This window comes from Erithacus rubecula (genome assembly GCF_903797595.1).
Source record: "Erithacus rubecula genome assembly, chromosome: 1".
NCBI classification, from domain to species: domain Eukaryota; kingdom Metazoa; phylum Chordata; class Aves; order Passeriformes; family Muscicapidae; genus Erithacus; species Erithacus rubecula.
In genome coordinates, this window is record NC_136658.1 from 62,978,172 (window position 1) to 63,122,350 (window position 144,179).

At 37.9% G+C, this 144,179-nt stretch overlaps 1 protein-coding gene across 3 annotated transcripts; it reads right to left on the minus strand.

Annotated features, from left to right (window-relative positions):
- Nucleotides 1-4,762: 4,762 nt before the first annotated feature.
- TDRD3 (tudor domain containing 3) lies at nucleotides 4,763-93,675 on the minus strand. Of its 3 annotated transcripts, none has more exons than XM_079315048.1 (13): nucleotides 93,482-93,675; nucleotides 52,109-52,193; nucleotides 48,341-48,406; nucleotides 44,974-45,134; nucleotides 42,799-42,940; nucleotides 37,595-37,666; nucleotides 36,951-37,100; nucleotides 36,111-36,251; nucleotides 35,018-35,174; nucleotides 34,283-34,408; nucleotides 25,695-26,530; nucleotides 23,719-23,844; nucleotides 4,763-5,048 (listed from the first exon to the last, which is right to left on the minus strand). In XM_079315048.1, exons 1-13 carry the CDS (start codon nucleotides 93,520-93,522, stop codon nucleotides 4,929-4,931), a joined length of 2,223 nt encoding a protein of 740 aa, XP_079171174.1. In that variant the 5' UTR covers nucleotides 93,523-93,675; the 3' UTR covers nucleotides 4,763-4,928. The 3 variants fall into 3 exon arrangements, with proteins under 3 accessions (XP_079171174.1, XP_079171176.1, XP_079171175.1); XM_079315050.1 differs by having other exon boundaries at nucleotides 4,765-5,048; nucleotides 48,341-48,402; nucleotides 93,482-93,497; XM_079315049.1 differs by lacking the exon at nucleotides 93,482-93,675 and adding an exon at nucleotides 92,977-93,395 and having other exon boundaries at nucleotides 4,765-5,048.
- Between the last annotated feature and the right edge of the window lie 50,504 nt (nucleotides 93,676-144,179).

Sequence of the window (144,179 nt, forward strand, 5' to 3'; positions counted from 1 at the left end):
ATTTAGCAGAACTGACCAGGATGTTTCATACTATTTGGAAAGTGGTTTCTAATGTAAATCTAACAAACTTCATGAAATTGGTTGTGTATTAGTCGATAGTGAAGAACTTCAACATTGTACAGCTTGTGTTTAAAACTTCCAAAATTCTTTAGAATTGTTAGTAAGGTTCATTGTAATTATGAAGAAGCTGCTTAGGATCCATTTGGTTCTTACTATTCTGCAAAAATGTATATGATTGGTAAGATCTGACTGCATTCAGACAATAATCCACATTCTGTACTGTAGATACATTCAACTGCATCTTCAATATAAAACTTCTTATCATCCAAATAAACAAGGTTCTATTCAAACAGTTTTATATGAGCACTCAGAGAGAAATTCAGCAGAATTAGCTGTACAATTTATACCATCAATACATCTCTCAGGTATAATTCTATCTTTACAAAACTACCTCAAAACACATGTGCTATTTCAAACTTAAATGATCAGCATAAAGCTTAGAAGGGATTTGCATGTTACCTAGATTTTGAGTGCTTTTCAGCTAAAGAAATAGTGAAATTTCAACTATTTGTCATAATCACATAAGATTCAAAGATAGAGCTTAGAATAAAAAGTAGTTTGACATAAGATTCTTTCAAACACCAATGACAATTGAAAATTCTAGTAAGATGAAGCAATAAAAGCATAGTTTAAAACTACAAGAAAGCACATACTATCCAACAGCTCGCACATGTTCATGTATACACATATTTATGCTTAAAATACCAATGTGCATATTTCAGTATTTTTTCTTTAAACGACTTTTATGTACCGTTTATAAATGTTGCTATTTCTGTAATATAAATATTCCTAAAAAGAAGTATTTACCTCATATTATTTAGAAAATGTCTATTGAAATTTGATTATTTTTTTTCTCCCCTCTGACCCTCTGGTCACAGATCATGAAAAACATAATAAGCAAATTGTAATTTGTCTTTCAGCAACTCTGGAGAATAAACACAGAAAACACAGCCAAAAACCTATTTAGAATTTTTCTGTACAATTTGCTGAAATTTTTTTAACATGTTTTGCTAATGTTAAAAAAATTGAAATTAAATGCCCAACCCTGTCAGCTTTTGAGAAAATATGCTTCAATTTTACTTCACTAGAAGCAATATTAGAAGTAAAATCAGTTCAAAATTAAGAAAATATCATGATACATTATTATGTTAACTAACAATGGAGGCTCAGTAAAAAGAATACAAGGCAAAGAATAGAATAGTGCACTGTGGTTTTATTGATGGCAGCAATGACAATTTGCCTCTTTCATATGTAAAAAGTATTCAGCTTCATTTAACTAAGAACTTTAAAAAAGTCTTTTCTGGTGTCAGGTCCAAATTCCTTCTGCTCACATGAGCTTTCTTTGTTCCATCCTGCTTCTTGGAAAACCCCAAAATTTCTTCTAGAAGAAGTGTTCAGCAAGTTGGGAGCTGCCAGTGAATTCTCCCCGACTCCAAGAAGGTTTCTAAATGAAAAACTAAAATACAACAGGTTAAGGACAAAAAATATTGGCACTCAATAAACCATAAGTACCCTGCATCCCTGGGTTCTTTGTGCAACTATAGGCTTCACTGTCACTTCATTTTCTTCCTCCAAAAGAGTGGATATCTGCTTTTCAGCACTCACAGAGACACAATTCTTTAAAAGAAGAATAAATCAGGAGGCTGCACTTCAATGCAATAAATATGATTGGTCATGTGACAAAGAGCACTTTCTGGTAAAGACTTCTCTCTCCAAAACCACAATTTCTCCATTGTTAAAGACTTCAATATAGATTTTATAGCAAATGTGACAAGGTGCAGATTAGTTCTGTCATGAAGTAAAGGAAGACCCAAAAAGCATATAAGGACCAAGCACTTATAGGTTCACACTCATAGGTTCTTTCAATCTCTTCCAAAAGTTCTGACCCTTCAAAACACTCATTTCTGATTACTTGCTCCTCTTCGATTTCAGACTATTAAGACATTCTATACAGAAAATGTGATCTCAGGATGTATTTTATTATTGTTAGATTCTAATTCTTGTATCTCAACTCTCTAGGAGGAGTATCTTATTTTACAGACCTGTTAAACCTAGTAGTTGACTCATACCCACATAAAATTCCCCCTGATAAAATGCTGACTTAGTGTCTTCCACCTCACACTGCCGGATATTAATAAATGATAATTTCTAGGTCAACTGCAACCACGGTGAGGTACTATCCCATACTTCTACTTTACCTCTCTTGCCTTCATAAAAATCATCAGGTAAAGACTTCCTTTAAGTCCACAGTGTTTGTCCCTCTCCATCTTTTTTAGAAGTTCCCTTTTCAAATAGTGAAATACTGCAATAATATCCCTTTAGAGACATCTTCTCTTCCCCAGACTGAACAGATCCATTGATCCAAATTCCACTTTTAAAAAACAACTCAGAATTTTAAGATCTTGAACCTCCTCCACTTAAGACCCTTTGCAGTACAGAGAAAGAGTTTGAACAGATTATTTGGTAATACTAATTCCAGATGTGCATGACCAAATTCAACACCTGCATGCATGTGCTGAACACTAATTCAGGAAGCAGTACAGCCTCATTTCCACATTGCTGCACCACTGCATTACTAAGTTCTCCTTGTCAAGTGATATAAGATTATACAGGTAGATCTAAAAGGTTTTGGGTATGAGTTGATGCTTTGATCTCATGCTTCATCTTGGATACATCCCTATCATACCCAATAAAAATATGGCCAGTAAACTCCCGTTTTAGTAACGTTCAAGTTGCATTTGGGAACAAGATATCCTGGATTTTAAACATTACAAACTACAACATTAAAATTCTATGAAATCTACCAATTTATAGCATAAAATAATCATTATCAATGCTTTTACATATCTTCAGGAAAAAGACATTCAGTTACTTAACATAAGAGTGATACTCCCTCTTTCAGTAAGTAAAGATGTCACTAATAAATGATCTGTTGAAGAGGTAAAGCATCCTGCAGTGGAAAGCAATAAAATTATGTCTCACTGGATCCCTTAAAACTTCCCTGATAAATCTTGTTTTCATTTAGCAGGTTATTAAAAACTTGAAATAAGAGGAGTATGCCATGCTCTCAAAATATCTAAGAAAAGTAAATTAAAAGGAAGCAGAATCCATACAGAAATCCAGTTCTAGGAACTGACATTTAATATTCCTGAACTTATTTACATGTCAAGACATTAAAGCTATGTTGTTATCTGAACAAGTCCAGGTAAGCTAAAAACAATTTAGGAAAGGATTCTGTTTGATTTTGTGCCTCCATTTAAAATCTGTGAAGAATTGATTACACCAATCCTTATTTATGGGAAAGACTAATAGAAAGGAAAAGCTTTGAAGGCTTATTTTCTGTCCCAGATAAGTTTTGATACCAGATCTGCTGTCCATTTAAATCAGGATCCCATTATAATTTTAAAACAAAGTATAGGAGCACCTTCAAGGAAAAATCACCTGTGCCTTAGAAAGGTTGTTCCTTATTTGCCAAAAAGTAACTCTTGAGATACAGGAGTTACTACCACTCTAGCTGATGCCTCATAGCTGACCAAAGCTAAGTCGAGTTTGTCAGATTTATACTGCAAAATTAGAGAAATACCAAAAATATTGCCTAAGATAACAATAAAATTCCCTGGCTTTAACTGCTATGTACACACTTCACATCTCTCATTCAACTGATCACCCTGACACAGCTCAGGACCAACCGTGCTGGTTAAAACTCTGCTCAGTGCATATTCCAAAATAATTTCTGCAAGAACTGTCTCAGGATGTGCTTACTAATAGTGACTGATACATGTACTTATAATAGAAATTCAAATTATATTGACAAAAATAGAACAACTATCACTTCTCTTACATTTCCAGTACTGCCATAAATGAAAAGTACTTTTTAACATATACTTTAAAAAGTAGAATCATATGTTATTGCATGTCAGAAATATTAAAAGGCACAGCGATCACCAGCATGTGTTAAGCCAACAAAACACTGGAGGACTGGAGTAATGAAAAGAACAAAAAGAGATTGGCAAAAAACAACAGGCTAGTAAAAAAAATACAAACTGATTCAAGATAAAGACACACTGTGGGTGTACATAAAATATTATGTGACTTACCAAAGATTTCTTTAGTCAGGATAGACTTTCGACCGTCTTTTGTAAATTAAGAAGATTAACCAGTGAAATGAAAGCAGCACAGCTTATGAGATTTGTTCAGTGAAATTACTGCAACTGTTTTATCTGGCTGACCTTTTAAAATTTATGAATGTATGTAGCTGGTGTCTTTTCTAAGGGTGATCTATAATTCCTTAATTTCTGGTAATTAATATAGTATAGGTGAAAGTATACCCTCGAGATTCTGAGTATCATAAATATTCTTTATATTTGTATCTCCCTATTTAATGGTAAACTCACAGATTTTATATTTCTTCTTTTCATGCAAGCAAAACAACAAAGTATATTTATTCACATAAAGGGCTTACAGAAAGTAGAATAGGGGACTGTCTAGACAGAGCTAGACAGCCCTGAGTTCAGCAGGGACTGCAGCCACTTGTTTCAAATAAGCTGGTCTAAAGTATGTGAATCAGAGAATCTTGCTGCTGCTCTCAGGTGAAAAAGCATCAGAAAAAAGCTTGCTGAGATGGCATGAGTCTTGACAAAAAGCAAAAGTCAAAAGCTCTATTTGTTGAAATGTTTTTATTGCTTTCCTACAGATATACTAAGTCCTCCTAAGCAACAAAATTCAGAGAAACAGAGATACACAACTTCTATAATAAACATACCAATATCCCTAAGAAGAGTACAGAACAATCCAGATTTGTTTATCATGAAATCTAAACCAATACATAAAGCACTCGTGCCTTATATTTACCTTTTTGTCCTTATTAATCAGTTTCTAGCTCGAGGGGGTTGATAAAATTGTTGAGTGGGTCGTGTGGACCGCCGTGGCTGACCATCACCTCCTCTGCGGAACTCCAGAGTTTGCTCATACGTTTCTTCTTCCTCCTCCTGCGGATAAACAGCATTGTTTGAAATGAGAGAGGTGGAAAATGCATTACACATGAGTTGGTATAAGCACACACACATACACACATCACATACAGTTAGACAAACATGGAAGGGCGAATCCATGCACACATCATAGCAACTGCTGCTTCTGTGCTGATGACCACTTATTTTATTAAGTGAGGTATGAGAGTGGGCTTTTCAAACTTAGGAAAGCTAACAACATCAAGCTGGCAAATCTCAAAACTCAAACCCTGGGGCAACAGAAGTTATTAAATATCTGCAGGGAAGAAAAAAATCGTAAGTATTAAATAAGAATTATTTTCCAAGAGTCATACAGGCAACAAACTCAAGAAGCAAGGTAACCTCAATAACCTGCCAAAGCAAGTGAAATATCAGCTTTCAGGAGTTCACAAATGTGTGTGGAATGAAATAAAAGAATTAGGACACAGAACTACAAGGAACAGCATTTGGAAATACGCATGCTAAATACACACATCTGAGACACTAAGAAAAAACCTGTGATGCAATAATAATAAAAAAAGCCCACAAGTAGAGTGAACAATTTAGAGATGTATTTTCTATGTGCAGCAATAATAAATAAACATTCCGAACAAGGAGAGGGGAGGTAAATGTATTTGCAATATTCAGCCACTCTTCTGCATCTTCATACCAGAAAGATATTCACAAAGTATATAGAATTCAGAGGTGAAACAAGAAAAAAAAATGAAAATTATCAAGATACTGGAGAATTCTGTACAAAGATTAAAATAACTATGTATTTATTTTGCTCAAGAAATATTGCATGGAAAGACATTAATCTAGTGGAATATTTGAAGGTGGTACACACTGAAGAGAGAAAAAAAATTTAAGACTGTAAGAGTTTATGTCAAAGAAAAAATTATAGGCTGAAAAATGAAAAAAAAAGCTCTTGAGAATACGTATAACTGTCAAATGCTGTCTCAGAAAAACAAGTTTGATTTAATTTCTTTAATATCTTTATACTGCAGCAGACGCTGGGTCTAGTGGGAACTTGCTGGAAGAAAGCAGCTTTTGGGAAAAAGTACTGGATATGTAACTCTCAATTTCCTTTTATTCACAACATAGGAACATAAAGCAACACAAAGCAAGAGCATTGAATGATTCATTAGAAGTTCATCAACAATTCCAGTACCCAGGAACTGTCAGAGTGCAGCATGCACATAACAGATTAAGCAAGTCAAAGCAGTAAAATATTTCACTTTAAGCAACAGAAATAAAAAACCCACAGCTTAAGTTTCTTTCTGTTGTGAAAAGTGAGATCTTACTCAAGAAAACTCTTTCTGAATTAGCATGAATATCAATAAACATGCATTTTTAAAGTAACAATTACAAAAACCGCACTCCTCATGGTAAGGTCTCCTATTTACAGGGCACATCTGTGGTCACAGCTATATTTCCAGATTAAGCATTACAGAGAGCCTGAAAACAACTGTGGAAGAAAACAGATTTTTCAGCACTGAATAGAACAAAACTGATTTACATCACTTAGTTTCACTGTAGCTGAAGGCTGAGAAACAGAGCAATGTACTTACTTTACCACCTCAAGTACAATAAGTTCCCTCATATAAAGAGGGTCAGAGACACCAATTACCCAAAAACAATCAAGAGCATTAGGTGTCTAACACACAGTCCACACAGTTTGCAATATTGCTAGCCCTAGTACAAACACAGCTTTATATGAGATCATCTCCCATCACCGACAATGCAAGCTGCACCAGCAGCAAATGTTAAAAAGTAATCCAAATGCCCAAAGTGGTCTAAATACTTTTAGCTCTTTCAGTATACTCTGAGAAACATGAATAGCTGAATACAGCACAGAAATTAAATAGTTCAATATATAGCAACTCAACTGTAATAGCCAAATTTTATGAGGAGAAGCACATCAATTTCTACAGCAGCAAATCTTCATCAAATCTCAAATTTAATGCTGTTGATCCTTTAAACTCAGTAAAGCCAAATTAAAACCAGTATTTGTCTTACACACTTCTATTTTGGTGTAGTTGTCTTTACACAGTCAATGAAAAGCTTCATACGCACGCATCCCAAATTAAGAAATTTTACTGCAATAGGCTAGAACGAAATGTAAAATCACAATTACTTTCTTGAGGCTCTGAATAATGTGAATGTGAGAATGATGAAAATGGTAATAACAAATGAGTAACAGAACATCTTTCAAGTGTTCCCTCCTCATTCCTTTCTATGCACAGTGGCTCCACAGACAGTTACTGACTGTCCTGTTGAACTCTGCCATCTCCTCATCAGATGATACATTGTCATTTCTTGGCTCTTACCTATTCACATTTGATCAGAAACAGATCTAATGTTATCCAAAATAATAATTTTCCAAATCATATCTTTATTTTAAAAAATCTTACTTTACAAGTAATTTAATTTCTTTTCTGTCATCATTTCTTAGTCATTGATCCTCAATTCACTACTGCTAATCTTTCACCATTTATTTCCATTTTATTTCCACAGAATCATAAAACAGATAAAGGTTGGAAGGGACCACAGGGGGTCATCTGGTCCAGCTTCCTGCTCAGGCAGTGCCATCCCAGAGCACACAGCACAGGATTGTGTCCAGACAGTTCTTGAATATCACCAGTGAGGGAGAGACCACAACTTCTCCTGACAATATCTCCCAGTGTGTGCCCACCTGCACAATAAAGAAGTTCTTCCTCATATTTAAGTGGAAATTCCTGTACATCAGTTTCTGTCCATGGCCTCTTGTTCTACTGGCTGGACCACCAAGAAGAGCCTGGCTCTATCCTCTGGACACTCTCCCTACATTGTTCAGATTTCACTCTCAGTCTTGTTTCAACAAAACACGCACAGCCTATTTATCCTTATTTCTATTTTAAAGAAATTTCTTACTACCTTAAAGAAACAATTCAATTTTATGGACTTTAGTCTCACTTTATTTTAAAATTTCTCCACCTTACACTAAGAACTGCTGTTTTCTGGATCAATATGCACTCTTCATAGGCAGAACTATGTGTATCTTATGTTCACTTCCTTGTTTTTTCTGTTCTTCAATCAAAAAACTGTTATCTGTCTATATCTCTTCCATTATAACTGCAATCAGTTAAGTCACATACCTTGCCATCAACTGTACTTTTCAAATCTTTCTCACTGCTTGCTTTCAGTTTATCAGTCGCTTGTGACTTGTTCTAAGTTATTCTTATCCATATAAGAGCTAGATTACATTTTATAAAGCAAAGGTGACCACAAATCTCCCTTAGAGCATCTTCATTCTCCTTCTATCACCAGTAGAAGCTTTATATTAGTACACTGCTCTGAAAACTTATGCATTTTATTATCTCCATATTTCAGCTTAGTTTTCATTATTTATCTAAAATTCCAGGATCCAGGACTCCATTAGTACTTACACAATGCCCACCTTGGACTATGAACACCAAGATTAAATGATAGCATTGAATACAATTGCAAAAGACCAGAAAAACTGGTCTTTTTCCATAGGAAAAAGCAAAGAAAGGTCTGCAATGCAAACAATGAAATGCACAAAGAAATTCTGCACTAACAGATTAAAATGCAGAGAGAGAAGGTAGAACATGCCAGCATTCTTTAGCTATTTATAAAAAGGACAAACATAAGTAATTTGAAAATTCATCTTCCATTTAATGTTTTGCTTTACATATCTGCTCTTATTTTTGATGTTTTTTCCCACCTCATAAGAAAAGCAAGAACTAAACGAAGGTAAAATGGGAACCCAGTGCTTATATTTTGAACCCATACACCCCATATACTCTGAAAAGCCTGTATCACCACCATATTTAACCAGCTGAGCTTAGTGAATCAGCAAGTAACTTCAGCCCAGACAAGTGACTACCAGCCTGCTTTTACATAAAAAATTCAATGGATTTCATGCAGAATACAGCATTTTAAATACTTCACCAACCAATTTATTGTTCAAATGAACACTATTAGAGCAGAGTAAATTTAGTCTTCATTAAAAGCTTTCTCTCTGAATTTCCACAGCAAGACTTCTTCCATTGCATCCAAAAGAACTGTTTAGAGACTTTTCTTTTAAACAGTCATTTGAAGTGAATACTTACTGCCTAACTTGTGAGAATAAATATGTGGATTACAGTAAAGAACCAGACAGAATTTAATGTTGACACAAAAGCTTTGCTGAATGCTGTGCTCACGTATATTTAGGAAGCAGTTGCAAGTCACAGCTGATCAGCTCCTGCACTTTTGCCACTTACAAAGCAGTTAACTCTGTCTATTACTGCTTATGGACAGAAAACTCTGCTCCATTCACTGCTGAAGCTTTTCAATTATAGCTCTCTGTGGGCTCTTAAGGGAGGAACACCCAAGCCTGTGCAGGGAGGCATGAAGAAGCAGCATGTAGAAGCAGTGCAGGGCCAGGAATCACGGGACAAAGAGGAGACAGAAGGCAAAGACAGCAGAAGATATTTTCTATTTAGGTAGTGTCAAACCTTTGTTTCAGTTAAGATGTACTTTTAACTTCTCCCACACTGAATGCATGGGGAACTTGCTGGTTCAGTACAAAGAGTGCTGGCTTCCTTTCAAAATGACTTTTCTTTATGTGCATTTCAAATTCCATTTCCTGATCCAGATTTAATGCCTTTTTGCACTGCCCATTCTGCAGGCAACAGCTGTTTCTTGCTGTTAAAACACCAAGTGACTACTTTTTTCCTGGTTAAATTCCTTTCTCAGATTTTGCTTCTTTTGCCTACTCATGCAGTTTTGAGCTCCTTGAGTACCTGTTTTTGCATTTTCTACTTATCAATACTTGGATCAATCAAAAACAGACTGCAGAAGCAGAGAAAACTCATACTGTGATCACATTGAGAAATTCACAAGTATTCTAGAAATATCTAAATGTAATTATTTTAAAATTATTTTATATGCATTATATTATATATATCCTATATTTGGAAGAAAAAAAATAATTTGCTCAAGTGTCTACAGTATTCTCTGGAACTTCTACTTTATCTAAATACTTAAATGGATTCTTTGAACTCCATAATAATAAAGAATGAAGCAGGATTTTGGGGGAGGAAGGGGGTGGAAATAGGTTTGTTATACAACTTTAGAGTGACTTTAGGGCCTATTTTTTACTATCAAATGAGGTGTAAAAATTTTAAATAAAAGAAGAAGTATGACTAATGTAGATTTTCCAAGGGTATTAAGCAAGTACGGATTTTTCTGAAGTGTCTATTACAAAATAATTCAACATATTTGCTATTCATCAATTTTCTTTGCAAGATAGGCTCCTTACCTAAAGCATCAGTTCCTCTCACAGAGTAATCTTCTCCCAGAGTAATCTTTGTAAGCCTGCACATGCTCACATTTTTTTCCCAGAGTGCACAACACATCTGTATTGGACTGGGCCTATGGGCATTCAAATTCCTGCATTAAATTATGATGAAAGGAGCAAGTGGGGTTTGAGGTTATACTGCTAGATCTGCATATTGCTGACCCCTCACTGACATCAGATCATTAATATAAACTCCTAGCCCTATTAATGCCTTATCTTCTACCTGTAAAGAACATGCAGGACAAGCAATTGTAAAGGATCTATAGGGTATACAAGTTCTTCTTGAACCTCATGACCCAATAAGCACCTCGCTGCATATAGGACTTTGCAAGAATTAGGTAATTTGTACAGATACATGAGTATAAACCCATATATACTGCATGTATAGTCCTCCATAGGTAACTCTAGTTTGACTCTTATGTCTAAACCATCATTAGCTTTGCTGAAGTATTTAGCCCTGGTCACTCCAGTGAAATAGTATATTAGGGAAAACAGTGGTGACAGAAATGGGAATGTCAAATGTATTATGGCAACTGTTAGGAAATTTAATTGTCCTCAAAGGGATAAAATTTACTTGCTGAATGGTACTGTGTGATTTACTGTGATTTTGAACTGCAACTACCCAATTACTGTCTGCTGCCATTCTATATGCAGCCAAAATAATCCCTACCTATTTACTAAATATTTTAACCTACTATACTAGTGATATCTTTCTTCTTCACTGTGAGATTTTGAGGTACTATACAAATAAAACTCTACATTGTACTCTCAAGCTCTGTACAAATCCTTTTTTCTGAGAGAGAAAAGCAGTTAATATTTCCCTAATGTAGAAGTAGCCAATTTCAACAGCTGCTGAATACACATTATAACCAACTTGCTGTAACAGAATTAAAAAAAAAAAAAAAAAAAAAAAACCCCAAGAAAAACAATAAAACATATACCCATTGTTTCCCTTATTTACACTTAGGAAATGATCCTTAGGAGGATGTCTTTTTCTCCACTGAACACAGATGGGCCACAAGCAAATATGTAACGGTGTGTAGAAATAAGTGGCAAAGAACTAGCCCATAGTAACTGTTGCTTTCCCATGTTCCAAATAATAACTGCAAGATGACCCTTTCCTGAGTAGTCTTCTCCCTAGCATCTGAAATAAATTAATGATAATATGCATTTGCTGTTGACTTTCATTAACCAAACTTCATAAAATTTTATATTTTCTTGGCCAGTTTTTGCAAAATTCTATAAAGTACTCTCAGGACCAGCAATTTTTCAACTAATGCCTTATTACATATAAATTAAAGATACTAGATTTATAATAAAATGATTTGATAATCCTGAAAAATTTAATATATACTATTAATTTTAATTAGAATTATCTCATTTTTCCTCTGCTGAAAATATGAAGAACCTGAGGTTCAAAACCAGCTGATTTTTAAATGATTCTGCTAAAAACATACACATCCTGAGTTTCAAGTGAAGCAATAAACATCAGAAAGAAAGCAGCAGACAATTAATGGATTTTTCAGGAAAAGCGAAATCAAGAAATGGAAAATAAATGGATGGGCAAGGAAAAGCATTACACACTTAATCTGAAACAACTAAAAGCAGCACAAGTTAATTTGGAATCAGACATTTCTTTGCACTTCATTGTTTCAACTGTGGAAACAAAGCACTCATTTATTTTCTAAATAGACAAATTTTCAATTACATTTCCATTAAACCAGGATAATGTAAGCCTGGGTATGATTATCCCACAGACATATTGCTGGCTTACTGAAAACCCTTAAGGGTATTGCACAGTTCATTCATACTTGCAGTCATTGCCTCTGGCACACATGGAAATAACTCTTACTGTGCAGTTTGTGTTGAAATAGATGCACTTTCCTGCAAATTTGTCACTGTGTTCTCAATACAGGAAAAAGTACTGGATTTAAAAGTTTCTTACAAGTACATATTTAAGCCATCCAGATCATGTCCCTTTCACAGTGAAAAGCTTCTTCACTGAGCAGTATCAATACCAAACTATAAATATTTAAAGGTTTATTTTCAATTTCTAAAAGATAAGTTGATATACTAAAGAGAGATATTCTATATAAATTAACACAGAACTAATGGATACATCAGGTTTTCTTAATTCACCCAGAAAAAAGCCACAAAATGGTAGTGGTTTTGCCAGGCTGATAATACAGGCAGTCCTAAACTATAGCAAAAAAGAATACTGCATAAACTGGGGGAAAAAAAATCTAAAAATCACTACTCAGTTTCTCTGCACAAAGTGCACTTGTGAGAAAAATCATACAAGTACATAGAGGGTAGGGGGGAGGGGGAAGTATTTGCTATATTGCTGAACCTGTTTTAGCAGTAAACAGAAAATCCTGCCAACATAAATTTCAGAAAGAAAACACTCAGTGATGCCATGAGAAATTATGTTAGGACACAAAATCACTATCAAAATCTTAACAGGGAATAAGAGAGTTTTGGTCCTGTGAAAAAGAAGGCTGTGTGCACAACCTCACTGATGACAGAATTTGACATATGAATCCCCCCAAGTCCCACACAGAGGTGTATATTTAGTAAATAAATACCTATGTGAATTTATTTGCAAATGACTGACCACACGCAAAAAAATTAGAAAGTAAAACATGGCAAAATTTATTTCCATAAATATACAGGATAATAAAGAAATATATATAAACAAACACCTAGATAAAAATCAAAACAAAACTGCATACAGGTAAGTGCAATTTTAAAGTCTTGAAACAGAATCTGCCCATGAGACAACACAGAACAGCCCCATAAAGAAAGAGCACCTTAACTTTAAAGTCAGGACCTCTACATTACTTACACCTTATATGCTTTATATTTTAAAATAAAATTTGCTGAATTGCACCTATATTTTAGCTAATAACTTTAAAAAAGACCATGTCATCCTGCAAGTTCTAGAACAGGTTCAAAAGATGATGGGCAAAATATGATTAAAAACATTAGGAACTTTTTATACTGCTACAGGATAGGACAGTTTGTGGCTTGTCACAAATGGTGTGCCCCAGGGCTCAGTACTGGGAGCAGTTCTGCTTTATATATTGACCAATGATCTGGATGAAGGGATCAAGTGCACCCTCAGTCAGTCTGCATATGACACAGAGCTGGGTGGGAGCATTGATCTGCTGGAGGACAGGAGGACTTTACAAAGGATCTGGACAGGCTGGATCAATGGGCTGAGGCCAATTGTACGGGGTTCAACAAGGCCAAGTGCCCGGTTCTGCACAACAGCCCCAGAGTGGCTGGAAAGCTGGCCAGTGGAAAAGGCCATGGGGGTGCTGGCCAACAGCAAGTGAATATGATCCAGCTGTGCCCAGGTGGATAAGAGGGCCAATGGAAGGCCAGAAGGACCAGGGCAGTGACTGCTGCCCTGTAATCAGCACTGCTAAGGCACACCTTGAGTGCCTTGTACAGTTCTGGGGCCGGCATTCCAAGAAAGATATTGAGGTGCTGGAGAGTGGAAGGGCAACAGTGTTGGTGAAAGGTCTGGAGCACAAGTCCTATGAGGAGCAGCTGAGGAAGCTGGGGGTTTGCTTAGCCTGGAAAAAACAAGGCTGAGGAGAGATCTTATCACTCTCCACAGTTACTCTGAAGGAGGCTGCAGCAAGGTGAGGGTCAGGGTCCTCTCCCAAGTAACGAGTAACAAGACAAGAGGAAATCACCTCAAGTTGTGCCAAGGGAGGTTTAGATTGGATAAAAGGAAAAATGTCTTCACAGAAATCTTGGTCAGGCCTTGGAGCAGGTTGTCCAGGGAAGTGGTTGAGCCACCATCTCTACAAGTATTTAAAAGACCTGTTGATTTGGAATTTAGGGATATGGTTTAGTGGTGGATTGGCAGTGCTAGACTAATTATTTCACTCGATAATCTTATAGGCCTTTTCCAACCTAAGCAACTCTATTACCCTAAAACTGTAATATCCAATCTTCAATAATTTTTACATCTACACAATAGGTTAGAAACAAAGTAAAAAAACAAAAACAAAAACAAACCAAACAAACAAACAAACAAAAAACCCTAAAAAATTTTCCATATGTAAAAGTAAAATCACTGCAGAGTAACCCCACAGCACCAATTTACTCACATTCACAGGTATTTCCCTTCCCACTTCTTTACAGGTTGAGTGATGAACTTTTGTTGAGTTACTCCCTCCTTTAACTGACCTGAACTTGTGGAAGATTAAGCTCTCTCAGTGGGGACTCAGCTTCACTCCTTTCCCCAGACACTGATGAAACTCTGTGACTTATGATGTGATTTCTATCATCTGGGTCTCAAAATGCCCAGCTGTGAGGATTGCTGATGTAACCTAATGTCTAACATCATAAAAAAGAGACTGATTACCCATACAAGGAAATGAAGTGAGACAGGAAGGAATGAAAGCAAGAAGAGAAACGCCACAAGTCTGCATCCAATATCTTGTAAAATTTCATAGTCAGTTGTAGAACATTCAAGAACATTCATCCACAGTATCCTACATTAAAAAAGGACACTGGGGGAGCTCTGTCAAGAAAGCAGCAAAGATTATGGAAATAACATCACTGTTTTCATTCGCTCCTATAGCCCTTGTGACTCACAGTGGATGTCCTATATGAGAACATATAGCCTAGAGGAAGAACAAAAATGACCACATTAGAAAAGAGATGAAGAGAAGGAATAAATTCAAATAGGAAACTACTACATAACCATGCAAACCTTTTCTGCAAAAGATTTTATCAACTTGAGCCTGCATGAAATAAGCTCTCAAGATTTTCACTAAGAAGTCAGAAGCAACACTTCCAATTAGGTACAAAAGGAAAGAGAACCAAAACAAAACTCCAAAAACAAAACAACTTCACAAAAAGACTGGACTTTTCTTCTTATTGACTTCATAAGAATAGGAGAATCTGAACTGAGCAATGAGATAGTCCCTGATATCCATTTGCATAACGAAATATTACAGGTTGGAAAGTTAGAAGATTATATAATATTTGATGTTCAATATGTGACATACATATTAAATACACAAAACATGGATAAAAAGTCCCTCTGTATAGCCATCATATATTTGTTGCTTTCTTATTAACCAACTCTCACTAGAGAAACATGTGCTCCCCTTCGGCAAAGATCTCAACACTAAAAAATAGAACCCAGATAAAAAAAAAATAGCAACCCAACTCCCCCAGCCTTCCTCCTTATCCCTCTAAAAACAGCCCAAGAGAGTAACTTCTTATGTTCTAATATTTATGAAGAAAAATAAGTCACCTTACTGAAAAAACTGTCTTCACAGTAAACTTTTTTTAGTTATTTTATTAGAAAATACTTTTTTTTAAAGATATTATTACTGATAACACCTGCAGGTCATCAAACAAGGAAGAAAAATGCTCAAGCATTCCAGATACTAAGCATCCCTGTATAAGGAAACTTCAGTACATTAAGCAGCATATCTATTCAACATGTCCTGTATACATAAGACTGAGTAAGACCTGGAATCACATCTTTCTGCAATACCAAACCACTAGTATCATGTCTCCCTTCCTGAGAAAGCAACCAGTCAGGAACACTACACCAATTCCTCTCCTTTCCTCTCTAATTAAAATCCTTTAATTAATCCATGAAATGTGGATAAACTCAGAACACAGGAAAGTGAAGAAGACAGGGAAATCAGGAGAGAAACAGTGATGGCAAGAACAGATACTTTCACAATTCTCAAAATGCAATTCTGAAGAACTTTGATCACACTAGAGCAGTATAAAAAACAATACTTTAACCAGGTACAGCTACGCTATCGCAAAACAAAACTGTGATTCAGTTTAAAGGAAGATATTTAGTGAGGAACAGTGTAAAAACAAACAATCCAAGGAAGGAGGCCATATGCAAATAATGAATTGTCACTATATGCAATTACAATGAATAAAAAGGGGAGAAGAACAGTGTAATGTTCCAAGAGTGCTACTTTAACTGTCATGACTATTTTCAATAATTGTAAAAGCCAAGAAGAATATGTCCTTAATCTGATTTGTACAGCTGGTAATAATTTGCAACAATATTTCATAGTCTGATGAATATTAAACACTCAAGGTGAAGACTCAAATATGTTTTACAATGCCTAATGATACAAGCAGGAAATTGAAAGTCCCTGGTTTATGCCCATTTGGTAGAAATTACCTCCTCAATTGAAATTTGGCTCCTTTTAGTTTATCAAAAAGTACAATGCAGTTCTTTAACCACCTTTCAATGCCAGTTACCATGTTTCAGCTTAGGTCTAGTAACTTTCAGAGAAATAGCTAAATTGTGAGGTCCGTCTATATTCCAACATGGATACAAGTTAAAGTTTGAAAACTATGTAGCTTCAAGTTTGTCTCTGAAAAAAGAAGGCTGAGGAAATGAAGGTTAACTGTGTGTAGGGCATGTATGATGGCATACTGTAAAAGATGCAACGGAATTTAAGGCAATACTTCCAGTGAGTACAAAAAGTATCAGGTAAGAAAAAAAAAGTTTAAGATAGACTATGAAAAACAATTTTTCAGCCTAGGAGGACAGAGGTAACTGAAATCACCACATCTTGACAAGATAGAAATTAAGTCACATCCCAATAAAATTACTACCTACATCTCAAGTGCTTTCATAAAGCCAAAAGATAGCCTTTCGTGGAAACTAAATTCACACTAGTAATGTTTTAGATTCATGTCAACAAATCTCCACCGCCACTCAGGAAGATGAGTAGTCCAAAACACTCAGCCTTCATTTAACAGAGATGCTGAATTATTTTGAACTGTAAAAATATTCTAGTGTTTTTCCTAACAGTACAGAAGCCAAAGAATGAAATACATCCAAGTATTTTCTGATGCAGTACTCAGGAACATTTTTTCTAGAGGAATCTTAGAACTGATTAAGTAGGCCGGACCCTTCTCTTTTACTGGCTTTGGTTTCTTGTGTAGACAATGAGGACAGAAGCTAGATAAGAGATCCAACCAGGATACATTTATCTACTGCACCTACTTAATTATTCAGTGGGAAAGATTTCTGGTTTGACCCACAACACAAAAGACCACAGCGTGATGCCAAGGACATCCAGACCTGAGAGCCTTAAAGAAACCGCACCCAATCCTTCAAGTAGTTATCAGCCTATCATAAAGAAATTTAAATGGGTTTCACACCTCCATAAAACAGGTAGGCAAAAGTCTTCTCCAGCTTAAAGAAGCCCTTTACCATTTAGTAGTTTTCAGCACTTCTCTTTACACTGCTGGGGAGAGGTTCAAACACCTTCAGAAAGCTAACAGGAGTTTACCTCTTCACATAGTGAAATGGGACAGGTATGATCAAGTCCTGAATTGCAGTTTAAGGTAATTCAACACATAGAGAAGCTCTTAAAGCTCTGTGACAAGACATAATGAAACTTGAACCCTGAACTGTCTGCCAGCAAGAATTAACTGCAATCCAAAATTCTGTTATTTTCCTTCCTCAGTTCATTCCGTACTGGAGGAATGAGTTGAGAAAACCTGTAAAGTGGATTTTCAGTCTCCACAGAACAAAACAAACTATAGAAAAACCAGGATTATGTATCATACATATGCCTTAATAATAATTTTTGTCTTCTTATATCTTTATGCAGAAATACAGTGCAAGATACTGCAGGAAGAGGAAACTAAGCTAAACTATAGGCTTCACTTCATAATTAGAATTTCTAAGGAATTAGAATAATTGTAAATAAAGAATCTGTAAGAATTCCAGCTTGTTAAGAGAACAATCAGTCAATGTCATCACATGTAAAAGTGAAACTACATACATACATAAGGAACACTAAGATCTTTAATTCCTTCATACAGACATAGGGGGAAAAAAAACGTAATTGTGGTGCAAATAGGGTGGAAAAGGCCTATATGAGATTACTAAGAAAATAGAGAATGAAAAACAAAGCAGAGACTTACTTGGATTTGGGGAAAAAATATCACAAGATAAACACTTAGACTAGACATTTTCATAATTTATTAAGGGAAAAATATCCTACAAATTAGAGAATAAAAGTAAGACTTAAGAGTTTAAAGTATTATCTTGACTTTATTTTTTTTCCACAGAACAAATTATTAAGTGATTCAGGAAGATCATTTCAACACTTTTCAGTTTTTAGTATAATTTTACATAGTTTACAAGAAAAAAACAAGCAGTTCTTACTTCTACAATGACACTTCAGTGACTTTTTTTTTATTTGAATTAAAATACTTTGATTAAGTGACCCCTGCTACATTGAGGGAACTAGTGGAATACAGTATTGTAGTGTTACATACAGGACACTTATAAAAACTCTAGAATAGTGGAATCCAAATGCAGTTTTATTATTAAAAATATTTATTAATTTCATACCTAGGACATATTTTTCAGGCACTAAGAAAAACAATAAACAGTTCTAGTGTTCTTCAATGTAATTATATTATATTGTATGTGGTTATTGAAAAAAATTTCCCACTATCTTTTTGGTTTACGTAACGTAAAACTCAGCTTTATCTTCTACTTCTAGCCAGCAGAAAGACAAACAGCTGACTGAAAACTTAAAAGAACTCTGGGCAAACTGGGTAATGGACAGTACACAATCAATTACTATACTTGTTTCATTAAGGTGGTAAGCAGAATGTATTTTGAGAATATGAGCAGAGTTGATGTACAGTTAAGACAAAAGAAAACAAAACAAAGAAAAAAAAAAACCACCAAAAAACCAAACAAACCAAAAATCACTTACAAAGGTTTCCAAAAGCAGACCAGAAGCTGAAAGTGCTTAAATAATATGCAATGTCATCAAAATAAGGTCACTGTGGTACTTTGGCTGTTCTTTCAAGTGACTAACCAAGCAATGTTTTGCTTTGCATTTTTGTCTTCCTCCCAGTGGTATACTTTCATCCATTTACATTTGTTGGACAAATAACTAAATTCAACATGGGTACTAAACAAACAGTACTGAAATAAACAATAAAGAATAATCAATTCTAAGACATAGGCTAAATTTACGCCTTAATAAGGATCACTAAACCTTCTCTCAGTAACAGCAACTCTTTCAAAAAGGAGCCTGAATTAGGACTTCACAACTCATATACAGCATATTTCTACAAGTTTTCAGTACAGACAGCTAAGAAAGAATAAGGATCATATAATCACAGAATATGCTGAATGGAAGGGACCGACAACGATCATCTAGTCCAACTCCTGGCCCTGCACAGGACATCCCAAGAATCACACGTGTGCATGAGAGCATGTGCAAATGCTTTTGAACTTTTCTGAACTCTTGGTGCTGTCACCACTTCCCTGGGGAGCCAGTTCTAGTGTTCAACTACTCTCTGCGTATAAAATCTTTTCCTGGTATCCTCCCCTGACTCTTGCCATTTAATGCCACTTCCTTGAGTCCGGTCTCTGGTCACAAGAGTGACAAAATAGGTACCTGCCCCTCCCCTTCCCCTCGTGAAGACGTTGAAGACCCCAACAAGGCTTGCCCTTAGTCTCCACCATGCTGAACAAACCAAATTACCTCAGCCATTCTCCCACAAGGCTTCCCCTCAAGGCCCTTCATTATGCTTGTTGCCCTCCTCTGAATGTCCTTTAATACCTTAATGTTTTTCCTGTATGGTGATGTCCTAAACAGCACACAGGACTCGAGATGAGCCTACCCCAGTGCAGAGCAGAGTGGGACCTCCTTTGAGTGGTTGATGATGCTGTACCTGATGCTCCCCCAGGACATGATTGGCCCTCCTGGCTGTCAGGGCACAGTGACTCAACTTGCCATTGGCCAGGACCCCCATGTCCCTTTCTGCATCACTGCCTTCCAGCCTCTAATTATCTAGTGTATACACAAAATCAGGGTTGCCCCAACCCAACTGGAAAATCCAGCACTTGCCCTTGTTAAACCTCATATTTGGTGAGTGCCCAGCCCTCTCATTTGCCTAGGTCCCTCTGAAGAGTGTCTCTACCCTCAAGGGAGTCAACAGCTTCTCCCAATTTGGTGTCATTGGCAAACTTATTCCTTTGAGACCTATTGCTAAGTTGTTAATGAAGACATTGAAGAGCACAGAGCTCAGTATGAAGCCTGCAGAGCCCCACTCTGTGACCAGTCACCAAAACTGTGATGTCACCCTATTCACTACAACCCTTTGCACCTGATCTGAGAGCCAGCTGCTCACCCACTGCATGATATGTTTATCCAGCTGTGGGCTGGGCATTTTGTCCAGGATGATATTATGAGAGCATCAAAAGCTTTACTGAAATCCAAAAAAATTACATCAACTGGCTTTCCTAGGTCAGCTAGGTGAGTTCCCCTGTAAAAGAAGGAAATCAGGTTTGACAAGCTAGACTTTCCCCACACAAAGCTGTGCTGGCTGTGACTGATGAGTGCATTGTCCTCCAGGGGTTTTTCAATACCTCCTAGAATAATTTTTCCATTATTTTACCAGTCACTGAAGTGAGGCTGAATGGTCTGAAGTTTCCAGGATCTTCCTTGCCCTTCTTGAAAATTGGGACAGCGTTGGCCAGCTTCCAGTCAGCTGAGACCTCTCCGGATTGCCAAGACCACTCAATAATCATTGAGAGAGGTTTTGCAATTACATCGGCCAGTTCTTAGAGGATTCTTGTATGAATCTTATCGGGCTCCATAGATTTGTAGGGATCCAGCTGGAACAACAGATCCCACACAATTCCAGGGTGAACTGGGAGTTGACAATTCTCGCAGTCATGGTTCTCTAGCTCAGGGCACAGAGACTCCCTTGGTCCATCACCCATGTTGAAGATGGAGGCAAAGAACGTGCTAAACCCCTGTGCCTTGTCCCTGACCCTGTTTGTGAGGTGACCACCCTCATCCTGTAATGGGCTGTTATTTTTACAGTGTCTGTCACCAATAATGTATTTTAAAAAACACTCTTTCTTACTGCTCCCCTAATTTCTGGCAGCTTCAACTCCAACTGAGTTTCAGCTGCACAAATTTTCTTGGCAAGCAGCATCTCTGTATTCCTCCCATGTCACCTGACCCTGCTTCCACTGGGCATACACATTCAGTTTTTGCTATATTTTCAAGAGAAGACTGCTGTTCAGCCAAGCCAGCCTTCTGCCTCACCTGCTTGACTTCTGACTTTTGGGAATTGCTTGCCCCTCTGCCTTTAGAAGGTGACATTTAAAAAGTGACCAGTACTGATGGACCCAAGCACCTGCAAAAGGGACTTCACTTAGCTATCTGGAAATTATCTGGAACAACTGAAATAAAAATCAGCATACTTCCAGTAATACGTGCTCCTTGGGGCTAATAGTACTGATCAGTGAAAAAAGTAATTATTGAAGTCAGTTTAAAATCTATTTTGTTCTTTTGTAAAGAGGAAATACAACCAAGTAACTTGAATCTTAAGTCAAAGAGCTAAGCAGCATGATAACTTCATTTTGCATTCATGCATGGTCTCTAGATTAATATATTAATAGGAACACTGAGACAAAGAAAAATGATCAACAGTGTTAAGCTTAAAAGACAAACCTGAGTATCAATGGGTGATTAAGAACTGAAAGTGCTTAATGAGGATTATGCTTAACACCCAAACACAAAGAAGTGAAGAGGTAGGTCCTAACCAACTTTCTCCTGCAAAAATCCTATAGCTGCAAGGACCTTCTAGCAACAAAAGAATAATTTGTCATAAAACAACCCATTCAAATGATGTTTACTATGAAGACGTTGATTGGCATTTATCTTGTGTAACTTTAATGATCTGAAAACTCGTTTGAATTCATGTAATTCAACTAGGCTACCTTGAGAGAAAAAAGAACCTTCAGGAAGGTATTTTTCACTTCTGAATGGACTAAAAGTCCTTGGAAATACTCTTTGTCTCAGAGCCTCAATGACTCAATCAGGATGCAGGATGATGCCAGGACTATGGTACTTACTGTCAGAATCACCTCTCCATACACTGTCCCACCCTTGTGTCAGCTTTAACTAACTCTGAAATAAAATGAGACAACCTGGGGGAACAAAAATGTCGTCCATTTCATTCAGCTCATCCCGTGGCTACATGCCTGACAATCCAATCTGGGAGGAGAGCGATGGGGAAGAACACATGGTCACACGTATGCAGAGGAGCAGGGAAAATGACTGCCTCACTGCTAAGAGCAAGTAGGAAACAGCACCTCACTACCAGGATTAACTCAGTCTTAATACTAGGGTTGTGAGAGTTCTCTAAGAACTCTTAGACTGTGAGAGCTAATATTCAGTGGCTTAAAGTAAAATAAAAGCCACTCCTAAAAACTGTAATCACATGAAGAAAAATCTGATTATTAACTCAGAAAAAAGGTTAAAATAATAGTCATACAATAAGTAACTAGCACCTTACAGGTCAGCTAGTAGGACAAAAAGAAGGGGGGGGAAAGGGTAAATTTTCATACAAAGAGCAATGCATCAGCTGGCAAGAGTTTTAGGTATCTTTAGGTACAAAAAGGCCATCTCAGAGACATTTGAGAGCTACAGGCAACAATACGTGTTAAAAGTCCACTGGGAAGAAACAGGAGTTGATTGTTCAGCTTCTGCAGCAGTAGCAATATGATTCTATGACCCAAAATAGGAACTTAAAATAAGCACAGTCAATTCATCATTAAGGAATCAATATGCAGATGTATATTTTTTGTGCAGTCTTTTATAGTAAGAGTAAACAGCAAAGAATTGTGCATTCCTGATTTTTTTTTAACCAAAATGTATCTCTCTGCTTCTATGATATTCACTAGTAAAGCCTTTTGAAATTTCCAACTTCCATAAGGCTAATACATTCTAAACTTTATAAAACAGATTTTGATGCATACATGACCACTACAATATTTGGCAAAGAAGAAATCATTGAAACAAGAATGAAATCATGATACAAAATAAAGGGATACAAATGTCTATTTTTAGTCATACATACACATGTAGTGAAAAGCTTCAGAACATATGCTTTAAATGACTGTTTCCTAGCCCTTACAGAACAACATACAATGTACATGAAAAAGAACAAAAAATTGGGTTGAATAGAGTAAGTAACAGCTTTTAAGAGAGAAAACATGCATGAAACTGTTTGGCAGACAGATCAATTATTCATTTCCAAACAATACAATTGAAATTTATCATACAGGAAGAATACCACATTGTAATACATGTCTATCAGGTTTCAAATAGACAACTAAAATCTGAGATTTGTGCAATTATTTTTCTACATATGTAGGCAGCATTCTTTGCATGAGTATGCATTAATTGCCTAAGAGTTATATATCTTTAATACGTACAGATTACATATTTTTTAATACAATTTGTTATCACATACCCATGTGTCTGCATGAACAGGCCTGATGTTGCTGAGAAGGACCTCTTCATAATTTCCATAATCACTGAACTTAACAACTGCAGTTGTCCCAGAAGAATGAAGAGCTTCAATTTCTGCCCGGTAGAACTTAAAAGAGAAATTTTCAAAAGTCACAAAATACAACCAGAAATACCACAAATATTTAACAATTTCCTTTTCAATTATGTGTCTGTGTGTGTGTGTGTATATATATACTTACTCTTAGTCAGTATTATATTTTGTTTTAAATTTGATATGAATTTCAGATACAAAACTAAGTATCTTAAAATTCCACACAGCAGACTCCAAGGACATGGCAAAATGTAATTAGAGTATTTAGAAAATACACAGCTTATTTAAGTAGACTGAGCATTTAAAAGACCTGTTTTCATCTCTCTCAAAGCAAAACAAATTCATCACTAATACAAATGCTGCTGTATACAGAGCATTTTTACTTAAAATATACATCTGTATGTATGCTTATCAGCTATATACTGATATAGCTTGTATGTATGTATTTGTATACCTATCTTATCACATAATAAAACATGATGAAGTTATTATTAAAATATTATAAAACTGACACTTCATAAAGTCCTTTTTCAAAACACAAATTTGGTTTTTTTACATTTATGCAAATATAGCTTTCTTGAGGGCAGTCAATCACTTTTGTCTGAGTGAAGACATATAAATCACTGCCTTATAACATGGTTAAGATCAGTACTGTATTTTATTATCACATTTCAAAATTGTCCTAGAAGTGAGTAGCACCATTTATTTTAACTACCAAGAAACAAATTACTGCTCAAAACACATATTTTTATCTGCTGAATACGTAACAGTCTGGGAAAACTCTCATATGCATTTATCTTGCAAGGTGTGTACTTTCCAAATGATCAAGATCTCATTTCACATTATACTTCATATTAATCCATCCACTCAAGCTACATATTCCTATTTAAGAGAGTGTTGCCACTATAAAAAATCCTGTATAGTTTATAATTGGTTTTAGTTATACCAGCAAAAAAAAAGAAAAATAAAGTTATGCTGCTGAGCTAATGCAGACCAAAAACAAATAAATGTTTATAAGAAATAACATAAAGTAAACATAAAAAAATTCTTTTAAAGCAGAAAAAGGTGTGAATAAAACATGCTTAAAGAACAATATTTAGGTAGTTCTCAGATTATCAAAAAGGATCAAAACCCAAAGAAACTACCCATGAAGAGTGGCAGAGAACTTTTGAGCAGATGATGACAAATCAAAGAAAACATTCTAAAACCTTCTTAGCAAAGGAGAAGAAAGTAAAATGTCCTGCTGCAGGAGAAATCTTATTAATGGGAATAAGAGCTGAAAATAAAGTACTTAAACTTTTAAAAAATCAGTAATACAAAACTATCATGCAGCATAATTAATTTGTCCACAAGTTCTTTAGCTAATAGCATTACAAGTGCTAATCAAAATTAAGCCTTTTACTGTTTCTGTTCTGTAATGATTGAAAGAAAACTGGCAGGTTTTTTATAGCCCCATTCCCGCAGACTTTATTCTTCCTTTGTGCTGCTCAAACTTGCGTGCTGACTTTTCCAGAAAAAGGTATTACACATCTACCATTATAGATGTCTTAGATAACACAGCATCCTGGTTTTGTTCCACAGCAAAGAATATGGGCACCTACATCCTATATTCAACCCTTGAAATTTTCATCACTTAAGTCAAATGCTTTAGTGAGGAGCTTAAGTCATCCTAAACTCCACCTACATGAAAGAAACAAGGCCTTGTTTTGAGCACTAAAGAAATTTCATGCAATGATTATAAGTGACATACGTCATAAATATAAAAAATAAGTAGGCAAGAAGCCTATGAACAAAGGCCATGTATCTGTAGTAGCGTGTTAAATGTCTCCCACATGTGCATAAGAGAACATTAGAGGCATATTTTGAGATACTACTCAAAGGCATACCTTGTTGTCTTCCCAATAAAGAGCAAAACATTCATCCCCTGGTCTCCAGCTTTTTCCATACTCCATGTGACTCGATGGTTCCAGTATTTTCTCTGGTTTGATGGGCCCAGTTCTCCTTTTGGGACCGGTGTTGTAATACAACATTTTATCATCAAAAGATGGGATGGCAGTGGGTCCTGATGATTTGATAGGTCCTACTCGCCTTCCTTTCTGATGATGCTCAGTGTCTCCATTTGGTACAGCACTAAAATCAGTCCTACTGGGATTTTGGTAATCATTATTAACACCAAAATGTTGCTCACTTTTTACCATAAAAGCTTCACTACTTATTGTTCGTGCCTTCCTATCACAAAAATTATCAGAATTGTGTGTTTGGTTTTCCCTTTTCCCACGTTTCTGGTTACTGTTGTCTGTCATGTCTTGAGCAGCAGAATTTTCCTTGAATTCTGTGAAAGACACTCCTTTTCCTACTCTGTTCTGCATGTTGTTATCCCTTTTTTTGAAAGTAATATCACTCTGGTGAGCAGTTATGGGATAACCCAAATCCTTTGACCTATCATTTCTAGGATAATGTCTGTCACTTTTATTTTTTTCATCTGTCCAGTGTTCTAAAGAGCTGTGCCTTTCAGGACCTCTGTTTCTTGGTAACCCACCACTTTCCAAAGCCTGCCTTGAATTCTGAAAATCCTTTTGAAAACGAGGGGGTTTCTCATTCCTTGGTTGTCTCATGTCATTGCGAGAAATGTGTCTTGAATGATTCTCTTTGATGCCATTCTGTTCTGTATTCATAATTTTGTGCTGTACTGGATGTGTTGGCTGAAATTGTAGTTTTGGTTCTACAAAGAAAAAAAATATTTCAATTAACATATTTCACATAAAATACATTTCAGAGTCTAATCAAGCTACAGCATTCTTTAGAAATGTATGCACCTTTGTGACATGGAAATGGATTGGTACACACAGAGAATTTAGCAGATACATTCGAACTGAAATTCCTAGTTACTGGAAAACATACACTACTTTGGGCTGTTCTTAGAACCAAACCACCTATGAGCAAGAGAAAAGCCAGGCATAAACTGAGGATTACTCATTTCTCCCTATGGACATCAACAACCTACTAGAGTAAGAGCCATTTAAGACAGAAAAATAGAATTCCAAGATGGAGAAAGGAAGAAGGAGGAAAATGAGGAGGAAAAGGGAATATTTCTAATCTGAATTGTAACTTTCTGTAAAAATACCTTGTTAAGAGCTATTCAGGATAAAAGAGAAAAGGCAAGAAACAGAAGTGATAAAATGAACACAGCTGGCAAAATATAGATAACAAGAATACTAGCAAAGCACAGGACTCTGATCAGTGAGCCATAATAGGACCTGCTCAAGCATCACCTTTAAGAGCTTCAACCAGAACTCTTAACTGTTGAAAATAAAGACAAGATTATCATGAATATCACTAAAAAGAGGAAACATGCTATGGCCTGCTGGAGAGGAAGGGAGCTGTGGGTATCTGTGAACTTTTTATGGAATTATGAGCTTTTTAGGCAAACATGGAATTTTTAATGGGTTATTTAGGTGAAGAGCAACAGGAGGATAGAATTGAAGATGAACCCAAAGGAAAATAAAGGAGAAATGAGATTAAACAGTAGAGCTGCAAGTAAGTAGGTTCCTGGTCAATACAGTCCTGCACGTGATCACTAATCTGTTGCATCTCCTCATTAAATTCTCTTTCTAAATTCTCTGTTGTGTATGTGAGGAGACATGTTTTTAAATCTACTGGCAAATTTGAGGTAGGATAAGCTGGTAACTGGGACAAGGAAGACCTGGCAGCTGAATACTGGAGAGACCATGGGTCTTGAAGGCCATCTGCCAGGGAGACCCCAGCTCTGGGCTAACATTCAAAGTACATTCATGTAACTCTCCTACCAGCTCCAGGCTGTACCAGCCAACAAGGTGGTGTCTGAAGTTGGTTACCAGTGCTCAGGAGAGGCTCACATGGGTGTGTGCATGTTGGTGTCTGGGTATGAGATCTGCTAGCAGACTTTAAACTGCTGGAAAAGGAAAACAAACCCAATAAAGGGATTCATGCTTGCATGAGCAATTTTGTGCCATGTGGGCAGCTGCAAAGGTGTCATTCTCTTGCTTGTGTCCATGAGCCTGGTGTGGGCATAGGCCTGGTGGGACTGTCCACTCAGGCTCTCATACACTCCCATGGAAAGGAATGTTACTACTAGAAATAATGAATGATGATACTTCAGAGCAAATGTATCAACTTTTACAACTACATGATAGATGGCAAGTTAAAATTAAAATGCAAATTCTACCTGGTTAATTTTTTTTTAGAAAAACACTTTCAAGTATCACATTATTAGTAGTAGCTTACAGAATTTTTATCAATTTAACTTACTAAATTGCCCGATAAGAATCTAGGCTCAATTTTTACATACATTAGATGTAGCATAACTTTCAGAAGTTGCATGTGTTCTATTAAAATGACCTAGTGTTTTTGTTTTTTAACATGACATAAGCATACATAAGGCTTAGCTTGAACATCATCTTGGTAAAGATACATCTTACTCTATAATTTATTAGTTTGAAACACATTTTTAATGCATTAATATGTAAATATATACTACTCAGAAAGATATGAGAGTTTCATAAATATGCATTTTCTTTTTAAAAATGCAAAGATTACTTTAAATCTTGTATAATTAGGGTTTGTTGGAGTAAAACCTTTAGAGTTAGAAGTATCTCTACTTCTTCTTTACAAATGAGACATGAAAATGCTGTTTTTCTTTACTTTGTATCTGTAACTTTTCACTAAATATTTCATAACACTTTTCCACTTCTGTATAATACCAGACTTCATATCATCCAGAAAGATTTAACTTTCTAATTAATTAATTAACAGCCTCTGTTCACAACATTTTTAATTTATACCTCTTCTCTTCTGGTAGCAAAATGCTCCAGCTTCCACTCTTCCTATACCCAACCCAGGCTCTTAGGTCAATTCCTAATGTTAATTATACACAAAATGACTGAACTGTTTGATGACCCTTGAATGTTTACTCCCTTGTACACATCACTACAGAAAAATGTGTATAAAACTCTAACCTAATTCACCATAAATCATCTTATTTAATATTCTGTAACATTAAGTTCATAAAATTAAAGTCATTGTTCCAACAGAAAGAAAATAGGAACAGGTTCATTGCTATATTGGGCATGGTAACACTTTCCCAGGATTTTAGATTTGACTTAGATTCAAAAAGTTTCCTCTTTAGGGCTGTCCTTTGCCCTCTTTCTAAATGAATAAACATTTCCTGAGCCGAGATGGGTAGTGACAGTACTTAGTACATACAAGGTACAAGGACTCTCTACAACACAAATGCATGCAAAGGAGTTACAGTTATAGTTCAGTTAAAACCTCAAGGAAAAAGCAAAACATAATTCAAAACATAATTAAAAAAATTCTATAATTCAAAAAAGTTTACTGAAATTTCTATTCAATTTCATCGTATGTAATGACCAATTTTAACTACTGTCTACACAATACAATGTGATTATAACATAAAAGCAACAAGCTGATTTGAAAGTGTGTTGCATCCTTTGATTACAGATTTTTTTTTTAAACAGTAGTAGAAAGTAAAAATGATAGGTAAAGTGACTAGAGAATTTTGAAACAGTGAACATGGGGTTTTTTTCCTAGGTCTCTTTACTGTGACATACAAAGGCTGTCACAAAACACCTGACTTTTTTTAGTCTAACCTTAAGGTATGCAAAACCTGATAAACTTAGTTTTCCTACAGACGTGCAGTTCTTGTGCTAAAAGCTTCCCTGTGACCGCATCATAGAGGGCAGCTTTGAATGAGCAGATCACATTAACTGACTGATTGACATTCCAGCATAAATCACTCACAAATGGAAAATTCCAAGTAACAGTAAATGTTACTTTGTCAACAGTAGTCAATAAAAAAAAGCCAGGAGATGAGAATAGTTCTTCATGTTTTTGTACTGTCTGGCCTGATCACCAAAAAACTGAATGAATTCTAAAGTTTCTTTATGAGAAAATACATTTAAAAATTAATAACAAGGTTCTTATCATCTGCTTGGAAGTTCTGACATGACAAGTAGCATTTGTCAGCCTGGAAACCTCACAGTTTTGGCTTTTGTATGTGATGACAGAAGAGGACCATACAGGACCAATCACATTCCCCTGATTATAAGAAACCAGCAGGACCTGCAGCACTTGGAAATCCCAGCCAACACAATTTATAAAGCACTGCTCAATGCACAATGGAATTTAAAGAGTGCGGTTTCCCAGGGTCTTCTCCTGTGGATTTAATCATGTTTAATAATGTTGCTAAATTCAATGACCATGGCCCTTCCCACACTTGTGGCAATGTTTTGGGTTTATCCTCTCTAATTGAATAATACTTTTATGTAACTGTATGGAAGTATATTTTTGAGACAGCTACCTCCAGGGTATGTTCTATCTTGTACTGGCCAAAAGATTAAAAAATTAGAAGAGAATTAGGGATACATTTGTATACACTTCATGCCATGATGTAAAATTCCCATTACTCAATAACTATGTCAAGTTAAATAAATATCAAAATAATTATTTCTAAAATGTAGTAACACTGAGGGAAGGGGACCTGAGTGAATGTTTCTGTTGAAACAAAAGAAAAACAAGCTGAGAAGAGTGATAATAAAGACATGGACAAAAAAATCCAAAACATTCTGCGTTGTATTCACTACAAACTTTAACTAACTGGATTAAAGGACTCAAACAAAACTTCTAAATTATATTTTAATAAATTTTAATTTATCTATTTTATTTAAAATTTTTATTTTTACATATTTTAATTATAATTTTTAAATTATTCTTTAAAGTGCATTAAATTTACTATATTTTGTCTCTGTATTTAGAGACAAAATAAAAGTACTAGCCCTTGTAACATGTATTGTCAATGTTAACATACCAATACAACAAATACAAGTGATTTTCTTGATAGTCACAATTAGCTCTGACTGGATTTCAATTTTTAGAAGGCTGAATAATAAATATGGTATTATTCAATTTGGATCTCTTGTCAATAGCATTCTGTACTTGTTGAAAACATGGCTACTGCACAGCAGATTTCAAGTGTTACAAATTTAACTCCAAGAAGTCAGACTTTTTTTCCCCCTCCAAACCCCCTCCCTCCCAGATATCCAAATAAATTGTGTGACCACAAAATGAAACAAATATTTGTTCATTACATTGTATTGCATTACCAATTTATTTCAAACCTTTAATTTATTTGGAACTAGATAAAGAATTATGTTCATTATTCCTTAATACTTATAGCCAGAGCTCTTGGTACCATCTTATTCTCTCTGATAATCCTTGTGTTTACTTATTTAAGCTGGCAAAGATAGATGAGTTGCTCCTCATAACAAAAGAAAACAATAAGGAGATTAATTGAAAAAGTATTTTGTGTTCAGTAGCAGAAATTAATCAAGTGCAAGCATAGGCAGCTAATTTAAAGCAATTTTGTCTACTATTTGTGTTATCTCTTGCTGTCAGGAGGTTTCTCTTGCCAAAATTCAAACTACTTAATTTTAACATAGAAATACTTTTGTAGGTGCCACCAACCATTCACAGTAACAAATAAATAAATAAATAAATAAACAAACATGCTGCTTAAAGCTAAGGATATGTTTGCTTTAATTCCCTGTATTTTATTTAAATAAACTATGTTTAAAGTATGCTGTTTTTTACAGTTAAAGAGTTAGTAGATCATGGAGTCAGGCATTTAATATTTTTGATAGCTGCAATTACTGAAAACCATATTTCCTTAGCTGGAAAAAGGAGATAAAACATAAAAAACCCATCACAAGATATCATTTATGTGGCAAAACACTAACATGCTTTTGTATAACTAATATGTACTTCTTTAAAAAAAAAATCAGCAAACAACAAGAAACTTTAAGTGCTGTCTCAACTTTTAAAAGGAATATCAGTACCTCCTAAAAAATACAAAGGTATTTCAATACATGAATGTTTTTCTACTTGTTTAATACAAGTATGAAAAGGTATCAAATCAAACAAAAACAATTCAACAACAGTTCTGCAATTTTTGTTCAGCAATAGAACCGCCCAGCCAGAAGTGAATTCAGAAATTCTCCACACCACAAAGGTTTCAGGTGCAATTAGAAACAATAGATTAGAAAAAAAAGAAGGATGCACAAAGCAAATCAATCCTCTGCATTGATGAAAAGAGAAGCAATTCCTTTCTTCAGACCCTTTCTCTCCCCAGATCACATATGATTTTGAAGAAAATTTGGTGTAGTACAGGCTTAAAAAAATACTTAGTTCAGCAAAACCACCTTTTGTTTTTAGGGTTTTACATTGAATCTCAGTCATTTAGAAGGAATTACACACTGTCTAAAGTGTATAGGACTTTAATTCTTGCAATAATGATAAATATGGCCATTCCAGGTAATTATCTGCTCCTGGTCATATACAAACATGCAACAGTAAGGGCGTGCTCATTTATTCAAAATCACTGTCCCTATACAAACCCCTTTCTTTCTGAATACCTACAAAACAAGACGAGATTTTAGAGACCATACAGGACAGCAAGATGCCAGAAATACTGCAAAACAATCTACCTTCTTTTATATGTAGTAGAGCACTGTGTTTGGTGAATATAAATGGAGAGAAACCTGCCAGCCTGGGTGCTCCTTAGTGTATTACTGTGCAGGAAAATCAATGAAGAGACATTCTTGGCTTTGTAACATTACATATTTGAGTTGTTTTGATCAGTTTCTCCAATGTGCCTTTAATTTCTGACCAATACTTTTGTAATTCTGAGTGAAATTATGTGTCTCTACTGTTCGCAGATGACAGAATCAAATTAAATTTAAGAGGTACTAGTAATATATCTACATATCCTGTTTTCTGCAGACATTTGGATGCAGACTCCATGACTGAAGAGTTCACAGTGCTAAGTATGATCACTGCAGATAGATCACTCAGCAAATACTTTTAAAGCTCCTGTCATCTCAGCTTGAATGGAACTTAAGACAAGTAATAATTAAGAATTTAACTGAAATTATTTTCAAAGGCAGAGGTAATAAAATGGCAGAAAATTCAATATAGGATTTTAAGGATGTGTTTGAATTAATCAGACTGCAGAGTTTTCCTCAAATTTGACAAGGAAAAAATCACCTATGAAAGTAAAAAAAAAATATGCCCACATATTTCTTGAAATATCCATTTAAAAGACTGCAAGCAAAAGTAAAACCTGGCATAGAAATAGAGATGCAATCCTATGGGCTATATACACTCAGTAAGGAAAATAAAAGCTAAGAACATGAAACTAAGCAACCACTTCAAAGCCTTACAAAGTACATAATCTACTTTTTTTCAGTAAAAAAGGCAGAAAGATTGAAAAAATTTCACAAAATAATCAGAAAACTTTCTGAGCTCTTAATATATGCTAACAAGTTGGGTTTGGGTTTTTTTCAGGAAAGCATGGTTCAGGAATAGTACAGTGGATTACATATTGATTACTCAGATAAAGCAAGAAAAAACAACATAGTGACAAAAAACATTAAAGTAAAAATCTCGTGAGTCATGCTAGGAAATATGTCAGAACCTTTGGTAACTGAAGGAGCATAAAACCTTCAGAAAATTTTAACAGAATTATGTTTTTGTTCTTATGACATTTATGGAATCTTTTTATTTCTATTTAAGAGGAAAGAAATCTTTAAAACACAATAATAAGGGCTATAAACTGAATATAATAAATATATCTACTTTTTTACTCACATAACACTATGCTTTACTGTCCACATACATGTACTAAATCCCAAGGGACCCTATAAGTCTCCCTAAGCAATCAGTAGTATCATTTTAAAAAAGCAATTCACTCATTTCAAGGGTCTTGACGAACTACAAGTACTTACTTACTGCAAAATCACTGACAATAAGAAATGTATATGAGCCACAGGGATTATTTCTTTTAAATTCTTTTTTTTCAGTCAAACATAAAAGCCTTCTGTAATATCTCAATATAAGCACAAAATGTATCCAAAGAAAAATCAATGTTTGCACTGTAAGCCAAAAACATTACCACTATTTTAATTTATGCTCATTGTAAAAAATTTAATGCATCTTTGATAAGCAAAATGAGTTGCCAGGAAATATCTCAAACATTACTCCCTGTATCTGCAGTTTACAAAACTGTATCAGCTAATGCAGAATGCCGAGCAGTTATTTTCTTTGAATATTTAGATTTTTGATAAATACAGTGAAGACTTGTGATATCATAAATGAAGACTCATGATCCAGGAAGAACACAATTAAATTAACAAATTGTGATTTATCTCATCTTATTTCAAATTGCTGAGTTTTAGACACCATGGAACAAATTATTTGACCTTTCTTGAGAAAAATAATTCTCCAAGCACTCCTGTTTTTTTATAATGATCGAATGAAGCAGAAGTTCTAGGAATCAACTTTTAGATGACAGAGTTAGGAAAAATAATTCTACCTATACTGTCCAGCATTTGTTCCAGATACATATATTTAAGTAACTCACCCTCTACTGTTAGAGTACCCATTTTGGATTCCAAGAAATCAAACAGTGTGCTTGGTGCAGATGGTCTGGCATTTCCTAGTTCTTCTTCATCTTCAGGTCTTATTCGGCCTCGGCCCTTCCCCTTACCTGTAAGCATTAAAGGCTTTTTGTGAATAGATAATAAAAAATAAAGTCCACACATGCTTTCATTTAATTTACAAAATGTTTGTCTTTTCTGTCTTTAAAAAATTCTGTCACAGAAAGGCACTGATAGGACAAAAGAGTACAATTTTAAACTAAAAACTGGAGAGATTTAGATCAGATGTGAGGAAGAAATTCTTTACTATGAGGGTGATGAGGCACCAGAACAGGTTGTCCATAGAAGCTGTGGATGCTTCATCCTGGGAAGTGTTAAAGGCCAGGTTGGATGGGGCCCTGAGCAACCGGGTCTGGTGGGTGGCCCCTCTGTCTGGGAGGTAGAAGATGATCTTTATGGTCTCTTCCAGCCCATATTCTTCTGTGATTCTAGGATACACATCTCCCATTTAAGGCTGATTAAATATCTGACTTCCAATTCAAAAATTTTGACAAGAATATAATACACAGAAGCCTTTCTTAGGGATTTGCTTTCAGGTTTGCAATTCTAGCTTGAAGGAAAAAAACATGCAAATACGCTCTTCTGTAACTACATTAATAATCCACCATACACAAGTTCTTTGGCTTGAAAACAGTTTTTAAGCATCTCGCAAGCTTTACCTCTAGGTGGTGGTCCCTGAATGGGTTTCTGTTTATTGTTGTTCAGAAGAAAATTTAATGCTGCCTCTAGGCTGTTACTGTTATCCATAAGTGCCTGTCTTGCTGCTTCTTTGCTAAAACCCATCTCTGTTATGTGTTTTAGAGCCTTTTCATCAACCTGAAATAAAAGGTACACACAAAAGTAATAAATACAACACTCTATAAACCCACCAGATTTTACATTAATTTTTCTTTAATTTTTAATTGAAACAATATTGTTTAATTGATTATAAATATTTCAGTTTTATATAAAATCTTTGCATACAATCTCAAAAGAACCAGCTAATCAAGAGATTTTTTTATAGGTTGTATGGTTTGTAATTAATTAATTTTCAGTTCTACTATAATAGGCTTTCAAGCACAAATTCTCCTAGTCTATATGAAAACTAAAAGAAATATCTCAAAATAATATGGGTATCAAAACTAGCCATTTGTTCCTGTTTGAACCCTTTCAGAACTTTTGTAGACAATGCAACACTCAGTTACTTCTTAAAATATGGAGAAAATATAATTGGCTAGAGGTTTTACAGAAGAAAGCAAAGAAATGCAAACAATTTACTTCTGTAGAAATGCAGGCTCGGTTATTCCAAATTTTATAGAGCATGATGACAAATAGTCAAAACAGGAATTAAAAAGCATTAAGTACAAAAAATAACATTGCACCTGCACCAAAATCATACTAGTCACCCATCCAATTTAACAGCTGCAATCAAAAACACTTTTAACTGGAACCCCATGAATATAATATTCTTTCCACAGGTTCAAAAATAGCTATATGAAGACCCTAAAAAAACCCCACAAAACCCCAAGCCCAATGGAATCTAATCTATGAGATACATATTTAAATTTTACTGTATAAATGCTTAGCCCAGAATCACAGTAATACTTGTAACTATCTCAGGTACAAAAGCACCATAAGTATTCTAAGCAGACCTCAAAATTAATTGAAAGGAACGTCATTGCTCCTCAAAGTATTCTGATTTTATTCTTTTTATATTTGAGTTTTGTTTTTAATATTACACATTTAAGACTCCACCACAGTCTTCCATCTTACCAGTTCTCTGTAGACACCTTCATTCTTCCCCTCTGGTTTTGCTATCTTCTCTTTCTGGAAGAGTTCCCTGTTTCGATTCCCTCCAGCACTCACACTGAGATTGCTTCTGTTACTACCACCACCTCCTCCAAATGTCTTGGTCTTTAGATAAGCACAAAATAACATTTCAGCAAACAGAAATAATGAAAACAAGCCTCAATATTTAGCTAGTAGAAAAGTGCAGCACCTTTGTTGCAGTGTTTTTTTGGGTGTATTTCGATTATGCTCTGGGTCAACAAATAAAGCACTAATTTACACACACACAGAAAAAGACTAATTTATTAGTTAGGAATTTTTTTTCCCCTATGCTCAAATGAAGCTGTAAAAAGGGTATATAATTCTAGCTGTTACAACTTACTAAGTAATTTGAGAAATAAACTAAAAAGAAGACCAAAGGAGAACATAAAAACCTGACACACTACAACTAAATTTCCTAGCTATTTTTTCAGACTGCATTCAGGGAATCATGGGGGCTTTGAGCATTAAAAAGAGCAGATGAAAATTGATAACCTGCATTTATTACTTAAATCTTATTAGCAAAATTGTAAACCCCTCATTTTTTAGTAGTGGTAGCAAAATCATATCTACAATAGAACATTATGATACATTTATTAGAATGTATTAAAATAAGAACACAGCCAACAATTCAAAAGGACTCTAAGCCTAATTCATCCTTTTAAAGATACAGTAGTCACATTATAAGCAAGCAAGTATCAGAAAGCATTTGTCATTTAAGAGAGAAATACTTAACAAGACAAGATCAATCACAGTAAATAAAATGCTGCAAAACATGCATCTAACCTCTTTGCTCTTTGCTACTTCTGCAATAGCAGCTGTTCTCTGCTTTTCAAATTCATCATTGTCTGCAACAGTTTTCACAGTATTTGTCATCTGCAGAGTCTTTCTGCGATCAAGGTCTCTGCTATCCACTTGCACATAAGATGCGCATTTCTGAAAACGCAAAAGAAATCTTAAATGAATTCTTAATTAGCTTTTAATTCTTCTGCCTGCTCTCATTTGAAAAAAAGACCCACCCAAGTTTTATTCCATTAGAGTAGCAGACCCTCAGGTAAAGGATATGATCATGTAGATAAGACTTTGTGATGTAATCATGATGATTCTTGGAAATCCACTGATCCTTGCCAAATTCTTTGGCAATTAAGAAGGAATTGCATTAGTGCCTACATGATCTTACCAGCAAAATCAAAGGCTCTACACACTAAATAAAGTTAAGTTTGAAACTGGGAGGAAAAATGCTACTAGAAACTGGAAAAAAAAAGGAGACTGCATTAACACAGTTTGGGGTTTTTTTTAAAAGACACAATTTTTCTATCTAAGTTATCAAGATCTAAGGTGTTTTGATAGCCTTTACCTAACTGAAACAAAGTACCTAGATATCATAATACAGGTACTTTTATGAAGTGACAAAAAGAAGTACACTATACCTGCCCAAAAGGTACAAATGGAGGAGGGCCACCTTCTGTTCCAATGTTACTCCTATTGTGTTTTGCCAAACTCTGTAAAAGAAAATTGATAATTAATAAATTGCAAACAGAAACCAGATTGTATGATAAACGTTTCTAATTCAGAAAGTATATGAAACTTGCAAGATGGATATTTTGAGCAGAAAAGAAACTCATATTTTTAAATCTAGGGTCACCTAAATTAAGAAGAGGGTTAGAGATGAGGCAGAGAAGCAAAGAAAACTATGGAATTTTGCATAAAGACTAAGGCAATACATAGAGCAAATGTAGAAAATTCAGTTATATAACAAATCCTACACTAATAGAACAAAGCAGCACACAAAGAGGCAGCAGATGTTTCTTCATACAATGTCCAATGAACTTGCTGCCAGTAGAGATTTGCAAAGGCACCGGTACCTTTAAAAAGGGATTGGACCAATTCAGCCTAGACAAGAGTAGGTTCAGGGGGACCTTATCAATCCTTCTGCACAATGGACACAGGCTCTTTTCAGTGGTGCCCAGTAAGATGGGCAGAACTGAAACATAGGAGATTCCCTCCATCACAAAACACTTTTTTGACTCTGAGGGTGACTGAGAAAGGGAGGCTAAGGAGTCCCCATCCTTAGAGATACTCAAAAGCTGCCAGGACACTGTCCTGGACAATTGGCTGTCTTGGACAAGGTGGCCTTGACTGAGTCAGATGATCTCCATCCTCAACCATTCTGTGAAATTCATTATCCCATGCATAAGCAAACACAGAGAGGATTAATCAGAATTGTATCCCCTGATATAATATAGCAATACTGTATGCCAAGGCTGTATAAGCACTCAGACTGTGATCTCTCCCTAAAAACAATCTCATTTTTGCCACTGCTGGAAACAAAATGCTGTGCTATTAGGAAAAAAAAAAAGAACAGTTCCTTAATGCTGTTAAAATGCACCAAAATTGCATTTCCTATAATGTATCTCTTTTCTTATCTTCATTTTTCACTGCCCTCTTTGCTCTATGGACATTCAGGCAAACAAACACTCTGTTGAGAGAGACAGCCTTAATTACTTAAGGCTATATATGACATTTACCTATATATTTATTACCCTGACGTAGAACTGATTTAAATACATCATGTGAGAAACAGGGTATAAACACAAATAAGCTTTAAACCACAATCATGGAATTTCTTAAACTAAGTAATAGATTAATTTAGCTTATACATACCCAAATTAAAACTTTTGGTCCACTCCTTTCAAGTTAACTGCTTTCATTCAGGAGCCAAAGACTGTTTTCTAAATCATTTATAGTTATTAATTCCTTTTAAATTTGGAAAAAAAAAATCCTTTTTGCCTTGGAGCAAAAAACACTGATAAAATATTCAATAAATTATTTTTAAAAAGCACTTAGAAGTGCACTAATCATAAAATTTTTCTGCTTTAGTTTCAATCAGTTCACTTAAAATGTTGCCTTAGAAATATAAGCTAACCAAGGACTGATCACTGCAGCATGCTCACACCTCCCTGTACCTATTAACTGAAGCAGCAGAGTACAACAGTGATTTCATGGTCAAGCCACTTCACTTCCCAAGAGCAGGCACTCCAGGTGCAATAAACCCTTATTCTGGCACTGGTATTTGCTTGCTTGTTTGTACATAGAGAAATGCAGGCAATTTTGGAATGAACTCCCACACTGAATCAGATTATAATTTAAAGAAATTATTATATGCTAGACAAGAACCCAGGCATCAGAATAATTCCTCATGTCCTATAATCAGGAAGACCATGCTGAATTTACATTTTCTTCTTTCTTTCCCAAATCAGAATCAAGAAATCACATAGAAGAAAAAGATTGTTCAATCTACTGCTAAAATGTGCAATTGGGCAAATGGCAAAAAAGCCCTTAAAAACTGAGAGCCTGTTGACCTACACGAATTTTGAATCACAACAACTTATTGCATAAAACTGTGATCCATAATGAAAGAATTCTAATGATCTAATAGTAAAAAGCCCTGATAGCTTCTTCTCAAGGAGCATTCTCTGCTGAGAAGTGAGAGCAGCTGCTTTAGAAACCAAGCTTCACCAAATAAAAAAGCAAACTGGTAACACACACACAATCTTTTTTAACTTAAAATTAAATTTCCTCATAACTCAGCAGTAAGCATCACTTACAATAAACTTTGTTATATATGCATTTTGTGATCCTCTTTTACTTATTTTGCTCTATTTGCATCATGACACTAAATCATATTTCCTAGAGAATCTCTTAAGAAACTAAGGTTTACAATATGAGATCACTAGATATTATGTACTATTGTACCCTCACCTTTCTTTACACATGTATTTTGAAGTATACATTTTCCCATTAGGTAATCTCAATATTTAGCTTCACCGTCACCAAAACAGAAAAATCTTTAAGTATACCAGAAAGCTTTACTTTTAGATGATCTGTAATTCCAAGTGTTAAAAATTTAAGTCCCTGCCAAACAGTCTCACCAATCACCTTAGGAGATTTGCTTCAGACTTCACTTACATATTGTCTGGTGTTTTGTTTGATAGCAATACAAAATACTGTTCCCTCATAAGAAGGGTATCAGCAGTACCTTACAGATACTGCTCCTTCATGTTTGGAACATCAGTCACCATCAGATCATGAGGAACACCACAAAGCAATAATTATTTGGAACTGTATTTTTTCCTAAAATGTCCACAACACTTCACCTTATATTTTCAAATAGTTTAGACAAAAAATAAAAAAATCCCTCAGTAACAGTCTCATTTACTCCTTCCTTATTTATTTACTGTCATTTAAATAGGGATACTTAAAAAGACCTGAATTTTCAAAGCAAGAATTTACTTGATAATAAAATTAAATGCTACAAGGAAGAGCACATTTATTCCTCATGCAGTGTGATAATACTGCATTCATTCCACATATGCTGCATTGTAGTATGAGTCTTTTATTACTAAAACTTGATTCCTCCTGAATGCAATTTCAAACACTGTTCTGAATGGAGCAAAACAGTAATACAACTGAACAAGCAGAAGCTGACAAGTAGGTGCAAGGGCAATACCTTAAGACAGGATAAACAACGTTCATTCTGAAGTTTCATAATGTTATTTGGCTTAACACTAACTTCATGTTAAGAATAAAACCCCCTTAATTTCATCATCTACACATGAAGCCAAATTATCACATCTCAGACCTTCTAGTGGAGAGAAAATATAAAACTGCCTTTAAAAATAAAAAACTGGCTTCAAAACAAGTACTTTGAAACAGTTTTATGTCTTTTTATGCAAAAACAATTCGGCATTTTATTTAAGCTTCTGTGCCAAGATTAGAAAAGGATTGGCAATATCCTTATCACCTCTCAGATATTTTAGCAATTATGCTTATTTGTCAGCTGTACTCTTCTACAAACTTTTCTGAAGAAGATAGAAGCATCAAGTTCATAGGGAAACTGCTAACCATGTAGCATCTGGCTTCTACAGATTTGTCTGAACCCTATCTGTCTAGCTGTCAGTCTAGATATAGAATTGGAACTACAATTTCCAGTGGTCATGGTTCACCTGTCCAAACTGATTCCTTGTCACTTACATCTCTTCTGACATGGCAACATTCATGTGCTGTGAGCTGGTCAACAAGAAAAAGAAAACAATACTATGGCAAACTCCAAATGTTTGAGAATTAGAGTGCGGAGCAGATAGTAGCTGGCAATAGTTCATTTTCTGTATCTTACCAGAGCAAATCAGTAATGGTTATCGCTTTGTTAAACATATTGCATACAGCCAAGAGAACTGGCTAACAAGTGCTGAAAGTTGTAGTCAGCAGCATGCCTTTGGTTATTAAATGCTTTGCTTTTTTTTATTTACATATATAGAATCTGTTCCAAGCTATTTCTGGACACTGATTTCAAAAACCAATTAAGTATAAAGCAAAACTTACCTGTTGAAGTCCAGGTAGAAGAAATATGAAAACAGACTGTCTAAAATGTCACCAAGAAAGCAAACCAGCTCTATTCTTGTCTTGTGAATTGCACAGCACTATCAAGAACATGTTAGCTCTACGTTCTCACTTCTGCCCCATCTACCTTAAAAGTCAGTGTTTTTTAACTGAAGAGAGAACTCGGAAGACTTAATACTAAGTAAGAATAAAAATCTTAAAATGGGATGTTTCTGCTGTTGGCCCCAGAACCTTTTTTATTTTGAAATCTTCATTTAAAACCAGGAATGCCTTTGTGCTTTAAAAACCCCCTTTATTTTCAGCTATAAAAGCTGAAAGATGCCAAACAGAATTTGCTGGAATGCATAATTCTAAAATTCAAACTTATTTTGGCCCAGTTTGCCAAAATCTATTAAGTGCAACCAAATACCAAAGAAGGCTAGTTCTAACAAAAATTACTGATCCCAACTTAGCAGGAGCAACAATAAAATGAGTACTTCATACAGAACTAACCATCATGTTCATAAGTAGCTACTCTGTTTCAGAGATATGGATGCAAAAATAACAGAGATTTGCATGGTTGTAGTAGTGATAACTAATCTGTCAAGTATCTGGGAATAATGGTAGTAGGGTCACAACTCCTGCTCTAGGAACTTCCACCTGTTAGTGAGAAAATAAATGAAAAAATATTCCTGCAGCCACTTTTGTTCTACTGTGACAGAAAGCAAATACATATTTACACCTTTTTGGAAGAATTTTAAATCTCCAATTTCACTTCATAACCACAATTTACCTTAAGTACTGATGATATATGGAACACAGGGCTCGTACCAAAGGTTACCAACTTCAATGCTTTCTGTACATTTATTCTATTATTTTTGCCTCAAAAAGACAGTCTGCAGACAGCAACTGTAAAAGGCAGAATTCCATAGTATTTTGGTACCAAACACACACACTGTTTAAGAAAGCAACCACCCATGACTATTTATCAAAGTAGATGTAATATGTTTGACTAATGCTTTCAATCCCTGCAGAAAGGAATCAGTTCCCATGCAAAGATCACTTGTAATTTTTTAATTTGCAACATCATACATAAGACATACTTACATACATTTGGCTGTAGCCCTAACACTATTTGGACAGTACAGTTCTAAAAGCTTATTATACAAAAGTTCACAGTAAACAGAATAAGCTTGCCATTCTTAAATGCAATATGCAACTTGTAAGACAAGCATTTCTAGTGGTGTTACCTCACCCTTTGTAATTCCCACTTTTCTATAAGATGCTCCACTTCACCTCCAAGAACTGTTGTGTTACTGTCATCCAACAGCAAGAATCCATTTCTCACTTCAACAATTCCTGAAAGCTTAATTTTTGTTCCAGGTGGAGTGTTCAGGCTAGAGGTAGAAACAAAGTAAAAAAATTCAAATACATTTATTAAATTCTGCCACAAAGAAACATATAAAAAACTACTCTTATTATAATTCCAACATTTTCATACGCCATGATAAAAGAATAGCATCAAAAAGCACAATACTCTTCTCAATAGTTTTACAGGAACACTTCCCACCTGTTATACGAAAATGCCATACTGCAAATTAGATTCTAACAAAGATGAATATTAGCAAATTGCCTGTTTGCTTAATATCCAATTTCATAATACCAAACTAAGGATAGGATTTGTTTTGACTATCAGATTATATACTGGCTTTGAGGCACATTCCTCATATTCACAGTTAATATCATTTTTTTAATACATTTACCTTAGTAGATGCATAGATTGGTTAGAAAGGAACCTTTCTACACATTGCTAAGAGCTAGGACTGTACTAGAATAAATATAAAAACCAAGCATCTTCTAGTGCTTCTCCTCTCAGTACCCTAGAATTCAAAAACATGAGTATTTTCTGTCACCAGCTTGCACACAGACCCACCTTTTCTTCTCATGTGAATCTACCCTAGGAAAAGCAATGATAGAAGCATAAAAGAATCATGTATTTCCAACATGTAATTGAGAGATATAACAAGCAGTGCAATCTGGAAACTGCTTCTTCTTGTGAGAAACAGGACACAGCCAGTTAAAACCTTTCAACTGAAAGACAACAATCTCTTTAAAATATGGTAGAGATACTGTTGCAATCACACACCCACAACACATGGTGAGGAACATTCATAGTGGAGTTAGACAATTACAGTACCAGAGGCATTTAACCTTACCAACGTTAATGGATTACTGGATTGTCCTGATAAAGTCAAAGAAAATTAGATAAAAAAAATAGACATGAAAGAATTACAGGAAAAAAATTAGACAAGGGGAAGGGGTAAATTGAAACCAAAGTCAAGAAAAACCTATAATTTAAAATAAAATTGTGATTCGTATTTATTTAACGTAACACTATGTACTGAAACAGTATATAATTGCAGTTTAATAGTCCAACATCAAACCTGAAACAATTACATATAACAATAATTAAATCTTTAAATATTACATAAAAAGAAGAGCTCACAACACTAGAGTGGTGAGTTCTCTAACATTTTGAGATTTTACCAAAAAGCTTTCAAATTATGCCTTGTATTGGGTGTTCATCTTTAAATACTGTGTGATCTAGAATCTACTTACATAGGAGTCTGTTTGCTTTCCTTTATTGCTCTCTTTATATTCACATTGGAATATGATATCCTTACTTCTGCTGGCTCAAGCTAAAATTAAAATACCATTAAATGTTCTGACAGCATCACTCTAAACTGCAAGCTGGCTCCTGCCCAGAAGAACCAGTTTAACAGTAGAAGATGACATTCAAAATTTAAGTATATATCTATAACTGTTGCAGCTAACAGAGAAAGACAGAATAAGAAGGGTTTTTTTTTTAAATCAAAGTTATCTGAACTAGAAGAGTGCAAAGCACACCATGACTCTGTCGACTAAACACAGAGATTGTTTTCAGCATCCCAGAACCAAACACACAAAACATCCCCATGTTCAGCAGTAATTAGCTCTCTTACCCTTCACTTTTCACTGAAGAAATATCCAAGTTAAAGGCTTGCCCATGGTTAAGCAGCATTAGTTGCACTGGACTGTCAAGCTGTGGCACTCTTACTACAAAGGCAAGGCAAAACATCTGCCACTGCTATAAACTGGAATTTGGCCCAAGTTTACACACAGCCCCAAAATGCTGTGTGTTGTGAAACTACAACTCAGTAGATGGCTGTAAAAATCCACTTTCTTCCATTATGTGGCTCAGCATAAACAAAACTCTAAATTACATTCATATACACATTTGTATGCTGAATTTAAATTTCTCCTTATATACAAATCCAAGAAAGAAGCCTCTTTTGTCAAACAAATTTTTTTAATAAATTAATAAGGATACTTCCACTATGTCAAGGACATCTATATATCAAAGGAAAACATGAAAAAGAAAGTTGTTCACCTTATTTTTGACATGCTACTGTATTCTATAGCTGTGCAGCTTGTGTGTCCATCAGTCATCTGTAAACGTAACATTCTGGGAGCAGCCTGAGATTCTTCATTATCCTTTGGTGCAGCAACATTGCGAATTTTCTGTATTTGCAGGACACATGGCCCTTCCAGCTAGATAAGTCAAACAGAAAAGACAAAAGTGTTAACACTGTTAAGCAAACACACTGCAGTATCTAGACACACCAAGAGATGCCCCCAGGCAGAGAAAAGTGTAATTTGATCAGGCAGTCATGTTGAATTTCTATCACTCATGTACTCTGTGTTCTAAAGCATAATAAAGATGGCTTTTTCAGAGAAACAGTTGAAATGTTTCACATCTCTCTTAGGTATCAATTATAAAAAATAAGTGAATGAAAACATTTGAGGAGGCAAACAAACAAAAACACAGATACTGTCACTTCGAACATAGTATGGAGTCCAGATAAGATTTCACTACAGGGTGTCATTGACAAAGTCTTCCAAAGAACATGAAAACAGCTTAGAAGACTGTTTCAATCAAGAGGAAATTTCAAACACAACTGCTCTGCATCAACCAACTAGAAACAGCTTCTTTGATATAACAAACTGAAGAGACATCACTTGTCCATTGATTATGTAAAAATGGATACCCTACTACACACACCACAATCTGTGTTACAAAAAATAAAAATAATAACTAAAAATCAATCAAACAAAAAACCCAAAAAACCCCAAAACCCCCCAAAAAGCAACAAAAAAGCCACACACCCCCTAAAGGAATACACCACAAATAAAACCCACCAAAATAAAGCTAAATAAAAACCCACCTAAAAAATCCAAGCCCAAACCAACTACCTAAACCATTTAAGGTATTTCAGCTATAGCTAAGTAATTTTAATTTCTCTGAAAAAAAAATTCTCTGTGGCTGCTCAACTGATCTCTAGCTCCTAAATGACAGTGAAAAGATGAAGAAGTGCACAGTTCACCAGCTTCTAACCTTGAAGAAACTGAATAGTTAAGCAAAAGAACACAAAACGAGAGCAGATAACCAGTAGTATATATAAAAAAAAAAAAAAAAAAAAAAAGATAAATTAATAAATAAGAAGACAGGAGCACAACAATTTTACTTTGACAGAAGCAGAAGATCTGATGTAGCAACCACTCTCACTGAAAGAGGCTTTTTAAAATGCAGATCAGTTTTAACTGGAACAAGAAATCTGATCATCATTTAAAAAAAAATAAAAAAGGCTGTAGGAAAGAAAAGTCCACAATCAAAAAAACAATGAAACACAAATTGGGAAGCATATGAGTAATCTTTAACAGGAACTAAACTGGTGGCATCTCACGTTTTGAACTGCTTACCATCAACTTGCCAGTACTCAGAAAGGAACTCCGAGATCACACCTTAAAACCTTTCTGAATACTTCCTCTGCAGTTAATGCTTCCATTGTAGCGATACAAGTTCTCAAAAGAAAACCAGTAACACCTTAAAATTTAACACCCATTAAATTACAGGTTGTAACATTATAGTCTTCACACTTTAATTCCTTCAAAAATGCTTAACATATCTTGATGGTACATAGTCATCTAGATGGAAATGGGAAGATTCAGCTTTTCCAAATCCTATGCAAAGTGGCCATCTTGTGGTTAATGCTGGTAATTTTGATTTTTTTTAAACCCATATAAAACACAGATATTAAATGAGTGAGTGAAACAGTTCTGTGTATTACTGACTGAAGTTGATAACCATCTATAATGGTTAAATATCTATGATTCATAACAGGCATCTCTCAGCTATTAAAATAGGCAAATAATTGCATAAAAAGCTAATTTTTAAAGTTATTTTCTATGGAAGATGGAAATACATCATAAGTTCTCAAGATATAGATAAATAATAATGATATTAATCTTGGATGAGATGAACAATAGTAGCACATAATTGCTATTCTCCACTGAAACATTTCTGAACAACAAACTACTTTCTTTGGAGAGATTATACCAAGAAGTTGTTCCTCTCCCATAAAGCAAGTATTCTTTTTTTGCAAACACATAGCACTATAAAATAAAGTATTTGCAGACATTGAAAGCTAAACTGAAGTGTAGATTAATGAGTCAGATTTGCTTTATGTTACTCAAAAAAAGGTAGTTAAGAAACCAAGGATTCAGCATACTATCAAGCTAAAAATTATAAACAGGAGTCCTTCTGAAGCAGATTTTTTTTTTCTGTATAATTCTTTCCAAAACCAAAAGTATTATCATCCTCCAGGAAATGGCTTGCAAGTGTGTGGTTTGGGATTTTTTTCCTAAAGATCTGTGACTATAGATTACATTAATAAAACCCTTCCCATAACATTAGTTTAGTAAGTAATATGCTGCATGCATAGACTCCTGCCTAGCTAAAATCCATGATCCTGCAATGGACTCTCTCTCAAGTGTGCTTTGCAAAACAGCAATAATGTCTGTGCTTTTTTTTCCAGTAGTAGTCTGTGCTTGCAGTAGTGACCACTCAATTTAGACAATAAACAAATCCAAGCAGCTCTTAACAGACTCTCTCAACAATCAATCTCACTTTCTTAAAACAAACCCACCTTAACTTACACTATCCAAATTTCAATAGTAAAGAAATATATTTCCTCAGAACTTCCACACCAGTAATAGACTGTCAATATTTGAAGTAAGGAATAAAGAACTGAAGTGAGAACCACTGCTAGGTTTAAAATAAAACTCCTTCATTTTTCCACTCTCTGAATTGCATGTAAGGAACAAAACAGGAAGGGTGTACTGATGGGTACAAATTTCATTTTTACTTAAACACATTAAAATCTAGCACACTCAAGTTTCAAGTATAATACTCTTCTCTAGCACATAAAGTGTTACACCATCTAATATGTTTTATTCACATAACCTGCAGGATACACAGCCATAAGAAAATTACATAAAGTGCATAGCTATAGCCATGAACAACAGTAGGCAGGTAACACAGCATTAACATGTATCATTGTGTATTAGAATCAAACCGGTACTTTGATGGATTTCTGACCCCTTTGTTGCCATCTCAGGATAATGAGGGGAAAAAATGAAATTCTGATACAATGTCAAGACCAAATAAGTTAAATTACTTTTCAGCAACAAATTAAGTTGCTAAGGTTGTCCAGGTTCTTATTGAAGCATTTCAAAGTTGTGAAATAAAAACCAAAACTCCTCTTTTGTGGAGCTTATGTACCTATATTTAGACTATAATATATTCAAACATTGGGAGCCTTTGTATGTGAAGTAATGACAAGACCAGACTAAAGTGCCATCCTGTCATCACACAGAAATCACAGAATACAGAAAAGTGAAGTAAAAATATTGTCTACCTTTTCCACCTTTCCACCATTGATGTCACTGGGGAGGAATTTCTTGCCAATCGTTCTTAAATCTGTCTGAAATGATTACAGAAGACAAGAAAATATTAACTTAAAATATGCACTTAAAAAACCAAACAAAAAACATAAAATAGTAAAAAAAGAATTTTTTCCATAATGACAACTATTTATTACAGAAATCCACTCCTGTGTGTGATAAAATATTCAACAACTCAAGAGTTTACAAAATAAATCCTTTTGCTTTTGAAATTATATTCTTGTTTTTAGCACATTTTCAACGTTGATTAACATGCTTTTAAATAGACAAAACAAAATGACTATGCCATGTTTAATGGTTAAACACAACTGTGAGGTTTAATAGAGGTAAAACATCTTTCTTTGCTCTCCATCTCGCGCTTTAAGTATTTTTAGTTTGAGCCTTTTTATATGCATAAATCCTTACTTATTCTGACCATAACTCTTTCAACAGAAAACATACTAAATGTAATTGATACAAGAACTTCAACAATATTTTGTCATTAATACATGTCAATGGCCTACGGTTTTGGCACCCTGATCTAGAACTGTGCAGGACTGTATTTTTGTATCTGAAATATTGCAAACAATTTACTTATTCTGGTTTTCAGTGAGAAACACTGGTAAGTTAAAAATAAAAAAAAACAATCATAAGAATGCACCTTCAGTACATTTACTGAGTATCTACAGAGGGAATAAATGCCCAATCCTCCCTCTGTTGCACAAGATAGCCAGGTAATGATAAGGAAGCACATTCAGTTCTTCAACATGAGCACATCTGAGGAAACTCATCTGCCAGTTGTGTGTCTCTGAAGAGCACACAGGCTCCTATAAACTACTCCTGTGTGTTCCATATCCATATCATAGAATGGTTTGGGTTGAAAGGGACCTTAAAGAACATCTAGTTCCAACTCCTCTCCTATGGACAGAGTACACTAAGACCATATTGCTCAGAGTCCATCCAAAACATTTCCAGGGATGGGGCATCCATGAATTCTCTGAGCAATCTGTTCCAGTGCCTCACTGGCCACACAGTAAAGAATTTCCCCCTACTATCTAGTCTAGACCTACTCTCCGATTGAAGCCATTCTTCCTTGTCCTTTTACCATGTGCCCTTGTAAAAAGTCTCTCTCTCCATCTCATAAACTTTCTTCAGGCCCTGGAAGGCCACAATTAGGTCTCATCTAAACCTTCTCTTTTCCAGGCTGAACCTTCCCAATTCTCCCAACCTTTCCTCACAGGAGAGCTGTTCCATCTCTTGATCTGGTGCTCCAATTCTGAACTTGCTTCAACAGGTCCCTGTCCTTCCTGTGCAGGCACCCCAGAGCTGATGCAGCACTGCAGGTGGGTCTCACAGAGCAGAGCAGAGGGGCAGAATCCCCTCCCTCCCCTGCTGCCCACTGCTCTGGATGCAGCCCAGGACAGGTTTGACTTTCTGGGCTGTGAGTGCCCAGGGCTGGGTCATGTCCAGCCCCTCATCCACCAGCACCCCCAAGTGCTCAGCAGGGCTGCTCTGATCTGCTCATCCCCCAGCCTGTGCTGACACCAGGGACTGCCCTGACCCAGGTGCAGCACCTTGCACTTGGTCTCGTTAAACCTCACCAGATCCCCATGCACCCACATCTTGAGCTTGCCCAGGTCCCTCTGGATGGCATCCTGCCTTTCAGGTGTGCCAACTGCACTGTTCAGCTTGGTGACATCTGCTAATTTGCTGAGGATGTGCTTGGTCCCTTCATCTGTGTCATTAATGAAGCTATTTAGTAACATTGGTCCCAATACACATACCTAAGTGACACTTGTCACTGATGGCCATTGGGACTCTGAGCCATTGACCACTACCCCCTGGATGGGACTGTCCAACTACTTTCTTATGCCTCTAACAGTCTATTCATTAAATCCATCTTTCTCCAGTTAAGAAAAAAGACTCAAGGACTCTGTCAAAGGCTTTACAGAAGACCAGATAAATGACATCTGTATCCCTTCCACTGTCACCCAATCACAGAAGGCCACTGAGTAGCTCAGGAAGAACTTGCTCTTGCTGAAGTCTCCAACTTTGCAATCAGAGCAGCAGGAAGGGCACAGAGCTTTTACAAATTCCTTTTAACTTCTTAGACAAAAGAAAAACATTTGAAGGACTGAAGATACATTTTTGTCTACTTCATACATATTTAAGCAATTCTCACACACACACACACACACACACACGAAAAAGGTTAAAGAGGTCAGCTGACTCCTTGATTTCTTCTGCCTGAAAACCGCCTCTAGCAGTCAAGGAAGAATTTGTAACAAGTGGAATATAAATTCACTCTTATCCTGCCATTAAAGACACACTGCTACTCTCTACTTACTCAACAGACAAGTTAATCTTCTGGGCTAAACAAAAACAACTGACTTTATGATAAAAAGTAATAAGCCATTAATTCTGGCTTTGGAGTACTTGTGCAGCATTTCTGGTTTATTTTTATTATCTCTCAAACAAACCTGAAATAACCACACAGGCACAAATGTGCCAGTACTTGTTCCAGACACAATTACATGCAGGGTAATACCCAGCAACTCACAAGTATTTTATTTGGGTTTTGTATGAAGCAGCAATGCATTCTCAAACATATGGGCATGCTGCTCTGGTCCAGAAATCAAATGCTTGCTTTCTGCATGTTTTGTATTACATTCTTGGTATCTTTGCACTATAATTTTGCTTTAATTCTTTTCATATTCCTTACATGAACTGGTGCTTGCATACATGAGTGACTGAACATATGCTTTAAGAGTAAGTGAAAGGAGCAGAGGAGACACTCTTTTTAAGAGTATCATCTAAAACAATCTAGTGGTTGAATCTTGAGGGTGGACAAAATAATCAACAAGTCTCATATAATTTCATTATATTATTATTTATAATTTCGTCAAGGCAGAATACTTTTCTCTTAAGTACCTGACAACATTGTCTTCCCCCGTGAAACTACATATTGTTGTTATAAAGTGTATATTAAACCATATAAAGCACAGTTTATATTAAACCATTTAAACATCTGAGTATGGATTTAATAAAATGTGTTAAAATAACAAATACACTAATTAAGAAAGGCAGCAGACTTATTAATGTTTACCTACAATGTATATACTAGAATTCTAAAAAACAGGGATTCACATGCACACTTTTCTCATATCCTTAAAAATAGTATGGTCTATTGCTTCAAAGAGGTTGCTCTATCTTGTATAATCCTTGTTAATTTTTTGCCAAAATTATGACTACTAATCCAGATTTCTATAGTAAAGAAAAAAAAACGGATTTTAGTTACATAAATATGGAGACAACACTAGATATGTAGTCTGAATGTGCTTTAAGAAGTATTATGTCCAGAAGTCAAAGTAAGGCTATTTTATTCTTCCCAATAAACTTGTACCAAAATTTCATACTCATGTCATTACACAGCACTTCTGGTTGTATTACTGCTTGTAGTTTGACTTTAGTTTTACATTTCATAAACAAAAAAATACTTTCCTACTGATAAATCTATTAATTTTTTTCTCCTACAGGTTTTGCACTTTAGAATAGAGGTTGTTTCCAAATAAAACTCACAATCCATACAGGGAAGGAGAGAACTAAGTACTCCTCCATCCTTTACAGAAATCACACAGACAATAGTAAACTTAATTAGACACACAAACTTATGCTTGAGCCATTAGATCTATCATTTTTAGCATGATTTCTCAGAAAAAAACATTTTCACTACCATAACTTACATTAAGGGCAACCAGGATAATATCGTTTGTATTAACTTTTTCAGATGAACTTAAACAAGCTTCAATTCCTTCATCTGAAAGATACCTGTTAAAGGAAAAAAAAAAGAAAATTAGAATATCACATAATGAATCATTGAGACAAATATGTCTATGAGATTGTCTTTAGTTCCTTTGTACTGGTGAAGCATAGATGCAAAAATACTTGAAAAATTACTTAATGTAATCAGTTTCCTTACACTGATATGAGGTTAAGAAAAACATTTCTTCTTTCATAATTTCCAAACAGAAGAAAATTTTTAAAAATTCAAATAAATAAAAGTTGCACTTACAAAGTAATCAGAGCCATCACAAACAGGGCAATGCTGTGCTGCTCATGCCACCCCCCCCCTCCCAACAACAGGAAGAAGCATTTTCACTCATGCATTTGCACAAATCAAAACAATCGACTCCCATCTTGCTCAAAGCACAACCATATCTTGTATAGAGCAAGGCTGTACAGTTAATCCTTCAAGGGCTGGGGCACACAACACTACAATCCCATGAAATGTATTTTGGTTTCCTGGGCTACAAAGAAACTAATAAAAATGAAAGTGCTTTACAGTGTAGGAATAGTCAAACTATGGCAAAACATGTTAAATAAGAATAAAAATTCTCCTCCACAATCACATTTGGAAGAAGTATTTGCGACATTGATGGTGGTAGTGCGAGATCAGTATCTTTCTGCAAAAAATCTGTAAGAATACAATAAATTTGTTCATCTGAACTCTAAGTTTTAAATTGATTACCTGAATCCATTTTAAAGGGCTGACCTATTTTAACCTTCAAAAAACACTTCAAAAAAGGGTAATTTTGACTTGAGTGATCAGAAGATGTGACATTTGTTGCTCATTTTACCTACCCTAACCCATTTGCAGTTCCAGTTTTCAATTTTATGTAACTGGCAACCTGCCTTCTTCTGCACAGCTCTTCATTTTATTCAAATACATCACAGCAGCCATTAAATAACTGATAGACACCCAGTCTAAACACAGTCCTTCCTCAACACTCAAATAACTACTCACCAAGAAATCACTATTTCCCAAATAATAAAAGAATTATTTAAGAAACAAAGAGTAATATACACTAAAAAATCCTAAAAATAAATATTCCTGGGTGCTTCAAGAAATACTTCTTTTTGAAAAAATAACATGCACAGTGTAACATACAGACAAGGCAAAATACTTGAAGGGATGTACACCTGACAGACCTTTTCGATTCCAGCCCTGGTGACTTTAACATTGCCTTTTCCAGTCCTTCCTGTGCTCCCTTACCTGTTCACATCAGACACTGGGATCTAGCAAATCCTGAGTCTCTAGCCCATCATCACCAAAAAGATGAAAAGCCAATAATGAAACTATTCAGATGGCAAAAAAATGTCTATCTATATAGAAGCGTAAGAAGAAACAATCCTATTTTTTTTTTTTAATAAAAGGCAGGTGCTTGAGAAGAATAAGGTAGCAAAACGTGTTGGCTTGCATGGGAAAACAGGATTTCCCAGCTGAATAACTCTAAGTTTCAGTACTATGATATGGGAGATTTAGGCAACTCCTGTGCATTAGCAGATCTCATTAGCCGGAGTGAGAAGGTAAAGCAGAACATCATTCCCACTCTGTGCCAGGGGAAACAGAGACATCCAACACACTATCCTGCTCTCGAGGCTTCAACTGTGGCTTAATTACATCAACAGACTTCCTAGAAAGAGCAGTATCATAAACTCTACAAGTTTACCTTCTGCTGCCTTCAGCATAAAACTGCACATAAGTTGAACAGCAGGGGCTGTGGGAGTACAAAACCCATAAGATGAGTTTTTGACTGCTGGCTAAGTCATGGAAGGATTCTTCTTTTCTGCTCCAAATGCAAATGAAGTCACTCTTCATTGTATTAAAGCTAGAGGGACTGCATTTCTCTTACAGAGTTATTTAACCTGAGTACTTCAACATAAGTGCTACCATTTTCCAGCAAGAAAAATATATATGTTTTTAAAAAATATGTTTTTAAAGAATGAGTAAACAAGAATCTGACCTACAATTAAACTTTCTCTATGTAGGACAAGATTAATTCTGCTATTACAAAATTCACTGCCGAGTCATGTTTTACTTCACACTTCAAAGTGAAGACTGAACCACTGCTGTCAAAATAGCACTCTGGTTTAGTCAAAATTTTCAGTTTATAACTTTTTATATATAAAAAAATTATATATGAATTTTCTGTTTCATTTTACTCGTTATTTAGGAAAGCTTTTGAGGCAGAAGAATAAAGAGAAACTCATAGGAGAAGACCACTAATTTTTGGCTTGTGCTAATTTAAGCAACAGCACTTAGCAAAAACATTGCCTATCTGACCAAAATCTCTGTCAACCTCACAGAGACACCAATCACAAAATACCACTGGGGACATCTGTTAGGCTGAACTAAGCAAACATCAAAGCTTTTTAGCAAAAAACCTGATTGACTTGGTTATTGTAAGAGTTTTCAAAAAAAACAGATTCTCTGAATATCAATGTAGGAGGGATATTTCATAGTTTAGGGTTGGTTAATTTCGTTTTTATAGATGCTTATTACATGCAAGTATAAATTAGGTAAAAGCAAAATATCAGGATCAAAAGTACTTTCAAGAAAAAGATCAAATCAACAATTCTGTCAGCAGAATTTTGCTGAAGAACTTCAGCAGAGGAAAAAAAAGAGCTTTCTAGTAATGTGGCAGGTGCTGCTTCTGCGCAACAGGATGTAAAAGTATAGATTTAGTAAAAAATGGTCAGAAATTGGCCAGGAAGCAAACTGCAACCAGGAGACATTGTACACCAGACTTAGACAAAGTACAGATTTCTCCTGCTTTAACAGAAGCTTGAAACCAGTGTATATCAAGTCATCCTTTTCCATTTTGCCATTAAACATTCTTATACAGACTACTTCATATAGCAATGAGTACTCCAAACACATTTATGTTTTCTTAACAAACCTACAGAAACTTATTTTAAATAAATTATTTTATTTTCTCCTGTTTGTACAGTCTCCTATAAGAACTATCTAAGTTTTAGCTTAGGGTATTTCCTGCTACAGGCCCACAAATTATTTAATTTATTAAATTAATTAATATTAATATTAATTAATTTTATTTAATAAAATAAAAAGAAGTATTTTTATTAATTTCATTTTTAAATAAACGCATTTATACAGAAAAAATACATCTACCTTGCTCAAGTATGAAAGGGAGTTACAATAGACAAAGCTACCTCTTCAGATGGCATAATCCTTCCCCCCATACCATAAGGATTATTAAGCCCAAGCTTTTTCCAGACTGAAGGATTTGGAGTCCCTTTTTCTATCTGCTCTTAATGAGTGCATGCGATATGCTGAAGGTAGGTCATTTACAGCATAAGGCCACTCAATTCTTTGTTCTCTGTATTAGATCAAGGAAGAAAAAATAATCTGACACTGAACAAAACCAGAGACAATAAAAACCTATTCTGGAGTCAGAGAACAGCCTTGCAGCTCTGTGTCTCTATTATATTCACTCAACTGTCTCACATCATCTGCATTACCTGTTCTGCACATTTTGCAAAATACCATGACCTTAGATAACAAAAGGTGACCTACAGTGTGATCCTATTACATTAATGCAATACAATTCCTAATGAAGCAGATCACACTTCTGGAAATGCACATAAGTCCCCCAATTCCCAAGATCTACCTGGCTGTGCTGTACAAACAGTGTCTGTCAATTCTTGCCGCCCTCCACACCTCCATCCCAAGCTGTCCCCCCCAACCTTCCTTTATAAATCAAGGAGACACTGGGAATCACCTGGCACAGAAATGCTGCTGCCACCATCAACAAACTTCCCTTTTTTCCTTCTGTAAACAAACATTTCAGAATTAAGCACCTTTGCTTAACGTGAAGCAGCAAATAAAATAAATGGATGAGAAGCATAGTGAGCAGCAGTCGAGCTCCACAAAGCTCTCCAAGAAGTCCAAAGCAAGGCAGTGGTTGACCACTGAGATCTTACAATGACATAAAAAAAACCCCAACAACACACCCCATAACATAACATCCCACTATGAGGACTGGTAACCAGACTAAGATACACTAAAAGTACCTTTAGTTTCCAAGAAATAAAGCACTCACTACACTTCTTTCTTACATGTTTTAAAACAATCTTAAAAGTTACATACTGAAGTTATGAAAACAACTACATCAGATTTCAAGGGAATTTTAGTAACTAGTTCTGCAGGAGTCACACAGGGATTCTGTGGCCTTGGAACATTAATACAAATTAGAAGAGAAAAAAATAGAACAACAACAAAAAAAGTTTACAATCAAATGGGCATAAAACTTCCACAAATGGCTGAGATGGTTATTTGTGAAGCATTCTCAAGAGAATGGACATCAGAAGAGAAAGGAAAATAAATGTTTCTACTGCAATTCTTTTGCATTACGCTTGCTGAAACCTGAGGGATATCTCACCTATTCCTCCCCCCTACTCCAGCTCCATTTATCTGAGACATGAAGCAGTACAATCCTCTTAGCAACAGTTTTTATCACAAAAAAATCTCCTAGAAAGTACCTGCATTCCCACCTTCAAATGAGACATTAAAACAAAACCGCTAGTAATGAATCAGCATTTTCTACATGAACCATTCACATTTAAATCCAAATCTGCATTTTTTCCGACAAAATGTCCTCAAAAACCTTTTATGAAAAACAGATTTCAGTAACTATTCCTTTGGAATACACGAAAAAGGTATTACATCAGTGACAGGCAGAGCTGTTTTCCCACTGCTTCTTCATATCAAGTATAACATCAATGTAATAACTCACTTTTGTACATTATATGTGTGCATTCTCCTTTTTGGTATTTCCTACTGCTATGGAATATAACCATAGTACCAATCTTACCTATGCCTCTACTTATCTCGCATTATGTTCTGCTTTACTTCATAAAGAACAAATTACACCTGATGTGGCCTGAATAGGCAGATTTCTCTACTGCTACTCTATTACCTATGTCTGAAACACTGAAGAAATTGGCAGTATCAAAGCAAGATGCATTTTTTTGTCTGCTCTACACTATTGGATCAAACACTTCATCTGCAGACAAACACGCACGTGTATACATACACAAAAGAGAGAGCCTTATCCTATAATTAAATCCACCAGGTAAACAACTCTCCTAATAATATTTATTTTTCATGAGCAGCTTTCTTGAAAAGCATGTTTTCTCTCTTTGTAATTAACAGCTCACGCACAAACATAAATCTTTAATCTTCCATCCTTTTTCTATCAGATAATTTTTCTATAAATCCTCTATAATTTTCTTCTTCCATCTGTAGAATTAACATCTTATTAAGTAGAACCTTTCTTTAAGGAAAGAAGTAAATAAGGAAAATTAATATTAATAAATGTTTTATAAAATTTATCCATTTCAGATTCACAACTCTCCCAGAATCCATGTGACATTAGCAACAAAAACAAACTCCACTACTACTTCTAATTCAGTGCAGCCACACAAATCAAAATTTGAGTTTTGTAGTAAATTTTATATAGCTATTTTCACTTAGATATATTTGCCACAGAAGCAGCTTTATATAATCGTGCCCTAAAACAGTAAGGTTTTTAAATGAAAAAAAAAAAAAAATCGCAGAAAGCTTTTAATTTTTTTTTACTTGACAACAGAAGAGGGAACACTCGAAGCAATTAAGCAAAAAAGATCTCAAAAGACCGCAGTAGTACAACACCACCACTAGGTGTCAGTGTTGTTCCACAACACAAAAACTAATCTCCATACCAACTATTTTAAAAACTTGGGAGTTCCCTTAAAACGGCTTCAAAATGTTTTGCATTGAATTTCAGTTGTGTAAAGGAATTACATAAAATGTTAGAAATTTCACTGAGGGATTATCCACTACAGCTGCTTAAAAAAGAAAAACAAGCCACATTTTAAGACATTCTTATCCAAATTAGAAAATCAGATTTTCAAGAAAGTTTCTGTATCCTTTCACCTGCATAACTATTACTGGGAAGCATCTGACACTATTCTTCCCTTCAGGTTCTGAGCTTTTAGTTTAAAGAATTAAACGGGCAAAATTAGGATCAATTGTTCTTTATCCACAAGGCAAACATCTGCAAGAAATGACACAGATTCAAGTGGCATTCTCGGCAATTTTACTATTAATATTCTCACATCAAGAAATGCCTTTTTGTTTTGCAACTGTATTTAAAGATTTACTTCCTACATCTTGTTCCTGTCCTTTACATTTGGTGTATCTTCCTCTGTATTTTGCACACCAATGATTATTGCTATAAACTGTATTTTTGTTTTCCTATCACTTTTTCAATTTGTTAACAACACTGTGAACTCTGACCTGAGCACTCACAGCTCTGCAGTTTTAAGGAGCTTTATCTCATGTTTGAGCTTAGTAATTTGCACAGGGTTTTAATGATAGTATCAAATCAAGCATGACCTAGAAGGTGTTCTCATGTAGCCTCAGGTTTTGAGAGTGAACCATCCATAGCCATGCTTCCTAGCACAGTCAAACTACTTTTATAAGTGCTGTACAGGAACTTAATCTAAACTGTTTTCCTATTTTACTCCTTAGAGATGCAAATCCAAAATGTTAAAATAACAGAATGGCATGTATTGTATCACTATAAAGAATCCACTAAGTTTTAAAGAGACTTAAGCAAAAGCCAGTTTGAATCACCCAGAAAGTACACTGAGAAACAGAGAATTTTGGTTACAACTCAGTAAGTATTTAGATGAAGAGACATCAAGGTATTTAAGTCTGCCGTTAAAATATTACTGACATTTCTAAAACCATGGCACAGGCACTGCATCATCTCAGTTCCCCAGGCAGTTAAACTTGCATCTCAGCTACCTAATTTTCACTCTTGGGAATACACCACTTCCTTAAGTGCAGTCTCCAAGCCAAGCCAAGCTGAAACCCCAGAAAGGAACTCATAAAATATACATTCACAAGCTCATGTTCTCAGATGTTTAGCTGACAAAACTTAAGGCCTAAACCTTTCTCAGATGTCTATGACACTTGACTTTGAATAGAATCATGAACTAAGAAAGTCAATGTACTTTTAGAACAAACAGAACAGGTTGGAAATTCTCAGTGCCAAGGAAAAGCAGAAAAATCAAAATGAAAACTAACCCCAAAAGCAGAGTACTTAACACAAAGGCATAAACTTCTTCCTGGCTTACTTCTACCTGAAACTTTTAGTAGGAATGGGATAAAGACCAGTAATTTAGGAGCACCAGAGTTCTAAACATATGCACTATATAATAAGCACTACAAATATTATTTCACTGCATAAACAACAATAGTCCAGCAGCTGTCAGGGAGGCCAAACACAACACTCACTGTGCTTGTCCTTCAGGAACCTCCTGCTCCTCAACCAACCTATGGATTGATGTGGAGCCGCTTCCTTGCCCTCCTGCCAACACTAGGGCGGCAAAGAGCCCAGATGGAACTGCTCTCCTTAACCAGGAGCTTTCTCTGTCTCTCCTACGGTAACACTGGAGCAGAGAGCTGCCTTATCTCTGGGTCTGTAAGTCCTAAGACAGGATTTGGTGGTAAGGAGGTTTCTGCTTGATGTAAGAGACAGAGGGCACCTCAGCAATCCCTCAAGAGCTTCCAAGCCATATTTCCATTATGATTTTTTAGTCATCTTTATCACATCAGCCTCTTATCCATTTCCAAAGGACAAGGACTATTGGCATGCAAAAGCTAGAGTAAACAGTGATAGTTTTAGAATTCATCTTTTAATATGTTTGACATGCAAGGAGAACTGCAAGTCTGTTACTGGGTTAGCCTGACAGTCAGTAATTCTCACACCTCTCTAGACCCGCACATAACTCTTCTCTTTTTAACTACTAGAACTTGTATTATTTTGGGGTTCCCTAACAGCCTCTCTGAAATTACTCTGTTGCAAACATGAAGGATCAAAAGCAAGTTTTCAGCATACTCTTCATCAAGTTCTTGCACACAGAACACAATTTTTTTTTTTTTTTTTATTTGAATAGCTGCATTAGTGAAGTCTTTACAGTCACACCTCCCATAGTGTGATGTGTGCTCTTTTTAAGTCTGTTTTCTTCTATACAATTCCTACTGCTGGGAATACTTAAGAGTATGAGACTGGCAGCACATCTTTAACAAGTACTTCACAATAAAAATAAAAAGGAAAAGCTTGATTCTTGAACAAAACATAAATCTTGTTTACCTTTACAACCACATCATACATCTCTAATAACATCACCGTCAAAAAACTAACACTCCCTATTGCTCTTTTACAAATGCAATATACTTCATCCACCAAGAGTTTTACCTAAGCTATGTACACAAAACTAAAAAATAGAATCAACCTTCCTTTATAATTCAGTTCCCAACAGAAGAATCCAAATTAATCACTTGCAAAGCCCTGCCCAGAAAGAGTCAGAAATCCTAGAAACTGGAGAAAGTCTCATCACATATCTCAACAAGAAGCTGGTTTCAGGACAGCTACAGTTTTTCTACAAGCAGACAGCTGGGTAAGGGGAGAAATGCACATGGAAAAGCCTGGCTCAAACTGACAAGAAACTCCTAAGCAGGGCATTCTCTGAAAGGGCTGCACAGACAATGCATTTACTCCCTTATGCTTTCAAAAAGTTCAAATTAGATGGACTTCACTGAGTGACGTTCATATCTCCATTGGCATCTCTAAACAGGGTGAAAATTCACCGAAGGTCAGGAAAAAAGTTAAAAATTATTATCTCAAATCTACACATGATAGGTTTTTAAAACTCTGCTGCAATTTTAGGTCTTATTTGTGAGTTTTAAATACAGTTTTAAATTGCACTAGCAGCACTGTGAGTATATGCAAAAGTAACTACTATGTAAGTAAAGAGCCATTAAATTTTCCAATTTAAAACAACTGCAAAAGCTACTGATACTTTGACAGGTAATTTACATTCAGTTTTTTTCATATTAAAAATGGCAAAACCCAAAGTATTAGTTAGGAAGTAGGGAATGAAGGAGATTGAAAGGAAGAAAGCAAACAGAACTTCCCCCAAATAAAAGATGAAATCACCAGCTGCTTTGCATCAGTTCCAGAAGGAACTTCTGCCCATCTCACTCACTACTTTATTTCCACTTCTTGAGCCCTGCATTAACACAGCAGACATAGAGCATAACTTTCTCTGCTGGAAGTAACCAACCAAGTTCCATAATGCAGCCATAGTCATCAATCACATCGGAATGCAGGCACAGGAGTTAGTTATTTCACCACCATGTATGTAAGACGAGGAATGCCTGAGTCAAACTGAGATCGCTACTCTGCTCCCGTGGCTGCACACTCTTTTTATGGTGAAGATTAACAAGGCATACAGCTCTCCACCATATAGTTATACAAAGAATTTTTGAGCAAATAAGTAGGTTAAACAAGTAAAAGAAAAAAAATCAAAAGTCCAAGTCAAATCAGAAACTTTGACAATAACAAAAATATAATAATAAAAAATATATTTAAACAGTAAGGAATTATTAGTTCATAATGAAATAAGCATGGTTTCAGGTTTTTGTGACTTCCCAGAGTTGTATTCAAAGGTCATTATTACTGATGGCTTAGACAAACAGTTAAGAGGTAGTGAATTTCATATTTTAAACCAAAATATTAAAATATATTTTTCAAAGGGAAAAGGGAGGTTAATTACATCCAAATTACAACAAAACACAAAAAGAAGTCAGAAGAAAGACTAAACAAGATATTCTAGAGGATTAATTTGATAAAAGCTAATAATAAAGACATTTCAAAGCAGATAGAAGAATCCTGATGGGTGATAAGGATGACAAATGAATGAGTGTCAAAAGGACTAAAAAAGTTGTACTAAGTAAGTTGCTTTTCTTTGGGTTTTTGGTTGTTTTGGTTTTCTTCTCTTTTTATTCTTTCTACACTAAATTTCTACAAGGATTTGGAAGTTCTCCAAATAAAGTTCTTGTTCAAATACATATCCAAGCAAGTTTATCAAATTTACATTAGAATATAAAAGGCCTTAGAATATATACAGCAGTGGCAACAAACCCCACTAGGATTAGCAAATATTTAAGCAATAGCTCGGCAGGGGCCAAAATCCAGAACTGCTGACATGTTTTAAATGATCACCTCTACCAATAGAATGGAAAAAAATGAAACATCAGACATGGTGATCATATGAAATCCTAGGATTTACACACACCCATATGAGCAAACTGATATAAGCTATAACAAAGACTAGAATTTGTAACCTCCTGAGAACATTGTGAGCTTTAGGGGAAAGACAGTATTTCTGGCAGATGGAAGATGTCCCACCCACAGCTATTAGACTTCCCTGAAAGATGAAGAGAATGAGTGGAGAGCAAAAGGCTGCAAAGGAGGAGAGGGTACAAAGATTTGTTGAAATAGCTTTGGCAAGACCCTACACCAAAGCTTCTTAAAGAAAATGAATTAAGGCACAAGAAGAAAGAAGAATCGTTTCTCACGTACTAAAACATGGGAAAGGAAGGGTATGAACACAGTGGTCCCTCTTCTAGAGGATTAGTTAACACTGGATATGTTTCTCTGGTTTGCATAGAATACCACAAATTTTAAGGCAAAGGACAGGAGAGCAAGGTGGTAATTGGTGATGACTATACAGTTCTAGATTACACCCAAAATCTATAGTTTACTCTTCTCTGTGACCATAAGATAAGCCATCAGGTGAATTTCAGCATTAACAAACACAAAGCACTGCACAGTGAGAAGAAAAAAACCTTCATACAATGTGCACAGTAGTCCTGAGTTCTAATTTAATTGTCATTAATGAAAAACATGTAGTCATCCTGGACAGTAAGTCATGGCTCAGTAGCAGTCCAAATCACAAATACTAGGACCTGTTTTGAAAATAATACAAGACACAGTGTTATAAATCCAAGCACATAAAATAGTCACAAAGTAACATTGTTGCTGCATGTAACTTTCTATTATAAAAGATCAAGTTGCTCAATTTTTAACACAGTCTTCCACCACAGGTCACACTGTGCAGTACAGACTATCCTGACTAGTTGCAGGACTTCCATTCATAGAGTTCTTCCAAGATACAGCTAAGCAAAGCTACAGCTGATCTAAGGTCTTCTTGGAGCACAAGCTTTAATTAGGACAACTTTCAGAGATTTCTTAGAATCAAAATTTTTGTTATTTCAAGAACTCGATGCAATTTGCAACCCTTGACCATACTACATATTAACATATTACGTTTTAAGATGCAAAAACATAGGCTTAGTTTTAAAAATCCTTAAGTTATGCTGTCCTTGGTTAACACAATTTTTCCATGCTGGCTTTATATACTTACATTTATTTTTATTTCCACTGATTTAAAATCAACTGGAGCTATGGCACAATTTCATAGATTATGTTGTTGGCCCTTCAGGTCAGTGTTTCATTTGTATGCTTTTTCATACCCTAGATCAAAAGCTGTTTAGGTTCTATAAATTGAATTGGTGACCCTTCAGCAAATAACCTAATTAACATATACATTCTATATTTAATTACAAGAGAAATGTAAAGTCTGTTGCTAATAGTGGTAAAGAGAGACAAAGATGCAAAATCCCAGCTCAGAACACATTTAACACTCTGTGAGGTAGGCTTTCCATCCTTATGACAGCACGAAGTGCTGTTGTTTGCACTGCTGCTTCAGCATAGGTTCAGTGCATATGCTTTCAAATGTTACAATTCTTTTCTAGTGCAATGTCCCAGCTCACTGATCTTTATAAGACATACAGCAGACAGCTGATACCTGCGTGGCCTCTGTGTAACCAAGCTGATTATACAACAGATTAGATTCCTCAGCTTCTTATAAAAAGTCAGACAAGAATTAACCAACACCAGCTATCAGCATACACAACAGAAACAATGAAGTGGTGATTTACTGTACAGCAACTTAGCACACATTTTGATAAACTAGTGAATTGGGAAGACACTGAGAATCCATAATGCCTCCAACACTAGGCCAGATCTGTAAGAAATAGCACGTAGATAAATGTAGGAAATTGAGTCTTTCTGTCACCAATATTGATTTGTTCTCTTCTCCCCCAAGAGTACCATTTACAAGTTCTAAGTGTTATAAAAACCACTTTTTATACAATCTGAATGCAATTCTGCAATTGATACTTGGAGATTTCAGTTGGCTGGATCTTTTAAGGGGATTTTGCTCAGGCCCTGGCAGGAGCACAGCAATTCATTGCAGTCTACCAAAACAGTCATCCCAAGTTAAGTTCCTGGGCCACTTAATTAACTGAATGATAGAAGTCTGCACTTGGATGACACACACCACCTCAAACAACACCATCTCTGATGTCTCTATTTAGATGACCAGAAACAAGTCCGTCACCCACTATTTTCTTACTCAAGACAGGCACAAAAAAAGGCAAGACTAGAATTAGGATGAAGAGAAAGATGATAGTAAGGCTATCGAGTAATTAAGTATTACCAGCAGTAGCTGATGACACAAAAATTACCAAAAAATCCTCTTGATTGGGCATAAAACCAATATGGTTAAGTCATTATCTTACTGTCAGTTTCTGGGCTGCATCTTCATAAGCACAGATTTGTCAATACATAGTACCAGAACCACCTTGATCTTTTCATTTTTTAATGAATTTAGTACTGCTTTTCTTTTCCTCCTGCACTCAGGCTGATGTTACTGCCTTCTAAATTCATGCAATTTATACCTACGTTTTTCCAGCTTATAAAATTAAGTAAATACAGCAATTATAGTGTTTATGCTAAATTATTATTACACGGTACAAAGTGAGGCTGTGATGCTTCTGGCATTCCACTGCATAGAAAAGCGAAGTCTACCATAAGACAACAATTAGTTGTCTGCCAAAACAAAAGGAAACATTTAAAATTTTGAAATATGAAAGCATGGCAGGAAAAAGTAAATTCCATTAACTAAATCAAAATTCAAATAAAGGAAAACCAGCTCCAACAGAAACACATCCATGAGTTAATCACTGTTTTTCATTTCTGTTTTTTTCCCTTTTCTAGCTTCCTCTTCCCCATGAGTCTACACAGTTCTTATCCTTAAACTGCAACAATGCAGAAGAAAAAAAGTTGATCTAATATAATAATATGCAAGAAGGCATGTTAGATACCAGGGTTTTATGACCAACATATGACCTGACAGCTTTCAAGTGGGCAGTTCACAATATCCTCAGAGAGAAGATCCACAACACAAAGAAAATTCCCTGAAAGTAGACCATTCTCCATGTCACTGCAGTATTATTACACTTTTAGATACAGAATTTATGTTCTAGCCTTTAAATCATATGGTAATTGATCAACTCAATGCTATTTTTATTTTCACAATTGGACACACATTAATCATGCAAGCAAAATAAACTTATCCAAAAGTACTTTGTAGAGGATGCAGAATTAGGTGCAGAAATCAGGTGTACATTCCTGGGCCACACTTCAAGCATTATTGCCTTTCACATATTACAGACATCTATGAGAAGAGATTATAGTTTTTAAATATTTGAAGAGTTGAATTTCTTAGGCTTCTCTTTTTCTACTAAACCATCCATATTTTTAGCTTTTCTCTAGAAGGTCATGTTGTTTTCTAGTTCTCTACTTAGCCTTCTTTTTCCCTCCTTCTCCCCACCCACACAGTTTTCATGCAGTGCTGTACCCAAACCAGACACCAACTCCAGCTAATGTCTAACAGCACTGACCAAGCTGAAAGAACCTTTTCAGGTATCTTACAAACACCATAACTAACAACCAGGACAGATGCTTTTTATACCCGATTCACCTGCATGGTACTGCATCATACTTTCTAGGTATATAACGAAATATAAAGAAAGAATGCTCAAAATATTTGCCTGCAGAACTGCTTCTCATGAACCCTTATGATATGCAGGCGACTACTCCTACCTACACCCACAAAAAAAAACTGCATTAAGCCTACTGAAAGACATTTGTTTCTCTTCTATTCTCTTAACTTTTTCAAAGTTAATTTTAAATTCCAAAGACTTGCTGCTGAAGTGCATGCAACCCTTCAGCTTAGACATGGTCTCATAATGTAAGTAATCCCCCATCTCACAAGCAACTGTGCCTCCTGTATACAAGCTACATTTTCTCTTAAGTATCTAAAAAAAAAACCCCAAAGCTTCATTAAATAAACAAGACAGCATTACTTCTTTCCTTGTCAAAACTTGTCATGCCTCGCTCCTTAAATTTCTGTTTGTGGTTGCTTGTCATCCTATTATGTTTGTCTATAACAAAAACATTGAAAATTATTAAACTGTTTACAGAACAGTATGTTAGTCTAAGTGTTTTAAGATCCACATTTTTACAGGGAAAAAAACTAAAGGAGCAGTAACAATAGCTGAAGCCCACTAATCTTTTCTCACAGTGTTCTTCTGCTGCCACATTTACAGAAGTGTGAAGTGTGAATCATTCAATTTTACATAAATTAAAAAGCAGACATTTTGGAAGTAATCTTGTTACCCAACTACAGGCACAGAATTTTAACCTTATCCTGGATGGAGAAAATGCAGATGAATAGATCAAAGAGACAAAATGAGAAAGGAAGAGTACTTCATAGATTAAGACCCCTGTCTTACACTGTTCCCGGTGATGCTTCTTTAATATAAGGGGACATAAAGAATTATCTCCTGGGGGGGAAAAAAGTCGTATTGTTCAACCCCTAATTAATATAAGTTTACAGGAAGGAAAAAACCAAAATCACAATACAGAATATTCATCAAGCTTTGCTTCAGAAGATTTGTCCTACTGTTCAAGATTTTAGGGAACAGCCGTCATTTAAGCTTTCCCTCTGTGCTAATTGCTAATGCTGGAGCTTTACCCTGTTTTAAGTGCTGGCATTCAAGTATGGCATCTCAAGTTTCACTGATGACAGCTTACAGTGCCAGTGTTCACAGACCTCTCCTCACATGCTGTCCCAGACCACAGGTCACAACATCTTTCACTTAGGTGTTACCACTCATGCCACATGCCAAATGCAAGTGAACAGACAGGAACTATAACTTGTTCCTGCACATGACACTATTTCAGTGAGACACCTTACTGATACTTCCATATTCAATGACTCAATCATGCAGAATCTTAAGGTGAAAAAAGAATTTATTTTCTACAAGGGTAGTTTCTCACAGACATTGCCTCACGGTGGGGAAGCCTCTCAGCTACAACTGCTAGAGGCTTTAATTGCATAGTTTGCATGCAAGCTATCGAATACAGGCAGAGTATTCCTATAAATAGACCAGATTTATTCCCCAGAGACAGCACGTGTTGATTTGAGATGGGTTACAAAGGTTAACCTACACATGATTTGGCATCAGAACCTGGATGCGGTCTGCTCTTGTTGTGGGATGGCAGCCAAGTAGCTGCTGGCAGCATCTTACAGCAAAATTTTTGCTGTGACTAATTCAGGTGACTGTAGCAGTACAATAGAGAAGAATGAACATATCTTTCTTTCGCAGGGAAAAAAAAAGGAAACTGTCTATCTGTAGTAGTGAAATTCAGGGCAAAGATTATCTGGAACCTCTCAGCGGCAGTCACAATCCTTTCTATAGAGACATGGTATGCTTTTGCCATCAAAAGAACAGCTTGCAGGTAGTTCAAGCAGCTACAAACACCTTTAGCTACAAAAGGTAAGTTCATTCCTTTCCTCCATCGAACAAAGCAATTTATTTCTGTAATAAAAATACTTTAGCTTGTACAAACACTAAGCTTGTTAGGCAATTTAGCATCATTTCCCCAGTCCTAGTCCCTGCAAAATTCCAGGAGGTGCCTGCTTTTAACAGGAAGTACAGAGGCTTCTCAACATTCTTAAATACATTTGTCACGCTTTTTAATCAAGATTTATGAAATATGCTGGTTCTAACCCACCCTACTGCAACGCATGAAGAAAAATGCTCACTTGTTAGTCCAAGCTGTGTTAGAGCAAAGGTCTGTTTTGATTCTCATCCTACTAAACCAGCTTCAACAGCTTTGCATTGCTGGAGATATGCAGCTGCACACTAATACTCATCTCCTCCTGCTAAGTAGAAGATAACATCATGCTATAGCAAAGCAGAATATCCCAATTTTACCCAAAGATGCAGCATTCATGAAGATTTATCAATCCATAAAGTCAAGAGACACTAAGCATGGTCACATCTGAGAGACTCAGTGTATAGAGAAAAACTTCTTAGACAAAACTAAGCTAGTACACCACAGAAAGAATTCAAACAAAAAATAAGCAAAACTCCCAGACACCAAGAAAAACCTTTCATAAATCAAATAATACCCCTGAAAAATCTTCGTCATGATCTTCAAGAAAAGAGTGTCTATGCTTCCAGCTCTTCCTCCCTTTGTCTACTGGATGCTAAATTCCCTTTCCTGACACTTCTCACTCTCCCATCCAATAAATCTTAAGTTTAAAAGTTTAGCCACTGATTGACAATAATCACATCTCTGTTGATGCACTTCTACCTTAGAGACATGTTTCTGTCACACATTCTCACTCCTCTCTCTGGCTGGTATTTGCTGTGTCACAGGCATCTTCCCCCCTACTTAACTCGGATAATGCTGGTGCTGCCACTGACAGGCTCGACCTTGGCCAGCAGTGGCTGCATCCTGGAGCTGGCTGACATGGGGGATGCTTCTGGCAGCTTCCTAGGGAAGCCACCTCTGTAGCTCCCTGCTACCAAAACCTTGCCACACAAACCCTATAAGTAAGCTGTCATGCTTTAAGTCTAAATGCAAAAGAATGCTAACATGCTTTTTACAGATGGAAAGAGCCTATGTTTATAAAAAAAAATGTTTTCTCTTTGTATAAATAGCTGTAGTTTTCAAGGTTTTCTACTTTAAAAATAAATTTATTTTCCAGCCCAAGTAGTGCAAGAATTACAGCTCAGACTGAAGATTTTAGCTTCCCAGGGGAACTGAAGTATTCAGAAATTAAAGAAACATGCCAAAAACTCAAGATACTCCAGGAACAAGAACCTGGAAGCCCTCATGTACTCAAGTTGAAGAGCTGTCTATGGAGGCACCTAGCAGTGTGGTGAGACAGCACCAGCTTGCAGCAGGCCCGGGTGCTGTGTGACACCTGGCAGCCCCCAGCCTCACCCAGCATTAGGCACCTGCCCGTCAGGGAGCAGCAGAGCCCTCGCGCCGGCAGGACCTGGCACGAGGCGCACACGGGCACGCTGCCCGCTCTGCTACAATGGAAAAGCAAAGCCTCTGCCACAGCTGCCATCCATAAAAGAGCCATAGCAACATCTCTGCCTCACAAAAGTACTGCAGGGAAAATTGAATTTGAGGTGGGAAGCATTCAGAGACAAAACGTGGATTTTTATGAGCAAATTTGGAGTCTTTTTAATGAACAACTAAACATTTGGAGCAACATAGTTATTATACCTTGCATCCAAAAATACTGCTAAGATCACATACACAAAGCCATAGTTCTTCCTCTGTTATCTTCTTCCACATCCTCTAAGGAAATGCCACACAGAAAAGCATATTTATTTTATATACAGTGATATATTGCATTTGATGCTATAATTAAAAACATAATTAAAAAGCAAAATAAATTAATATTGTCCACTATGGTTGAAAAAATTAATCCATTGGACTGTATCATACATCCATCTTAACTATGGGTCACCAACCTAGAAAACAAATACTACTTTAAAAATGGCTCAGATAAAAAGGAACATTTTATAAACTACCACTGCCCCCCTGAACTAGACCTCAAGAACTAAAAGGAGAAGCAAATAACAGGATCCAAAACTCCAGAGCTCCAAATGCACAAAGAGAGGCCTTACACTCCAAAAACAAATAAAAATTTATAGAATCGTTTCAGCTGTAAAAGACTTTTAAGATCATTGAGTCCAACTATCAACGAAGCTATCAATGTACTAAAACACGTCCCTGAGTACAACTTCTAAGTATCTTTTAAAAACCTCCAGGGATGAAGACTCAACCTCTCCTGGGCAGCCTACTCTAAGTCTTAATCACCCTTTCTGGGAAGAAATTTTTCACAATATCCTAAACCTTCCCTGGGAAAAAACTGAGGTTCTTTCTCTTGTCCTACAACTCATAACTTGTGAGAAGAGACTGACCCCCACCTTGTTACAACCTCCTTTCAGGCAGTTAAAGAGAGCAACGAGATCTCCTCTGAGCCTCCTCTTCAGGTTAAACAACCCCATCACTCCAAGCCACTCTTAAGACTTTTACCACAGATCCTTCACCAGACTCATTCCTCCTCCTTGGACACCTCCGGCATGTATATACAAATATGTAAATATATAACCAATACATATAGAGAAAAAGAAAATCTACACAGTTAAACACAGGAAAAAGCACTGTGCAACTAACCAGTGCCATCCGAAGAGTTCTGATGAGATTCAGTGACCCTCGCTGCAGAGGGTAGGCTGGATATTTGAATCGGAATGAGTCCTGCCCCATTTGCAATCAACACAGCAATTTATCTTTCTTATCTTGGACACCTAGCTAGAAAGAGATGAATGGCTTTCTGGAGGTAATTATTTCTGTAAATTTAATGGAGATATAAGAGTAACCAGCTCAACACAGGCATCTAAATTTTAGGCAATTAAATTTGGACAGAGAATTAAACTGGTGTCTACTGTTGGACCATAACTCCAAGACTACACATTCCTGACAACGGGCATCGAGATAAGAGCACAAAAGCTACATATTGAAATGCACAGCCTAATATTTACCTAATGATTGAATGCAATTGTAAGAAGAGCTTTCACATTGTCAGAAAAGATAGCTTCTGCAAAATAGGCAGAATCATAGCATTAGGAAAAACAAAATTCTGTCTTTATAAATTGCAATTAAAAATACGTATAAATACATTCAAACTCTTCTGAGAATCCCAAAAAATCCCCTACTTTCCTGAATGCCAAAGTCCTTCTTAGGAGGAAGTAAACTTGTGCTTCCTTCTCTTTCCTCTAATAGGAAGACAGAAACAGCTACTACAGTCAGTCTTGCAGAGGACTTGCCCAACAGTTAACCCATCGTTTTACCACCCTTCACCATTGTCTGAACTTCTTGACTCAGGACATGACACAAATTGGATTTCAAAAAAATGGCTTCTTCCAACACTGAATTACTTTTACATGTAGAGCACCAATGGCTACCAGATTTTAGAAATAGGCAGAAGGGAGAAAGCGTATGTTGGGATAACTGAATGATGTCCTTCTGGGAGTCACCATCTCCCAGCACATACAAAACCACAATAGCCAACAGCACAGCACTACTTGCACTGTCCATTATAGAATATTTTTACAGCAAAAAGTAAATGAGTGCCTCAACATTAAAGAAAAGAACTCCTGAGAAGCAAATAATGCACACAATGGTAAAACTCTCAAAGTTGGCAAATTCAGGTATCTACTTGAAAAGAAAATTGCTTTTAATTTCCTCATTGAACAGACACACCATAAACTTCCATTTTGTGTGACTCAGACTTGCAACAAATGCTATGCAAATAGTTCACAGTAACAATAATGCAAAATACTACAATTTCTACTCTGTTTCATCCTATGTGCACCACAAAAATTCTTCCATTTAGCACTGCCTCTAGCAGTTTCTGAAGCTGATTTTATAACTACAGTTCACATGTAGATAGAAAATTCAGAAAATGAAAAATAAAGCTCTCAATAATTAAGACTGTCTAATAGGTTTAGATTGAAGAACTACATGTTGTTAACAAAACCTATGTATTACTACACAAAAATTACATTAAAGACACAACTAATGCCAGAAGAGAAAAAAATACAAACATCAAATGTCATACAGGTTTCATAAACAGTATTTTTATGTGTATTTACTCACACCACTTCAGGTATAGGCAATACCATAATATGCTGTAACTCTTATCTTCAATAGCTACTATTTGCAGTCCACACTAAATACAATACTGTGCCACCCTTAAATCTTTTGTTTTCTTTTGCTCTTTTTTTGCTACTTTTTTTTTGTAAGGATATTGAGATCCCAGGATCCAAGTGAACAACATGAAATAATTAAACATGCCTTCAAGGGCTTTCTTAAGGTAAGATGGCATTACCTTCCACAAAATAGAATTAAGCACAGTTAGATTTTAGTTAAAAGTATCAAAAAGACAAGCTTAAACTTTGAACACCCTGCTTGAAACACCTACAGTTTACGGGTTTTTTTAGCCCTGACTAGTTATCATTCTGATAAGAATTAAGAGATGTGCACTGAATGTGCAATCCACACTTCTGAAAATACTGACTCTAGCCTTCTCCACTGCTCTGCTTTAATTCCTGTCAGAATTCCCACCCTTTCACTTCTCAACCTTCCCTATCTGATGGAAAACAGTTTTTCTCAGACACTGTCTGAAAATGAGGAGAGCATCAGTGAACTGTTAAAGAGACACTCAGTAAATCGTACAGGGAGACAGACAAAGAGCACTTCAGTGAGGCAAACACACTGGCATCTGGTTTACCATTTTTCTCCTCTGGCAACACCAAACTGAGCAGTGCAGTCGACACACCAGAGGCACAGGATGTCATCCAGAGGGAGAAGCTTTAGAAAAAAGCCTGTGAGAATCTCATGAAGTTCAACAAAGCCTAGTCCTGCACCTGGGCTGGAGCAACCCCCAGTACAAATACAGGGTGGGGGATGAAGGGATTGAGAGCAGCCCTGCTAAGAAGACTTGGGGGTGCTGGTGGATGAAAAGTTGGACATGAGTTGGCAATGTATTCAGAGCCCAGAAAGCCAATGGTATCCCAGCCTGCATCAAATGAAGCAGAACCAGCAGGCTGAAGGAGGTGATTGCCTCCATTTTGGTGAGACTCCACCTGAAATGCTGCATCCAACTATGGGGTCCCAAGCACTGGAAGGACCTGGACCTCCTGGAGCAATTCCAGAGGAGGGACACAAAAATGATCAGAGAGATGGAATCACACCTGTGAGGAAAGGCTGGCTGAGAGAGCTGGGGTTGTTCAGAATGGAGAAGGTTCCAGGGAGGCCTTATTGCAGCCTTTCAATACGTGAAAGGTTTTATGAAAAGGATGGGGACAAGCTTTAAGCGGTAATGGTTTTAAACTAAAAGAGGGTGGGATTACAACTAGATATAAGGAAGCAAGTTCTTTACAATGAGGGGGAGGAAACACTGGAACAGATTGCTCAGAGAGGTTGAGAGATGCCCCATTCCTGGAAACATTCAGGGCCATGAATGAGGCTCTGAGCAAATTGATCTAGTTTGCTCAGATCTCCCTGCCCAAGGCAGGGGGGCTGGACTAGATGCCCTTTAAACATCCGTTTTCACCAAAACTATCTGATTATTTTATTAATGGCATGAAGTTGGATATGCATGCTAAAAAATTTGTTTGTGACCTTAAAGCCTCAGAACTATTTTTCATACTCCAGAGCTCTTCAAACCACACCGAACACAGGAAAACACTTTTATATAATCCACAAACAGATTCAATAGAAGGCACCCCACTCCCCCTCTCTGTATTCCACTTACAAACTGTGAATGGCTAACTAAACAACTCAGTAAGGGCTTCTGTCTTGCTGCACACTCAGCCTATGCTTACGCTATTTTGGCCCACTATTTATTTAGTCTTTATTTATTTAAGGATCTAGACACTGTCTGCTCAAAAATAAAAATTTAAAAAATGCTTCTTGTGAGACCATTTTCACATCCCTCTCCACAAACATGATTTGCTTCCTTTTCTTTGATATTACTCATAACTCTTTGAAAGATCAAGTCACTGCCTACACTTTGGCAAGACTATTACTCTGTTTACTAGTGAGAAGTTAATGGTTTGACAACAGAAAATTTGGCTTTCATGCAGACTGGTCAAATAGCCATGAGTCACAGTGCTGATCCCATAAAGCTGCTTTGCCCATACAAATTTGATCAGAGAACTCCCTCTTTACTCATAGACTTCTTCCTCAACCAGGCACCACCTGGTCTTTCACCAGCCTTTGCTATGCATTTTGCCTATCTGCACATACACCTGTATCTCCTCTGAAGTTTGGTTAATGAGTAGACATAATTCCTGATCTCTGTGCTAACAACAGTAATCACAAAATTTACTGTGAAGAGTCCCACCTCACAAAAATACACAATAGCACACATCTAAGTATTCCTGACATGAATTAAATTCATACATTCTGCTCCTAATTCTGAAAAATGTAATGGGTCTGAATTAACTCCAGTTCCATCTTCTATTAGGCAAATGAGAATATATCATCAAAATTTATATAACTAACTACAAGTACATTCACAGCTCCACCTATTTTATCAGTGCAGTGAGATGGGGTAATTTGTGAGCAAGCCTTGGGATAGAGCGTAGTGTTCAACAGGCACTAAGGCTCAAAATGTTCACCTCCAGCAAGAGCAGCATTTACCCAACTTTCCCTTGCCAAAAACATGCCTTTAAACTCATCATGCAACTGAAAATTGCAAGCTTTGGTACGCACAAATGGAAAGGAAACTGATAAAAATAGTGACAGAGGAGAAATAAGGGTGAAGAACAAAGGTAGAAGAAAATGGCAAAATAAGTAAACTTGTCTCTGCCTTTTTTTTAACATTACTTCAACTAAGACCATCTTCTGCACTCTGATGTTCTTCCAGCAGAAAAAATGGAGCAACATGAGTCATGTCTTTATTGTCATGAACAGGTAACTAGTATGACAGCCATTTTGTCAGATAACTAGCTGCTTTTTAAAAATGTTTTTTTTCTTTTTGCTTTAGGGTTATTTCTAATCTAATCTAATCTGTTAGCACGTGTGAAAACATTGTAAGAGAAGACTCATATTCTCGTTATCTGTTCAGTGTACTGCTGATTAACTGAAAGTACTAATTACCAGCAATTCTGCCATCCCTCATTAATACACACCCACCCCTGCTCAACTACTTCAGGTTGTGTTTTCCTTATATGTTTTACAGATAGCTAAATTCCAGTCTACTTCCATCTGAAGTATTAAGAGCTAAACACCTTAGTACACACCTGCTCTTGATCTCTGACAGCTGAGGGAGGTTAGAGAGCAAAATTAATGAATTAGAATAAATAGATAAGTTACATTCACAACTGCTACAATCTAATTTCCAGGGAGAATAGACTACAACTAACTTGGAGTTAGGACAAGTTATGGTGCCTCATAATGAGAGTTAGGAAGAAGTAAAATTTTAAAAATAAGACTCAGGACCATCATCTTCCTTATTTTGAATAAATCAAGATAAGTTCAGTTGAATCTATGAAGACAGGCCCCATCAAAATATCATCTCCTGTTCTGCAGGATAATTATCTGCCGATAACCATATACGTTTTACAAAATAAATCATAAGAGAACATCATCCCTATCAGCCATTTTCATTTTGGACAAATTCTGATAAAACCCTTCCTGCACCTGCTGAAATTTTATCTACCTCAATATTTCAAGAAATGGTCACTTTCAACCTGTCTTGAATGAAAAGCTTAGCTTCTGCTTCTGAAAGCATGAAGGGATTAAAAAACATTTTACCACAGCACATTATCCTAGCAAAGAATAACTGCAGTGGATAATTGTAACACCAAATAACATGATGGACAAAAACTAGAATTCATATTAGAGCACTGCATAAACATAGCATCTCCCCACAATTTCAGGGCTAGGTATCTGACCCTTTGTCACTTCCTTCTGTTGAACTTGTTCTAAATGCTAAAATACACACAAGGGGGAAAAAAAACAAACAAACAAACAATCAAACACACAGAATGACTCACTAAGCCTAAGGGGCAATTTGCCTGAGATCCTCAGGCAACTCCAAAGGAGTTGATTATATATAAATTGGGGAATGGCATCAAAGAAGAATGACTATTCACAACCGTGTATATTACAGATTCACAAAGCACAGGAGGCAGAATACATATCTCAAATCCCCAGGGCCTGAGCTGGTATCCATTTTACCTAGACTGAAACACTCCAGCTGCTAAACTAACGAGCATAAGGCAGAGACAGGCACTTTTGCCAAATTTATCTCCCCTCCTCTTGTATTCAGTATTTGGAAAAACCAAAGACTTCAAAGATTAAATACAGAAATCATTTCACTTCAAGTCTAGTTTATTCATTTTTGTTATAGTGACAAAATCCAAAAGGTTTTAAAATGCAGTTAAATTAGTCTTAGAAAAACAATGATTATACATTATGCAGTTTGTCCAGCAGCAGCCATATCACACAGATGAATTCTTATCACACAAGCCAATTTCAGCAAAATTTGACAAAGAAACAGAGGTCTCAAAGACACCTAAGTTTCCCCTAAGTTTCCCAAAAATCAGCTGCCTGCTAGGAGCAAGACATACAAATTAGCAGTTGCATTGTGGAAAAAGGAAACAGAACTTGGCTGTCATCCATCTCCAGCAGGAGCAATCAACTGGTCAATTGAAGCACTCGCCTAGCTCCAAACCAGCCATAACACAGGCTGGTGCTTGCCAAATGCAGAGGAACGTGAGAGGAAGCCAAATGTGTTCTGGGGTAGGACAGGCCACATGAAGGAAATCCAGATATGACAGTATACAGGTGCTGGGAGTACCAAGGGCAGTGCAGCAGCCCCATCATGGGAGTCAAAGGGGAAAGTTTGCAATAATTAGTTTAGTATTAGGAACTTGAAGACAACCAACTCTCAGATTTCCATAGCTCTGAAAAGCTTATTTTCAACTTGTTTTTCATTTCATCAATGGAGCCAAGTAATCATATGATGCTATGACTCCAAACGCGACTATTTACATTCTTTACAAGAGCTTTAAAGTTCATGCTCTAATATTCTGATTAAGAAATAAAGAAATCAAGTCTGTGCCACAACACTTAGGAAGCAATATTAAGCTAAAAAGTACATAGTGAAATATACATCTGCATCTAGTAGAAAAATAAATCCCCAGTATATGATGGGAGGAGGCAGGCAAGCAAGAACCAGCAGAGATAAGACATCTCAAGCAATAACCACCTCTCAGCTGAGAAGAAGGAACTGGTGACATCCTCCATCTGTCAAATAGTAAAACAGGTATATCATCTTCATAGAAAGATGGCATGATAACACTAACCTTTTTCATTCTGCATAGGAACATACCCATATCCAGCCAACAATTTTCACAGAACTGTGCAAGCCAAGTCCTAAGTCTTGTAACAGCAAATAACTGTTATCACTCTTACACTCAACTTTTCTACCCAAAATCACAAGCTCGGCAGGCTGAAAGGCACCATGCAAAAGACACACACTTGCAATTTTGAAAATTTCATGTAATTTACCATGCACTATATTTAGCTTATTTTGAGGGGTAGGAAGTTGAATACCATAACTCCACCACATCACATTTTCTCACTCGTGGTACTCTCTTCTATAATGACAGAGATGAAATATGTATCTCCCTCCATCTTCTTCTTTCTCCTTTTCCTCATCTGTTTTTCCTAAACTCTCCCTCCTGTCTGCCCTTCTCTATTTGAGAGTAACAAGGCAGATCAAAAATACAGAACACCTTTCTTTTGAAGACTAACTAGAAAGACCAGGTTTCTTCACCATGAAAAAGACCAAAGAGGGTATTTAACATATCCATATGGTTGTAAGTGACATTAAAGAGATAAAAAGGGATTGGCTACTCACCATCCCTAAGATAGCAGGTGGGAAATAGGGCAGAATTAGGAAAAGGGTGCTTCAGACAGCATATGAAGGTATTATTCACTATTCTGTGTCTGTTAAAATTTAACCTAGGTTCAAGAAAGAACTGCACAGATCCATGTAAAAGAGAAAAGCAAACACCTCACTGAGGAAATTGCTGAAAAAAACTCAATAGTTAAAAGCTGGGGAAACATTCTGAGGTATCATCTCTGCACATTTGTCACACTCTCAGGCTTCTCCACAAACATAAGTTATTGAACTTGATTAGAGACAGTTCTGGGACAGACTTTGATTGACATAGTGAAAGATAGCTGAAGATCATTCCCCCTGGAGACTAAACAAGGAAAGATGGGCATGAACAGAATGATTTAGGCTTATTGGACCTGTAGCAAAGTCAACTCAAAATACTACTTCCACTTAAAATGAAGAGATCTTTTGTGCATTCTGCAGTTCAGAAATTAGAGAAATCAGAAGTTTAGGTAGCAGGCAGACCAAAAATAGTCATTCTAGTTATGGTTATAATGAAGTACTTACTTTCCCTGCAATACATGTTCTATAATGAAAAAGTATATTATATTTTGTTTCTTCACATCAGAATAGCTTGCACTGGCATAAGCATGTCAAAATTTTATTATAATGACCACATTAAAAGTGCATAAATTTTCATTTTAAAAAAAATAAAAGATTTTTTTTTTTTGGGGGGGGGGGGGGAAGAATGTAAAGGATGACATGCTAGCAAAAACTGAACAATACAAGATATACCACCATAGTAATTCCTTGGCCAAAATGAACATCACAGAGTTCAACAATTAGAGTCCAGCCATACCCCTCCTTCCAGCCACTCACACTAGGAAGTAACTCCATGGGTTCATGGTGTAGAACAATTTGAACACAAACCTGTGTCCCTGTTCAGTGGTAAAGCCTAAGGACATGCTGGTCCATAACAGCAAGATTCCAGTCAGCAAATCAAAAAATACCATTATTTTTCTCCCCATAGCACAACATCATGTCTAATGTACTGTATTCAGTGTCACAGGTCCCCATTATGAGAGAACACCCCCAAAATAAAGACAGTCCACTGAGGTGTTTTGGGGGCTGCAGCCCATGCTCATAGGAGGAGACACTGACAGCACCACTGTTCATCCCAAAGAAGAACAGACCAAAGAAGCGAGTTGTTGTTGCCCTGCCTGCCACCTGAACATGGCTTAAGGAGACAAAGCCAATTCTGAGTGCTGTGAAGTGAAATGAGAAAGTACAAGAAACTCAGGGTGAAACATGGGAAATCTCATAGGGACATGGAGAGAAAAATTTTCCCAAAGAGTGGCTAAGCATTAAAGCAGGCCATCTTGGAGATGTTCAATGCTCAACTAGACAAGACCTTGAAAAAGGTGACCTAGCTTGAATTATCCCTGTTCTGAGCAAGTGCTGGGATTAGGATGGACTCTTCGGAATCTGGCCAAGTAAACTTTTTAAAAATTATATATGGAGCAAAAAAAAAAACCACAAAACCTGGTATGTTTGCAAGAATTAATTCCCAAAAATAACTTCTAAGAGGAAGCTTTTCTATGTTTTTTTTTCCCAGAAAGGATAGTTAGAAGTTGGCTTATTGAGACTGGAATATGTAACATAATATTCTTACATATAATAACAAAAGGCTCAATCTTTACTAGACCAAGTATAAATTTGATCATTTTTAATCACCTTATTTGGCTTATCAACTGTACTCATGAATGAGGTTATTAACATTTCTCAATTCAAGCTGTAAAATCTTACTTTATTACCACACAAAAGCAGCACTGAACCATAAAACTCCAAAATGAAACTTGGAAACATTATTAATTGCTATTTTGTTATTAAAGCATGTCTTCCATACCCGTGTCAAAGACCTGGACTACTTTTGCTTCAAGACATTTCATATTAATTTCGGAAATAATAAAAGCTTAACATGCCCAGTGTTTCCTGACTGGGAAAAGCAAGATGCTAAGAAAATACCTTCAGTCTTATTTGAAACATTTGAAACAGAATTTTATGACTAACACAAAGATGCCAAGAATAGCTGCTACAGTGGGTACTGCTCTTAGAGAAACAATTCAAGTGCTCTAACAAAAAAAACCTTAGCCTTTCATGACACCCAAGGCAAAACCCTTCCTCCTACATATCAAAACTGGCACAAACAAAAAAAGAAGTTACAATCTGCTCAGAAGAAAAGGATCGAAGATGAGGATCACTACTGAAACAATGAAGTACATTAAAACTGAAATGCCAGGTGGAAAGTAATTTGTTTTACAGCTGTGGTCATCAATGCTTAAAACACACACATCGTTATTACTATTACTGTATAATTTTAACCCACCACAAAATTTTTTTCTGGATACACAGCAGTTATTTTCAACCCTGCAAAGGTGTTCTGTTTATTTTTATTCTACTTTGTCTAAAATAACCATTTCTACAGACCATTAAAACTAGATTTACGGCACATTTACAAAATATTACTCAAAAGTAAGCGCATGAAGGCATGCACTCTTGCAATGTAAAAGAACACACGTGAAGACTTGTTTAATTAGTTTGAAAAGCTCTACAGCAACAGAGATTCATATATTCCTAAAACTAAAAAAAAATACTACTGCACCTACGTTGCAGTCTTTCAATGATTATATCCAAGCTGCAGTTCATCAATGCTGTCGTTTAATCCAGCAGTAGATAAACACTCATGAAAAAAACAAATACTTACTCTGCGCCCTTTGGAATGAAATTGCAAAATTTAGAGGTGACCACTGTACCAGGCACTTGGCTGTACCATCCCACACACCCTACTACTACTCATAGCTACCCAGACCTGGAGGCAAATGACTTTGTCATTTTCTTAAATAGTTGTTTCACCCTGAACAAGACCCAAAACACATTCGGGAGACAGCAACAGGAACAGGTTTGAACATGCCAAGGATCCTACAAGTTCCTCCAGAGCTACTGCAATTGGCCCGGAGGAGAGCAGGAAGATGGAGGAGCATCTCCCATGCAGCCAAGACTGCCTGAGGAGGGAAGGGGCACAGTGCAATTATTACTGGTTCCCGTAGATGGCTCTCGAAGCTCAGAGATGGCAGCAGTGCGAGCACAAGCACCACAGCAGTCTCACATCCACAATCTTACAGGGAGCCAGTGCTACAAAATTCAACACAATGAAAACCTCAACCCAGCCCCCAGAGGTGATGAACAGCACAACACGGAACATATACAGCAAGTACTGTTACTTATACAACATATATACACTTAGATATTTAAAGCAAGTTGTCGATATACAACGCAGCTCTGACCAAACCAATCTATGCTGTAAACCGAAAGAGGGTAGATGAAGATGAAATATTAGAAAAATATTTTACCGTGGTAAGACACTGAAAGAGATTGTGCAGGGAAGTTGTGGATGCTTCATCCTTTGAAGTGTTCAAGGACAGACTGGATGTGGTTTTGAGTGACTCAGTCTAGTGAAATGTGTCCCTGCCCATGATAAGGGGGATGGATGGAATTAGGTAATCATTAAGGTCCCTTCCAACCCAAGCCATTCTGTAACTCTACAATTACAACAGATTTGTTTCAACATGTTCCAGTCAGATCTTCCACTATTTCAAACCTTTATGTCCCATGCTGGGTGCCAAAAAAGGACTCTCATGATTTAACCAGCAGGTAGCTGAACACCACACAGCCACTCGCTCATTCCTTCATCCACAGTGGAAGAGGGAAAAAAGCTCAGGGGAAAAAAAAAAGCAACATTTGTGAGTTGAAATAAAGATAGATTAATAGGACACAAAAGGAAGAGAAAATAATAAAAATTATAATCATAATGAATTAATATATCCATAAGTGATGCACAATGCAGTTGATCACCACTTACAGGCCAAGGCCAAGCCAGTTCTCAAGCAGCAGACCCTGATCAGCTTTCCCCCTAGTATATACATTGACTATCATGCCATATGATGGTCAATGTATATACATGCCATATGGAATATCACTTGGGAAAACTGGGGTCAGCCATCCTGCCTGTGTCCCATCCCAACTCCTTGTAACCACCAGCCTACTTGTGGGTAGGGTGGAGTGAGAAACTAAAAGTCCTTGACAATACAAACTGCTTGGCAACTGAAACATCAGCATGTTATCAACAGTATTTTCATCCTAAATCCAAGTACAGATCTGTAAAAAAAGTGAAGTTGATCATCCAAACTACTGCAAAACCAAGTTAAGCATCCATAAGTGTAGTCTAAACATGCCACCACAAGCATACTTTTCCTAACTGGTAGGACTCTTTCATTAAAATGTTTATAGTTATACCCACAGAGTTGTAATAGAGAAAACATTTTTTCAAAGTTAGCAAAAATTTAAAGACCACTTTGCACAAGAGAAAATATGCACTGCCCTTCACTAGTACTGCTGTAAATAGAGTGTAAAAAATCTGCCATGGTATGACACCAAATGACATTCCTTTTCATAATGTTTACCTAAATGTTCTTTGAAGTAACAGGTAAAAATCAGGCACTGAAGTAGCTCACTATCAATATTTATTTTTATATTCTTTGCTTTATTTAATACTTTCAACTTAGTATTTTGGCACTGCAGGCTGAAGAAGAGAAAGGATTTAAATTAAGGCCTCTAACACTCAAGATTCATCTAACCCCCAGCCAGATGATGTGTAACCAGAGAACAACATAGGTTCTTTATTCTGCTTTTCTGAATGATCCCCTAATTCAAGCTTTCACTTCCTTTCCTTCCCAAGTCAGTCACAGAAACATTTAATATGACAGAAAATTACTTTATGTTCTGTCAATAAATTGGGGGGGGGGGGGGGAAGATAGTCAGTTATTGCTGTTATTAAAAGATAAAAAATATGTTATTATTTTAAAAAATCAAACAACACAGACACACAGTAATTATTCTGAACAGAGAAAGACATTGAATTATACAGTTACAAAGCACTAAGTTCATCTCTAGTGCAACAGCATGAGGAAAATATGACCACAGCTAAAGCATAACAGCAATTACTCTTCTAGACTAAATTAAGCTTTTTCCATTTCCTCATGTTACTATCATATGATGGCATGGTTTAGTTAGGAACTAAAACAAATTAAGAAAACAGAACAGAGTCTACTGTAGTGTTCAGAAAGATACTCTCTTTCCTTCTCCTCTCCATTCCCAAACCTAGAGAAAATTACACACTGGTAAACCCTCAGCAGCATTCTCCAAGGAAATATTTTCCACCTCAAAACCACAAATAGAGAATCTTTTTGCCTAAGTGTCCAAAATCATAAATGAGCATCCACTGCAAATTTCTGCAGTAGTTGTTTGATTAAGGCTGAAAGCTCAGTAGATTTACAAAACTTAGCACCTCAAGCTAAAAAGTTCTTGTTTCCTCCCCTGCTTATTCCATAGCAATTCTCTCTTAGATAATTCTTCAAAATGAAATTCTTAAATATCTGCCAGAAATTTTTCAGAACAAACTCAGAGTGGAGATTTCTTTGGCCATTAAGAAAGACATTACCATAAACTGTTAAGTGGTATTTAATGACATAAAAATTGATTGAAATAATTTTATGCTACATATTTGAGATTTAACTATTAAACAAACTTAAACCTGTTTAAGTTTTATCTTAAAATATTAAGTATAAGCAACAATGCATCCACTTCCTTCATTTACTCTGATTTTCATGGTTACAAACAAATCTGATGTTATTTAGTATAAAAAATTGTAGATAGTACACAAGTAAAAAGTTGCAGAGGTATTTGGCAAGTATTTCCCAAAAGGCAGAATTCCAGGCTGTTTCTTACACTAGCTGAACTGCAGCTCTCTAATCTATCAAAACCTACCTGTGTACTACACACATGACTGGGTATCGTACCTTACATCTGAATTTAAAAACAAAACTTTAAGTAAGTTTTTTAAACCAAGAATCATGACTGTGCTCATTATACATTCTGTTTTCAATGAAAAGCAGCTTGATGGATCATATTTTTACATAAGGATCCTCTCAGCATTCCTTAGCAGCTCATTACTTCAACACAAAGTGTGCCTCATTCAGAAATCAGTACTCTGCACAGTCAGAACCAGGCCCTTGAAAATCACCCACCTTCTCTTCAGCTCCTTCACTGTTTTCCCCCCCTCATGCTTTTCTCCAAATAACAGTTAAATGGAAAACTTCACACTTCCTAGTATTTTCAACTGTAAAACTGAAAGTGTGCTAAGATGAAAATTGTAATGTTCATTAGTATTACAATTCTAAATGTAGTTTAAAGTTCACCTCTGCTTTGTATTTAAAACTGTCTTGGACACAGTATCACATTTACAAAAGTAAAAAAAATATTATGTACTTGGAAACTTAACTGCCCTGATGCCATTTAAACTCTCCCATGCTACCACTGTAAAGTGAACCCAACAGAAATGATGGCAACATCAACCTGAAGAAGTAGAAATGTGATTCCATAATAAATGGTAATTTTCATTCTACCATTCTAGTAAGCAATACCATGAAAGATAATCCAGCTGTTGAAAGATGTATTTTACCTATTCAGTACACTGTCATCAATATCAGAACCAAGTGATTTCATATCCTCATTCAATACGAGAATAATATTATTAATGCCTTCAATAAGGGTACTGGAAAATGCACACTTCTAGCCTGTGATTTAATGCTGTATCTCGATTCACATCTGTAAGTATTTAAACTCTGAGATCACACATATGTATTTTACAACAGTAGAAGAATATAACACAGTGAAACTTCAGCAGAACGAAAAAACAAGTGAACGTGAGTCTCTAACAACGACAATAGAAGAGATTAAGTGATAACACAGGCACACTGTTATCTAGCAGTAATGGCTGCAATGCAAAAACGTCAAACTTTTCCAGGTAACACACAGAGATGTGCCCAAGATAACCCCACTAACTCCAAACTTCGATAAGATAAGCTTCCAGCAAGCAGCACTGCTGTAGAACAGCAGGTGCTAGAAACAGCCCCTGCAGTCAGAAAGTGCTGGACAAGAGCTCTTGCAAGCTGTCTTCTACTTGACAAGATTTGTTATTCCATGATTTGTAACAGGCCAACAGGCCACAGCAATTTGACATACAAAAGTCGCAACACTGTGGAGGACTTACTTCGTTCATGTAACAAAATTCTTAAATTCTTTTTTTTTTTATTAATTATTCTCATATACAAGCCTTTCTAACTCTCATTCTCTTTCTAACTCACATTTTCCCAAGAAAATGCTGGCAGCCACCCTAAAGCGTTAAATTTAACACAAATATACTAAGGCTGGGGCTGTGCCAAAGACACAGCTGCCATGCCACTGAAAGTATCTTGAAGCTGTCTTAACACACATGGCTTTTTCTCCTCTGGCTTTCTTCAACAGCTTTTCCTCAGATATGACACAGCACTAGAAGCCTGAGCTGTTCCTGGAGCACTAGGAGACAAACATCAAGAAAGAAAAAGCCAGTCTTGATCTGCCCCCAGACAGCACTCCCTCACAAAGAAGTGAGTCCAGCAGTCTGGTCTCCAGTAAGTCTTCACTTGCTGTCAGTTAATGCCATCACTCTCCTTCCAAAACCTAGGCTGCATTTCCCAAAGTGAAGGGCTCAAAATGATGCCAATACAAGAACGCCCATCATGCTTCAATTACTTACCAGTGGTACAAAGATTATTTAAACCGTTTTCTTTTTCCTTAAATGTGCAAAGAAGCTCAAAGGGTGTACATCAGTCCTAGAGCTGTCCAGACCTTCTAAAATCTGACACCTCATGACTATGCATAACATTAAGTACATAAAAAGTGATTAGAAACATGCATATACTATTCATCCCCTAGAGAGCCTTTCCTTCTTCCTGTCAGCTCTATTGGAATTATTCTTACTGGAATTAATACACTCCTTTTTCTCTAAAGAAGTAGAAAATGTACTATTCCTGAAACTATGAACAATATGCACAGCTTAGAGAATCAGTTTTAAATTTATTTTATTTTTATGACAATCACAGAAAAAAAATAACCAATATATAGGATATTTAATATCCACTGTTTCCAAGTGTAATTCTCTCTAACTAAAACTTCAGGACAGCTTCTGACTCCTATGTACTCCTACATGTATTATTTACATAAAGCTATATTTTAACCAGCAGTGACACACAAAATACACACATAGAAAATCCTAATGAATATCACCCTGTTATCAGTATGAAAGATAACAGTACTGTACTCCAAAATCACCAGCTATCCACCCACCAGCTTGCTGCTCAAGTACTCAGCATCTGGGAAATGTGAGTACACAGAAATTGAAGAGATTAAAAAAAATATCTGTCTCAAGAGTCTCATAATATGATTTCAGAATGCAATGTCTCTGCAAAGGTCTTTCTCCTCAGAGACTCTGGTCATCTATAGGCCATATCTACTCCAAATGCCTTAAATTTCCACATTCTAGACGACAGGCTTTCTGACTAATAATTTAAGTTATCAGGAACATGCAAGTTTAAAAGAATCTACTTTTGTTCACATGGTAAGATACTGACCTTCAGAAAACTTTAGACTTCCTAAACACACTGCTGCTTTTATTAATTCACCCTTCCATTGGGAACTTCATTTGGGTTTGCTGTGAAAGGCAAATAATAATCAAGCATGCTGATATTCTATCCTTCCCTCAAATCCCTACCAAAATACCATTTACACTACACTGAGAAAAAAAATTTCTCTGAGGGGAGAGGTAAATCAAGCCAGTACAGTAAATTTCAATTGTGTAACAAGCTCCACCCCATCATTTTGCTTATATGATTATATAAATCAGTTTAACAACAGAAAAACTGATAGAAAGTCCTATGAAACTCAGCAGACAGGACATAATGTGCATTGTTTAATGTGAGTTCTTCGAAGATCAGAAAAGAGGTAGAAAGAAGGAAACTAGAATATCACTGAGTCAAACCCACTAAGTAACACTTGTCCTAGTATTTGCATCCTATAAAGAAGGGTAACCCTAAAAATTACAATGCTAAGTAAATAACTTCTGAAACAAGACTCAATACGCTCAAAATTCCAAGGACTCTAAAAAAGATATTAGCCATGGGAAACCTACACATTTCCAGGGAACTCATTGATTGGAAAAAAATCAATGTGAGATACACTATACCAAGAAAAGTCAGGACACTGAAAAGCTGGGTGTTAGAAAGAGATCTGCAGCAATTTAAAGGTCTTTAGCTTTAGATGTGTTGCAAGTAGAGTAAGCTTTTTCCTTTCCTCCTTTTTTTCCCCCCACAGTAGCAACAACTTCATTCTAAGTTGCAACAATTCTATAAATCAAGGGCATCTTACATCAGTGCTTTAGCTTCCAGCTTCCTAGCTAAAGAGAAACCTGCGGGTGAAGCCTGTGTCCCTCAAGATTGTGCATAAATCAATTCAAGATCTCACATGAAAAGATGCAGAGAGAGTCCTTCCCAGCAACTGATGAAAACCAGAAGGGTGAGCTGCAGCAAGGCAGTGGAAATCACAGCTGAGATGGAGAGCACTGGGACTGTCACACTTGCTTTGCCTTTTCCCTCTGTTTTCAACAATTTGGTTAATTTCTCTCCAGATCTCCCCTCCCTCTTCCTACATCTCCAACACAGGGGAGAAAATCCTATCTTCAGAACTATGGTGGGATGACACCTACCTAACAATGTAAAAATAAGAACATAAATGGTGTTTAACTTATGCAGTCAAGGGCTGTCTAACACAGCCATAAACAGTTCCATTCTTGTCAGCAGCAGCCAGAGGCAGATGATCCAGGTCAAGAATGCAAACCACAGCAAAAAGTCCACAGTAATTCCTGGCTATCTGCTATTTTAGAGCTGATAATCCAACTTCACTGTAGAGTCCTGTATTCAGTGCAAAAATCCCTACCTGGCTTTGCCAAATTACAATTTTAACTCACTCACACTTTTCTGCTCCACAATATCATGTGGCAAATAAGTTCCACAATTTAATTACACATTGCTTGACAAGCTGCTTTAATTTTCATCAGATAGCAAGTTTGATTCACTATCTGGCCCAATTCTTGTCCTAAGAAAAAGAGCTACTCCTCCTTTCTATTCATAATTTCTTTATGATCTATGAATTTTATAGATCTCTACCATCTCTCCACCATAGCTCTGTTTCTCAGAGTAAAGATCATCATGTTCTCAGCAGAGTACCTTCCACACCTCTCACCCACTTTTTCAGGGTCTATGAAAGCCTTATTGTGCTGGGATGATTACATTAACGCACACTGGTAATAATTTCAGCACATAACTGATGAACATAATTACCTAAAAACAATTTAATTCTTTGTGAACAATTCCCAACAGCTGACCACTGCCCTTCTCAATGTATGTATTTATGTATGTAAGAGGAGTAAATTTAGAGCTCATCACTGTGTTGATAGGTTTGCATTATTTTCCCCTGTATGAACATCATTTGGAATTCACCAGAACTGAACTCCACTTGCATGTGAAAGAACTGGACAAGGGCTTAGGAAGAGTTTGCTGCAAGTAGCCAGTTAGTTCAGATTTTACCAATATCCAAAGATCAACAAACTGCTATGGTGCCACAGTACAGTCACACCTTAAGAATACTTTTTAATATAATGAACCCCTTAATCCTATCAGAAACCTACTGCTAACATTGTTCCATTATGAACCCATCATTTATCTATCTAGTTTCTCATCTTTTTACCAACCTTAATTACCCACAGGATAACCATCTGTCTTCGGCAAATAAGCTTTGGTTGAGGTACTCAGTCAAACATTTTACCCACTTTTAAACCAATCTGCTAACAACTTCCAATAAGCACTGCAAGTGCATTCCAATTCTAGAGTTGCAGCATTCAGTGAGCAATAACTGCGTAGGATTTGGTAAGATACCTACTTTCATTTATATCCTGCCTACAAATTATATAAACATCACCAAGTTCACTCCCATCAGTTTTCTATTCTGCAAATTGAAGTGTTCCAAACATCTTAGTCCCCTACTTCCTTCCATCTCCTTATTTAACTCATTCTTTTTTTTTTTTTTTTTTCCGGTTTTTCACCTTTTCACTATATCCACGTAGCATCTTCTTTAAAAAGAAGAAAAAAAAATAGCATCTGAATTAGTTTCTTGGGGTTGCTTACTCTAACAGAATGTAAATGTTGGATTTTTTGCACTCCTCCAGAGTGAAAATATTATGAGGAATTCAGGTTCTAAATACCCATTAGTTGTGACCCAGCAGGAATGCAAACTGATCACATCAGTCAGTAAGGGATATACCTCAACAAATAAAAAATGCAATGATGTGGCATTTTGTTTTGTACTGGCATTTTGAGATTTCATGGCACTAACCAAACTTCACAAGATTTTGCACATTACAAAAGAAGTCTCAAGAATCTCAAAACAGATGCATCTCTCCTGTGAAACACGAGATGTGTGTTATGCCTGCATCTAAGGAAAACCTTGCCTCCTACCTAAGCTTGCTCAATATGCAAGAAGCAATTTCAGCTGTGATTTCAAAAAACGTGTTATTGGAATAGCAAAAAAACAAGAGGGAAATGCAGATCATCTTGAAGAATTCTGGAACTGGCTACTTTGCCAAATGCCTGCCGTGCTCTTAGAAAGTGGTGTTAGATTGGTGTTAGATTCCTCCCTTTGAGAACTTCCTTGAGTTTCCAGGCATACACCAACTTTTGCTTTAAAGCTTGGATCATATCAGATGGTTAGTCCTACAAGGGACACATGCAAACAAACCAATCTTAAACCCAGAGTTATCCAGTATGCAGCACGTCACTTGCTGAAATATCAGTAAGTTTAAGTCTGTTGTACATCAACTCGAAATTTTTCACTTAAAAAGAATATACAGCCACTATGACATTAATATAAAGGTTTTCTTTTGTATTCTTTTGTTTCCAAACAACTAGCACAATTCCATTTCCTCTTCATCTCTGAAAATTACTTTTCATAGTCACAACATTGTTTACATAATCTTCACAATACATTATGCTTTACAAGACTATTTTTTTACCACAGAGTTACTAATTTTTATGGCATTACACACTGAAATAATAAAAAAAAAAATCTGCACTAGTTGATAAAGAACTTGCAAGTACATTTAGCTGTACTACAAAAATCTTTCCTTATCCAGTTTGCACCTCTTGCTTTCCCACAGAGATCAATCACCAGACTTGAGATCTATTGACCACAGGTAAACATGCTGTAGGCCATGGCATATTATTCATTTTTTACAATATGTAGGCATTTCTATGTAAAAAATTCCCAAGTTCTGCAAAGATCTAGGAACACTGTAGAGGTCTTGGCTTGTCATATTCTCTTGTGAAATGCCACCCAGGAAATTAAAAAAAACCAAAAAAACACACCACTAAAAATTCTGTTGCAAGTCAGTAAGAACTGCTTTGCGACTCATTGTTTACATAAGGGGATGTATTCTGCAGTTCCTCTGGACTTCACTTCTAGTAATAAAACTGGATTCACTAATTCATGCTCCACTAAGGTCCATACTTTAATAAGAACACTGCAAAACTGGTTCTGAAATTCATTAATGTAATTATAGCAATACAAAAATGCAATTCTGCACTTGGCCTTACTCCTCATGTTCGATAATTAAATAAAAATTAATACAGAACTTCTCGTCCAAGACAGAATATCTTTCTCACTGACATGTAATACAAACACCTTATCTCTCTCCTAGCTGGAGCCAATATCTCATTCCAAGGAAAGGTATAGTGTGTAATGAAAAGAACTAGCACCAAAAAATGCATCCTTTCAATAAGAGCTGTCTTCAGAAAAAAACTACAATTCTGCACAAACTACAGGGGCCTTTTACTAATTTTCATAAAACACCATCACCACCAAAAGAGGAAAAAAAAAAAAGCTCCCAGCTTTACCTACCACTGTTATGTTTAACTAGGTAGGGCTACTTTACCTTTCAGAAGCTGACAAAAATGTAACTGATATACTGAAGGCAAACATTACAAATTCCCAGGCAATTTTATAACAGATTACTCTGACAGTACCTGGGTGGGGGAGGGGAATAAATATATAATTACTGTTCAGCATTAACTATGCTTTATTACTGTTTTACTTGAAAAGTAACTTTATTTTTAGTTAAGAATCATAAAAGGTAAACACTAGTTGGAGAAACTGACATAAACAAGCATCTAGCTTAACTCTTCTAACCTTGCAAGATTTAAGAAACTTACTGTAAAATCCAATCAGCACAGGCAGTATTTCACAAGCCAGCGGATCTTCAGCTAAGCAAGGACAACTTTTTTTTTACTTGACGTGCCATACAGTGCTTCTGCAGTTTAAATGGGGACAGATTTTTATATATAAACTCAGTTTTGGTTTTGTACTAGAAAACTTATCATTCTGACATGATGTGACTGCAACAGTAACAACCAAATTGGTACAAAACATTATTTAGTTAACTATTTAGTTGTAGTTAGACACATAATACTACATATTAAATACCACTGAAGGCTCACTCACAGATGTGTTCAATAACTCTAACATCTAATAATATGAGAAAAATTAAAAGAGCAACAGCAAAGCAGTTAGATGTTCAGGTTGCTATATTTTTTTAAAGTGCATGAACACAGCAAAGCAAGATTTCCAAATAATTATTTCATTTTCCACTCCACCTCACATTCCTCAAAAGTATATGCATTAATTCCTCCCTCTTCTATACTACCCTTCCAAATGCAACTAGGTCAAGGCATAATTCCAATGGACCTGATAATAAGCCCATGACTTGCCTGATCAACTTTCAGCCTCTGGCTCCCACCCTACAGGACTGCAAGAATAACAAGTGTTTACAGCCATTCAGGAGTCCACATTCCCAAGGAGGGCAGCAAACACTGCAAAGGGACAGACTGTTTCACAGGCATCTCATATTTGCACTGCCAAAAGCCATTTACCAATGGCACTCATTCAACTGAAAAGGCAGTGAAACAACTCAAGAGCTGAAAACTGTGAAAAATTTTTGACTGGGCAATAGAAAGCAATAAAAGCAAACTAAGAAAATAAAACTATTTTTATGGAAAACTTCTATGGAAAATTTTCAGAGAGGTCTAAGTAGAGAAGAAGTGAGGGGCAAGTTTCCAGTCACAGTCCAAAATTCCCATTAAATAAGCTAATGTTATAAAAAGTAGCAGAAATAGTTATGATAACTTCAATTCAGCAATAGCCAGGAAGCACGGGACTGTGCACTCCAGTGCCACTCAGAACAATAATTCCAGATCTCCCATACACTTGTCCAAGAAGCATACCAAAGGACATCTAATTACTCTATTTGGTTACTATTACCACAAAGTAGCACTTCAAAAGCTGGCCCAGCATCACCAGGAGATTAAAGGAGGTGATTATCCCACTCTATTCAGCACTGGTGTGGCTTTACCTGTGCACACAACTAGGAAACTATGTGAAGGTCCTCAAATAGGGAGGAGAGCAACAAAGCTGATGGCATGTCCTGTGAGGAGCAGCTGAATACTTTGGCTTGCCTCAACTAGAGAACAGGATGCCAAGGGGCAAACCTCATTGCTCTCTTTCTACAGCCTCCAGAGTGAGGAAAGTGCAGAGGGAGATGCTGAGCTTTACCTGTGATCCAGTGATAGTATGAACAGGGATGGCTGAAAGCTTTGTCAGGGAAGGTTCAAACTGGACATAGGGAAGCATTTCTTTACTGACGGCATAGTCAAACACTGGAAGAGTTTTCCTAGGGCGGTGGTCAATGTCCCAAGCCAGTCAAATGTTTAAGAGGCATTTGGCCAGTGCCCATAGTAACATGCCAAGATTTGGTCAGCACTGAAATCATCAAACAACTTGACTAGATGACAGTCATAGGTCCCTTCCAAGTAAATTATCCTGTTTTATTCCAAATCACGTGATACACACTCCTTTTCCATCTCAGACATACATGAAACCACAATCCAGGAGAACCACTAATGTAAACAGTAAAACAGAAATAGCCGAAAAGCGCCACTGGAAATAACTTTGCATGTGTTGCTTCGTGCTTTAGCAGTTAGCACTGAACGTTAGGTTTGGTGAAAGGCTTTCCAAGCAGTTACTGAAAAATGTCAGTGTTAACTTAAAAGTGAATCAAAACAACCAAAAAACAAGCCCCAAACCAAAACAATAACTTCCTACAATGCAAACTCACCTCTAGATTAGCAAACAAGCATTTGCAGTAGGTATTTGAAAAGCACAACTTGTTGAAACACGTTGCTCCAATATGGATATTGTGTGCCCAACGACTGGGACTAACAATACAAAATACAAGTACCTAAGTTAAAGCCTCATGTGTGCCTCATGTACGGTTCCTTAAGCCCACTTTGTCACCCTGCCTTGCTTACTGAAGAGGCGCACAGTGCAATGAGCAGCCCCGGCAGTACGGGCCAGGCCGGTCCGGGGCAGGCGGGGAGGCGGCCGCCGATGCCGAGCGGCCTCGGGGTGGCCCGGGATGGGAGCTCCGGCCTCCCCGCAAGGCCGGCGGGACGGGCCCGCAGCTCCTCGCCAGGCCCCGAGCGCACCGGGGGCTGCACAGGCCCCTGCCCGCCCCGACGGGCTCCGAGCGGAGCTCACACATGGGGCACTGCCCACCCGCCCCGCTCGGAGTCACCCCCGGAGGCGGCGGCGGCGGCGCGGCCGAGCTCGGCCCCACTTACCAGCCCGACTCGGAGAGCGCCGCCCGCGCCCGCTCGGCCATGGCGCCTCCCCCGCCGCTCACCCGCAGCACTCGGGGCCGGCGGGCGCTGCGGGGACCCCCGGCACTCGCTCGGACGGGGAGGAGGGACGCGGGGCCCGCTGGTTCCCCCGCCCCGCGGGCCTCTCCGGGCGCTCGGGCCGGCCAGGGGGAGGGAGGGAAGGGGGGAGGGAGGGAGTGGAGGGAAGGAAGGAGGAAGGAAGGGGCGGAGGCGGCGCAGGCAGAGACGAACAAAGCCCGCGACCAGCTTGTGCCTGGAAGCTGCCGCCGCCATGGTGGGGAAGGGAAGGAGTGAGGGCAGCGCAGCGGGGGAGCGCCGGCCCTGCTGCTGCGGCTCGGGGCCTGTAGCCGCCCTGCGGGGTTTGTTTATAGGCGCATTTTGTCTGTAAATCATGGTATTGACAGTAGCGTTGTTCGGGAAGAGGCTCTCCTCCGTGCCCTCAACACGCGTGTTGCGGCTGAGGAGGGTTTTTAGAAGGGTCTGGAGCGCACGGCACATGAGGAGCAGCTGCGGGAGCTGGGGCTGCTCAGCCTGGAGAAGAGGAGGCTCAGGACGGACCTTGCCACTCGACAGCTCCCTGAATGGAGCTCGTAGCCACACGGGGTCGGCCTCTTCTACCGAGTAATAAATGGTAGGACGAGTGCGAATGGCCAGGAAATGGCCTCAAGTTGTGCCACAGGAGGTTTAGATGGGATATCAGGGAAAACTCCCTCACAGAAAGGGTGCAGCATTGGAACAGGCTGCCCAGCAAAGTGGTGGAGTCGCTGTCCCTGCCAGCGTTCAGAAAAGCTGTAATGAGCACTGATACGAACGTTTGGGGTTTGTTTGTTTGTTGATTTTTTTTTTCTTTTTAATCTGCTTTATTAAAGGGAATTGTACTTCAACAGGATAGCACTATTTCATTATTGCTGTTACAAGAACCCAGTGCCCTCGGGTGCCAGAGACGGGCGCGGTGGGAGCGCTGTCCCCGTTTACTCTGTGTTCCAGCATTAGAGAAACGGACAGAAAGTGAACATGAGCAGATCAAGAGTTAAGAAAATGCTTATCAAGGCCTTGGCGCTCAGAGTTTCTGCCTGGAGTGAGATCAGCTGCTCTGCAGAAAACACTGACCGTTTGCATTTGTGCATCATGTCTAGCTGCTTCTGTAACCCATCAATCCCAAAGGGGTTTTTTCAGCACTGAGATTTTGAAACTCGTCTGATACGTTTTTCTATTAAAGGTAGGCTTTTCTTCATGGGTCATTTTCATCCTGTAGTTGTTTCCATTTTTTATGCAGTATCTTCAGATCAAAGCTTACAAATGGGTTGTTTTTTTGTTATTTTGATCCACCTGAAAACCTCTCTTTGCTATACTGAGTACAAATAACTCAGGATTTTTGCACACAACACTCTGTGCTGCTCATTCATAGTGTTTTCTTTTGTGTCTATAGGTTATATACTCTAGGATAAAGATTTTGTCATGAGTATGTATAGTGTTCTGAGTGGCTACTATTTTTAAGAAGGCACATGTGTCTAAGTTGATAATTATTAAAAGCTGGATATAGATGATGGAAACAAAACCTATATTATTGTGGTTCAGCTGAACAATATACAATGCTACATATATTCTTGAAGCTTTCCTGATCATGAGCCTTAACATGAACCTAAAAAAAAAAATAAAAAGGTAGCTTAAAAATGGACGACTGGCCTGTGATTTCCACTTACAAAATCTCCAAATCCTTGCAGTGGTCATTAAACAACAAAAAAAAAAATAGCAGAGGGAGCATTATTAATTGGGAAAGTGAATTTTCAGAGGTAGAACAGTCCTGTGTGAGCACAGGGCTCCAGGTGAACATGGTCTGCCAAAGGAATAATGTCAAGGAGAAGTAACTAACCCAAGAGCCTTGAAATAAACCTTCTGTATGTCTGTACCAAAGAAACTCTTGAATTAGTGATGAGGGATTCTGTAAAGCAGAAAAGTCACACTGAAATATCAGTGGCCAAATCGCACCTGTGTTGCAACAGTAGCAGCCACTGATGTGGAAAAGCACTAGCAGATAGGTGGAAGTGTGGTTCCAGTTCAGAACTTATTATGCAAAAGAAATTGGAATAAAAACACCTTGCATTTGGAGTCTGACCTGTCTGCATATTAGAATTTCAAGGAAAGCTTGTAAACGTTGTAACTCAAAATGGGATGCCCATAGAGCCAATTATTAAGGGATGGAGTATGACCTAGGAGAAGATAATGAGAATTACAGACCTTATGCATTGCCTTGTGTTAGTTTAAAGCATGGAGGGTTTTGCTTACTTAAATCTTCATTGAAATCACCAGGCAATTATACCAGCAGTTTATGCCAGCATAGGGCTAGGTCTTGCACCTCATGGCACTAAACCCCATCTTCTATGAAGAAAATGCAGGTGCTGTCCTTAAAGGTGTGCAGGCATCTAAGAAATGCATTACATGCTAGCTGAGACATGTGTGTGTGTATATATTCACACATGACTCCTTTTGTGCAGAGTCTCTATTAGTGGGTGTTTCCCTGCTCACAGAGGGCATGGCCTGAGCTTTGCAGTTTGTAGCTGCTGTCGGCTGGGCTGCACTGAGGTGAACAATTAGTTCCACTGTGAAACAGAAGGTGATGCAGTGCCTGCCAGGCAGTCAGAAACCTGCAGATAAGACCTTCTGTACCAACTGTTTGTGGTAAAACATCCTTAGCGCATATTCTCTGTATCAGTCACCTTTAGAATAAATGACATTGCTGAAAGTAGGAGTACCTAGGGCTGTACAGGACTGACCTAAACCCCAGCATGCCTGTAAGGGGCTCTGTGCCTCCAGAGCTTGCTCTGAAAAATGTTTGCTGATCCAGATGAATCAGTGCATCAGTGTCCACAAAATTCACCTGGATTTTTTCTGTCCAAACTGCCTAAAATGCAGTTTTGTTTGATATGGACAGCACCCATGGGACAACTTAATCTAGCCCAAGAGGTTATTTCACAATGTTCTGTAATTTTTAATACCTGAAAGGTTGGTCTACTCAAGCACATCTAGTGAGACAGCTCTAACAGACAGAACTAGTACACAGGACAAGTCAGCAAGAGCCAGTTTTTGAAGGAGCCCTGCAGGCTCCTTGATTCATTGGATTGATTCATCCTTATTCATTTCATCTCCTGCCACTTTATCCTGGTTGGAAAGGACAGGTGTCTGCCAGTAGGGGCAGAAGTTTCCCTTTTTGGAATAGAGACTTTGGTTCCACTCCCCTCCCCCAAGTATTACAATTGTTTGAATCAAGGACTCTGAGGCAGAGATAAGGGGGGTGGGAATAACAGCTCTTTTACTAATATATCTAACTATACAAACAGAAAACAATAACAGTTAAAATTGCTAACAGAACGAAATAGATAACCCGGTGTCAGTCCCTTTAGATGCAAGCACGCTGTCTCTGTGCTTAGTCCAGAGCCCGGATTTGCCAGAGGGCAGACGGGAACGAAGGCAGGAGGGAGGGGGGAGGGGCGGCAGCGGCCACGCCGGTCTCGGGCGGGAACGGGCTCACCCTCACCGAGGGCGGCGGCTCCTCGCTCACCGTGTGTGTCCGGGGGATCAGCTGTGTCCGCAGAGGCAGGAGGCTGGAACGGGGCAGATGCAGGGCAGGTGATCGCAGAGGGTCTGGCTCTGCTGTGCTCGGCCGCGTGGCTGAACGATCCCAGGCGTCCTCCTCCCGGCTCGCCGGAAACGCGAGTGCCCTCCCGGAAGCCTCAGAGGCCCCTCCGGGGGCCGTCCCCACCCACCCCCTTTGTCTGGACCCATCAGGGACCCTGGGTGTAACCCGGCCAGCTCCATTGGCATGATAATGGGAAAAATTCTTACAATTGACACAGTAACAGAAAAACACTCAACCCCGAACATTATCCACCCCGAATTTTTCCATGCCATCATGCTACATCATATTGAAACCTTTAAATTATATACATACATGTAGTTACGGGCACAGTATCATATATAGTTCACCCTAGAACAAGGTCCCCTTTGGGTATGCATCGGGTCTCTCCATCCTTTTGCATCACCCACCAAGTGCAACCTGGTCCTTGAGCGAAAACCATCCCACGAACAGGATTGTCTTTGCTGGAAGCAGAGTTCACCCAGACAGTTTTTCCTAACATGCCTCTCAAGTGTACCACTGGAACCTTATCTCCATCTGCTGCTCCCAAGGGCTCTGACTGGGCAGGGCCTGCTCCGTTAGTGGAACCTCGGGTATTCACTAACCATGTGGCCTTTGGTAGATTGATCTCCCAGTTCTTGAAAGTCCCCCCACCCAGTGCCTTTAAGGTGGTTTTAAGCAGACCATTGCACCGTTTGACTTTCCCAGCTGCTGGTGCATGGTAGGGAATATGGTACACCCACTCGATGCCATGTTCTTTAGCCCAGGTGTTTATAAGGCTATTTTTGAAATGAGTCCCATTGTCTGACTCAATTCTTTCAGGGGTACCATGTCTCCAGAGGACTTGTTTTTCCAGACCCAGGATGGTGTTCCAAGCAGTGGCGTGGGGCACAGGGTAGGTCTCCAACCATCCGGTGGTGGCTTCTACCATGGTCAGCACGTAGCGCTTGCCCTGGCGGGTCTGAGGCAGTGTGATATAGTCAATCTGCCAGGCCTCTCCATACTTATATTTGGACCACCGTCCACCATACCAGAGGGGCTTCACCCGCTTGGCCTGTTTGATGGCAGCGCACGTGTCACAGTCATGAATAACCTGAGAGATGCTGTCCATGGTTAGATCCACCCCTCGGTCTCGTGCCCACTTATAGGTGGCGTCTCTGCCCTGATGGCCTGAGGCATCCTGGGCCCATCGAGCCAGGAACAGTTCGCCCTTGTGTTCCCAATCTAAGTCTATCTTTGAGACCTCTATCTGTGCAGCCTGATCTACCTGCTTGTTGTGCCTGTGTTCTTCATTAGCCCGACTCTTGGGAACATGGGCATCCACATGACAGACTTTCACGGGGAGCTTCTCTACCCGAGTGGCAATGTCTTTCCACTCATCAGCAGCCCAGATTGGTTTTCCTCTACGTTGCCTGTCAGCCTTTTTCCACCTTTCCAGCCAACCCCACAGAGCATTGGCTACCGTCCACGAATCAGTGTAAAGGTAGAGCTTTGGCCATTTCTCTCTCTCAGCAATGTCCAAGGCCAGCTGAACAGCTTTGAGTTCAGCAAGTTGACTCGATCCACCTTCTCCTTCGGTAGCTTGTGCAACCTGTCGTGTGGGGCTCCATACGGCAGCTTTCCACTTCCGGTTCATCCCCACAATGCGGCAGGAACCGTCGGTGAAAAGGGCGTAGCGTGTTTCATCTGCTGGCAGCTGGTTGTACGGTGGAGCTTCTTCAGCCCGGGTCACTTGCTTCTGCTCCTCTTCATCAGCGAGACCAAAATCTTCACCTTCTGGCCAGTTCGTAATTATCTCCAAAATCCCAGGGCGATTTGGGTTACCAATACGGGCGCGCTGCGTGATGAGGGCAATCCACTTGCTCCATGTGGTGTCGGTGGCGTGGTGAGTAGAGGGAACCTTTCCTTTGAACATCCACCCCAGCACTGGCAGTCAGGGTGCCAGGAGAAGTTGTGCTTCTGTGCCAATCACCTCTGAGGCAGCTTGAACTCCCTCATAGGCAGCCAAGATTTCCTTGTCTGTGGGAGTGTAGTTGGCTTCAGATCCTTTGTAGCTTCTGCTCCAGAATCCCAGGGGTCGGCCTCGGGTCTCACCAGGCACCTTCTGCCAAAGGCTCCAGGACAGACCATGGTTCCCAGCTGCAGAGTAGAGCACATTCTTTACCTCTGGTCCTGTCCTGACTGGGCCAAGGGCCACTGCATGAGCGATTTCCTGTTTGATCTGGGCAAAAGCTTGCTGTTGTTCAGGGCCCCAATGGAAATCGTTCTTCTTGCGAGTGACCTGGTAGAGAGGGCTCACAATCTGGCTGTACTCAGGGACGTGCATTCTCCAAAAGCCGATAGCACCTAGAAAAGCTTGTGTCTCCTTCTTGCTTGTTGGTGGGGACATTGCAGTGATCTTATTGATGACTTCAGTGGGGATCTGGCGCCGTCCATCCTGCCACTTCACTCCCAGGAACTGGATCTCTCGGGCAGGTCCTTTGACTTTGCTCTTTTTAATGGCGAAACCGGCTCCCAGTAAAATCTGGATAATCTTCTCTCCTTTCTCAAACACCTCCATTGCTGTGTTCCCCCACACAATGATGTCATCGATGTACTGCAAGTGTTCTGGAGCCTCACCCTTTTCCAGTGCAGCCTGGATCAGTCCGTGGCAGATGGTGGGGCTGTGCTTCCACCCCTGGGGCAGTCGGTTCCAGGTGTACTGCACGCCCCTCCAGGTGAAAGCAAACTGAGGCCTGCACTCTGATGCCAAAGGAATGGAGAAGAATGCATTTGCAATGTCAATGGTGGCATACTACCTTGCTGCCTTGGACTCCAGCTCGTACTGGAGTTCCAGCATGTCCGGCATGGCAGCGCTCAGCGGTGGAGTCACTTCATTCAATGCCTGATAGTCCACAGTCAGTCTCCATTCTCCATCAGATTTCTGCACAGGCCAGATAGGACTGTTGAAGGGTGAGTGGCTCTTGCTGACCACCCCTTGGTTCTCTAGATCACGGATCATTTTGTGGATGGGGATCACAGCATCTCGATTTGTCCGGTACTGCCGGCGGTGCACTGTCATGGTGGCAATTGGCACCTGTTGTTCAGTCACTTTCAGGAGTCCTACTGCAGAGGGGTTTTCTGACAGTCCAGGCAAGGTGTTCAACTGCTTAATGCTCTCTGTCTCTACAGCAACTATTCCAAAAGCCCACTTGAACCCCTTTGGGTCTTTGTAGTAGCCGTTCCTGAGGAAGTCTATGCCTAGAATGCACGGTGCCCCTGGGCCAGTTACAATTGGATGTTTCTGCCACCCCTTCCCTTTCAGGCTAATCTCAGCTTCCAGCAAAGTGAATTCCTGTGATCCCCCCGTCACCCCAACATTGGAAACAGGTACCTTCCCCACATGTTCTGATGGTATCAGGGTGCATTGTGAACCAGTATCAACTAACACTTTATGTTTCTGTGGCTTTGACGTGCCAGGCCATCGCACCCACACTATTCAATAAATCCTGTCATCCTATGCCTCTCCCTGGCTAGAGGCAGGGCCCCTCTAGCCCTGGTTATTATTTCTTTCCTGGGCATACATAGTGGAGGTTCCTTCCAGGGGATCTGACAGAACATCCTCCTTGCTGTAATACCCTGCACCTTGCTTGTGGGAGGTTGAGGCTACCTTCATTTTAGTGCGGCTCCCTCGGTTAGCATTTCCCTCCCTGAGCTGACGCACCTGTGCTGCCAGGACAGAAGTGGGTTTCCCATCCCATTTTCCCATGTCTTCCCCATGGTCTCGCAGGAAAAACCACAGGTCAGCTCGTGAGGTGTACCCTCTCTCCCTAGCTGGGGGACGTGAAGCTCTGACTTGGGGGCCTGTGACTCGTACTGCTGCTACGCTGATCTTCCTCACCTCCTTAATTCTCTCTATCATCTCCTCCCTCATATCCCTCATCCTATCTTCGACTTGTTGGAGGTCCCTGGCCACAGCAGAGACATTAGCCTGCATTGGGCCATACATCATGCTCTCGAAATTTCTGAGTTTGTTGGCAACAGAACACACTGTCTCTGGACTGTTATCGGCATTAATCATTGCTATGTAGGTGGTATATTGAGATAGACCCAAGGTTGCCAGATTCCATAACATCTGCCCTGTGCACTTGACCTTGTCAGGGTCATTGTCATGCTGTCCATCCCTCCCAAAGAGTACCTCTAATACTGCTGTCTCTCTCAGTTGCTGGATCCCTTCCTCAAGGGTCTGCCAGCGCATCCTACGGTGGTGCTCCTGCATTCTCTCTCTGTGTGAAAACTTCTCTCTCACACTCATTAAAAGCCGGTCCCAGAGGGAAAGGAGGCCTTGCTCCCTTACGAATATCTGGTCCACACCTGAATCCTGGGCCAAGGATCCCAAATTCCTGGCCTCAGTTCCATCCAGTTGAACACCTGTTCCCGTAAGGTCCCAGACCCGGAGTAACCAAGTTGTAAAAGGCTCACGGCCTCGCCGAGCAATGTCTTTATGCAGGTTACGGAGACTATCGTATGAGAGGGACTCAGTGACAATCTCAACCTCTGGCTCCCTTGCTGGTTGTGAGGACCCTCCTTGCTGATCCCCATTATCTAAGTGCCTCGTTTTAATCTTAGATTTCCTAGTTTCCACAGGAGCAACTGCTGCTGGCTGTGGCTTCTCCTGTGATCCAGCTGGAACCTGGACAGATACGACATCTATGGGTTCCACTGCAGCACCATCTGACTCTCCCTCTTTAGGGCAGAGGGAGGGTTTCTCACCAGCTGGAGAAAAATACTCCTTCATCATCTGGGTATGCTCTTTCAGCATTTGGCCTATATCCTTCACTAGAGCCCCCACCCACTCTGGATGGCTCATTTCTGCAGTGGGCTATGGGGCATCATCCCTAGTCCCTGGGGCAGGTATCAGAGTTGTTGTCCAAGCCAATATTCCCTTGTTTCTGAATGCTAAGTAAAACAGGCCAATCAGCAACACCAGCCACTGTATAATAACACTGGCAATTAAAACAGATCTGAAATCCTTGAGAACCAGTGGGGTAACCTCAAAAAAATGGGTGATGGGTTGGGAAAAAATTTCCCTTGCACTCGTTATCTCACAGTAAGTACCATTACTGAAATAGCCCCAGAAACATGCAGTTAGAGTACGATAGCTCCGGATCCATGCAACCGCTTCCCAGAAAAAATTAAAAACCCATGAATTCCTGACATAATCAATCCACCAAACCAATCGGACAATAGCCACAGCAACCTTGGTGAGGGGGCCCAAATTCAAAAAAGGGCTTACAAATGGGAGGGAGATGGCTGTGGCCACATGGAACACAAACCAGATTAAACCAGACAACATATTGCCAGTTAAGAGAGCTGTTATTCCTGTGTTAACTCTCAACTCAGTGTCCTCTGCCCCACGTTGGGCGCCAAAATCTGTCCTGGTTGGAAAGGACAGGTGTCTGCCAGTAGGGGCAGAAGTTTCCCTTTTTGGAATAGAGACTTTGGTTCCACTCCCCTCCCCCAAGTATTACAATTGTTTGAATCAAGGACTCTGAGGCAGAGATAAGGGGGGTGGGAATAACAGCTCTTTTACTAATATATCTAACTATACAAACAGAAAACAATAACAGTTAAAATTGCTAACAGAACGAAATAGATAACCCGGTGTCAGTCCCTTTAGATGCAAGCACGCTGTCTCTGTGCTTAGTCCAGAGCCCGGATTTGCCAGAGGGCAGACGGGAACAAAGGCAGGAGGGAGGGGGGAGGGGCAGCAGCGGCCACGCCGGTCTCGGGCGGGAACGGGCTCACCCTCACCGAGGGCGGCAGCTCCTCGCTCACCGTGTGTGTCCGGGGGATCAGCTGTGTCCGCAGAGGCAGGAGGCTGGAACGGGGCAGATGCAGGGCAGGTGATCGCAGAGGGTCTGGCTCTGCTGTGCTCGGCCGCGTGGCTGAACGATCCCAGGCGTCCTCCTCCCGGCTCGCCGGAAACGCGAGTGCCCTCCCGGAAGCCTCAGAGGCCCCTCCGGGGGCCGTCCCCACCCACCCCCTTTGTCTGGACCCATCAGGGACCCTGGGTGTAACCCGGCCAGCTCCATTGGCATGATAGTGGGAAAAATTCTTACAATTGACACAGTAACAGAAAAACACTCAACCCCGAACACACTTCAAGGCCCCATCCTCTTGGTTAACAAACAGTAGGCTCACAAAACTGGGCAGCTGAAAATTTTGACCATGCTTTCCAGAAAGGGCAAGAGCAGAAACCTATAACTCTCTTTGTGAGTTATAGCATTGCTCACCCCAACCTGATGTGTTGAAAGCAACATTGGGATTCGGACCCTGAACACCAGGTCCAATAAGAGGTCCCCATGACAGCAGAAATGCTGTTTTAGTCTCAATTTTTATGTTGTCTTCCATAGAGTAGACTTCCTTTGTTACATTATCTGAAGGGAGCAGATCTGCTTACTGAACACAAAAGCAGATGATCCTTATTCTGGATCCACAGCTGAAAGTTATTCGGCACTGAATGTAAAGGACCTTTCCTTCTGGTCATTGTATTTCTAGGAGTGTGCTGGAATTTCAACAAAAGTAGTTATCTCTTTATGTTCCTGTGATGGACTGGGTCCTGAACTGTTTTGACTGCAGTCAGAAGGATTAGCTTTTCTACAGGTATTGTAGCATGTCAGCCAAAATACTGTGTATGTTTTATCTGAAAGAGAAGGACTGTACTCAGCACTCAGCCTTTCTTATATGGCAACTGGAGAAGGGATTGTCTTTTCACAGACTGAAGAGAAGAAAGGAAAATTAACGAAGTAAAGATTTTCTTCATGGGGGAGTAGAAGGGGAGAGGCTTGGAAAGGAGAAGGATGAAGGAAACACAAACAGCAAGTACATGTCCTACATGGGAATGGTAAAGGATTATGAAGTCTTGGATATAATAGTACCACCTATAGACACAAACTAGTTAAGGTGGTGTTGCAAGGAGAGATAATTTCCACTAAAGGCCAAGGCTAGCATTTTTTTCAGGCTGCTCTAATTGATTTAGTCACCTGACTGTCCTCTTCTGGAACCCTTCAGTTTGATCACACTCCCCACTTTCTCCTGCAAATCACTAAGTGTATGTCAGACCATGGGCATCTAAAAGGTATAGTTCACAATGGCTTTGTGTCAGTCAAAAGAACAACATGATGCTCAGCAAGGCACTGTGGCTTTTCGGATGGGGGCGTTTATTTATGGCACAATGATGCTGTTGTTGGCTCTGTGCATGACTGCTTATCAAAATCTCAGCAGTTCAGACTGAAAGTGCAGATGAACCACTGCAATGATCACTGGGGGATGATGGATCACTAAGTACTGCAGAATGTAATTCCATATAATTATGATGCTTTCAGGGCCCCTCGTGGGCCAGCAGAAGGGCTGGTGTTTGTCAGCCATTCTGGCACAGCTCAACCTATTGCCCCTCTGGATGCTGACTTGGTAAATAGCCAGGGAGCAGAGGATCAAACAGCATATGGCTTTGCAGACTTTACTGGGCTGCAGTAAACATCCCAGCCCTGAACAGCTGTGCCTTGTCTCTAACAAGATTACTTTTAAGAGACTGATACCTTCTGGACTGGATGAAAATCTGGAAATAAGCATGTTGTTGTCAAGGCTTTGAGTGCACCAACAGGCTCTGCAGTCTCTTTCCTGCTCCTTGGGGCTTGGTTGCCCATCCTCCACTGCAGTACTGTTATGGTGCAGCTGTAGCTTTGGGGACAGAGCTGTGTGATGAGGAACTATAGGAAACCTCATAGGGACCTCCTGCTCTTTGCTTAGGAGCTGCATTGAAGCTCAGGCTTCCATCCTTGAGACTAGTCTTAGGTCTGTCTGTGGCTGTCCATATGCCTTGCTGATCCTGAACTATTGGTTTGGTTTGCTGGCTTGACCTCACACCTGCTTCATCACTGCAGACATGTCTGGTAACTTTGAATACTGCCTCACCTTCTCCCCAGTGTGGCACCTGCTCAGGTACTGTGGGACTGCCCTCCTGGGTGGGATTACTGCCCTATCTGCCCTGCTGTTGCCCTCAGCTCCTAGATTCCTTCTCTTGTGAGGCAGCCCATGCTTGCTGCTTCCTGAGAGCTTCTATCCTAGAGCCATGAACGTGGTGTTACATGGAGAAGTTAGGTGGCCCATTGGCTGTCACTTGGTGTCTGAAATCAGTTGACATGATGCAAAGGAGCAAAGCTCAGTGACAGTGGATACACTGCTGGAGCCAGCTGCTGGCCATACAGTCCCTCAGTGTGCAGGACAGAACAGTGCCCTCAAATAGGAGGAGAGCAGGAGGGAATGCCTGGTGCTCTCTGCAGGCTTCTGCTTCCCTCACGCTTCCCCAGCTTTCAAGCTGAAAGTAAAATTAAGGTAAGTAAAGTTAAGGAAAGTAAAATTAAGGTCAATACTTATGAGCACTACTGGGCAGAGCTGATCATGAAGGGCTGGCTGCATGCTGAGAAATTGTGGCCTATATATGAGCAGACAAGTTAGGGACAGCACTTTTACTGTGGAGTCTAAAGCCTTGTGGAGTAAAGTGCCATGCAAGAGGACACCTCACACAGTGTCAGGGAGCTTTCAGCTGTAAAGAACCTGGAGGCTGGGGATGGATGGAACATTGTAGGGTTGCCTGTCCAGCCACATGCACATCCCTCTTAAAACTAAGCCAAATTCCCCAAACACCTAGGTAATGGAAGCCTGTAGATCAGCCTGTCAGAGCCACACAGGCAGAGACATCATCATCCTGCAGAGTACATGAACAGGATATGTTCTTAACTATAAACATAGATTAGACTGCACAGCTGTGCAGCACACACTACCTCTTACCTATACACCACATGCATGTGGCTGTGGAGGAATTCTGTATATTAGGTTTGCTATTATTACTATTAAAAGTCATAAAAATTTTATTTTTTATATCCAGAATAGTAGAAGACATCATATCTGTTGAACAGTTTGGGTCATAAATGACCCAGTAATCTGTGTCAATGCATGACTTAATTGCAAGGTGAGAGGAAAAGACTGAATAAGTGCTGTTTTCTCATGGAAATCTAAAAAGATTTTGGTTTTTATTATAAAAGATTCACTCTGTGGTTTTCCTCAAGTGCTGTCATATGTTTGTGCTTGAGGAAAAGCAAATTATTGGAAATCTATGCCAAGCTCCAGATAAGCAGTTGACTTGCTGTCCATGATTTAATACCCACTAAACAGGCAAGAATGCTTTCTTGTTATTTCTTGGCAGTGAAAATATACTGTGTTAGGCATCTTTCCTATTCAGATGTGGCAGCTTTTGCCTACCGCTGGTCTTCCCCTGTAGTCTGCAGGCCCAAAGCAGTACAGTTTGGAAAAATAACTAAATTCCTTAAGAACTTTCAAGAAGCAGCAAAATCAATGCTTCTAACAATCACATGAAATTACTGGGCGTCCTGTTTGCTGACCTTCACTTATGAGTGATTCAGTTCCTTTCTTTTCTAATTCTGCTTTTATTTATGTATCTCTTCTGTCTCTGTTGATTTTAGTTGTTCTGTCCTTTGTGCCCCTTCTTCCCTGCTTATTAGCAAAACACAACAAACGAAAAGAATGTTAATCTTCTGATCTTCATGGTAGGTTTTTAATCTTCTTTCAAGAGAGAACTGGTCCCTATTTTCTGGGTAACTGCATTATTATGAAGGGAATTATAAAATTACAGAATCATCCTTAAAGCAGGCTTACATATTTTAAGTTACTAAAAGCAACATATTCTTTTTCCAACTATGTTTCAGATAACTTTTTGATTAAATTTTGCTGTTCTCAAATATGAAGGATGAAAAGAAACAGAAATGCTAGAGCCCTGAACAGTTTCTCAGTATTTGCAAGGATATACTTGGAACTTCCCTGGCTTGGATATTTATCCTAACTAGCTAAGGTATTTCAAATGAAGTCCATACAGCAACAGGACCATAAGAGCAAATGAAGAGCTTCAGGGACTAAAAAAGATTCATAGCCCTACATCCTTATGTGGGCTCCTGTTTGGCACAGTTGTTTTAAACGTTTTCATTTTATTTCAGTACAAAATCATAATTTCACTTTTTTCACAGCCTACAAAAATGTGTGATTTAGTGCAAAAGTGAATATGAGTTAATGAAGCAACTGTCCTGTACAGAGTCCAACAGTTACCAGTCTGGGGAACACAAATATGCTCCACATATAATGCACAGTGCTGTTGGGCAAATTAATGAACCACTGAAAACTGCCACTCACCATGAAAAACTACCGAAAGAGGAAAAAATATAGGAATGAGAGATTAGAAGAAAAAATTGTGGAGGAAGACCATATAAAATCGAGAGAATGAAGGAAAATTGGCAGCAACTGGGCCACAGCACAGAGCAACAATTTGGGTTACCTGTGTCAACTGCGATTCAGACTATAAAATAAGATTCCGTGGATGAAAATAATTTATCATGAAAATAATACATCCAGTAATGCTGCTAGTAAGCAAACCAAAGTAGACATGGCATAAAAATATATCAAGAGGTCACTAAAGGCTGCCTTTTTCTTCTCATGCAGATGAGGCTTTTGGCTTGGAGACTGAATACAGATTTTATGAGTTTATCTTCTTCCCTCATCTGGCCACAAAAGCAGAAATAATCAGTACTCTGTTCCACCCTCTATAAAATTCACTGAGGCATTTCTTTAATTATGATTACATATGCTTATGCTTGTGGGGCTGCTTTGTGAGCCAGGCACCTGACTGAAGAAATGGAAATTGGAGAGAAGTTTTTACTTTGAAGTGGATCCCTTTTCTAGTCTGATTCACATTAGAGTCCTGCACCTCATTGACATTGGGGTAGAAATTAATTAAGTCAGCACTGATGCTGGAGACAGTATATCATCAGATCATTGCCTCTCTGGAAAAAAAACAAACCCATTACTTGTGGAGTAGTACTTTGCAGTGTAGCTGCAAATTAAAGGTGTGAGGAAAACACACAACTGAGGGGCATATGAAAGGCAAACGTGAGAGGGACGGGAAGTGTGTCTGTGGGAAAAGCATTTGGAAAACAACCGAGAAATAGGAAGAAGAGGTATAATATATGGTAGCAACATTTTGACCAACTCTCTGAACATCTTTATAGAACCTAATTAAAACTTTCAAATTTTGTTTGGTTTCTCTTATTTTCAGACTTTCTGCAGTTACTGCTGTAAGTTGCCAGTTTACCTCAGCACAGCACAGGCATGGACTAACACTTCCTGCTAAAAACAAAACAGTTTTTACCCATCAAAGCACAAAAAGCAAAGCAGCAGAGGAGAATCAACCAGCAGTTATTTACCAGCAGTTTGTTATCTATTTCAGTGCTCACAACCGTGTTCTTTTAGCCCGATAAACAGGGTGGCCTGCTGTTAACAAATATTGCCTGAAGCAAAATACTAAACAATCTAAAAGCACCTTTGATTCCTATTTTGCATATTTATTTCCAGACAGTTCCTAACAGCTCCAGTTAGTGCATTGAGGTGCCCAGTCCTTGCTGGCTGCACCGATCAGTTCTTCATGCTGACGCCAGCAGCATTGCCATGGTTACATGATTAGAGTGGCTTAACCTGGCAGGTGGCTTAGCCAAATGCCGAGTGCCAAAGCAATCCTAGCACGCAATCTATACTTTTACATCAAACAAATTAGTATATCACATGCTCTGTTGTCCATATCGTGGTGGGGTGGGTTGTTTCTTGTTTGCCTTTTGGGCTTTTTTCCTGGATAACAATGCTGTTCTCAAAATTTTGCCATTTTTCAGCTATAATATTGCAAACTATTTTCTAAAAGAAACACCCTGTTTCCTCTACTCACAGTTTTGTAGATCAAACAATCTCAGTAAAGATAGCAACCAATGAATAAAAAGGGAATTCATAAACCATAAAAATTCAATGTGAAGTTTATATTTATAACTATATTTAGGGTTGGACTTAAAATCTGTAAAGATCCCACACCAGCTGAAGGCTGGCCAGTTATTACTAGTTTGAGGGGATTCTTTGAGAGATGCTAAAGTTTGGCTTTGGGGTTTGTTTGGGGTTTTTTTGTTTTGTTTTTTTGGGGTTTATTTGGTTGGTTGTTTGTTTTTAACTGATGATTTCAAACCTGAGATCTACAAGCTTTGGAGATAGCTTCAGCTGTAAGCAGTGGTGGTTGACACTACCAGAACTGCTCCATCGAGGTATGAGAATATTTGCCTACCAAGTATCCAGACCAAGTAAATCACATACAAATACCAAAATGACTTAAAGCAATGTGGATTCTTGAGAAGAGAAAGTATTAGAGAAATATAGCAAGTGAAAATGTTAATGGACAGATCAAACTTTGGCAAGCAAGGTACTGCAAGGTGGAAGCTACTAGACTTTGCAAATCCCAAACTAATATAGAGCCTTAATAACTCAGCTGGTATTATTTTAGTTTTAATTATAAAGGTATTATAATTGTTACATATGCTACATGCAATAGCTTCTTTTTGTTTCCTTCTGTTGAGTGGAGTACAGTGCTGAAATGGCAGAAAAATAACACTTTTACTCTGCTTGCCAAGATCCATTTTCTGATCTGAATATAAGACAGTGTAGTAGCTTATATAATACTTAAGGTATAAAAACACCTTGGAGTGTGTAGAAGTTTTATAACTGTTTTATAGGTTCATTCATATTAGTGCCCAGTATATTTTCTGTCTCATCTCCAAAAAAACTGACGTGTTGTTTTTCACAGCTTGTTTGCCATCTCCTCTTTCTCATGCTGATTTCACTGCTGTGTTGATGAAGCTCCAGTCCTCTGGTCTTTATACTGTAGCATTCAACTTTAGAGATTCTGAAGCCTTCCTTAGAAGTGACTCAAGTAATTTTTTGCATTTGGAGGAGAAAGCTGAAAAGCCTTCAATATTTAAATAGAAACATAAGTTTCAAGTGTAGTATAAAGGCTTCAGATCTCTTAACTTTATTCATCAATTAACATATCTGCAACAGCTGGGGTTTGATCCATATTTTCAGAGAACAGTAATGTTGCTGATACAGCATTTCCAGTTCAGTCACAGGAATACTGAAGTGGTTTTCAGAAGATAATTTAAAAAGCACTCAGTTGACAGGATGTTTCTTCAGGGAACCATTGATCGCATTTTCAAATTGCAACAGAGCCAGAGATTGTCTTCATTTTAATTTCAATATCAGGAATGCCTTAAGTGACGATCACAGCTAACCCATTTTAATGACAACCCTGAACATTTAGAAACTCTTATCTATTCAATGTACTTCTGTGCAGAGAAACAAGAACAGATGGATACTTCCTTAACACCTGCTGCTGTGGGAGTCTTCTGAAACACTTGCAAGTTAGAAATTATTACTGCTATAAAGTGTCTCTCAGTTTTATTTGTTTAGAGCATTTTTACAGAACATGCATGCAATTTGTTTTAGGTTTCTCAACTTAGTTGTTGCTTTTGGAAAGCTGAGGAAGGATCACTTACTGAAGGAAAGCTTATTTCTATGCTTCATTTAAAAAAAAAAGATTTAGGATAATAGATTGGAGATTTAGAGCAACCTGTTGTGTAAAGAGGTAGAAGAATGCATGTGGTATGGTTCTTCAGCAGTGAAGGAACAGCTCCAGCAACAAAGACCCCAGTCCTGCAAAGCAGGAGGAGTTCCATTGGAGAAGAGAGGGCTTTCTAGAGAAAACCATGGCAAATTGAAACCTAATGTTTTTCAGTCTAGGAGCTAAAAGATGAAGTGCAGAAATTTTAGCTTATAATTGCCCTTAGAGCTTTTTTATGGGTGATTTAAATGTTTCTCTGCTTCCAAAGTCTCAAAAAGTAGACAAATTATTTCCTAGATTTGGAATACTGTTCTCTTCTGAAGTCATATGCATCAGTTTTGTTTCTTTTGTAGATTTTAATACAGAGTAGACTCAAGAAATAAAAGGATCTGAAAGTGAAATGTTATTAAGGATTCCAATTCACCTAGATTATTTTAATGGGTTTAATTTTCATTATGCTTAGTGGTCAGAAACTGCCCTAAAATAAATCTGCTTAATTACAATAGGAGTTACAAGCCAAGTTGAAATATCAAAAGAAGACATGTATCTTTTATCATTTATCAACAGATGTTGCAATAATGAATGCAGGTGATAAGAAAAATGTAAAATGGAGAGGATGGCAGTACCTAACATGGAAGAAAAGTGTTTCTTCCAATCTAGGATGCCATTGGGGATTGACCTTGTAGCACATCACTTTGATTCTGTTTTATAGGTCCACAGACTTAAGAATTGAAATAACTGTGCAAACAGTTTACTCTGAGCTTTTGCATAATAGAGGTCTCAATACTTCACCTGGTAATTCCTGGCCCATAATTTCTGACTGGGTTGGAGGACATCTCTTAGAAAGACACAGCCATAATTTAAAGGCGTCACATTGTGATAGTTCCTGAATTCCCAAGGTAAGTTGTTTTGATTGTAAATTGCCATCATGTTAAAATGCTGCACATTATATTAGCTTGAATTAATATATTTGTCTTTCAACTACAGAAATTTTTTATGTTGCCGTACTGATTCCACAATTCTCTGATCTGTCTCATCCCTGTGTACAAACAAATCAAATAACCACTGACTTTCTTGTTGCCTAAACTTAATAAATGAAACTCATTAACTTTTGGCTTTAAGGCATTGGTTTCCAAACCTTACCAAATTGAAAAAGATTTTGAGAAAGCTAAAAATATTTGGTATATATTTTTAAAGACTAGACATAAGAAAATAATGTTATTCATCTCTGAAGTAATGCTGTATATAAGCATAGAAATGTGCCTTTGTTAATTTATCTAATGATCACAGCAATTAATTCTAGCACTCTAGATATTAGGTTCTCCTGCCAATTTACATGCATCTAAGATAAATCTTGTAATTTGTTTTGGCTCCTCCGTCTCCTGAACACAAAGATAAATTTGCTGTACATCTAGGACTTGAATTCTAAGAGCTGAGAACTCTATATGATGTTCAATGCACAAGTTTGGATAAACCATTTATCTACTCTGAGTGATTGAAACCTGAATTACATGATTTATGAGGAGAAGCTTAAAAGAACTGAGTTTGTTTAGCCTGGACCAGGCTTGGGAAGTTGTTGTCTACAAATGCCCATTGGGAAGTGTAGGGAAGTTGAATCTGAACTCTCCTTAAAGGTGCAGAGTGAAAGGGTGAAGGAGAGTGAGTGCTAACTGCTACAAAGGAAATTCTGGCAAGATATTAAGAGGAGAAAAAAAAAATTACTCCTACTGAGAGTAGGCAGCCACAGGTATCTCCACCATTAGGAACAACCACACTTAGAAATACTCAAAACTCAACTGAGTGATCCAATCAACCTGCCAGACTACTCTGAAGGGTGGATCAGAGCAGATCTGTTCCAGAGAAAGGTTCTTTCCCGTTTACATGACTGTCTCTATTACTAATTAGTTAGATCTGCTGGCCTAACTCAGTGGTGTAACTGAAGCTGTGCTTGAAACGTAGACCTTTCTTTGCACAAGACCTTACATGATGCTTGACAGGAACGGGGATTTTTATCAGGATGCTGCTTCATACAAGCAAAGGCAGACAACTGAATGTTCACCTCATCTAATCATCTATTGTGCTTGTCTTGGCCATCCCTGTCTCTTCTGCATGAACTAAACTACTTCACTTAACACCACAATCTGATACGATAAACTAGAAGTTTAAAATTCCAGTTCTACACAATAGACAAGTCTTAGTTCATCATGCTAGATCATACCATAATTTCCAGCAATGTTGCAGTGGCTCCTGCATAAAATGCTGACTTTCCCCCAAGGCAGGTGGAGAGCAGATGATTGAGAAGAAGCAGAACCATGGGCAAAACCAATTTCTGAATCGGCAGCCTTCTTTTTTGTTTTCATTGCAACTAAAAATTGGTCCAAAGAGTTATGTTCTTGATGATGCTACATGCTATGCCAAAGCTAGATGTTATTGAGCTTGCTTATCAGACCTGATAAGCAATAGAAGGTATATAATATAGTTAACAACCTAATTTGTACCTGTTGTGTTCAAAAGAATCATCCTATTATCTTTACTTAACATTCTTTTACACCCTGTTAAACTAATCCAGTGAAATGCACATACATAAGAATAAGGCCTTTGATACAATCAGTAAATTAAATTAACTTGACTCCAGGAAGAAAAAGATAAGAAAATGCCTGTCCTTATGAGAAAGGTCACAAAGAAAGAATAAGAACAACACACACTTAAAACCAGAATTTAAAGAAATAGTGGTCAGAAGGATAAGTGGCCTGCCTTTTTTGTAGGTTTCTGTCTATTTGAAAGAAATCTTTTTTTCCTTGAAGTTATAGGGTAAAATGCAGCTACTATTCCTTGGATGGAATGTGATCAGTATTGAAACCTATTCCATGATAATTCCCCCCGCAGACAATCTGCAGCCATGAGCACCTGCTGAGGGAGATGGAATGGAGGGTGGAGCAGAGTGGAAATCCTGTGGGCAAGGCTGAGTTGAAACCCTTGCAGGGCAGGGACCTTGATGGTACTTTACAGCTGATAAACCCATAGCAGCTGTCAGGCAGGGGAGATGGGAGAAGGGGTCTTGCTGCCAAGGCAGCAGCTCTGCAGAAATCACTCTCCTCGGATGAACTTTGTTCATTACAGCCTAATTATAATACAGCACACACCTCCATCCCAAAGTTACCTGTCCCTGAGGTATGACCACTCCTCACTGAGCAAGTGTCTAAATTTTATTGACTATACCTTTAAGAGTGGAGCAAGGGAATTTGGCACCAATCAGTAACAAATGTCTGTATGACTGGAGTTATTCAAGCTCCACCTAAACATAAAGAAATACTATAAAAATATGTTGAGAATGGGGAAAAGTTAGGGAAGACTCCATAGTAACTGCTGGGATCAGTTGATGGGCTGAACCTGTCCTCTCACTCATAGGGACAGGTAAGAACCACACCCTGTGTGTACTCAACAGTTTTACTGGGGATTAGGGTTTGTGCATTGCTTTGAATACATTTCTGCAGTCAAATACCATCACCAACAATCCTTGAACCTTAACCTGACATAATTTTATATTAATAAACAGTAAAGAGTATTCTGTAAACTGCTGGTGGGAATCCTTCATAGGTGCTGGCAGAGGGGAAACACTGGAATAGAGTGGAGTAGAGTGGAAGACTCACTGAGGAGTCTCAGTTATGGTGTGTCCCTGAAAAAGTCAGTCAAACCACCCTCCAATCCTGCAGGATTGCTCAGTGAAGGGTCCCCCTAACAGGACACTGACAGACTGGTTGGGCACAAGGGTCCTGGCTTTCCTGGAGCACTGACAGATGAACACTAAGGATTAAGGAAATCTTGCCTTTTCATGTGACTCCTAAAATGCTGAACTTTCATTGCAGAAACCAAGCATACTCTATTGCAGCAAAAAAGTGAGAAGCAAACATACTGATGGTTTGAACAACAGCTGTGTTTGCCAGTAGGTTGTAAATATACATGTTTTCTTTGCTGTTTACCTCTCCAGTTTGAGGGTCATATCAAAGCTGTGTCCCTGTATTGACAGGAGAAGTCAATACTTCAAACAATTGGGAAAATAGAAACTCTGACTGTATGTGCTGTGTGGGTTGTGCAGCTAAGGCTGTGGATATGGAAGAAATGTCTTGCACAGGCATGACACCTTGGGAAAATGTTGTTTTCTGAAATATTCTTTTGGGAAAATGTTGTTTTCTGAAATATTCTTTTGGCCTTAAAGAATATGTCTCCTGCTAATTGCTCCAAGATCAATTATAACTGAGGACATGGAAGTGTAAAACTAATCTCAGTACTTTTCACTGCTCTTTCCAAAAGAAACTGTTTTACCTCAGGTGGCAAAAGGTCCAGTCTATAGGATCATCTGCTCACACAGGCAGAAATTTAAAGTGGTGTGAATATGTCCTGGAAAGGGCAGCTAAGTCAAAGTTGGGCAATTTGACTGGAAAAACAAACATTTTCTGTAGCAGATGAAATATTCACTAGTCTTAATGACCGGTAGTGGCTGCAGAGGGGTTTGTCCAGTTAATTTCTTTGAAACATATTGGCTTAAAAAATAAATTCTTTCTTCCATCTTTTGAGTGGATGCATCAGTCACCTGCTGGAATCCCGCCTGAGCAAAGGAAGACATAAACTTACTTAAATTCTGTCTTTTCAAGTAAGATTGTAAGTTAGTTTTTCTTTAACTGTGTATAATGGTTTGGTTTTTATTCTTGGCAGGTGATAAAGTGATCACACTCAAATAACATTACCAGAACCTTCTTTTGCTACAAGAACTCACCCACACCTTCTAACAGTCTTGTTCAGTGACTCACTCACTCTGTTGCTGCACAATCTCTCCCTTTTCTCCTGAGAGCAGGGAACAGCAGTTCATAGCCCAAGTTTCATCTTTGGCTATTTGTCTCAGAGCCCTTTGTAATTCTATTCTTACTCATCTGGTTCATCTCCATTTTCTTAATTGAAAACTCAGATTTTTATTTTTTTTCCATTCAATGCATAACAGTGTGTGGGCTTGCCTTTTAAATCTATTGATATGATAAAAAAGGTATTTGCAAGTAGTTTTATCAAAGATTCTGCAGCCATAACAAGACTTGTAATTGCATTACAACTGAAGGTGTGAATTGTGGGTATATTTGTGTGCATTTACTTGTCCCTGTCTTCTCACACCAAAACTTAATGTAAAATTCTGAGTGTTATTTATGTAGCTACTTAAAGCTCTGGAGTAATTACTGAAAAAAAAAAAAAATAAAAAAGAGCAACACAAAAATTATAAATCTTGCTTTATGTTTGGGGGCTGTACTAAACATAATTTGCCACCAATCTGCATCTTGTGTTTGCAGAGTGTTTATCAGCTTTCGCTATTTATAACAGATGGAACTGGAGCATTCTGAATGTTTCTATTAAACAGAAAATGGCACTGCAACATAAACACAATATTGTGGAAGTTGGGTCTTGCAAATTAAACTCTACAACCTGGCAGATAGCTTACAAAATCATCTTATCCTCTCTTTTGTAGAATAAAACTACAGCAGATATCCCTTTGCCACGTGCCCAGTGAGGGCAACATTATGGCTGCACACTATGAAACAAAAAAAGGAGAATAACACTGATATTCCACAAGGGCCATTGCATGGATTTCATCCATTTAATGGATTTAATGAGAAATGAATGGGCAAGCAACAATGTCTCCTTGTAGCTAAAAAAAATCTCAGTCTGATTCTGATCGTTAGGCACTTATGTGCCACCATATTACTGGTTAAAATACTTTTCCAAACTTACTTTTTCTAAGCCAATAAACAAAATAGCAGGAAAATCACAACCATCACAACAGACAGAACAAAGAGCCATTGCTGATCTTGCAGAAACATCCTCTTCCAATGAACAATGTGTGCTTTCAGATCTGTGACTTTGGCCATCTTCAGAGACTGTGAATTATTGTTTACTCATGGGTATTTATCTAAGTCCTTCATCTGGTAAGCATCTCCTTTTCCAATTTTCAACATATTTTCTTTTCTCAGAGACGGAAGTGTCTTTCCTCCTGAGTTTCCATAGAACCCTTCTTTGTTACAGGTCTACCCAACACTAGAGTTAGACAGTCATTCATTGTCCATAATTTCTCTCTTCATTTAAAACAAACAAACAAATAAACAAGCTTCATGTGTGTAAATAAAATCATAGCACCATAAGGAATACCAACTATATCAGTGAAATTCTTCCACCCCCATTAATTTATAACCCTTTTGACTACCAGACCTACAGAGCTGGCCACAAAATGGCACCATTATCTGCATTTTTGCTCACATAAAAAGTTGTATCAGATTTTTTTATCTTCAAACTCTTGCAGAAGTATTAACCTCACATCTCATTCCCTTTAGAGTCTGCAGCTCCTGAAGAGTCCAGAGTGCAGAGGCAGATTTACCCTGAAGGACTGCAGTCCATGGAAGGGCACATGCTGGAGCAGAGGAAAAGTAAGTGGAGGAAGGAGTGAGAAAGAAGAGCTCTTGTGAGGTGCAATCCTCATTCTTTCTGCACCAGGCTCTGGGCAGGAGCGAGTTTGGGATGAAAGAATTATGTGGAGTCTGGCAAAAGAGGGGGTTGAGGATGGTGGGAAAGTGCTTTAGTTTTTGTTTATTTGTCTTATATTCTTACTTTATTTTAGTTGTTATTATTAATTAATTTTGTCCCAATTAAGTCTGTTTTGCTCACAACAGTCACTGGTGAGCAATCTCTTAACCCATGAGTTGTTTTCTTCTAATTTTTTCATCCTGTCCCACTGAGGAAGAGCAAGGAGAGAGCTGCTGGGTAGGAGATTGCCAGCCATGGCTAATCTACCATACCAGTATATCATCTTTGTAGCATCTCTAATTTGATTTGTGTCAAAGGAAAGTATTCAAAAAGTCATAGTTCTAGAAAAAATACATGCATGTAACTTCAAGTTCTCAAGCTAAGCACATGAAAGATTTCACTTTCCACTTTGTGGGTAAACTGGACATTCCAGCAAAAGATGTGCATGTATGCCTTATAATTTGTTAATTTCTCAAAAGTTATTCTTAGTAATATTCTTCATTTCTCATTTTTAATTTGGGGGGGGGGGGGATTAATTCAAATTACCCAAATAACTTTTAAAAACTAATTCCTGTTCTTTCTACTTGTTCAATCTGTAAGATGTATGCACGAAGTAGCATTTGTCAAGATGTGAATACATAACCACAATGACATTAATGTCTTATCCAGGAGTCCCTGCTGGATAAACACTGCTGGGGCATCACCCTTGCCAAGCAGAGCCAAGGCAGTCTTCTGTACCTTCCCTGTGCTTTCCACAGCTCAGGCTCTCTGCCATTATCTCCTCCAATCCAGCATGATTACATACATGGCTTCAGCTGGCATTCTGACAATTCAAAGCATCAGATACTGACAAATACAGTGCTCTGAAATTTGGAAATCAGTATGTAAGAGGTGGCATGATTGAACTTTGGAACCAATATAAGCTGTACCCATATAGTACAATAAATGCTGAAAATGGTGTTAGACATGTCAACATCTATATTATGTGCCTTTAAACATTCCAAATTATATTTACAGTGTCTAGAAGTGTTTTGAATGGATCTTGTGCACATGCAGTGTTCAGTCAAGTGGATTGCCCTTGCAGAGATTATGAACATACCTGATCTATAAGACTCAGCTTCCTCTCTGACCTGTGTCTTCCCTTGTGACACCTTGTTATTTGAGCTAGCAGATCTAAAATGTGCTTCATAGATTTGTAATTTTATCCTGAGTGAAGAATCAACTCAAACTTCTATCCAATTTCAGAATAGCATTAAAAAAAATTGGCAACTGAGAAGCTGCTAAGATGTTTTTTTTATCAAAACCGTTGGGAATTATACTTTTTAAACTGCCTGCGGCTGTTTATAAGATCTTTTTTTAAAAAGCAGTTGCTCTATATTTATGACAGTGGCTCATCCATTGCTACAAACAAAAGCAAAAATTTCAACGTAATGCTAAAAATAGAGTTAAAGTTTGTAGCTGAGCTTCTTCAAAAAGGTTCTGAATTTGGGGTTAGAGTACTATCATGTCTTTTTATTTTATGTTTAATAACTCATTTTTGCCTGTGAGAGTCTTTTCTTTCTGAAACTTGGCATGACATAACACGTTATTAATCATTATTGTGCACTCAAGTCTTGATATTGTTGGTTGTCCTGAGTGCCATACAAACATAAGGAAGACAAATACTTCAACTGAAAAGTTTAATTTTGTCGCAATTCAGATCTTGTGCAGGAAGCTGAATGGCTTATAATCTTAGGTCTTTAGCTGCTATAGGACCACAGATTTTAGAAAGCTGATGTGGCTTGCAAGGCCAGATACTTCATTTAAGCCAAACAAGGAAACTGTAAAATTTCTGACTGTTTTTCTGATGACAGAGGGCAATGGAACCTTAGAGTAGGATAGTTCAGCTGGAAGGACCTGCAAGACAATCATCCAGTCCAGCTGACTGACCAGTTCAGGACTGACCAAAAGTTAAAGCATGCTATTAAGGGCATCCAAATGCCTCTTAAATGCTGACAGGCTTGGGGCATTGACCACTTCTCTAGGAAGCCTGTTCCAGTGTTTGACCACCCTGTCATGCAGAAATGCTTCCTAATCCAGTCTGAACCTCCTGTGGTGCAGGCTGAAACTATTCCCTTCTGTCCTATCTCTGGGTTGGAGGGAGAAGTGATCAGAAGATCTGTCTCCATTTCCTCTCCTCAGGAAGCTGCTCCAGAGAGCAATGAGATCACCTCTCAGCATCCTTCATTTCAAACTAGACAAACCCAAAGTGCTCAGCTGCTCCTCATAGGACTTGTGCTCTAAGTTCAGATTAAGTGTTAATAAATGACCAGAGTTGAAATTACTATGTGTTCATGTGTGTATACCAGAAGGAAAACACAGGAAACAGCAAGAGAATTAAGTCAGAGAGCAATCCAAAGAAGAGAATACAGAGTAAAATGTTATCAGATGAAAGATGTGTCTCCTGTTTCTTATTTTCCACCATATTCAGGAAAATTGAATTCCATGTACATTTTTCAAAAATAAACAAGATTACAACAAAAACATTTCTGATTGCAAAATCAATTTCAGGGGAAAATAAAACAATCTGAAAGGTCTCAAACTGCTTAGCTTCTCAAGCTATATCTCTGTGGAATTGTGTCATGCTATTCTTCTTATTATAGATCTGTAAGGGAAAGAAGGGTGTTATTTCCAAAATATTATTGTTTGTGAATTACAAACTGAAGGAAAAACAGAAATATATTTGTGAGGCAATGAAGGATTATTGCACATTCATTTAAAGCTAAAACATACAGTTTGTAATTTAAAGGTAAATCATTTTATATTTAAATGTTATATTTTTCTTATGAAGTGACTTACCCAAGCAAAACAGCAATGCTGATTTGTCATAAGAAAGCCATTTTGCCATACAGAAATGGAATATTTTTCAGTTATAGTTATTTTGATCATTCTGTGATATAGTTATTTCTTCTTACATTATTATTTTTAACTGTTAAAAATGATCTTGTCAAGTAGTAAAGGAATATAACAACTTTTCAAAGTTTGCATTTCTGTTCTTTTGAAGACAACATATTCAAAAAGAAAAAACACAAACTGCCCAATCTCCTTATGCTAAAACAGGAAGTGTTCTAGGCATTGTGCCAGAACATGGGAAGAAAGCTTTGGTCCTTGCTCTGGAGGTTGCTGGTATTTTTAAACAAATACAGTTTAATGCAAAGCATTGCTGTTCGAGCAGCCTTGTCTGGAAATCAGTGCTCTCTTCCCTCTTGGGTGATTCCTTTATCCACAAACCTTTATTTAGGCTTTGCTTCTCTGGTTTTCCACATGGTCTCTGTATACTGATCTGTACAGTGGTGCTTAAGTCATGGTGTGAACATGTCTGAAGATTTGGGCATATTGAAGGGATTTGGGTTGAGTCAAAGGAATGCCTGCCTATATGGGGATTGCAGTGGAGGATGAAGTGACAGGCAGGAATGAACCACCACCAAATTAGAGTGAATAAGAGATTAGACCAAGTTGGAATGGATGGCTGTGGGCAACATAGCTGAATTTTAGCCTCATTTAAAAGGGATTTAGCTAGACTGCATTCTTTCTGATCATGTCAGCATCCTACAAATGTACCTATTGATGTAGATAGTCACTACCATCTTCCCACAGATAAAATCTTTTCACTATTTGTTTTACAGCAGCCAAAAAGCAGGGGTGCCCCCAGAAGCCAGGTGATGAAGTGTGTGGCTTAGAGGCATTTCCAAGGCAGATTAACACTCCTGGAGTAAAACTGGCCCAGTTTTGACAAAGATCTTTCCTATGGAGTGTGGTGATGCAGCAAACAGTTGCAATACAGGAAAATAACACTGAGAAATCATCATTCAAGTGTCACCAAGACAAATATCCCCTGCTGTGGCAGCCAGAGACCACAGGGCTCTAGATATGCTGTAGCTATTCTGCAGGGCTTCTGACAGTGGTAGGAAACAGCTCTCATCTTTCCCTCAGGAAAAAAATTACCTCTGCAACTGCCAAGGCAGCAGCTCCCAAGCATGCTGAGAGTGAGAAAATCCCAGTCTCTTTACATCTGCTCTTTCAACTTTGCTCATCAGAGGTTTCCATTTGCATCAATTGTGAAAGGTAGGAATGACATTTAGATTTTCTGAGGTCTATTTGGAGCCCCTCACCCCCTCCAGCACAGACATCTTGCATGTCTCACATCACTCTGTTGCAAGAAAAGGCTGTGACTCTACTTTTCAAACACCACAAAGATGTGATGGAAAGAGCCTGAGAGTGGACCTATGTTTCTTGATCAGTGAAACAGGTCACAGCATTGTTTAGGGATGACAACACTCAGCCTGGAATTACTAAGCACTTTTGAAGAACCTTCTAATCAAAATTAACTGTATCCAACAAACAAAAATTTGATTTCTTTCCTATTGTACAGTAAATCACTACAAGCTTTTACTCAGTGTCTAAACCTGAAATAAAGTTTGGTTTCAAATACAAGATAGTAATGAAAATAAAACCCAGAGATACTTTGTGAAGACTGAAAAATTTCACAGAATGCAAAGTACAAACATTCCAAATACACAATTACATAAACTATTTTATTTTGCAATAAAACTCAGTAAAATACTAAATTTTTAATGCTCCTTTACCATAGAATATGCAAATCAACTTTTACAAGTCTACATCTTCCAGCAATACATGGCACTACAAATTCCTACATTCACCAGAGCATTAAATAATGTTACAGCATTTTAACATTTGCAAAACTAATCATAACTGCCTAAGTAATGTATGACAATCAACATGGCTCTTAAACACTTACATAGATTCTTTTTCTCACAGTAAAATGGAAAGTTTTGATAGAAGCCACAACATCTTAAAAATATTTTACTACTTACACTGATTTATCTGAACTGAGAACTAGGAAAATATTCCACTATCAATTACAATGGTGTAAATCACAATGCTTAGTTTCAAAGAATAGGAGGTTTCTGTTTATTAGCAGCCTTAAGCACAAAGCCTGTTGCCTACTTATAGGAGCAATTGGCTGAATTTGACATTTCATTTAAAAATCAGCAAAGTAATTTTAGGCACATGTCTTCCTTAGAAAAGTATAAAAGTCACTTTTGGACACAACTTGTTGATGTTTGTTTGTGCAACAGGAACACACCTGCTACTTCAGGAGAGGACCCACATGGGTTTTCCTTCACAGAATTGAGCCTCAGGAGCTGTTCATTATGAGGAATACTGCAAAGACAGCACGGTATCTGAGAATGCTGCTCAAGCAAAGCAAGGATCTGGGCTGTGGTGTGCACACCTTAACACAGCCCCAGGTTACACAGCCAGGCTGTTATTTAGCAGCCACAGAAGGCTATTAATATTTGTATAAGATGATATATACACTACATTCCCTGTGCTCTTCAGCAGGGTGAAGGTAGGATTGAAATCAGTTGATTAGCAGCTGGGGGGAGAAGAATAGGCACAGATTTATAGGTTTGAAGTGGTGTACAGAACAAAGAGGACAATTATGGCTTATATGGACTTATGTATTAGTAAATCACAAATCAGCCTTCTTGTGCCTGTGATTTCCACAATAGAACAACCTTTTACTAGTATGTGGGTCATTGAAGTGTCTTCACTGTAAGGGAACACATTTTTAAAAGACTTTAGGCCATAAAAACCATGACTTCAGAAAGGGGAAAAGCAGTGAGGTAGCAGTATCTGATTTGGCATTTGTCATAGGCACAGTTTGAAGATACTTCTGCCATTATCTTCTCATTCAACCATTACCAAAACACACTGTTGTGCATCAGTAGTTAACAACTACTCAGTGACAGTCCCTCAGAGGGAAATGCTATCAGGTAAGTCAGGGAGCCCTGCATGCACCTCTGAAATGTAGTCCTCCTTCTCTATGTAAGAAGAATACTCTGTTCCATGTTCTGAGGCAAATCTCCAAGCAGCACACAGGGCTGAACTTTAGATGAAGTTGGCACATGTGAAACAGCCAGCCTAAGTCAGTCTCATTGTTTGGATCAAGCATCTCTAAACAGACCTTAGAAATAACCATTCAATTTCTCGTTTAATATCTTCATTTTTAATTGGCTTGCTGCATTCTTTATATGCATTGAAATTCTAGTACACTAGCTCCTGTGGGAAAATAGTACTCAGCAATTTGAATTTGTTAGCTGCTCTGAACATAGGGGACCTGATTTTCATTTATGTTACAGTTGCTTTATATTGCTCAGGCAGTAAATTGCATTTACACCCAGTAAATGAGCAACTGGAGTAGTGTAAAGTAACTTTAGCATGAATGAGAATTAGGCCCAAAGCCTTCCTAAGTTTTTATAGCAACTCTGTTATTCATCTCAATTGGTGAGATAGGGATTGATTGACAAACAAATAGCAACACGGTATTGCCTAGTGTGGAAGGAGAATTGAGCCAGGGATTGGAAAACCCCAATTCAGTGAAGGAGATCAGTCTGGTTATTAAAAGTCTGAAGTCCAACAAAGCACTAAGGCCAGATGGTTTCAGCATACATTTTTACAATCAGCTAAGTATAAAAGATGAAATAGCTCCCCTGCTGGTTAAAGTATTTCAAAATTATTTACAGATGGGAATTAATGTTAATGACTCGTGTAGCTAACTCCCTACATACTATGCTGAAAATTTACCACCCTCAAGTTTTGTCCCAGCCAATGCACCAGACAGTTTAATAATTTGAAAATAAAAATAGATTTTCCTTGTTTTACCATGTATAACTAACATTTCAGTCTCACATCTAAGACTAAAAAGTAGTCCTATTAAGAAATAGGACAATGAGGGACAGAGCTAGTACCAGAAATGTTCTCAATGTGAAGATTATTTTATTGTAAATTCCCATGCCTGGAAGATTTACTCATAAAATATACAGTATGAGCATGCTATGGAGAAGACTGATATTAAAGATATGTGCAAGAGTGGTTGAGGGTGAATTCTCTCTCTGGGTGAATGACTCAGAACCACTTTAGGTCAAAGTGCAGATTTCACCATTTGATGCTCCCATGGGGCAGCCATTCACATATGAAAGTTCTAATGGGCCACCTAACTACACATGCCAGTGAAACACTGAGAATATTCTGCTCTTTTTATCTGAACTTATGTGTTGATTGTTTGCACAGGCACAATTTATTAGATCTAACTCAGTCAAAATTTATAATAAACAAGAAAGAAAACAGAAAATTCCCCCACTGTGGACTTTTAGTCAGCTTATATTAATGCAGATTTTCTCCTGTGTACAAATTTAAAGTCAAGCTTTTGCCTCACTAAGTGGCACAGGTGAAGTAGACTCAAATCTGAATGAGCAGTTTCAGATTTCTCTCCTCTTCACAGATAAAAATCTCCCTAATCATTGCACTCCCTTAACAGATTCATTTCTCTGAGGTACAGCTAGCTTACCATTTGATCTCTCTTCTCTCATTAAAAAGCAAACAATTTAAAAATACTCCTTGATCAAGGTCCTTTCAATTGCTCATTTTACAAATAAGGATAATCCAAAATGAATGAGACCAAGAACAAATTTCTGCTCTTAGGCAAATATAATTACAGCCAGACAAATGATACTTTTTAATTTTAAGATTGCATCCAGGATCTGGGCTAGCATGGCAGGTTAATGCAGCACTCAACTTCCAGCTTTTCCTTTGTTTCACTTTGACTTTAATTACATTTGTTCTGTAAGAACAACTGGCTAACCACTATATAAGTAAACTACTATCAGATGCAACATTTCCATAGTCTGGATTTAGGGGAAGATGAAGACAAGTAAAGCTTCTGAGAGATCATCAAATCATCAACTTTTAGCCCTGCTGATAGAAAAAAAAAAAAAAAAAAAAAAATATTCAGAGAAAAAAAAAATTTAAAAAAAGAGAAAAACATTTTAGAAACACATCTTCAGAAAAGGTAAGAGGTTTCATTGTGGTCATTCCTTGAACCGCCTTCTCCTGACCTTCCCTTCACTTAGTTATTTTTCTTTTTAAATCATTCTCCAGCCTCCTCAAATAGCCAATGCTGAAATTTGTTTGATGGAGGTGCCAGTGAGTGCCGAGCATCACTGTCAGACCCTTTGTGGTCCAAACTGGCAAAGCTTGGCTAACAGCTGATTCAGCCTGGGGACAATTCTCTAAAACCCACTTTATTATCCAGATCATGAAAGGTTATCCCTGATGGCACCAGCATGCACAGAGCTGTCAGTCAGCTGGCACTAACTGCAAGGAATTAGAGGTGCCACACCTTGCACACAACACATACAGGCACATTTCTCAGAGATACCCACTGCCAGTCAGCAATATGCACCCTAACTATCATTAGTACTTACTTGCCTAAGTTAATGAGAACAAACTCACACTAGCTGTTGGGAAAAGTCCATTTCTGCATCTGTTTTCCATGAAACTTGACTTAAATATTTGCTCTGCCCTTGCAAGAACCCCACTTGCAATACTGTGTCCAAATCTTGAGCCCTCATGAAAGGCATGGACCTGTTAGAGGGAGTTCACAGGAAGGCCACAAAGGTTGCCAGAAGGCTGGACTATCTCTGCTATGAGTACAGGCTGAGAGAGCTGAAGCTGTTCAGCCTAGAGAGGAGAATACTCTGAGGAGACCCATAGCACCTTCCAGTACCTGAAGGGTATTCTGAAAAAAACGACAGTGACTTTTTGAATGGTCAAATATTGATGGGACAAAAGAAAATGGCTTTAATGGTTTTAAACTAAAAGAAGAGGGATTTTGATTAGATGTGAAGAAGAAATTCTCTGCTGTGAGATGGTGAGGCAGTGGAAAAGGTTGGCCAGGGAAACTGTGAGTGCCCCATACCTGGAAGTGTTCAAGGCCAGGTTGGATTGGTCCCTGAGAAACCTGATTTAGTGGAAGGTGCCCCTGCCCATGGCATTCTTAAGGTCCCTTCCAGCCCAAATTGTTCTGTCATTCTGTGATTCTGGACCTATGTATACTTTCAAATCCAATACTGTCATCTCAGCAACTCCAATATATTGTCTATTTTCTGCAAGAGGGGATTTTCCCAAAAGCCATCTGAGTTAACTCTTTGTCTGCTGAGATCTTATTTTTCACAAAATTTTTTTCTTTTCTCCCCAGACTGAGAATTCCTTTCTCTAAGTTCCTTTCTTTTTGAACATCTTCATTATAAAGATGAGAAATAATGGGTAAACAAACACTATAGCTGATATATTTCAGTCTTGACATGCTGAAACAGATACAGTTTGAAAGAACAAATTACTCTCTATAATTTTCCTTATTGCATATTAGAAGAAATTTAGATTGCACTATAAAGATTTAATAAACACATTAAGATGTAAAGGCCATTACTTATTAAACTAAAACTGAGATAATGCAACAAACAAATTAAAAATGCTGTTGCAAATAAATCAGCAAGTTCATGGTTATTTGATTTAGATTATCAAATTATTCCAACTATGAGTCAAACCCTGCTGTGAGGTTGAGACAAGAAAGAAGTGGTACATTTTTTTTCTAGTCTTGTATCAGGAAAGAAATTTGGTTTGTGCCTCCGTTTAATGCAACTATTTTATTCCCATTTTTTCCCATAGTAATAGGGATTTTCTGATACTATTCAACTGTCATGACTGCTTTCACAGAATAATGCATAGACTGGATATTTTCTAGCAAGTACAGCGACCAAATAAACTTCCTTAGCTACATTTTCACTGCTGTTTTCCCTTTTTCTTAAATGTCATAATTGTTCTAGTAGCTATTCTTTTGCTTTCCTTATTACCTTCCCTATTGCACATAACAACATAAAAACTAAGCAACAGAAATAAGAGAGTGTTTACTACGACAGGTTTCTACACAACAGTTGCTCCAGAAAACACTTCTGTAACTTTGACAGCACTTGCTCACATAAAAGACCAATTTGGGAGCTCATTTTAAGATTTCAGAAAGTATTATCAGAAGGGTTTTTTTCACAAACACATAAATTTATTCTTTGTGCTTTCATGAGCTGGCAGGACACAAAAGAATTATTCCCTTAACACAAGGCAGGGAAAAAAAAAAGTAGAAGGATACACTTTTACTTCTTGCCCTACAGATCTTTGATGTATGCAGGGGCTGCATAGAATAGCTGATAATAGTACTTTGCTTAATTTTTTAGTACCTGCATCCACCTAATGGAAAGCAGATTTGTCATTTGTCACATCCAGCTCAGACAGTTCTTTCCTCCTCTTGCAGAGTGTGCAGTAGTCAAAAAGAGGGTGGGACACTTGTTTTATCTGCTCTGTGTCCACCTTAGATGTGCCTTTGATCACTCCTGAAGGTGATTCTCATATGCAGTCTCTGACAATAGCAGCAGGCTTCTGAAATATTGGATTAAATAGCACAGCCTTAATACTGGACTATATGGCCTATGTACAGTTAACATAATCCTCATATTTCCCACTTGATAGGCTTTAGGGCTGAAATCACTACAGGGTCATAAAGTCACCCAACAAACATTCTTGGAAAAATTCTCTCTTCCATTTGCCAATGAGGTAAACTCCAAAATTATTACAGCTGAGTTCCCTATTATCTGGGGTAAATAAAGAGACGCTAATGTCGATTCCCCAAAACCTGATTAGTAGGAAATACAGTGCTGGGATACTGTAGAAGCACCACTGAAGTCAGCCAGCATTCTGCATGAGATGGAGCTGAGAACAGAAGAGACTCAGACTCCTTGCTGTGCCCTCTAGCACCCTCTGATCAATGGTTTCTGGCACACGGCCGCAGATCTGAGCTGGCTCTCTCTGCTCCCAAAGTGCTGCTGCAGGAGTTAATAAGCCTCCTGGAATTCACTGCCCTGGGAGGAATGATGCAAAGCCAGGAGGTTGGCTCTGTGGTGCTCAGCAGGGTGCTGGGACTGAGCCAGAGCAAATGAGCCCAGCTGATTCTGCTGAGGGACAGTTAATTGCCTCTGAAACAGGCACCCCAGGACTCTCAGTTCACTCTGAGGAGCAGGCTCGGGCTTGTAGGAGTCATGAATTGATCAATCAGCCATGGAGAAGTAGCTAAAACTGCTTTTGACTTCCTAGTGCTGACCCTGGAAGCAGTGCAGTTGTGATCATGCAATGCTATGTGTGAAGTGACAGCCTCTGCACAGAGCCAGCTCCTGTGCTCTGCTCTCCCTGGGGGAGTAACCCACCAGCTGGACACTCACCCTTACCCCCCTGAGCATTAAGTCTATCAGCTGCATGCAAACCCCAGGCAGAAGAGGTGGCATAAGTGTTTCTGCCTTCTCTTAACAAATAAGCCATATTTGAATCATTCTTTAAAATTACTAATGACCTTGTGAACACTCAACACTCACACTCAGTCATCTTTTTTATCAAGAGATGCTAAACCATATATCCTTGCATGAAGAGAAACTAGGGAAATATGTTGTAAGATTGTATCAAGGAATATTTTCCTGTTCTGCACAGCAGAAACTGCTTCTACACCTTCTTACACTAAATTCTATTTAGCATCACTTAAATATAAGGCATTTCTCTAATAGACAGTTTTCCACCCCACTCTTCATGGTCTCTCTAGCACTTGTATTTACTGCAATTGAATAGAACTGCTGGCAGCAGTTTTTCAACAGCAACACTTGCTGCAAGACTCCTCTTCCCTGTTTCCTTCCCACCTTTTCTTCTTATTGAAGAGGATGGCAATTTAGTAGTTTCCCCCATACCTTGCAGTTCCTTCTCTAGGCCACCTGCTGCATGTTATTACACCACCATTACTTCTATGACATTGATTTCTGATGGATCTGCCTTAAAAACTGTGCCTGTCATTGTATTTAGGTGAGAGTCATTCTGCACCTGCAGTCTCATTGACATGAAATTCAATTAATTTTGTATTATGATCAGAAACATGAAATAGACTTGATTTTACAGAAAGTTGACATTTCAGCCAAGAGAGATGTATATTATACTGATTTATGTGATTAGGGGAAAACACTGTGAGATGTTTTTCCATTATGCTACTCCTCTCCAAGAGAGATTCCTTATTTATATGAGCAGAGGGAAAGTGCTTTGACCTAGGAATGAAGAAAGTTGATTGTCCCACCTTGCCATTGCTATGCTGTATGTCTGTATATCTCAGAAATCTCATTGTGTAGCTAAACCTCAGACTTTCCCTCAGAAAGCTGCTGTCACCTCCCAATTCATCATAAAGTGGCACTGCACACTAACTCTTAGATAACATTTTGTCAGAGTTTGACAAAATCTCTTTCAGGAGCCTCACTTGCTTGGGCAGAGTCCTCCAGGAATGAATGTGCAAACAGAATTGTGGATATTTGCTAGGAGAGCTGAAGAGCATTCAGACTACTGATGGCCTGAGAAAAAGAACCATATGGGCATATAATAGGGATTTTCCCCTTCCAGTTTTCTTTTAGAGAATATGCTATGTACTTATTGATTAACTAATAATTTAAAAAGCATAATCAGTCAGTGATGGCAACACATACTAAGCACAGATACATTGCTGCCATTGGGGGATATATTTTTGGATCTCCTTTATAAAAGCTCTCATGACTTTATTAGCATTTCACACTTTATTGATATATTTTATCACATAGTGACAATATTGGAAGTTGAGGAATATATATAGGGCATTGGCATTTGAACAGGAAAGCAAATATTTTGAGTAACTGTCTGCTTTTTCTGCCACCTTCCATTCTACACTATTTTGTTTTGTTACAACACTTCCACAAGTTTTCATGGGATTACACAGGAATCACAGAAAAATGTGGTTTTTCATTGTTTTCCTTTTTGGTTTGGATAGTTTGGTCAGTTGGGGTTGGTTGTTCCTGATCTGTGTCCCCTTCCAACCTCCTGCCCAGGCTCAGCCTACTCACCTTTGGGGGAATGGGGAGGAGATGAGAGACAAGAGACAAGAGAGGGCCTTGCTGCTGCAGGAGCACTTCTCAGCCATAGCCAACACATCAGTGTGTGATCTGCTCTGGTTTAGCCACAGATGCAAAGCACAGGGCCCTACAGGCTGCTGGAGGAACATTAACTCCATCCTAGTCAGATACACTACAGTGAGCTTCTTACTGACCTCTCTGGACATGAAATCTCTTATGGTGTGTCCCAAAAGATCTGATGTTTCCTTCCCTTTGTAACAACCCTACTAGGACTGGCAAACATTAAAATACCTGCATCTGAATTTTCCTATTCACTGTGCCATGAGATGTAAATTACTTCACTTTAAAAAAAAAAAAAGTATCTATTTTAATCCAAAGATAAAGATTTAAAAGTTTTCTACAAGCCAGAATTATTTAAAAAATGAATGCTTTGAATCCAGAGCTCCTAATTAATTTTAGAACTTCAGTTTGTGCAGACACCTATCAAAGACAACTCTTAAAAACTACAACAAATTTAAAAAGAAAAGTTTGGAAGCAAATTTGTTTGATATGGCAAATAGCTCTTGGCAGTGAAAGAAAGAAGCTGTGATGTGAACAGCACTCTTATTTTTGCTTGTTGTAATAAATGCCAACCTACAGATGGAATTCAAGCAGTAATTCAAAACTATTAAATTATCTACTGTTAAAAATTAATCAAGTAAGTCCTCCCTTTTTAAAAGCCACAAGAAAGAAATCTTTTTTTTTTTTTTTTTTTTTTTTAACTTGCCAGTAGGAAAGGGGCTAAGCAGGAAGTACAATTGATCTCATCTAAAATCTTATAGTTGAGGACATTTATTATGGCATAAGGCAGAAAGGGAGAGAGGCTTAGAAATGAGATCCAACTGTCTCTCCAGATGCATTTTGCTGAAAGACTATTCAGAGTGAACCTTTAAAACTTGAATTTGGAAAGCATAAGCCATGCTAAAATAAATCTAAGCTGATATATTCATTTGTAACAAAATGAATGTGACACATCATGGCTGTGACAATATGCAATTTCACCCTGAGAATTCAGTTTTCAGAGGTGATTTAATTTTCTTTAAAACATTATTGAAAACTACAAGACATGGATTAGAATAAATATCCTTGTCTCATATGGGTATTAATTTTGACAATGCTCACCCTACAACCTAAGATACAATAGCAAACCCACTATTTGCTAAGTCATCTCTGATGGAAAGGGTTGGTAGATAGTTATCTAAATACTCAGTAGGATTATCACTGTAATGTTTAAAAGACTCTAAGCAGAAGATAGGATAAAGGTTAGAAAAATTAGATGATTTAGAAATGCTTATTTAAATATTTTTTCAGGCATTAACATAACCCAGAAGAAGGAAACTAAGTCAACCTACCACTCTCAATAAAGTTTGTACATACAGTGTAAGGCATAGTGGAGTCAGACTGCAGTAAGAGACATGCCCATGGTATGGAGCTGTTTGATAAATCCTGTTGCAGTGTTAGTCCCTAAACTGTGCTACTAAAGTCAATGGGAATTTTTTACTGCATCTGTAGGCAATGAATAAGGCCTAGATTCTTTACATTTGCTTTTGCAATGTGCTTGATATTCTCAAACACAGCACTGTGCTCCCTGCAATTGTGTGTGTACACAAATCCACACAGACACACTTGCTATTAAGATGTAGATGTGGGATAGAATTTTCTTTCTCCACACCCATGTATCTACCAGAATGAGTTACTGTGCACCTTTCAGGTGTCAGGACATGCAGCCTTCATTACCCAAGCTGCATCAAAATCACAGCTCCAACATTTTGATTTAGCAAAGAGTTTAGTCCTGTGTCAGCCTAAAGGATGTAAGCAGTCCTGGTGAGTTAATGATGCTCCTCGCGTGATTGAACTTGAGCATGTGCTTAATTGCTTGATTTGGGCCAGAGCACTGAGGATGCTGTGAGAGGGAGCTGCAGGCAGGGGAGTGTGCCCTGCTAAGGCAGGCACTGCTCAGGTACTAATGCCTTGGCTCAAAACTCTTTCTTTCCAACAGGCAAAAACTTTGAAGAAGCCAAAAGTTTTTCAGCTGTTTGAAAGGATCATCACAGCTCAAAATTCGAGGCAACAGGGGGAGTAAAGTGGCAGTACGGACTGGATATAAACCAGGAAAAAAAAAGGATCAGAAAGAACAAGAAACATATGAGATATAGAAAAATGTCAAAACTAATAAGAGGAGATTTCAGCTACCCAGACACACAGGAAAAGGGACACAATGAGAGAAATAAATCAAGCAACAGTCATGTACTATATCCTCAATGTATTAAAAGGCAGCAAAAAAGACAAAAGTTCTGACTTTCAACAGTGCAGCTGTTAGGAGACAGAGGTGGAGGACTCACTAATGACCATAATCCAGTTGGATTCATTACTGCATACTGAACCTACAGGAGGAATAAAAAACCCCCAAGGACTTTGAACGCAGAAGAATGGGGAAGTGCTGGAGGCAATCCAGTGGGTTAAGCGCCTAATGGGAGGTGTGGGAGGAGGGAAGGACACAGAGGAAATGGAAACTGTTCAGAAAGCAATTACAGCATATCCAAGGGTGGTACGTATTATCCAGCAGTATGTGCACTAGGATGAGAAAAACACCATAGCAAATAAAAACAGGATTGAAAAAGATATTGAGAGATAAATAAAAAGGATACATAAGCAGTGTAAAATTTCAGGTGCAGAGGGAGAACGGAAAATTTATACAATTAATTTAATAAAAATGAACACAAGCGTACAAAAAGTGCAAGCAGATAATGAAATTACGTTAGAAATAGGCTAGTATCAGAATATATCCCTAGAAGATGTAACAAAATCTCTGCAAAGAAAGCAGAAGGTTTTCGGGGTGAAACCAAAGCAGCATGATACCATGCACTGGTTCAAGCTCTGTTTGTCGTGGCTGGGTTTGCCATTCCTGAAAGGTTTAAAACAATAAAACAATTGGAAACACTTGTTTTTAGACAAAGTTTTTTCCAATTACTACAGTCTGGAAGAAAGACAATCCTTCTATCCCCATCTCACAGCTATGTTTCCCAGTTCATCTCAGGTGAGTGAAAGGTAACACATTATCATCCTTTGCAGACACTGCAAGATGCTTGGGCAGTTGCTTCTTTCACTGCCATTCCACCTCCATTTTTCACAAGCTGGAAATTAGAAATTATAGGAGGTAGTGGGCTTGAAGAGATATTTATAGTTCTATAAGGACTCATTTGTACTTTCAGGCCAGTTCGAGCAGTAAGATGGGAAACATACCTTGATTGTAATTTTGGGTTTAAGTTTTGGACAGACAATTTGCCTGAGCCAAAAATATCCCAAGAAATATCCTGAAAAATGATAGCCTACAGATAAGCTACCACACTAGAGATTGCTCCTCTCTATTACTTCAGACAGTTGACATGGGTCCTTGTGAAGAACATCCTTTTAAGGCGCTTTTTCTGTCTTTTCAATAAAACAGAGGAAATCATTGCAGATCTTCCTCCCCAAGCCAGTTCTTGGCCTTTTCCCTTCTCAATCCTCCAGCTAACAATCTAAGCTCATACTACCACAATAAGAAAGGCACCATGGTTCAGGTCAGAGGACTCATACTATCTTGCAGCATTATAACCTACAGCATTAGCACCTACCATATTTCCACATCTACTTGGCAGAGTCTTACAGGGCTTTATTAACTCATTTCCTAGGAATGGACCAATTGGCTTTTGAGCTGCCTAAAAAGGTGTTCCTAGAGCCAAACCTTCCTATGCTTTTTCTCCATGGCAACGTGTTTCTGTCAGAAAGCTATGGTTGTAATTTAAAAACAATTGGAAGGAGAAACAAAACAATAGACCAATAGCCAGCAAAAGCACATTGCTTCAAATTAATCAGTGAAGTCCACAGTAGAAAATCTTTTGCTAAAAGCAGAAGACTATATCTCCAAATTTACTCCTGTATTTGAACCACAGTAATAAACTGCATAGGACATTGTTGTTACTTTAATTGCTTCAGTTTAGATGTCTCATTTTGTGAGCAAATTTTATTGCATTTTTTTCTTTCAAAACTCTCTATTGCTTTGGAAAGAAGAATACATTGCAACCAAAGCCAGTAACAACAATGTTAAATGCCAGGTGGCCATTGGAGAAAATGCTGTACAGTTTGAGGAACTGGTCCAGTCAATCAAATGCTGTATTTGGAAATAACAGATAGGAGGGCAGGTACCTCCTTATCACCATTTGTAGTGGAACTACAGCTGCAGCTCCAGTTTGTTTGAGATGTGCACACAGCACACAGTGGGATACAGAAATATAATAGTCAGAGAAGCTGCTTAAAGCCACAAGAGAAACTGTGGACTGCCTTGACAAAGATACAAAAAGCTCTTGATATTCATGAGATTCTGTAAGCACTGATATAAAACTTCTTCTGATACTTAACCCTTTATAACTTATGGTTGTTTTTATTCTCACTGTAGCATGTGTTCACATTCCTGTGAGCTACTGGGGAAAAAACTGAGAACCATGTAACCAGATATCATAAGGCATCACTTCACCTGTAAGGTATAGTGCAGTTCATTCCCTCATGACTGCTCCTAAAATGAGGAAATATATAAAAAATATATATATATAATATTTGGAGGTTTTATTAGAGTTATGCAGTATTTTTCACAATATCAAAATTGCAATAGCAGCTTTCCTGTGCTCAGACATCCCTGAGTTCACTCTGTTCTTTCAGAAAAACAACCTGAACACAACACAACTATCTTCTTTTAAAATCCCAGAGTTAAGAAGAAATCCAAACATGTCCTTTATTGTTGGTTAAAGTAAATTACTTTGTTCTTTTGGTTACACATAAAATGTTCACAGCAGTTGAAGATATCAGGGCTATCTAATGTATAGAGAAGCTGTTGTTCTTTATAAACTTTCGCATGAAGAATATACAGATTTTATGGTATACTTAACTCTATTAATATCCCTTAATCAGCAAAAAATACACTTAACTAGAGATACCTCTGTCCCTTCTGATGTGAGTCTATAAACAAGTGTACGTATGCACGTTCTTTATAATTCCAGTCAGTAGCACACATACTGTATATAAGTGTGCCTTGATTTTATTTGCTGTCAAGTTCTGCATCAGTGAGAATCCTCAATAATGGAAGTAAAGCACTTAAAGCTCTTGCTCCCCTCTGCACCTTTCAGTAATAAATAAATAAGACCCCAGTACTGAAGATAAGGCTAACCCTTTGCTCTAGGAGGGAGACGTTATTTCAGTAGTTTCACACAGATCAAGTTACAGGGTAAAGGTTTAAGTTACTAACTGCAATAACAATAGCTTGGGGTTTTTTCTTCTTTTTTTTTTTTTTTTCCTCTTTTCTCCCTACAAAATGTTCTGAATTTCAGAACATGGAAAACCAGGACATTTGACATAAACTTTTCAATCGAGTTTTTTTTAAACAGCAGAATATACACTTTATTTCTTCAGAACAACAATGAAGGTATTTAAAAAAATACTTTGCTAAAACTGTAATTAAAAAACCATCTTTCCTAAAAGCTTTCTTAGGTGAACTAAATTATACTGGACATATATAAATAAAAAAGAGCAAAGAAGAACATGAACGTATATTACTTGTGTAATTCATCAAAACCAGTTGACACTTCAATCTAATCCAGAAATGAAAACACAGAACTTTATAGAGTTATAGGAAGTAAGCAATTTAAACATACCATGGCACAAGGTCATCTAACAATGAAGACGGGAAGATGTTCTCTTTTTATTCGCTCACCTTCACTCCTTTAATCCTTCTGAATCTATCAAATACAGATTAAAATAAATCTTTTTAACAGCCAGAGGTGATCTTGAAATCAGATAATTAATAATAGTGGTCCAAGTTTTGTATAACAGGTCTATCTTTCCATTTTAATATAAAGTGAAAGGGTGCTTTTTGTAACTAGGCTATTACTCTGGGAAATGTTTCTTTTTCCACAATAAAATAATGTAGGTCTTAACTAATTATTTCATCATTTTAAAATGTAATTTTTTGGTAAAATTCACTGAAATAGTTCATCTTTCTTAAAAGGGTGCTGATGTGGAAAAAAACAATTCTCAGAATGCACTCAGTGCTGCTCATTCAAAACACTCACTTGCCGAGTCATTCCCCACATAGTTCAGAGCTAAATATATGAAGCCAAGGAAATGCACTTAATTTGCTTTGAAAGTAAACCTCCAAGGCAATTTCATAAGCAAAAATCATATTCATGTCATACAGATACTGTGGTTAAGTTTATGATTCCAATTTGGCCTGGAAAGTTTTCAATACTCTAGAAAAAAATACTTCACCAATCTATATGTAAATACTTCAGTAAAACCACTGAACAGTGATCAAGTTCAGTATTAGTATCACAAATTAAAGAGGGCATCTGAAAATGTACTGTCTAGAAGAATGATCAGAGCTCATGCTGAAGAATAATCTGTGTTTTCACCAGCCTGTAAGCATGGAAAAAACTGTGGTGTTTCATTCATTAAGTCACTGTGTCATATAGAAAGAAAACACTAAATACTGAAATACAGCCAGTGGTTTGGTGGCAGCAGGTTGGGTAGCAGGCAATCACCTGGAAATGTCAGCCTAAAGAAACTCATAGGATAGGTAGGATTAGCAGACCTCTGTTGTACAGCTCAAATTGGCAATTAAATATACTTTATGGGCTTGTATTTCTATTATATTGTTAAACAAGAAAAAAATCAACCGAATAACCCAAATAACCTCTGTCAATTTCTAACTGTTTGGTTGTCTTAGTGAAAGTGTGTCTATTTAAGCAGATGTGATAGCAAATTTTTGCCCCAGGGGAGAGCAGGAAGAATTCACCAAACACCCTTTTGAAGTCCTATTAAGAGGCCAAGATAGTTGTACTGGAGGAAGGCACAACTATTCCGTAGTTTCCAATGGTTTAGGGTTTTTGTAGCTCCAAGGCACATATACTGTCACCTGTTTACACCAATGCCCACCTTCATGTAGGCCAGCATTGCCCTAGGACTCAACTTTCACACAGCTGCATGGAGAGAATCCAGCTGGAGTGGCAAGATCTCTCAACTGTTCCTGCTCCTGCTTTTCTCCCTTGTCTTACACTTTTCTCCCTTGTCTTACACTGAGTCTTCTGGATGTGGGACACAGATTCAGACAGAATAATTTCTCCACACAGCCACTAAGTTGATGTGTAAATTAGCTACAAGACATATGGGGCAGGGTTCTGGTCCAGACCTGAATAGATACCAAAATAAAGGTGACCACCTATGCACTAGATACACAAGGTCTCACTTCAGATAACAAAGGTTAACTACACAAAGCTGCTAAGTTTCATTTTAGATGGATGCCCTAGTACATCAGCCAAAGGTTAGCAAATGTGATACAGAATTTACAGGAGATCCTCAATTGCAACTGGGACTTGTAATAGCAACTGGCATTAAAGCATCCTACAGATCTCAAATGACACTGCAGAGCCATAGCAATGTCAGATTTCCCTGCCTTACCTTCATAAACCTTGTCACTGCAAAAACTATTAACTATGCTGTATTACAGAAATAGCATAAACAGAAAAGAAAAAAACAATCACTCTTCCATCCACAATTCCTCATTGCTGGACCTTGTTGGACCAACCTAGCATAAAGAGCAGGAAGCACCTGAGTTCAATAGTTGTACTGTCTGACAGGGCAATTTTCACACAGGGATTCATAGGGGAAAGGAGGGTGCTCCACTTTTCAGTGCAAGGTAATTCCAAAATGGTTTTAAATTAAAAGATGCTAAGGATCAGAGATATTCTCCCTGAGAGATGAGCTGCCACATCTCTCAGTGCTATGCCAGCATGGAGATAGGCACACAGGGAAGCACTCTGGGCTGCTCTGCCATTTGGGGGCTCACAAGAGACTTCACTGTGCATTAGGCACCAAACAGAGCTCAGGACATCTCTGCAGCAACAACCAAGAACTAAAACTTAACAGACAAATGTAAATTACAGAGAAAACATTTTTCTATTGCTTTTTTAATAGATGTTAATGAATTAGATATTTTGCTAAATGCTTTCTATTGTGTCTAGGTATTAGATATCTGCTGATTTTGGTATGACCCATGAAAGAACTGAACTTTCATGGAGGAAGCGAAGGTCATCAGATCCTTCTGACCCATTTTTTAAAGAGTTATTCTGTTTTCTGTGAACAACATGGGATTTAACATGCAGTTAGGCTGAGAGGAAAGTAAGAAAATGGCTACAGCAAAGCCCGAGGGCTAAAAAGTAGCATAAAAGCCAATGAATGCATGCAAAGAAAGGTATGGAAGTCTCTGAATTTGTAGAAAGGAAATCTAGACTTGATGTGAAAGTCTAGCATCAGATATCAAAATAATTAAACAAACTCTATGACTGAAAATCTGCAGGAACCAACTTGCCTTGCTTGAGTACAATGAGGAGATCTCTGGATTAGGAGCAATCAGCTGTGACCTTTTCTCTGCTTACTGCCTACTTCCCAGGTGACCAAGAAAAGGTAGCAAAACACAGCTCAGAAGGTAAAACAATTTTCACCCATAAGTACCATAAGGAGAAAGGAAGGCTCATGTAGTCATTCTGGCATATGAAGAGGTCTCTGTTCTCTCAAAATTTGTATCTGATAAACAAAATCTGGAGACATGACGCCAGGAAAGATGCCACAAAGTACAAATTCTATTTACAATTATACTGTAACTACTTTTAGCTGACTTCAATCTTTCCCAACTGGAATTCATCCATCAACAATACATTACAGTACAAAATATTTTGTAGATGTTATCTAGAATTGGAAATTGTGGCACCTACCCCTGGCCAGTGTGCAAGGTACGTGCAATAGGGATGACCATTTGTCCTCATGAAAATTATTTGACCTCAATATGTTACAATGGTCTATGATACTGCAAGTTTGTAATATTTTAAATAATGGCCCAAATCTGCCTACAGTTCCAGATCTTCATTTTGCACTCACTATTTTAGCAGTGCAAAGGGAGTTTAACTTGTCAAGTGATTGGCAAAGCTGAAAATAAAATATCATAAGAAAATATGTCAGAGGCAGACCTTTCTGACCCAAACTTCTCTTTGGCCAGCAGAACAATTTGTATCACCAGTCACTGTATGGGCTGCATCAATTGTAGAGCTGATGTTTTTTTTCTGGACTTGCATCAAACAATCTCAGCACATTGATCAGGACATTCTTAAATCTCTGTCCTTTCATGCTAAATCCAAAAGCTTCCTTTTCATGTGCACTCAACAAATAGACATTCATAACCTCAGAACATAAAAATATGATGGATTTTATCTTGAAGGACCTAGAATAATTAAATGCAACCAATTTGTTACTGAAGGGTTTCCCTTCAGCTCTGCCTCAAAGATTTGACATAGTTGCTATTTTTCTCAGTTTTGGTTTCATTTGCTTTGTCAGGGAAAGCAATGCTGTTATACATCACACACACAAAAAAAGTGATGCAGTAGGGAGAGATGAGTGACAAAATCCAGATGAAAAAAAGAGTTCAAATAAAAGTTTTCATATCTTAATCCCTACAGGATTTTGCCAATAACATAAAAAATGTTAAGACTTGGCAGATACTATTGACCAGAATTTGCTTTCCTTAAAGAATAGGAAAAAAAAAATCCCAAAGATTTCTTACCTCAGAAAGGCATGAACAGCCAACAAAAAAACCTCATCATCATTAGCAATGCAAATTCAGAGTAAATTTATCCAATTACATTACTGAAGAAAAACTGTGGAAATCAAAGTCTGGAAGAGAAACATCCAAAATCCGTACTGCTCTCCATTGTTCTTTTTTTACATGCATTTTATTTCACCTTATGCACCTGTGTAATACTGTGGTATCTGCCATCACTGTATCCAACAACATCCTAAACACTTAAAATCCTTTTTTTTTTTTTACATTTCCCTGCTTGTAGAAATAGTTTGACTGTTTTATGCTCCTACACATATGAAAAATTAGAACAATTAGGCAAAGGGCTTCTTTTTTAAATTTTCTGTTCTAAGCACAATAAGCTGCATGGTTTGTCTCATGCAGGAGTGGCAAGTACAGGGTGCTATCAGGTGGCCTTGGCAAAACCAGGCCAGCATGGCCAGCAAGGGGCTGGCAGCATGAGGCACAGCTAACACAACCATCACCATATTGGCTCATTCTGAATCAGTGCTTCCCAGTAATCTCAAATAATTTCAAACTGTGAGTGCAAATGACTGCAGAAGCAGAAGCTATTTACACACACATAGACACACCCCACTGGGGAAAAGACTACAAATTGTTATTGTTCTTTAGGAATTAATTATGGCTATTTTGTTTTTCTCATCTCCATCAAATAGCAATATTATTTATTGTGTCATTTGATTCATGATCGTGCTTGTCAAGTCCAGACAGATGCCCAAGCTAATAAAAATTCCAAATAACAAGTAGAATATATGCAATATCAGTTTTAAAAACTAGACACTCTCTCTTCAGAATAATTGCTCTAGTCGAGATCTCATTTTGATAGGCTGTAATAGCTGAATAAACAAAACTAACTAGATTAAAATTTGATCATGCAGACACTACTAGATCATGATTACATTCTTTAGTGAAGGAAGGATTGTTTTAAAGAAAAATATGAAGATTCATCAGATACAAAACCCCATACTAAGTAAACACTAACTGTAAAGTCAAAGAAAATACTTTTATAAGACAGCAAAGAGATCCATTTAATCATTGGCATATAGCTGCCTCTGTAAATCCTGGGCAAGTTAAGATCATAAAATGAATTAAATTACATTACTGCTAATATTCCAGTTCCCATCATTATTTCTGATATTCCAATTTGTCAGCCACATTGAAATTCAAGGGTAGATATATGGCACCCACATTTAGTTCTTATCATTGAATACTGGAATTTGAAGCCAGGTCCTTTTTGTCACCAGAATACAGAAAAACCCATGCAGACCAAAGATAAAGAGATACTGCTAAGAAGATGGAGCGTCAGGATAAGTGAATGAGGGGACAAAAGCAGTGTAAGGCTTATGTTGATAATAGATCTCAGCCAGATGTTCACTGACTTTTTCTGCCTTTTAAAAGCAGTGAAGCTTGCCTAAGTGAGACATTTTCAATAGTACTACTGTACCTTGGGGATTCAGAATAAAATTGCTTCTTGCAAATGCTGTGTACTTGATTTTTTTCCCCTAAGAATAACAAATTTAGCAGTTACTCATTTTTATTTCTAGCCTGTATTTCATATTTTGTTAGGTTCTTTACAACTACTTTCCATCTACTACAGAAGTCTATATGTACAATCAATGGTCCCTTGGCAGGAAGAATGAAGAATCTTCAGCCCCAGTTTTCTGCTTTGCTGGGATTCAAAGACACTATCATGAATAAACATACTACCCTGATGGGAAGTATTGAGCTCAAAACTGTAAAGAAAATCTGTTTTATTTTAATGTCATCATGGTTCATAGAAAGGAAAAAAAAAATATCAAGGGCAATGTTCACAGAACCCTGTGTTGGGAACAGAGCAGAGTGGTGCTATTTAAAGAGCACTGTGCCAACGTTTACCTGTTCATACTTGCTGTGACACACCACATGTCTTGTTTTCATTGATCATCTAGACATATAAAATGTCTTTCCTTGTGTGGAATACAGGCCTTCCTGGGAGCATAGAGGCCTCTCCAGAACTGTGTTTGCCACTCATTTCCTTCATTGTATGGGCATGTTCATCCTATTTTGTTGCACTGATGTCTGGATGTGTCCTGTGTCCACCCATTCAAAGCATTAAATTTCTTCTCTCAAAACAGCATTCAGATTTCCTCCCAAATCAGAGATGCTGTCCTCAGTTATCTGTGACAAGTTGGAATTCATCAGATGAATCTGCCAGTGTCTCCAACTCAGCCCTGGTGAGGCCATATCTGGACCACTGAGATCCCCAGTGCAAGATAGGGATTTGCTGGAATGAGTTCAGTGAAAGAAAACAAATAAGTTTAAGGGACTGGAGCATCCTTTATATACAGATACATTGAGACAGACAGGACTGCTCAGCCCAGAGAAGAGAGGGATCAGAGGGGTGTTACCAATGTATTTAAATACCTGATGGACAGGAATAAACATGAGAGAAAGGTTCTTCTTGACTCAGAAGCAATGGCACATGATGAAACACATGAAATTACATTGGAACACAAAACAACAATTTTTTACTGAAAAGGTGATCAAACACTGGCATAGATGGCCAAGAGAAGTTGTGCTCCATCTGAGCAGATCTTTTCACTGTGCCTGGTCACAGATCTGGGCAACTTTCTGTAGCTGCCCCTACCCTGAGCTGGTGATTAAACTGGATGATGTCCAGAGGTCCCTTCCTACCCAAGCTATTCTGTAAGCCTGTGAATCAGTCAAGATCCTTGTGTTACAGACTCACAGGAGAACTGACACAAAATTAAATTTTACAAAAATATGGGAAAAGTTCACCTGAAATTCTAAGTTTGATATATATATATATTTTAAATACAGTTAATTCTAACTGGCATCAACAGGAACATAAATCTTGTATGTAAAGGTATATGCACGACAGATAAAACCAGGTAAACTAGATGTGAGTCCCCTTTTCCTATATAGGCATCAGTATTTTTGACAGATATCCTAAATCCCTTTTTTTCTTTTTAAATTGGCTATTATCAAACAGAAACAATTTATCTCTTTTGTAAGGTTAGGCAAATAATCCATTCAGAATTAACATGCAGCTTCTATCCCCAAGAATATTTTGTAGGAAATTATTTTAAAATAAGATTCAAATCTTTATAATTAAGAAGGGCAAATATATTAATAAGAATAAAGAGATACATTTCTAATCTCCAAGTTATGCAAATTACTCTGATTTTTGTCATTTACTTCAGAAACCTCAGAACAATGCAATTTTTTACATGCATGACAATCCTTCTCATTTATGTGCTTGACACATTGCAGCTGGATATTTATTCTTGCACAGAAAACTTTAATGGTATTGAGACTGTAAGTGCACATCTTTCATATAAATACATTCACACTTTTAAAACCACAATGTTTATAAATATTTTTCTTTACACATACCCTTTATAGAACTCTCAAAACTAAGTCTATTATTGTTTGAAATATTCATTAGATACATAATTATAGGTGATTAAGGGGATGACTTTGCTTCAGGAAAAAAATGATATTTCCTTTTTGGCTCTGCTATTTTTTTGTCCACATGCCAAATAGCAAATACATTTGAATCCTGTACTTAACAGGCACGTCAAATACATTTTTACATCTAGGAGAGAACTGTACAAATTCAAACAGTTTGTGTTTGCCTCTCTTCCCTCAGCTAGCATAAGGAAGAATCACTTGCTAAAACCAGAATTGTGGCATCATGGCTATTCCACAGTGTATGTACAGCACACTGAGACTCTCCCTGTGCTCACCTGAGGGATTAGAAAGGGCATGCCCAGATTATACAGTGCAGCAACCAACAGAGTCTGTCCTGAGGCAGCTCAAAACAAGAGGAGGGCAAGTGACTTACTAACACAGCCTCACTGCCACTTTAAATAACCAGCTCCAGTACATACAGGAGCTCAGCGCTGCTGAGAGGAAGATGGATAATATCCTGGAAAATATCCTGGAGAATGACTCATAGGTTAAGAGACAGAAGGAGGAATTTTCCCAGGGACCTGCAGGAAGCAGAGCAAGGAATTCTGTAGGGCTGTGGGTGAGGGAATTGAACAGCAGTGGGGAAGGATAAGCTGCATCCCAAGCTGTGCAAACAGGTGATACACATGGGTGTCAGGAATCCTTTCAGACTTAGGAGTGAAACTGTGGCTGTGATGAAACCTGGGCTGCTTTCTTTTTACACTATGTCCCTAACTTTAACCACCATCCTATTCCCCATCTTTGTCATTTTGTTTTTCATGTGCCTCCTCAGTGTTTCTTTTACAGGCTCTCCAACAGCATGTCCTCCTCAACTGTACTATTAAAAAAAAAAAAAAAAAAAAAAAAGAAAAGCACAGGTCCTATGCTGCTACTTCCTAAAACTT

Coding starts and splice junctions, on each gene's coding strand:
- TDRD3 (XM_079315048.1), bottom strand. CDS start 93,522: ATGGCCGAGCGGGCGCGGGCGGCGCTCTCCGAGTCGGGCTG. Junction 35,175..36,110: donor AAGGTGTCTACAGAGAACTG/GTAAGATGGAAG, acceptor CTTTTATTTCAG/GTTGATGAAAAGGCTCTAAA. Junction 5,049..23,718: donor CTGTTCATGCAGACACATGG/GTATGTGATAAC, acceptor GTTTATCCGCAG/GAGGAGGAAGAAGAAACGTA.